The sequence below is a fragment of the Vigna unguiculata genome, chromosome 8 (assembly GCF_004118075.2).
Source record: "Vigna unguiculata cultivar IT97K-499-35 chromosome 8, ASM411807v1, whole genome shotgun sequence".
NCBI lineage: Eukaryota > Viridiplantae > Streptophyta > Magnoliopsida > Fabales > Fabaceae > Vigna > Vigna unguiculata.
In genome coordinates this window covers 28,654,794-28,798,972 of record NC_040286.1, presented here as the reverse complement: position 1 = coordinate 28,798,972, position 144,179 = coordinate 28,654,794, and the positions used below count along the sequence as shown (strand labels likewise).

The window sequence follows — 144,179 nt, the reverse complement described above, 5'->3', positions numbered from 1 at the left end:
TAAGGTAGAGAACTAATGGCGCGTGAAGGGAAACAGTAGCAAATGTGATTAAAATGAAAAGAAAAATTAGGGTTAGTGGTACAGGCACCTTTCACAAATCATAATTCATCCACTTTATTGAAGTTGGTTATGAGAAGAGCCTCACTCACTCACTTTCGGCACAAAATGGACATTTCTTATTTTGGAAAAAATCCAACTTAGTACATTTTCCACTGTACCATGTTTTCAGGTCAGACAAAACCCTAACTTATAAGTTATGCGTAGGTTTCACAAGTCGGTCGTAATTTTCATTCATCAATAACCAAACTCAAAATAAAATTCTACGTTGTTCTAAAGCTAGAAATTTAAACCGTGAAAATAATAAAAAATTAAGGGGAAAAAGGTATGTTTTTATTCCATGATTGAAACCTAACTTTAACTCATCGAATTTATGAATTGCCTTCATATTTTTTATTTATTTAAATAACGTTGTCTAACTTTTTTTAATCGTGCGGAATTATCTTTTTAATTTAAATTTGATGTTTAGGGACTAATTTTGATGATCTCTACAAGAATTGAAAAGAGACGAGTTTATATATTTTATAGAATTTAAGAACTAGTTCATTCATTAAAAAAAATAGAGAAATCAATATCGAATATATTGAAAAAAATATATTGAGGGATTAAATGCACATTAAAAATAAAATAAAAATAATCAGTTTTTTGAATTAACTCTATTTCTTTGTCATTGTCTTTACTTTTGTTCCAAAAGAAATGAAAAAGTTGAAGAAATACAGGAAGTGATACAAAATAATAAAATGATTTTTTTTCTTTTTTGCTTGAAATGGTATAATATAGGAAGATGGAAAAAGAGTTGTATTTAAAAAAAAGACAAAAAAAATATCTATTTGTATTTTTTTTATATGTATGTTACTTTATTTATCTTTTTTCTTTTCTTTCTTTTTAAAATAACCAAATATTTTTTTAAAATCTTAATTTTTTTTCATTCATCTTTCCTTCTTCCACCAAACATTCATTGTAGGGTGCTTTGAAGTAGACTTTATATTCCAAAATCAAGAATGTTATCACTAATTTGTTAGACCATCCTTGTTGAATTAATGAAATCCAAAAAGATTAACCAAAATTGTCATAGTTGTCATGTGTGAAGCATTATTCTTCTCCTCTGTCATTTCTAAAGTTAAAAATATTCTCAAATAGTCTTAAAAATTATACCTAATATTCCTTTAAGTGTTGAAAATTATTCAAATTTATTTGCAAACTATTAACTTAGGTATTAAAGTAATCAGAATTTCATTTTATCTTGTTTTACTTTGTGCTTTTCTTAGAATAACACATGCTTTATATATATACTGTGCAATATTTAATACTTGTAAGTACTTTCAAACACAGACTTCTTTTTATTCTTTTATTTCTAAATTTTCTAATAAATAAACGTGTATATAAATAACAGAATATAATTATATGAAAACCATGAAAGGTTCTGACGAAAACCAAAAAGTCACAAACTTCTTTTTTAAGTCAATCGCGAAGTCGACAAGTGTCATACCTTTCTATTTTATGCACTATTATGCCAGACTCATTTTCTGACACTTGATTCCACTATCATCTCTAATTATTTCAAACGATTCTATCAAAATTATTCAATAAACTAAAATAAAAAGGAAAAGTATACATAAATTGTTTTAAATTTTAACTTTAAAGTGATATAACACTATTAAATGTGATGTAATAACATATTTGTTTTCTTTTTAGAAAATAATTAGACTTAAATAAAACACTCTTTGTCGTGTAAAGGGAATTTAGTGATTTCTTAGTAAGAAATAATGGTCAAATTAATAAAAAAATAACATAATTAAATAGTTAATTTTATATAGTTTACAAATGAACAAAATTTAAAATAAGAAAAATAATTTAATAAAAGTTATTAGTATTATATACAAATAAGGTAATTTACTTTTTGATGGTCTCTTACTCGGTAACTTCAAGATTAAGCATGTTGGACTTGAGAGAATTTTGGGATAAGATAAATTAGACACAAGAAACTGGTGTTGATAAAACTTCTTAAAAAGCTTGTAATTTAATTTCACTTTTCTTAGCTTAATGTTTTACACTATGGTAGAAACAAACTATATGGACTTTTTACACTTTTTAAATGTAATTTTTAAGTGTTAAGTGTGTATATATAAAATATTAGGATATTTACGGTAAAAATTGTGACATCTTTTTAAATAGAATAAATATACTGAAATTAAACAACACATAATTATAATATAAAACAGAGTATCAGAGATAAAGTATGGAGGATCCACTGGTACAGTTATCCAAAAGCATACTGAGGAGAAAGTTTAGGCACACCACGATGCCAATTAAAAACAGGACACAAGAGTACTATTGTTTTACAAAAGATTGCTCATAAAGCAAGGAATTTAAAATTTAACACAAGAGTTCTTCAAAAGGGCTCAACTACAAGCCACAACCCAGACCATGGGAACCACTCTACACAACAGCATCGTCACCACCCTGAGAACCTCTAGGGGTTTCCACATCTGCTCACACCAATAGTATTGGTGATCATTGCAAAAAGGAAAACCAAGCAAAGAAACACACACCAAGAGAAAGGGTAAGCTAGAGCAAAAATTGTTTTAATCATGTTATAGAGCAAATCAATAGTCAAATCATATTATGCACAAACAAAGAAATAGCCACCTAAATCATGTGAAAGCAAACAATTTCAAGACTCTATGACTCAATATCCGGATCATACTCTTGATATAGAATTCTAAAGGAAGTATGCGCCTGTGTTGGCTTCTAAACTCTACAGAGTCTAAACGCAAGGGGTTATCACCCAACCACACACAGGGTTAATCGTCTAATGTCTTGGGCCCAATATGTCCCAAGACTAGGATCTCCTGTCACTCTCACCACATAAATTATTCTACTCTATGTGAGCGTGAATAATTTTTAAAGTTCAGGATACCTTCATTTATCTAGACATATCGGTATACACTAACCACCATCACCAAGAATTTCCCTTGAAACTCTTTTACCAACAAAATCCACATGCCATATCAAGCATTCAATTCTCATGCCAAACCACCACCACTCAAACAAGTCATGTTTTCCATTTCATACTCAACATAACAAGATTTCATTTAATCTCATACTTTATAAATGCATACCATAACATACATATATCACAAAATAGTATTCATCCCAAATAAATGAGTGCCAACATTTAAGTACCTGCAATTCCATACAATCAAGCACAACACACAACCATAATTCTTAGACCAAAATTTCTAAGTAAATTTATTATAACAAAACCAAAATTACTATAGTAATGTGTGACACATTTCTCAAGCTACAAACATCTAATCGACGATCCAACCGGTCAAACCACAAAAATAGTATGTTATGAACCAAATGTCCAAATTTGAGCTCAATCCAACGGTTAATGAGTCAGAAAAGTCAATTTTACTAAAACTGCACATATAAAAAAAAGACACAATCGCCCAGCGACCAAGTCACTCGCCCAACGACCACCCGACGCTTCTAGAATACGAGAAATAACGTTAAATATCACAGTTTCATGAATATTTGAACCCTTAACTTGGAAATACACAAAAAATTAATGTTTTCCCTGATCTTGACTCATATTCCACAAAACACCAATCAAACTTAGCCAAACGAAACAGGAACAGGCAAAACTACTTAAAAAAAATGAAACCCTAGCTTCCCTTACCTTACTCAAGCTTAGCCAAACGAAACAGGACCCCAAGGAGAGCACCACAGCTCCAGAAAAAGATTAAGGAGCTGAAAGTATTAGCACACGAAAACACAAGAGGGTTATTAGGACGAACCCTAGGTAGAGCCACAACAAGACAACTGGAATAAGAAGGTTGGGGTCTACTTACCTGGAGATACGAGTTCAAGTAGCTCCGAACCAAGAAGATTCGCTAACTTGAGGAGGCAAAAATTTGTGCCATAGTAGAGCTGCTGCTCAAAGGTTTGAGGAAGGGGAGGATTTTGTTTTCTGTAAAATGAAGCAGAATGAGGAGTAAGGGTTGTGAGGGGGTCTTGGGGGTCCCCATAATGGGCTGACTCTGGACCCTCTAAGAGGCCAGGCCCAAACCCTCTCTTAAAACATAATTCAAATAAGGCTTAAATAGTCATTTGGTCCTAATTTTGGTCGACTTTTTTCACTTTGGTCCTACTTTTGAAATTGTTTTCAATTTGGTCATACTTTTCGTTATATTTTTTTAATCAACTCCTTTTCGTTAACTTCGTCAAAATCGTTAACGAATGTGAACAGTAACTGCCACGTGTCATTTTGTGATTTTGTGATTTTTTTTTTTAAAATGTACACGTGTCATGCTCATATTATGCCATGTGTCATTATTGATTTTTTTATTTTTTTTTAATTTAATTTTTTTAATTAAAAAAATCCACATGTCAAGCTAATATCATGCCACGTGTAAAAATCCAATTTTTATATTCAAAAATATGCATTTTAATATATACAAATTAAATTTTGTCTCAATTTGGAGAGGAACAAAAATGTTAAATTTTAAAAAAAATTAGGACCAAATTGAAAACAATTAACGAATATTGGGACCAAATTGAATATAAAAAATGACTCTGACACGTGACATGATATTAGCTTGACACGTGGATTTTTTCTAAAATTTAAAAATTTAAATTTAAAAAAAGAATTAAAAAAATTAAAAAAAAAATTAAAAAAAAATTAAAAATCACAAAATTGACACGTGACATGATATGGGCTTGACATGTGTACATTTTTTTTAAAATTAAAAAAAAATTAAAAATTTTAAAGAAAATTAAAAAAAAATTAAAAAAAAATTTTAAAAAATTTTAAAAAAATTTTAAAAAATTTTAAAAAATCACAAAATGACACGTGGTGGTTACTGTTCACATCCGTTAACTATTTTAACGATGTTAGCAAAAAGGACTTGATTGAAAAAATATAACAAAAAGTAGGACCAAATTGAAAACAATTTCAAAAGTAGGACTAAAGTGAAAAAAGTCGACCAAAACTAGAACTAAATGACTATTTAAGCCTTCAAATAAAAAGGGGATTTCACAAAAATAATCATTAAATAACAATTAAATTTAGAGATAGAAATAATTTTTTATTATTAACTAATTTATATATTATTTTTGGTTAAATATATTTTTAGTATCTAAATTCTAAGGTGAAATTGATATTCGTTCTTGTGTAAAAGTTGTAACAGCCCACTTTAGTTAGATTTTCCTGATAAGTGAAATATTCCCTAACTAATATAAAATATAATCAACCACATAAATATAGAGTATATTTACGATCCTTCATGTATCTTATTACAAAAAGTTTAGACATTCTATGAAATATAATCCAGGAAGACAACAAAATATACATTATAATAAACCTATAGAGAAAATTCTCCAACTCTAGAAATCACCAAGTTCCGCCCACTCAAGACTTGTTACTTTGTACTATTACCTACACCTTTATTTGCTTAGGTATAAAGAATACAATCATCATCGCATGTGGACCAAACCATAAACAAAACAATAATCAAAACAATTGTAAGGATAAACTAATGTATTTTAAATGAAGAAAACTGTAATATATATATATATATATATATATATATATATATATATATATATATATATATATATAAAAGATGTATGGTAATATATAAAAACATATGATAATGTTATATAAAAACATATTAACACATTCATAAAAAAATAATTACTAGGTATCAACCCACAAGGCTTCAACATCATGCAACTCAAAGGATCTCAAACAGCACACTAAATCTAGACTTTATTTTTGGAAGATTAATGTATTTAATGGACTCGTGAAATTATGCTCTTGTCATGTTTGCTACCAAATTATCCATTGTCCATTGATATTCAATCAATCAGAACCTGAACCAAGTCATGACGAGGTTAACCCACTAGCTCTCAAAGTATGACACCTATCATATCATATCTAGGGATGACAATGGGTCGGGTCGGGCACAAATAATGCCTACCCACAACCCGAGCTGCAAAAAAAAAAATCTACACGTTATCGGTCCATTTATCCATTTAAAAAATATCTGTAAATTTTGTTAAAATCCACAGGTACCCGTGGATACTCGCATACCTACGAATATTTAAAAAGGATATATATTTTATAAGTTTTTTAAATATAATTTAAATAAAATATAAAAAAGTAAAATATAATATAATATAATATAAATTTTAATTTTTTAATTAAATTTAACCTAATAAAATATAAATTTAATTTTAATTATAATTAAATTTAACTTAATAAAACATAATTTTAATTTTAATTTTAATTTTTTGCAGGTAACGGATACTTGCGGGTACGAGTAGTATGATACCATCACTCGACCCGTTTTGTAAGCGGGTACTAAAATACCCGTTACTTGTGGATAATAAATACTCGCGGGTACTAACTATCCGTCGTGGATATCCGTGGTCGTTGGTATTTGTGTCATCCCTAATCATATCGTCTGTTATGTGGAGCATCCTTTGACTCACAACACCTAAATGTAGTACGTACTCTTTGTGAGTTAGACACTAGTTGAGTCCTTTTCAATACATTTTAATTCACTCTAAATTAGCATCTCCCCTTAAAAATAATTAATTTGACTACAAATATCACACCATTAATTTTTCACAAACATTCCTACATTAACTAACATAACTCTATGCAATCATCATTACAATTTGTGGTATGAAAAGAATAATTATATAGTAAATTATAAATCACTTATAGTGAGAAAATTTTTCACATAACTAGTGCCCTAATGCCAAATAACCATTGCCTAGTTCCACAAAGTTAGGGGTTCATTGTCCCGACAGTGCCCAATGGTACCTAAACGTTGCTTGATGGTGAGACCCCTGGAACACTCTCTTTAACAATTTTCATGGTGACGCTCGACAATGGTTATTTAGCATCCAGCGATATAGATGATGCAATACGAAAATATACTTCTAACCGGTCAAAGTCTTAATTCTAATGGTCACAAAGCTTGTATGATCAATCCATAGCATTGCTAAACATAATTCAAAGCATCAATTCAATACCTCATTTGATTCTAACTCAATTACACAAGTCAAATAAATCTTAACACAATGTTATCTTTCACATTGCTACTATAAGCTATCCAAACCATGCTAAAAGTTCTTATCACTTCAAAACACATTCTCATGATTCACAATCAAATTCAATTATACCAATCAGACTAATTCAAACTAACCAATAACTCAAATCATAAGATATGTAAACCCAACATAACTCACCCTCTCAATACCTTTTTATCATCATTCAAACCAACTTTAAACCAACCAATAACTCAAATAGCAGGATATGTAAACCCAACATAAACCATCCTCTCAATACCTTTCTATCATCATTCATAGTACAATTTAAATTCAATATATTCTTGATACAATCACATTCAACAATAAGGTTTCATCATTAATTTCACATAACTCGTTTAAGAAAAATCACACTATGAAGTTCAACAATAGTTATAAAATAAATCCCCATGTAATTGGTCTCATTCTTTATTGGTGTTCTCAATCCACTTAACAAATTTAATATTAAAAAAAAAAACATGCAGAAACATCAATAATATTTATAAATGACTAGCTTCCCTTACTTCAAAACTTTCACTATAATCTCACTCAAAACTCAATCGACACGCAAAGAGAGAGAGAGAGAGAGAGAATGAGTGAACCAAGCCTTTCATCCAAAAACTTCAAACTCCACATCCGCAACGACATGCTCGACTTCTCTGCAATGTCCCACAACAACTCTGACGCGCAAATCACAAAAAACACAGTGTTCCACGGGATGTCCTTTGCCACCACGGGCTGCAAGCACTTGTTTTTCCATGGGTTGTTTTTGTTCGATTTTGATTCACTAAAGACGATGACACAATGTCAGGGAGAGGAAAAAGAGATCACATCGATTATATAAGACATAAAATTGTCAACTACAGCGGTTCGTGGTCATGACAACCACTCTGAAAGGTGCGACGACATCTCTAGTCGCTCTAAATGGTAGAGGTTGCACGACAGAACCAATGCCTTTGGAGACAGTGAGTTTAACAACGACTTTGGATACATCGGAAAGGCTCCGAAAAGCCTTCTCAAGAGTAGATTTCACAATGATGTCATCTAAGGACGAAACGAAACCCAACAAATGTGGCCTCCACTTGCTACTCGTGAGCTTCCATTGCATGAGATCAAAGAGTTTTGTAGTGGTGAGAAAGGAGTTAGGGTTTCATTGGTGAAGTATGGAAAGTATGTGGTTGCAGTAGAATTCATCTTAAATTAGGTTTTTATGAAAAAAATGTGGTTCTCACAAAACTTTGATACATTTTTGGTCCTTGAAAGTTAAAAATAAATGAATATAATCTTTTTAACTCAATTACGTTAAAGTTTTTTTACGTGTCAAACATGTTTTCAAGTTGACATTAAAGGGAAAACATATCAAACATATAAACAACTCAAATGCTAGTAGGAAATGTATTGACACGTAATAAGAAATTAACGTAATGAAGTTAAAATAACTATCTATTAATTTTTGAAGTTTGACGAGCAAAAATATCAAATTTTCAGATAAAAATGAATTGCAATGTTCAAAAACTAAAAATATATTAAATCCTATTATTTTATTAACTAAAAACTATTAATATCCAAAATAGTATCTATTATTTAAAAAAATTATAATTATAATTTTATAATTTATAAATTAGGGTCTAAATTAGATGATAACATCATGTTAAGTTTTCATTATATCATTACATCTGGCATATATATTCTGTATGTATGACAATAGTATAATCTTAATCTTTTGTATATATCTCATGTAAATATATTTATAATAAGATAATCACCTACATATTATTGAGTACGAAAGATTCTTCATTTCAAATATATATGATGGAAAAACTTGATCGACAATTAATTTTATACATTATCTTGTAAGTAATATCTTTCAGCTTCTTTTTTGACAATCTCGTATAAATACAAGAATTACGAATAAACAAATGTATATACAGTAAAAATAAATTTAAAAAAAGGAAAATAAAAGATATATTAAAAAAAATTCTTAAATAACATTTTTCTTACTTAAACAATATTCTTTATGTAGGACCGAAGATTAATATAAGACCCAAATTCTTATTTCAACCATGAAATCATTGTTAAAGGAAGGATGTTCTCTGGAGCACTTACACGCATGAAAAATATTTGTTTATTCAGTGTAATATATTTTAATTATTACAACACATACAATTTTATTTTTATTTTTATCTTGTTGAATTTTGCACTTGTGTGATCCATCCACATAAGTAGAGAGGTTTTAGTTATTAGTCTTTGCCAGAAATGGAGTGTCGATGAGTTTAACGATAAGATATGGATTTGGTTTGATGCGAGTGATGTGACTTCCATTGTGAACATCAGAAAAACCTTTAAATGGTGCGAAAAGATGTCATGAAAACAAAGAAAATGAGCACAGGTTGTCTGGGACCATTATTTTATGTTTAAAAGTATATCTATATATTATGTATCTATGCTGTGCGTTGGGCTGGGATTTTTAAACATCCACAGACCATTTTTTTTTAAATAGATTTAAAATTACAATTTTATTCGTGTAAAATATATTTTTATCTTTCAAAAATATTGCAATAAACTAGTATTAATATTTTTCAAATATATATTAAGTAAATAACTTTAATAAATCTCATGTGATTTCCTAAATCACTTTTATTTTTAGTGAATATTTAGTTTTAGTTTCTCGTTTCATTTTTTTACTATTTGTCAGTGTTTTATTTTTGAATAAAAAGAATAGATTTGTACTCGTGAAGAAAAGGAAACCAAGGAAAATAAAATAGAAATAGTATACATTTTTTTTTAGTATGAATTTTTCAAAATATAAGTATTTTTCTTTTGTATTACGGGGAATTTTATATTTATATAATCTAATTTTTTTCTTCTAACTCTACTTAGGTTATCAATGTCGAAAACTTCCATCTGAAATATACCGTGTTATTATGTAAAACACTATAATCATAATAATACAAGGGAAGTAAGTATTCCTTTGAAATTTATAATACAATTGAAAATGTAGTTATGCATACAACGACACAGTGTCACATATTATCCACTCAATCTAAGGGATATTATCCAACAAACACATCATAAAATCATTCATTTAGTCTTAATCATCTCATACAACATAATTAAGTTGATACAACATAATAAATTGTAATAATAATAATAATAATAGTAAGTGTAAAATGGTAACCTAATAATTTTATTTATGAAAACATTTTTTTAATTTATCAAACTCATCACATCATCTATAATTTCATCTCAAATTCACTTAAATCACACCATCTCTCCCTTAATCTAAACCATTTCACCTTTACCTCTTTTTCTCTTAAGTTCACTCTCCCAAATCCATCTTTAAATCTAAATTGATTACCTCTTATGTCATCAATTATTTACACAATAATGATATTTTGACATCACATTATCACATATACTTGACTCTATTTTGAAAGACTTGTATTAAATTAAATTCAAAGATTTTTTTTTTTCATTTGTCATACTACCTTCTTTACACAAAAATACATCTTTAAAACTAAGTATTCCTCATATGATAGAATAAGATCTTTATAATTTATCACATTTTTTTTTTTCACACTACAAACTAAGTCATAGAAACCTTAATAAATACTCGATACTTGAATATGATATTAGTAAAATCAAAATAAATCTTTTATCAAATTCCTCATTTAATGCAGATCTTGTAACATCTATTTTCTTATTAAAAATAGTTATTTTTACATTCTACTAAATATAACATTCATAACAACTCATCTCATTTTTAATCATTACACTTTCATCTCCATTTTTAATTCAATTTATCAACCTCTAATAAAAATTATCAATTATATCATATATCACATGAAAAATACAACAATTATACCATCTTTTGAAATAATTTTACTAAAATATTTGTATTTTTCAATTAATGATGTACAAGGAAAATAGTTAATTTGAAAAGAAATCAGAAAAAAAAAGTCAATATTCCCTCAGAAAGGAAAAATATTAATTAATTTTATTTTGTTATAAAGCCAATATTACATTTACCGTAACTTTATTTATTTATTTCTGAAGATGGAAAAAGAAGGACCGAAAGAAAAAAATTAAAAGAATAAATAATCATAACAAAATATAAAATAGAGAGTTCGTACTTTTTTTTCGTATAAAAGAAAAATATTTATACAAAAATAAAGTACATAATTAATTATGTTTTTAATCTTTTATTAATAATTACATATTTTTCATTATAATAAAAACAATTACAATAAAAAAATTATAATAAATAAATATTTTTTTAATTCAAATAATTTCACTTTTCAATTATTGAGTTCCATGAAATAAGATGATATTAGAGAAAGAGAAAAGAGAGAAGAGAGAATGGAGAACAACTTATGTGTACCATGTTATTGATAATAAGAAGATTCTTATATAGTTAATACAAACAATTTAAATAACATCAATAGTAATCAATCATGAGTAAATGTTAGCAAGTCAATGGACATCCAACAATTTCGTAACACTCGCACCCTTGGGTGTTATTGATCAAAAGATGTGTCTCATTAAAAACTCCTTACTATAAAAATTCTTAAGGATAGACAACTAGTAAAGGAAAAAAAGTACATCATTATTTATTCTTCGATATAATATTATTCATCACATCTTCTATATATCTCCCTCGTGTAAACTTACATACTAAGATGAAGTCCAATCTTGTGAACCAATTGTTCAGAGGTTTTCCTTGACAAAGACTTTGTAAATAAATCTATTAGATTTTCATATGAACGAATATTTTGGATCTCTATATCAACATTCCTTTGAAGCTCATGAGTGAAAAAGGATTTTAGAAGAATATGTTTTGTTTTGTCACCTTTAATATATTATTCTTTCAATTGAGAAATAGATGCACTATTATCTTTCTTATATGGTTGTTGATTCTATTTTTCGTGGCGATAGACCACAAGTTTTTCGCACATATTGAATTATAGACCTTAATCAAACACATTCACGACTTGCCTCATGTAATGCTAAAAATTCTGCATGATCTGATGGTGTACTTGTTATGGTTTGTTTCACATACTGCCATGAAATTGTTGTACCACCACATGTGAATAAATATCCTGTCTGTGATTGAGCATTACAAGGATATGATAAATAACCTGCATTTGTATAGAATTTGATTTTGAATCATTTGAATAAAATAAGCCCATATCTGTAATATCCTTAAAGTAACGAAGCATACGTATTTTACATGTTTGTTTCGTTTAAAAAGTTAAATATGTACTATGTATACATGTTAAAAATAATAAATTGTAAAATTATTTAAATATCAATTATTAATTTATTAATAAATTATAACAATTTTACTTTTTATTTTCTCTTAAAAGTGTTCCCATCTTACTTAGGAAAAAGTAAAATTCTTATATAATAATTGCGTGGATTGGCAATAACCATCAATTTCAAATGTAGTTTGTCAACTTCCTTATCATTTTGTTTTATCCTTCTCATTGGTGTGATCTGCACTTGGCACCTTCTCCTTTGGTTTCTTCATGCAAATTCATTCGTAATTATCTCCTACTATTGCTAATGGATCTTTTTCAAGCTACTTTGTACCTACTATTGCTAATGAATTGTAAAATTCATCATTTTTTAAATTCAATTTCTCACTCTTCATCGCCAATATTAACAAATTAGACTTTTAATTAGTGTGAAATTTTTTTTAAAGAAATTGATATCATTGCAATATTTTTACGTGCAAGAGGTTAAATTTATAAATACATATAAAATCTAATCGAGAAAAATGAATCTTTCTTAAGATAACAGAAGGTAATAATTTATTTGTAATTTTTGATTTTAATTGTAATTGCATGAATTGAAATCCAGGATATGATTTGAATTATGGTCATGATTGATGAAATGAAGATATGCAAAATTGTTTTAGAAGTCCGATGTGATAGAGAAAGATCATAATAGGAAGAAGGTGTTCCAATTTAAGATCAAATTATTCATATGACAAAATAAAATTTCATAATACATTGACATTTTAAACTGTAATGAGCAAATAAATATTCATAATTAAATAAAGAAAGTAAGTCAATTTAATTGAGAAAACAAACTAAGCTTTGTATGCTTTCTTTTAGTACCATTTAAATTATAAATATATAAGTGACATTACGATCATGACCCTTTGTACTTTTATGATGTTCTACTTTCTAAGCAATTCAAATTTATTGATTGCCATTGCCCCTTCAACCTTTAACGTAAAGGAGAATGTATAGAAATATTATTCTCCTCCTTTGCAAAATATGGATATATTGAGTTATCTTGCACAAAAAATAGTTGAAATTCTTTTATATTTTGTTTCAGAGAGCTGAACTAACATAAAAAGACGAAGAAACGATGAAGAATATTACAAATTTTATTAGTTTAAAATAATTTATAATTTTAATTTACATGTGCATCTTAAATAACTTTTATATCAAATTATTAATTATATTTTAATTCAAGCACGATAAATTTGAGTATTGGAAAGACAATGACAAAATATATTAAGATTAAAAGAATATATATATATATATATATATATATATATATATATATATATATATATATATATATATTGCATATCAATAAAGTCTACCATTGAAAAGTTGAATAATTGATTTGAATACGGTAGTATAGTTGACTTGATTACTCTTATAATAAATAATTTAATATAAAATAAATTTAATTAAGTTTTATGTTTTACAATTTTAAATATTTTTAATTGAGTTTGTATTTTTAAATTGAACCAAAGTTTAAATCGACTATTATTTTATTCTGCTTTTTTTTACTTCTCTTAATATATAAAAATGTAAAATTTTATAATTAATATAAAATAATATTGTGATGAGAATAATAAAAGTCATTTATCATTTTAGTAAGAATAATAAAAGTGACTTGTAACTTTACATTAATTATAATATTTTTTTTGTATTAACCATAAAATCTCAGATTTCTAACATGTTAATAAAAGTAAGCATGATAAAAGTTAAAGAAAAATAAATTAAATGATAAAGATTTAATTGAAAAAAAAGTTGAGTACTCAATAAAACAAGAAAAAATAATCAAAATTCAATAAAAAGTATCAAAACTTACGAGAGAGTTGAAACTTAATTAAGTGTATAAAATACATTTAATTAAAACTTAATTAAGTTTAAGGTCTCTAATAAATTGAGGCATTTTTAATTGAATTTGGATTAAATTTTCTTAGTATATTAACTTAAAAATTATATATATTTTTAATTGATCTCTATCGTTTACTTTTATGTTTAATTGAGTAACATGAGTGTAAATTTTGTATTTTGTCTTGTTTTTACATGTTAATAAATGTGAGGTCGTGTGATTAACATAAAAATGATATTATATCTAATGTAAAATGAAAATAATTTTTATTGTTTTTATTAAAAAACTTGTTAGATAATGAGCTAACTTGCTCCATGATAACTTTCACATAACTTACAATGACAAAGGGATATGGTCCTCGTTGCCACTTTTCATAGGACCTTATTTAGTTTGTTTTTATTTATTTTTAATGAAAACAATAAAATTTATTTATCGTTTTCATTAATTAAAATGATAAGGATTTAATTGAAAAATAAATATTATAAGTATTTAATAAATTACAAAAATTAATAAAGAATATATAAATTTATAAGAAAGTTAAACTTAATTAAACCTTAATTAATGACAAAAACATGACATGAGTAGGAATATCAATGGAACAGGACGAGTAAGGTACGGTAGTAGCTCTACCATACTCGTACTCATATATGTGTGAGTATCCGGTATGTGAGTACTCGCATATTTTGTTATAATCTACTAGTACCTGTGAGTATTTACAAAAAAATATTTAATATTTAGCAACATAGTTTAACCATAAATTTAAATAAAAATACAATGCATAATATTCATAAATTTCAAACAAAGTACAAAAAATCCATTTAAATAGTGTTGAATGATAGTTTACAAAGAAATGAAGATTTTTTAAAACCAATTGATAAAAAATAACCCATTCAAAATTAATGTGTTAATGTTTTAATCAAGTGTTTTTAATTTTTTAATTTAAATTAGAGTATAATGAGTATGTGTATCCACATGTACGGATACTATAATACCCATACTCGTCCTATTAATATGCAGGTATAAAAAATATTGTTACCCGTTACTCGCGGGTATCCATTTACAATATCTATCTCTTATCCGTTACGGATTTTATCTGCGAATACCCACGAGTATGTTGACATTCCTATACACTATATTTATTAATAAGATTTTTATTTATTTATATTTATTTTTATAGTAATAATTTTTATTAGTGCAATAAATTAACTTAATAATAAAGAAATATGAAAATGATAGAACGGAATACAGAGGAGAGATTGCAGTACCATCTTCAAACTTGACTTTTTTTATCGAAAAAGAATTTGAATCCGAACCCGGTCAATTTAGTTTTATCCATCAATTCTAGGATGAATGCGTGTCGATTTTCTGCGGGTGTAGGCTTATTCACACCCTTATGCATTTTTGTAAGAGAAAAAAGAAAACATAAAAGTAAGGTTGAACTGTGCTTCTAACCGCTTTTTGTTTTAAAAAAAACATTTTTTCTCTTTTGATTTTTTTTTTTAAATAATAAAAAACTTTTGAGAAAAACAAGATAGAGAGAGACGCACACTCTTTTCTATCAATTATGGGAAAATTTATAATGTTATTTGTTCTACAATTTAATGCAAGAATAATTTTGGCATATGGAACCAAATTTAATCTAAGCTATTAATGCTATGTAATTCTAACACATGTCTGACATGTTTAGAAGATAAGCAATTCAAAATGAAATTACACTTTAAAATGCAAATTTATTACTTTAATTTAAAAAGATAGAAGTCATACTTTTTACTAGGAAATTTGGAAGAAATATAGATTTTTTATGTTCATAAATCAGGATAGAAAAAGCTGTACTTTTGGAGTATCACTTGACCACGTAACTATTTTTATGTGAAACAATTTACACTTTGGAAACACGATTTTTCTTTTTCGTTTTCTCAAAAACATAAAATGATAGAATTTATTTCAAACTTTTTGGAATTTTTAAACTAACTTCATGGTTGAAGATAAACTGAAATTTAAGATGAAACTTACTAAATATTTAATTTAAAAGCAAAATAAATTCATTGGGTTGACAATGAATAATTGCTTTGTGGAAAGAAAGACCAAATGAAATGGCTTTAGCCTTTATAACATGTTTGAATGATAAACATTTAGATTCTTTACACATTTCACCATGTACGAAAAGAAAAGCAAGAATACACATAGGACTTCAAATTCAAAGACCTTTCTAAGGTATGTCCCACAATATTTATTTCATGCCATCTTTCTAGCTTGCAAGTTCTACTAATAATATCCTTCAATGTTGGGATTTAAATAACCTATAATGATGACATCTCATATTGGAATTTGTTAATGTTATTGTTTGCATTTCATGAATCACCCATGAAATATTATGAACCAATAATTCCATTGGAAGTCCAAGAAAGCAATATAACAATAATAATTGTAATAATAATAGAAATAATGAGTGAAGTCTATAGGGTGTTATGAAGAAAGTGAAATTGGATGAGAAGCCTGACAGACTTGTAAAGTTCGCCCTTGCGGTTGCGCAAACGAACCGCACGAATGCCTTGTCGGAGTTGAGAGACAGGTAAACATGTTTGTCCGCCAAAGTCACCGCTTCCAGAAAAATCACGTTCCACAACTTTGATGTATAGAAGAGCCAATTCAGGAACTCTCAATGGGAAACTGAACTCCTCGTTCCACACTGGTACCCAATCATCTTCAATTGTTCTTGTGTATTTCGTATCTCTATCAGCTGGAACACCATGAATACCAATCTGCACATACATATACCATTAATCTTCAATACCAATTTCAAATATTAATTTTGTTGATGAACTATATGTTGCCTGGATACGGATATGGGTACAAATAAAATACGAACATGGACATGGACACGAACACGAAGATACAATTAAATTGAAGAAATATAGGATGGACATATATACACATGTTAAGTTTGAAACTGTCAATTAACACATTGTCAACTAACACAAAAATAAATTTAATTTATCTATCTAATATTCAATATGCAAAAAATAGTGATAGTATAAGATTTGTTCTTTATTTTAATCATCAAAATCATGTTAAAGATACAAAAAATCTTTTAAATTTAACATAATATGTCCAACAAGTATAATACAAATGTCAATGTTCAATACATATCGGACACGAAACACACCATTTATGAGGAGTGTCGGAGCATCTTAGTTGATGAAAAGTATTACCTGTACACGGAAGTCAGGAGGAGAATAAAAGTCAAAATGCGTTGGGCTGAAATCTGAACGCCACCCATCACCCATGTATACCAAAACCTGCTTTGTCAAATTTAATAGGATAAAACCCATTTCAAAAACAACATAAGAAAAAACACAGATTTTTACTTCCTGCACCCCCAGTTTTATTCTTTACCTGAAGAGTTGTTTTGACTGGCCGAAGTGCTTTTGGATCAAAAATATCGTTGACATTCAATAATATGTTTGGTTTTTTAACGTAACCACAACCACCATTGGCTCTGAACATTCCTTCCATGTACCTAAGATAGTGTCCTCCTCCCTTAAACAAAACAAAACAATTTGCAACATAATCTCAAACCCTATTATTTCAGTTCATAATTCTAAGTAATGGAAAGTGGAAACCCACTTTCTTAACATTGTAATTACTGAAAATAGTTTAAATGTGAGTCAAAATTATATATTAAATAGAATAGACAAAGTTAAACACTCATAAAATAAAAGGCTCATGAACCCATTCTTTTAAGATTTTAGGTTAAAAGTGGTGTGAAATGATTTATATATATAAAATTAAGGTCATATATAATTAGAACCATAATCTTTAAATGTCTGTAATCCATATGAAAAATGTATAAACCTAACGGTAATTTATGTCACTGTAAAAAAAATATGATACATACATACGTATATACATACACAACAACAAGAATATACAAGAATATGAAGTGTACTACTTTCTATCTAATGCCATTTTGGACTTATCTCCTTTAAACCACGCCACAAACTTTTCCATTCTCAATTGTCAAATACTTTGTTTTTTTAAAATGTTTTAAAAAATGTTTTTTTTTTATTAAGGTTAAGAAAAATGAAAGTCTAACCTGCATATTAAACGCTACCATTTGAGCTCCATGCATCCATCCAATCATGGGATCGTAATTAGACGAATCGAGACGAGTTCCCTTTGGATATATTCTAAGCAAATTTCTTTGGGTGAATCTATATGATACAACAATATCAATAGTTGTATTAATGAATACTATGGTAAAAGAAAATACAGTTCTTTCAAAGATATAAGGTGTTATCATCAAAAATTCTCTTTAAGAGCGACAAATAAAACCTTTTATAGACTTATTTAGTTGAAAGTGGTTCACAAAACTTTTCTTAAAAAAAAGGACATGTATGATCTTAGGTTAAGAAGATGTTGAAGTTAATTTACCACCTTTAATACTATTTTTATGTTAAAAAGCGGTAAAAAAAAAACGGATAATTTCTGGTATGGGATCAATATTACAGTCATTTTCTACTTTATAGTATAAATGGTATAAACATAAGCCATATGTTTTGATTTCAGAAGGCTTTATAGAATTTATAGAATTACTATGAGGAGGTTTAATATGTTATAATAAAGTTAGGCAAGTGGTTCTTAAGTTATGTTTTCAATATAGGGAAGAACTTAGGAAACGTTTTATATTTTAATTCCACTTTCTATTATTTTAGTTCTTTGTACAGGAGGAGTTGCAAGAAAATTATTAAATAATTGGTATCTATTGTCATATTTTGGCCAACATTTCTTTTTGTTGCCTATTATCATGTTAGGCAACAATTATTGTTGCTTATTGTCATGTTTTAAGCTATGATTTAAAAAAAAGAAAATCCGTTACCTATAATATAGCTATGGCCACCTAGACTAGAACTGGATTTTTGTTGTCAATTTGTTGCTTAAAATTTAGACAAAGATTTTTTTGATTTTAGGCCTTGATTTTTCACCATTGCCTAAAATTATTTTTGTTGTAATGTAATTTAGAATAAAAAAATAATTAGTTATTATATCGACTAAGTTAGATAATAATTTATGGATGAAAAATTATTGATATTTAAAATAGTCTTTATTGTTAATAGGAATTTATAATTGATATGTGAATTAGAGTTTAAAAATTGATCTCTAACATTAATTATTAAAATTTTAATTATTTATACTATTATTAGTTTTTCATTTCAAAAAGAAAAAATTGTTCACCTGATAATGTCAGTTCCATGATTTTTGGCAATATCTTCAAGCTCTTGCTCGCTCAAGCTTAAGCGTCTGACTTGGTTATGATTAATTAGACAATTTTTTAACTTACCTTTAGGCTTCCCTGCACGAATAGAAATCAAATCCCTATATGCAGGAGTATCATCCTCATCATCTGAGTCATCTGAGTCATCCTAGCATCAACAATGCAACGTAAGAAATCTGATTACAACAAGATTATAACTACCACATATTTGATTCAATTTTTTGTTATTATATTTCATAATATAACATTATCTATATATTAACATCTATTATGACTTTTTTATACTTTTAAATTTGACAAATTCTTTTCTTAGCATAGCCTAAGCCAAAACTATTTATCATATTTAACTCCAATTTGTTTAAAAAATTTATTAAATAAATTCTCACCTTGTTATATTATGTTATATTTCATAATATAACATTATCTATATATTAACATCTATTATGGTTTTTTTATACTTTTAAATTTGACAAATTCTTTTCTTAGCATAGCCTAAGCCAAAACTATTTATCATATTTAACTCCAATTTGTTTAAAAAAATTTATTAAAAAATTTCTCACCTTGTAATTGACTCTAGATTTGTCATGATATTCCTCAAGCCTCTGTGGTGCTTCCTCTAGTGTCCTTTTGTCCTGACTTTCATAAGAGTCAGGTGGTTTAGTTGAGATCAGAATTTTTTTCTTCAATCTTTCTGGAGAAGGAAATTCCCTCATTTGGTGTGAATTTTCAGGATAAAATAACAAATCTCCAAATGTGTCAACGAGCATCTGTATTCAAATATGTTCAATTCCACTAAAAATGTTATTAGGTTTTCAAACCATGATAGTGAAGCCTAACCTATATTTGATGTAACATGAGTTAGAAGAACCTTTGCCACTTTGTCTTGAAGAGATGGTGTGATATGGTCTTCAAAAGTTATAACAACAGGATATGGAGAGGCCAAAAATGCATAGTCCTTAATGGCAATAAGGCAAGGTCTAAGTTTAACTGAGGAAGTAAGAGTCCTACACTTTTTAAAGAAAATCAATTAGTTTCATATATAACAACGTTAAAAGTTGCAAATGCACGTGAAACAAAGTCTAGACATATACATATATACATAGGTAGGACAAAAACATTTGGTTTAGTGAAGTTAATCAGTCTAAAGGAAGAAATTTGTTTACTATACTACTTTAGTTTTCTTGTGTTTTTGCTACAAAGGGAGTTGTCGGAGATTATTTGTCCAAATCACTATCAAAACATGCACTGAATAAATGTGTGAACATGTAAAGATATTTCAAATGTGTTAATGTAAATGTTTTTATGGTAAACAATATTTGTATGGTCGTGAGGTTTACTAAAATTGTTGACTCTCTACTTCCTATGGTTAGGTTAATGGTTTGATGGTCAATGTCAATGTAATTATAATTAAATTCTTATTTCAAAACATGTAATGCGTTGAAAAATTGAGAAAATTTACTAATATATAAGAAATATGACCTACAATAACTAAATTTTATAATTTTGAGTTAAAAATGTCTCATAGTCTCTTATATAATTAAATTCATATCTCAAAAGTGACAAATCTTCTTAGTCTACCTAGCAAAAAATTCTAACATCACACTCAAATTTCTCTTTATGTGTAAAAAAAAAAAATTAAATAATTTCAACCAACTTATTATTTTATAAATTTTTTATTTAAATTTGATTATGAAACATAATAATATTTATTAATAAATAGTTAATTAATTTTTTGTGTGAAACAAATTAACTTATTTTGTTAAATTTAAGTTTTTTTGTAAAAATATTAATTAATTCATTGATTATATATACTAATATTTTACTTCAAATGCGATATATATTAATTACATAACATTTAAATCGATAAGAATAAAAATTAAATAACTTTGAGAAATATAATATGCTTCATAAAATTGATTTTTATTATTTTTTCTTTTAAATATATTTTAAATTTGATTATTGGATTAAGTAAGGGTGATCATGGATTAAATTTTTAATGATCCAATCCATATCCATTTTAGATCTAAATAATTAGATCAAATTTTTGATCCAAATTCATTTTTTCAGCAAAACTAATTTGAATTTTTTTAAAATCCAGATCCAAATATTTGGATCAAGTTTAAATTTCAGAATCCATTTTTTATATAAAAAAAATTAAATGGATATAAAATGGATTTTCAATTGATTGAATTTAATACAATGGATATTAAATGGATTGCGTCAGAGCAAAACTGAATTGGATCAAGAAAATTGATTTTTTTGTCCACCCTAGGGTTAACATGATAATCACTTTGATAAAATTGACCTTTTCATGCAAATTTTTTATTTTATTTTTAGTGCATGCAATCAATTTACTCTGACATATTTAGAAAACTATGTCTTACTCCCATTTGTCATACTCAATCAAAGTCTGTGTTGTTAGGTCTCCCTAAGTACTAATATTAAAATACTACAAAAAGCTTGATACAAATAGTTGTAACATTACATTGGAGTGCTTTCACCAATTCCAATATATTCATATGATATATACATTATTAGAGGGTGATCCATAAGTCAATATTCTAAAAACAACAATGCACTTCTACAAAGACAATAAACATGTTCTTTGCATTGGATCCGTTATGAGGTAGTCATTGTAATTGAGAAGACTCTTTATGATTAATTCTTAGAAAGACATATCTTTGCATATTAAACCTTCTTCGAAATTGAGTTTTTTGTGCACAAGATTCTTGAAAAAATAATCACTAAATAATTGATCATGACCTTGCTCACAATTTCAATGTACCACCTTTCTTCTTGGTTTGTCACTATCAATATTGTTGACTTGTTGGTACTTAAGTATCAACCTAGCCACCATTTTGATTAATTTTATTTGAGTTCTTTTTTGTGTATAAATAGATGTTTCCAAAATTCATTGTATGGAAAATGGAATTGAAAGAATAATATTGTGAAATGTTACATGAAGATGCGGATAATTTTATAAAGACTATTTTTTATGATGGTTAGTTTTATAATGAATAATTTTTGCAACAACTATTACATTTAAATGCATCTACGTTTCTACCTAATATAGTCAAAATATTTTTCATGGTCTTGACATTGCTTCTCAGGTATGTTAGACATGTCTTTTATGGGGATATCATATTCCTAACACATTTTTTTATAACTTCTTTAACTCATAAATTCATCAAATTTGATGTTTTCCCCTTCTTTGTACTTTTTATGCATGATAGGCATATCATTTTAGGACCTTTTTTGTTTTATAGGTGAGAGATGATGGTGAAGATGTGCCACATTCATCAACTTCAATTGATGTCTATAGGTTAGAAGATGATGTATATATACAATTGAAGAATAAACCTTGGATCTTTTTAAAGAATTATCCACAAATGTTGAGGGTCATTTTGGCTTATCTCTCAACAATAACCAAACATTTTCAAGTCTAATGTTTTTTTCCTATGGGCTTTTCCAACAACTAATACATTAACTGGCCATAAAACTCCAATGACTAACACATTTAAGTTTATTCAAATTGAACAAAAGTTTCCTATAAACTTAAATGGCTCTTCTATATTTATCCAAGTTTTTCACGTGCACTAACTCCTTTTCCACTCATTGATTGGTCACTATCTGACCATGTGAAATTACCTTTGCTTCCCATAGCAACATAGATCATGGCAACCGCTACAACAACAACTTTTGTAGACCCTACTACCACCATCGACCACTGCAATTTCAACCCTTTTTTTACATGTTTCTTATTCCTTATAGTAATTGTCCTTACACTCCCTACACATCCTTCTTACCACAACACCATCGTTTTTGTTTCTATTTCCACACATTTAATTCTCCATCACCTTCTTCTGTCACGGTTGTTGCTCCCACAACTTGATGAGACCAACTTAGATTTTTTCTTAGCAATAATCTTCTCCATTTCTCTTCTCTAGATCTTATTCTCCATGCTGATACTTGTCACTCTTTCTTGAAGCACACAATTAAGCTTCACATGTGATGAATCTCCTCCTCTTGTATCACTTTCACCAACATTCTTGATTGCCTCACTTGTTACTCCTCGAGCTTCACTCACACTCTTTTCATGTGTTGCATGATGAAACAATCGATTCTTGATATCATATCGTGCTATATAGCCTTGTCACGTCCATTTCCAAGACTATCACCCTCATCGCAATAACCTCAGTCGCCTTTGTCGCCTCACGCAATTACACGACCTCTATTTGCATCTTCTTGTTCTTCTTACTATTCACCACATCATCGCTTAGTAAACTATTGAGTTCCGTCGTCAACCTCTTGATCTCCTCCTTCCTCTCAACATTCTCGTTCACTAATTCATCGCACTCGCTTTGCAACATCACAATCTTCGTCGTCGATTCCTCACCAGACTGATCATCTATGCCACAGTTGGCAACATCATTATCCGCCATAGATGATTTGATGAACGATCAATAAATCGAATAATCTAAGCTATCTAGATGCCCCACCGAGCTATGCAAGTTGTCTAGATGTCCCATCGATATATCTGAGTTGCATGGATGTCTTGCCAAGTTGTTTAGTTGCATGTGCTCAACACCTAAGCTTCATGTCTTCGTCAACAAAACATCTTTCTTTTCAACATCTTTTGTGAGAAGGTTGGTCGTCTTTTCCCTCTTGTTTTCAGATTGACAATCTCTTGCCTTGCGCTCGACCTTACCGTAATTGAAACATTGGTTCGAGTAGTACTGCTTTGCAAAATGACCATATTTGCCACAGTTAAAGCGCTTAAGATTTGAGTTGCATGACTAACCTCCTCTCCACGCTAATTTTCTCGGTTAGATTGCTCTTTTTCTTCATCTTGACCAGGACTTTCACCCCTTGGCCATTACTTTTACCTTATAGGTCTTGCCCTCTACCTTGAGTGTTCCGGACCTTCTCATCTTTACTTGATGCCTTTATTTGGAGTACTTGATCAAATGGCTTCGCCTTCTTCTTCTTTTTTCATTGCTCACTGACGAGCTCTTCAACTGAGATCGTTGACAAGTCCTTGGACTCCTCAATTGTGCACACCACATTCTCAAAGTCACCGGTCAACAACCTTAACATTTTCTCCACAACTCAGGTAGCGGGCAGTGTTTCTCCATTTTTGTTGAGCTGGTTCACCATGGTTTCTTCCCGAGTTATGTACTTGGACACTCCTTCAGTCTCCTTCATCTACATGCACTCCAGCTCGCCCCTGAGTGTTTGAAGTCGAGCATGCTCCACTCTGTTATCCCCTTTATACGCTTTCTCTAGAATGTATCATGCTTCTTTTGAAGATTTTGCACTTTCAATTTCTTCAAAGTTCGTCTCATCAAGAACTTGGTACAATATGTACAAAGTTGTCTTGCCCTTTGTGTGTGTTACTTTCAACACATTATTTCTAGGCATCGGTAAAACTAGCAATGCTTTCTGGTTCTACAAAACCATCCTCAACCACTTCCCAATTATCTTGGACACCAAGAAGAACCTTTATTTAGAGCAACCAATTGTTATAGTTTATAGTTTTTGTCAACTTGAGTAGGGTCTTACTGTTTGTAAGATTGACTATCTTACTCAAACTTATCAAAGAACATTATTCAGACACTCAAACTCTCCGACTTGGATGACAATTTGTAGTCAACAAATTTATTTTGTGAAAATCTAATTCACTTCTATTGTTCTTGTGATCCTTTCAATCAATAATATAATTTATAAACTCATTTGATTTTTTTTCTTCGAGCGTTACTAACTACTAAGTGTAACATACTAATGACCATTAACAACAAAACTCTTGACCACTTTTAAAAACAGACAAAATCCGATGGCTAACACATTTATGTTTATTCCAACCCAATAATTTTGACCCTCCGAAATTATTGATGAAGATCTATCACTATTAGTTTAATTGCTGTTGCATGCTTTTTGGATCTCTCCAAGTATTAAATTAATGATTGATCTTCTCCGATAAATGGGTCTTTCTATACATTCAAGCATATTTGAATTATGATCATTTTCGTTGGACTGAGAATGCCACATCAGGTTTTCATTTGAGATAAATTTTCACTACTGCTATGAAATTGATACTATCAAATTCGATTGGTGATTCTGCTTCGTTGGAGGCAAATAATGGAGGATCAATGTTAGATGAAAGAAATATTATAGAGATGTTTGAAAATTTTCATGTTTCATGCTTTGATAAGTTCTTCTTCATTTGTGTTCATCTATATATGTGTTTGTTCCTTCGTATTCTTCATTAATAATGAAATAGAATAGTACCTTTGTTTGAAGCAACCCCAAACCATTGTACTACATTTTGTAAGCATATATTCAGAGATATCCTCTTAAAGTCTCACTCTCACTACTACAGGGAAACACAAGTTATGACATAAAAATTTATATATAATTTATAGAGTTAAGCTATCACAATATGCTTAATGATTAAAAATACTTTTGTTTTGTTTAGCATTTTATATCTTCTATTTAAATTTAAATTTGTACATATCATGGTTATTTTACTTATGTAATATACTATTAATGATATTTACTTTGCAGTTTTTTTTTATAAACTATTCATGTATATATACTATAACAAATAAAAATAAGTTTATTTTTTGAATAAATAAATGTAGCATAGTCATGCCTCACATCTATTGATTAATGTTTTAAAATTAATCTAGCATCAACTATGTGAAATGCGAATATCAGAGCGTTTACTTTATTTAATTTCGCATATTTTTCATATTAACAAATGACTATAAATCACCACTATTTAACACCAGCCGCTAATAAATAAATACCAAACATAAAAAGAAAAGTAAATTGAGCTTTTTCATATATTTGAAGCTTTCTTGTAAGGTTTCTCATAATTTTTAAAAAAATTATTTTAAATTCGTGTATAAACTAATTTAAACTTACAATGTTTTTTTTTAAATTTTTTTTAGAAGTATTTATGGAAAACTCGCCTAAACAAATTTATAAGATTAACCTAACACTAAAATCGTTTTTAGTGTTGAGTGTTTTAAGTTAACACAAGCTTTTTATTGACACTATTAAGGTGTTTATTTTATAATACTAATATGTTTTCTCTTTAAGATTTTCATTAACTATATTTATATGTGAGCATCTAATTATAAAAAAACTATCAACATTTGTCTACTTCATGATTTGAACATATCTACTTCATCTACTTGTGTACATGTTAATTTGTTATGACAGAAAAATTAAGCAGATATATCCACCAATTATACTACTGAAAACTATGTAAATTCGTACCCTCCATGATGAACTAACACATCGTCTCCTCTGGAATTTGGCCATAAATCTAGCTCAATTACTCTCACTCCTTTCTTCAATGCGTTTATTATCGCAGAAGTACTGCTAGCACTGCTAACTTGATTTCCAGTTAAGTATGAGTTGTGGCCTGTGTATAAGAAATAATGAGCCAAAGGAGCAGTCATGTCATGATACACCTGCAGATCAAAAATACACCACAATATCAGAAAGCTTCAAATTATAAATTGTTAGAATAAACAACAAATATTGCTACGATAGGTAGGTTTGAGATGACTCTGATATCGTATTGAGATTTGCATATCCTTATATGTTGTAAATCTGATCTTATTTTTAGTTGATGTAAAAATTTTTCTGTCAGTGATGAAACAAATGTATATTACCTCTGCAAGGGGGCCATTAAGGTCACTCAAGAGATAACGGAAGAAGGCATCAATATGAAAGCCTCTCCTTTGAAATATGTTGAGATGTTTGAGACTGTCAAAAATGGTTTGAGCATGTGTGGTGACACCTTCATTTTCTCCTTGAAATTCAACTAAGAAATCGCACATATCATCCATGGTCATGATGCCATCATGTGAATACTCTTCAAAAACAGTGTTGATTTCGTCAGGGGGTACAACGACTTTGAGCCTAAACATTCTCCTGAAACAGAAACACACTTTGAAGTGCTGTTTAGAGGTTCTATGAGAAGGGTGTCTAGTTGTGGAAGCCATTGTTGTTTTGGATAATGTCAAATGAGAGGGAGACACACAGAGATTAATGGACAGAAAAGAGAAAGGTGTATCAGCTTTTGAAAATCACTGGGAATGGCTTGGAGTCTAAGTTTGAATTTATACTCATACAATGTTCATAAGGAACATGTACAAAACACTTTAAATAGATTGTTTTTGTTAACTTTATCTCTGTAAAGAAGAAAGAGATTGCTTTATTTTATGCTTTGTGCTTTCTTTTACTATACATTTTCAATAATAAAACATCTCTCGTAGCTCTCAATAGACTTATCAAACGTTAGGAATATTCACAGGGATGTGTGGGTAAAGATATCTATTACATAAATCAAAATGATGTAGTGAGAAGTAGCATTTTTTCTGGAACATCGAATAACTGATTTTTAATGATCAAATATTAAATTAAGTTATTCTTAAAAAAAGTTAATAAAAAAGTGGATTCAATCAAAAAAATATAATTTAAATTTAACCTAATATTATAAAATCAGGTTTGAATCCCCCATAACAATATAATTAGACCTCCGATATATAACCTCGTTTCAAGTTAGGATTACACAAAAATGAGAGATTAATTAAAGCTATGAATGATTCCACTGTGATTAACATAATAAATCTAACAAAAATATTCACTAAAACATATTATAATACATTAACTTTAAATCTAATTTGATCTTGTAAAATATAAGTTGAAAAAGTAAAATTTTTCATTCAATTATATAGTACTATGCAATCATAATTTATAATTAACTCTCCTTGATGTGATATGTAAAATATTCTCATTTTGATCTTATATTTTTTAAATAGAGATGATGCGATCTATTTTCTATTGGTATCACCCTTGATGGATATTGGAAACAAACCCAAAAGAGATAACGTTCATGTGTTTATCTATGATGATGTAATAGATAAAAATGAATATCTAGGATATGTGATCTTAGATTTGAAGTAGGTGATGTTGTGGAATTGTGTTTGTCGGAGAAAAAAGAGTTGGAGAGGGAGAAGATGGTTTTGGACTTACACGTGATCACATTCTAATGATGTTAACGTTGATCTCACGGGAGATATCACGTTGTCTCTATTTGATAAAAAACAAATATAATAACTCAATTGAGTAAAAAAAAATATAGAGACCTCATTGATTCTAAGGCTTAAATATAGGAATCAAATTACTAATTAAATCTTCCAAAAGTTGTTAATGTCAATTTACTATAAGAGACTACATTAACTCAATTTAACAAAAATTGGAACTTGAAACAGAAAAAAATATAGAACAAATGAAAAACTTATATATATGGAACAAATTACTGATTAGGGATTAATAAAATAAATACATTAGTATTAGTAGTACTATTAATGTTACTATTATTTTATAACTTTGGCCAGTTTGAATTGGATTCAGTTTTACGTTTAATATATCCAACTCATCATCCAATTCTTGAAGACCGAGTTGGGTTGAATTTTATCCCATATTAAAAAAAATTAACCCAGTTTATTTAAATTGTACTGGATCACATTGAATTGTGAGAATATTCCACCCTCTAAATATTCCTAACATGTTGTGTATCTATGTATGCATTATAAATATAATCTTATAATTCGAATATTTATCTATCTATTTATTATGAAACACGTAATGTACTTTTGACTTACACCAAAATCACTTACAATACCTTTAAATTATAAAACTTCATTCATCGCTTATGTGGTTGCCATATACTCTGTTAGTGTAGTTGACAATGCAATATTGTAAAGTTACATGCGAATTAATAACACAACACCTAAGAATGAAAACATAACCTTAAGGACCTCTTATTATTGTGAGCACTAGTAAAATCTGAATCACAAAATTCCATACACTAAACTTATGTTTGTTTAATCCTTCGTTTGTACAAAAACTCATTGAACTCTTTACTGCAAAATTTCAATCCTCTATTTGTTTTGAGTCATTTTACCTTTTGCTCGATCCGCTTTTCCACTATAAATTTGTGCTACTTAACCTTGATGAGAATGTCACTCTTTTGTTTCAAGACAAATTCAAAACTGTGCATGAGTAAATCACTGACAAAACTTAACATATATCTTCCTTTCCTTTGTTCTTCCTCTTATCATTAGATCTTCATCTAATTTAATATAATATGCAGTTTATCTTACTTTGTTTCTTTTTTTTTTTTTCTTTGATAGGTAACTCTCAAATTTTCTGATAACATATCATAATTAAATATACATTTTCTAGAATATATTTTAGAATTGAGATAATTTATCTGGTAATTAGATTGATATTAATTGTAAGTTTTTTTTAATTAGTTCCTAAAGAAATAAGTAAGTTTTGGTTTAGACGTTTTCAATATAAAATTTATTATCCTTTTTGTTTTCCAAAATTAAAAAATGTTACTTTTGTTACCTTATATTGGTTATATTTGTTTGAAATGAAAAGTTAAATGATCATTCAAAGTAAGATAAACTGCATATTAAATTAAATTTGTAAAATATAATTGAAAAATAGCTCCTTAAACTTATACAGTACATATTATTTATTTGCACATTATTTTAAAATAATTATACATATATATCAAGCTTTAACGTATCATTTTTTTATACATAAAACAAACTTATTAATAATAATAATAAAATGATAATTAAATATGTTTTTCGTGTTTAAATTATTTTAAAAAATTTGTCAAATTATATGTCATTATACTTTATAAAAACCATTTAAAATATTTTTCTTCATGAGTCAAACGAAATTCCACAATAACTATAATATAATCTACCAATTGTTTTGCTAATGAATTCTTACATACCCTAATTATCTGTTGACCTAATTCAGAATACAATTTTCTTCCTGCATGAAATAACTCTTTCACATTTATGGATATAATTAATAAATATTTAAATTATTTCAAAATTCAAAAATATATTTTAGATTATACATTGCAATGAAATTTATTATTTATTTATTATTTTAATCATAATTAAATTTTAAAATTCAAATAATTCATAATTATTATATTTAACATTAATGACCAATTTGTCTATTTGAACAATTTATTCATATTCAATTTTTAAAATTTAAATATAATTAATACAAACAAATAACATTAATGATCAGCTTGTCAAGTTGGATGTTGTAATTGAAATTGGGTCCATCCTTCACCATACAAATCATATAGTTCATAATTTTAAAAAACTTATCCAGCTTCATTTTTTTTTCTTTTCAAATTAAATTAAAGTAGTAACTTATGAGGTGAATATAATGGTGTTAAAAATGATAATAAAGATTTTAAATTATCATGAATTTTTTTTTTATAAATGCCTCATATTTTAATAATATAAATTAATTATAAATATGACCATTAAATCATAAACTTTATAAACTACATACTAATAATAATGCTATAAATCAAACTTTGAGAGAAAAATATATAAACCATCCTAAATCAACAATTTAATCATATAAACAAATATGAATTTTAGCTTAATATGTAAAATAGTATATAGACATATATTTTAGTTAACTATTTTAACTTTTTTTATTGAAAATAATATATTCTAAATATTTCAAGATATAAATTAAGATAAAAGTTTTATATTTTTTTACTTTTTTAAAAAACTCAAATAAAGAATATATTAAAATTATAATTTTCTCTACTAAAATTAAAATTAAAATTTTTTCAATTCTATAACTTAGACTGAAATATAACTTAGACTGAAATTTAAGTTCTCAATAAATAATTAAAGCATCTACACCTTTTAGTTAAGTACATATGGAGCTTTAAATAAAATTGAGAGAAGTGAAGCAAAGGCTATTTCTATTTCTTGCTATTTCTTTGTAATAGGTTAACTGATTAATTTGAAAAGCACACGTCTCTTTAGGAACGAAAATATATAATTTTTGTCATCAAAACATATTTTGTTTAATTACTAATTACAACTCATAAAACCCAACCTTAACCAAAAGAATATTAACTAAGTCAAAAATCAACCGCGGAGATACAAAATAATTTGCACCTTCACACTTCAACTTTTCACCTAAATGCAAAAATGAAAAGTGTTTGGTGAAATGCCTAAATGACAACTTAGTTTTCATCAAGTGTTTGATGAAATGCTTGAATGAGCTAAACTATTATTTATGCAATGGAAAAGACTTAGACAAGTTTACATATGTAGAATTAAGTAAAATAAATGGTTAAACTGCACTAAAAACTCCAAATGCTCAAAATCATATGTCAAACTAAACTAGACAACAAATGCACCGAAACTAATTTTGACAGCTTTTTAGAAAATGAATTTTATGCAGTTTTTTGGGTCTAGATGCAATGATAAGGGTTTGGACATGTTTCTATATACATGAACATGGATATGAAATGCCTAAACATGATCAGATGTGCTGGAATCACAAAATCACCAATCAAATCACACTTGGCTGCACTAGTAAAAAAATATTTTTAATAGGAAAATGCTAAAATCAATATAAAAATGATGATGGAATGCTATAATATGATGAATGAACCTGTAAAGCTATCAAGAAACATGAATGAAAGATTTTCCAGACCTTAAATCATCTTAAAATGGATCCTAAATGCAAAACATACAAGTGTTTGATGAAATGCCTCAGAAAACATAGTTTTTACCAAGTGTTTGATGAAATGTTTGAATGAACTAAACTATTATTTATGCAATGAAAAAGACATAGACAAGTTTATATATGTGGAACCAAGTAAAATGTATGGTTAAACTACACTAAAACCTCCAAATGCTCAAAATCATATGTCAAACTAAACTAAACAGCAAATGCACTAAAATTGGTTTTGACAGCTTTATAGAAAATGAATTTCATGCATATTTTTGGGTCTAGATGAAATGATAAGGGTCTGGACATGTTTCTATATACATGGGCATGGAAATGGAAGTTCTAAACATGATCAAATGTGCTGGAATCACAAAATCACCCATCAAACCAAACTTGGTAGCACTGGTCAAAACATAGTTTTAATAGGAAAATTCTCAAATCAATATGCAAATGATGATGCAATGCTATAATGTGATGAATGAACATGTAAAGCTATCAGGAAAAATGAATGAAAGATGTTCTAGACCTTAAATCGTCCTAAAATGGCTCCTAAATGCAAAATAGAAAAGTGTTTAATGAAGTGCGTTAGTGAAAACTTAGTTTTGACTAAGTGTTTGATGAAATGCTTGAATGAGATAAACTATTATTTTTGCAAATCAAAAGACACAGACAAGTTTATATATGTACAAATAAGTAAAATGAATGTTTAAACTACACTAAAAACTGCAAATGCTCAAAATCATATGTCAAACTAAACTAGACAGCAAATGCACCAAAACTGGTTTTGACAACTTTTTAAAAAATGAATTTCAGGCCGATTTTTGGGTCTAGATGCAATGCTAAGGGTCTGGACCTGTTTCTATATACATGATCATGGAAATGGAAGGTCTAAACATGATGGTTGGAATCACAAAATCAACCATCAAGCCAAACTTGGTAGCACTAGACAAGATAGAGTTTTAATAGGAAAATTCTCAAATCAATATACAAATGATGATGAAATGCTATAATATGATAAATTCACCTGTAAACCTATCGAGAAAACTGAATGAAAGATTTTCCAGACCTTAAATCGTCCTAAAATGGCCCCTAAATGCAAAAATGAAAAGTGTTTGATGAAATGCTTAAGTGAAAACTTAGTTTTGACCAATTGTTTCATGAAATTCTTGAATGAGATAAACTATTATTTATGCAATGGAAAAAACTTAGACAAGTTTACATATGTAAAAATAAGTAAAATGAATGGTTAAACTGCAATAAAAACTCCAAATGCTCAAAATCATATGTCAAACTCAACAAGATAACAAATGCACCAAAACTAGTTTTGACAACTTTTTAGAAAGTGAATTCATGCAGATTTATGGGTCTAGATGCAATGATAAGGGTCTGGACATGTTTCTATATACATTAGCATTTAAATGGTATGCCTAAACATGATAAAATGTGCTTGAATCACAAAATCACCCATCAAACCAAACCTGGTAGCACTAGTCAAAACAGAGTTTTGACAGCATGTTAAAACTGGTTCAGATTTCATGTTCAGTTTCTTTGTTATGGATGAACTGCTATTTTAGCATTTGAACAAGTATATTATGATGCAAATGAAATGTAGAAACAAAGAAAAGAACAAAATATGTAAGAAATTAGAAAATGGCCAAATGAACCTAAATGATGAAAGCTAATTTCTATCAATGGTTGAATTGGTTAACATAAAGATGAAAAATGTTTCTTGTGCACTGTAAATATTAGGAACAATTCTTAATATGCTAAGGTATGCAGTGTGGATGATATGTCCAGAAAACACCAAAACTAAAAATCACTCATTAAAGCAACTTGGTAACAAGAAAAAGTATGTTAGTTTCATGCAGAATTTAGTAAAATGGGCTTGAAATGCATTTGTGCATAAATGCATGATTTCATCATCTAAACATGAGTAATATGATGCTAATGGACTACCAAAAGGATTAATAGCACAAACACACTCCATCTTTTAATGGAAGTTCTCTTAACTTAAGGAACTAATCTTTCCACATCTGTTTTTCTTAAGTTTGCTAAGGATATCCAAATCCAAATTTTAGTATTAAGTGTAGCTTACTCAATATATAAATTAATTCTTCATCGAATTTACCAAAAGGATTAAAGCAACTTGGCAGCAAGAAAAATTATGCTATTTCATGCATAATTTAGTAAAATGGGTGTGAACATGAATTTGTGTATCAATGCATGGTTTTATCATCTAACCATAAGTCATAAGATGTTAATGGACTACCAAAACATAGAATTTACCAAAAGGATTAATAACACAAACTCACTCCATCTTCTAATGGAAGTTCTCTTAACTTAAGGAACTTATCTTTTCACTTATGTTTTTCTTAAGGTTGCTAAAAAAGTCCAAATGAAAATTTTAGTATTACGTATAGCTTACTCAATCCTTCATATTTTGTTTGTTAGTTTGATCATTTTATACTTCCTATTTATATGAGTTTGCTTTCATGTAAATTTATTCAAAGCATCACACTCTACACTCTCTGCATTCTACACTCTGCATTCTGCATTCTGCTTTCAATATTCTACATTCTACTAAGCCCAACTATGAAGAACTTGGTGTCATTGTTGATGTTGGTCACCTTAGTCATTGCCAATGCAAGGAATCCACCAAAGTCGCAACAAGGGATGTTGCAGGATGTGCATGGCCTGGCATGCAAGAATGATGACATGCTTGAAGCTTCAAACATGTTGCAGGACCTGCAAGAGCTGGTAGGTCTAAATTTTGATATGGTTGTTGCTTCAGACAGTAGTTGTAATTTCACTATTGTTTCTGAAGCCATAGCAATTACTCCGGTGTTAAGTTCCAGCAGATTTACTATAAAGATCAAAGTTAGAATATATCAGCAGAATGTGGTAGTTCCTTCTAACAAGACCAACCTTTTTTTGGTTGGAGATGAAAGAGGCATCACCATCATTACTGCAACTAAAAACGCACATGAAGGTCTTGAGGCCTTGGGCACTGCCACTATAGGTAAATTTATCTATGTCTACACTTACAAGTTACGGGAATATATGACTTTTGAAAGTAATGGTATCATTTTTTAAAATTTATTTAATTGTGACTTTGCATGGTTAAGTATGTTTGTAGAAAAAAAAATAAACAATTTTAAAGTTAACCTCTTGTTTTGGTGATACAGTTGTTCAAAGTACATCTTTCCTGGCGACTAACATCATCTTCCAGAACTCAGTAGGACCTTCAAACGAACAAGTGGTGACCCTAGCAGTAACAGGGAGTAACTCAACATTTTACAACTGTGAGATACTTGGAAATCAAGACACTTTCTACGTCATGCAGGGTTATCATTTCTTTGTGAAATGTCTAATTGAAGGCACAATGGATTTCATCTTTGGGAATACAACACAATTGGTGTTACAGAATTGTGACATCTGATAATGTTAATTTTTACCATTATCTAAGCTATATTTCATTAGCAAAATCATCTCTTCCAAAGCTTTTAACCTACTTAATCCTCAATTTTACCTTACTTTTGTAAATAAATACATTGTGAGTTGCATTGATCCAAATATACCACTAATCCCCATTTTTTTTGTATCCTTTTTGTAGATTGGAAGCTTTGCTCCAAAAGTCCAAATAAATGAGTGACCCGGAATAACAAGGAGAAGAGCAAAAATATCAACAGGAAGCGCCCGGCGACAAAAATACAGCGCCAGGCGCAACAGGCCGCCAGCGCCAAGCGCCAGCCAGGCGCCACTGCTGGTCACCGCCTGGCGGCACCTGGCCACCACCGGGCGGTAGATGAGGAATTTGCCCACTGTTTGATGGCTAGCGCCTGGCGGTGAGACCCTTCCGCCAGGCGCCCATTTTCGCTGATGTGGCAAGTTGGCTCTTTTTCTTCTGTTTTCGCGAGGGGAAACCGATCTTGGACATTTTGGAGCTCGAGCAACGTGATTTGGAGAGCTTGGAGGAGTGTTAGGGCTTGTGGGAACAACTCCATCTTCCTCTTTGTATCTCTTTCTCTTCCATTTTCCATTTTGTAAGCTTGAGCTCTCCATGACAATGGAGAGCTAAACCCATTTTTGTTGGGGTTAGATGTAGCCACTGAACTCTTATGTATTTTCGAATGGTTTGAATATATATATGCTTCTTCCATTGATTTCTAGTATCTTTGTTTATGCATTTAAAGCTTGCTTTGTTTTACCCATTCATTGCATGATATTTGGGTCATTAGGTATTGGAAAATATCTCTTGAAACCTTGAATTGGAACAAGATACCTAATGGAACTTGTATCTAGGAATGGAACTTGACCCATTAGTTGTCTTAAACCCTAATTTGTAAAGCGGGTTTGTTTATTTAGGGATTCAAGGAATTGACTCTAAATAAGGAAACCTAGGCTCATTCAACTAAGGGATTAGAGTTTGAGTAAACTTGTGGGTTGACATTAGTAATTAATGGAGAAGAGTTTTATTGCTTAATATACATGAGAGTGAAGTAGGTGAAGTCTAACTCCAACAATATCAATCCATTGCATTTCTAGCCTTTACCATTTTCTAGAGTCTTCAAATATCCAAGTTCAATTTTAATTGTTTATGAAATATTTACTTTCTTGCATATAAAAACCCAAATCATGAATATATTCATTAGTTTAAATTAATCACTAATTACACAATTATTTAGTATACACGAGTCTCTTGGGAAACGATATCCCGGTCTTACCGGTTACTACTTGCGCGACTTGGTACACTTGCCAAAGTCATAACAACATCCAATTGAGAAATCCTCTCACGGGCCAACAGAACGTTATAACTATCCAAGGAAGACAATTTGCGACACCCTTAGGTGGCATTATAATCCAAAACTACAGGATTGGTGCCACTCTCATGTTTGAAGTCGTGAAACAAAACTTCTAAACATATCTAGGGAGGCCTTGGAAGAATTATTCAAGAACTGTCATCATGGAAAGTTTTATGACGGATATAATTTAGCCAGCTGGGTGGTTAGAGTGGGAAGGCACTACTATTGGTCTTAACACTCTAGTCTACAGGGAGTATAAAAAATTTGGAGCTGGTGCTGATACCTCCAAAAGAGTCACATGGGAGGGATTCAAGGTCATCACGGATCTTGTTGAGGTCGAGCCTTTTACTCCCAGAAACTTTATTAATGGCTCCCAGTGGCTCAATTCTACTGGATTCCCTTATAAACTTGACTTGTAAATTCTCTGATGATGTATGTATGTATGTATATATATATATATATATATATATATGATGACTTAATAAAATAAATCATAATTGGTTTTGTCTTTGCATTCCTTCAAAAGTCATATATTCCCGTAACTTGTAAGTGTAGACATAGATAAACTTACCTACAGTGCAGTGCCCAAGGCCTCAAGACCTTCATGTGCGTTTTTAGCTGTGGTAATGATAGTGATGCCTCTTCCATCCCCAACCAAAAAAAGGTTGGTCTTGTTAGAAGGAACTACCACATTCTCCTGATATAGTTCAACTTTGATCTTTATAGTAAATCTGCTGGGTCTTTTTTATGTACTGGGTAAATCACTTTTCATAATTACAAGAATAAGCATTTTTTTTTTAAAAATTAAGAAATTTAGGCAAAACATTCTAGGGGTGCATGTTTTCTCATGAAGAAATTGTGAGGGGGGTATACGTTTTTTGGTCAAAGTTGGTCAAAGATAGAAATCGTGTGGGGGCCAAACATTTTCTAATTTAGAAAACGTGGGGGGTAGGCGGTTTCTACTAGAAAACGTAGGTGGTAGGACGTTTTCTAATTGAAAATGTGTAGGGGTAACACGTTTTTAGATGTTTAAAATTTTTTTCTATTCGCACCCCAACCCTTTATTTCGATTCTGGATACTCATATGCTTTTGGTCGCTACGAACCACATATTGTTGCTTGGAGCAAGGCGTGGCCTTAACTAACCTGCGAAGAAGATCAAAAGCAACAATATGTGGTTCGTAGCGACCAAAAGCATATGAGTATCCAGAATCGAAATAAAGGGTTGGGGTTGCGAATAGAAAAAAAAATTAAACACCTAAAAACGTGTTACCCCTACACATTTTCAATTAGAAAACATCCTACCCCCTGTTTTTTCTAGTAGGAAACGTCCTACCCCCTACGTTTTCTAGTAGAAAACGCCTACCCCCCCTCATGTTTTCTAAATTAGACAACGTTTAGCCCCTACACAATTTATCTCTTTGACCAACTCTGACCGAAAAACACACACCCCCCCTTCATGTTTTCTAAATTAGAAAATGTTTGGCTCCTACACAATCTCTCTCTTTGACCAACTCTGACCCAAAAACACACACCCCCTCACGATTTCTTCATGAGAAAACATGAACTCCCAACACGTTTTGCCCAAATTCATAATTTTTTAAAAAAAATGCTTATTCTCATAATTATGAAAAGTGGTTTGCCCAGTATGAAAAAAAAACAAATCTGCTGGAACTTAACACTAGAGCAATTGTTATGGCTTAAGAGACAGTAGTGAAATTACCACTACTATCTAAAGCAACAACCATATCAAAATTCAGACATACCAGCTCTTGCAGGTCCTGCAGCAAAATGTCTGAAGCTTCAAGCATGTCATCATTCTTGCATGCCAGGCCATGCACATCCTGCAACATCCCCTGTTGCGACTTTGGTGGATTCCTTGCATTGGCAATGACTAAGGTGACCAACATCAATAATGCCACCAAGTTCTTCATAGTTGGGCTTAGTAGAATGTAGAATATTGAAAGCAGAATGCAGAATGCAGAGTGTAGAATGCAGAGAGTGTAGAGTGTGATGCTTTGAATAAATCTACATGAAAGCAAACTCATGTAAATAGGAAGTATAAAATGATCAAACTAACAAACATAATATGAAGAATTAATGTATATTATGAGTAAGCTATACGTAATACTAAAATTTTCATTTGAACTTTTTTAGCAACCTTAAGAAAAACAGAAGTGGAAAGATAAGTTCCTTAAGTTAAGAGAACTTCCATTAGAAGATGGAGTGAGTTTGTGTTATTAATCCTTTTGGTAAATTCTATGTTTTGGTAGTCCATTAACATCTTATGACTCATGTTTAGATGATAAAACCACGCATTGATACACAACTTCATGTTCACACCCATTTTTCTAAATTATGTATGAAATAGCATAATATTTCTTGCTGCCAAGTTGCTTTAATCCCTTTGGTAAATTCAATGAAGAAGTAATTTATATATTGAGTAAGCTACACTTAATACTAAAATTTGGATTTGGATATTCTTAGCAACCTTAAGAAAAACAGATGTGGAAAGATTAGTTCCTTAAGTTAAGAGAACTTCCATTAAAAGATGGAGTGGGTTTGTGCTATTAGTCCTTTTGGTAAATTCTGTGTTTTGGTAGTCCATTAGCATCATATTACTCATGTTTAGATGATGAAATCATGCATTTATGCACAACTGCATTTCAAGCCCATTTTACTAAATTCTGCATGAAACTAGCATAGTTTTTCTTGCTGCCAAGTTGCTTTAATGAGTGATTTTTAGTTTTGGTGTTTTCTGGATAGTTCTGATCATCCACACTACATACCTTAGCATATTAAGAATTGTTTCTAATATTTACAGTGCACAAGAAACATTTTTCATCTTTATGTTAACCAATTCAACCATTGATAGAAATTAGCTTTCATCATTTAGGTTCATTGGCCATTTTATAATTTCTTATATATTTTGTTCATTTCTTTATTTCTACATTTCATTTGCATCATAATATACTTGTTGAAATGCTAAAAATAGCAGTTCATCCATAGCAAAGAAACTGGACACGTGTTGTCAAAACTCTGTTTTGACTAGTGTTGCCAGGTTTGGTTTAATGGGTGACTTTGTGATTCAAGCACATTTGATCATGTTTAGGCATACCATTTATAGGCTCATGTTATAGAAACATGTCCATACCTTATCATTGCATCTAGACCCATAAATTTGCATGAAATTCATTTCCAAATTCAAAAATAGTTTTGGTGCATTTGCTATCTTATTTAGTTTGACATATGATTTTGAGCATTTGGAGTTTTTATTGCAATTTAACCATTCATTTGACTTATGTTTACATATGTTAACTTGTCTAAGTCTTTTCCATTGCATAAATAATAATTTATCTCATTCAAGCATTTCATCAAACACTTGGTCAAAACTAAGTTTTCACTTAAGCATTTCATTAAACACTTTTCATTTTTGCATTTAGGGTCCATTTTATGACGATTTAAGGTCTGGAAAATCTTTCATTCATTTTCCTCGATAGCTTTACGGGTGAATTTATCATATTATAGCATTTCATCATCATTTGCATATTGATTTGAGAATTTTTCCTATTAAAACTTTGTCTTGACTAGTGCTCCCAAGTTTGGCTTGATGGTTTATTTTGTGATTCCAGGACATTTGATCATGTTTAGGCATTTCATTTCCATGTTCATGTATATAGAAACATGTACAAACGCTTATCATTGCATCTATATCCAAAAATCTGCCTGAAATTCATTTTCTGAAAAGTTGTCAAAACAAGTTTTGGTGCATTTGCTATCTATTTTAGTTTGACATATGATTTTGAGCATTTGGAGTTTTTAGTGTAGTTTAACCATTCATGTTACTTAGTTAAACATATATAAACTTGTCTAGGTCTTTTTCATTGCATAGATAATAGTTTAGCTCATTCAAACATTTCATCAAACATTTGGTCAAAACTAAGTTTTCTCTGAGGCATTTCATCAAACACTTGTATGTCTTGCATTTAGGATCCATTTTAGGACGATTTAAGGTATGGAAAATCTTTCATTCATGTTTCTTGATAGCTTTACAAGTTCATTCGTCATATTATAGCATTCCATCATCATTTTTATATTGATTTGACCATTTTCCTATTAAAAATATTTTTTTACTAGTGCTGCCAAAGTGTGGTTTGATTGGTGATTTTGTGATTCCAGCACATTTGATCATGTTTAGGCATTTCATTTCCATGTTCATGTATATAGAAACATTTCCAGACCTTTATCATTGCATCTGGACCCACAAATTTGCCTGAAATTCATTTTCTACAAAGTTGTCAAAACCAGTTTTGGTGCATTTGCTGTCTAGTTGAGTTTGACATGTGATTTTGAGCATTTAGAGTTTTTAGGGCAGTTCAACCATTCCTTTTACTTAGTTATATATATATAAACTTGTCTAGGTCTTTTCCATTGCATAAATAATAGTTTAGCTCATTCAAACATTTCATCAAACATTTGGTCAAAACCAAGTTTTCACTTAGGCATTTCACCAAACACTTTTCATTTTTGCATTTAGGAGAAAAGTTGAAGTGCGAAGGTGCAAATTATTTTGTATCTCTAAGTTGATTTTTGACTTAGTTAATATTCTTTTGGTTAAGGTTGGGTTTTATGAGTGGTAAATTAGTAATTAAACAAAATATGTTTTGATGAGAAAAATTAGATATTTTCGTTCTTAAAGAGATGTGTATTTTTCAAATTAATCGGTTAATCTATTAGAAAGAAATAATAAGAAATAGCAATAGTCTTTACTTCGCTTCTCTCAATTTTATTTAAAATTGTATATGTACTTAACTAAATTGTGTAGATAATCTAATTATTTATTGAGAACTTAAATTTCAATCTAAGTTATATTTCTTTTAATGGATTTAATTTAATTATTGAATAGAATTGAAAAAATTAAAATTTATTTCTTATATGATCTAAAGAAGCTTTCCCTTTGCGGTATGTTCCCTTAAAGTCCACAATATATTCTTTTATAATTTCTTATAATTTTTAACTTTAATCAAACCTCCCTCAAATAAATCACAAAAGGTTATGTATGTTAGAGGAAATTTGTGTTTCGAGAACAGAAAAAGTGATACCATGTTATTTTTATATCAACTGAGAACCATAACGTAATAAACTAATATTTAGTTTTAGTACAGAAAATTATAATTTTAATATATTCTTTATTTGAGTTTTTAAAAAAGTAAATAAAACTACGAGAAAAAAAATAGAAAACTTTTATCTTAATTTATATCTTCAAATATTTAGAATGTATTATTTTCAATAAAAAAAAGTTAAAATAGTTAACTAAATATATGTCTATATATTATTTAACATATTAAGCTAAAACTTATATTTGTTTATATGATTAAATAGTTGATTTAGGATGGTTTATATATTTTTCTCTCAAAGTTTGAGTGATAGCATTATTATTAGTATGTTTATAAAGTTTATGATTTAAATGGTCATATTTCATATTAAATTATATTATTAAAATATGAGGCATTTATAAGAAAAAGTCATGATAATTTTAAATCTTTATTATCATTTTTAACTCTATTATATTCACCTCATAATTTACTACTTTAATGTAATTATGAACTATACGGTGAAGGATGGACGCAATTTCAATTACAACAACATCCAACTTGACAAGCTGATCATTAATGTTATTTATTTGTATTAATTATATTTAAATTTTAAAAATTGAATAATTAATAAATTGTTCAAATTGACAAATTGGTTATTAATGTTGAATATAATAACTATGAATGATTTGACTTTTAAAATTTAATTATGATTAAAATAAATAAATAATAAATTTCATTGCAATGTGTTAGTTTTCCACACAAATTTAGTTTTCCACCCTACTTCAGATTTTTGTATATTCTGTGATCAATATTTATGGGAAAATCAAGAATTTGAAAATGACTTAATATCTCACAAAAATATTAGTGGGCTGTAAAATGTCAAATTAGACACTATTTTGGTGTTTTAGAGCTCTTCCTTTTGGGTTTTCTTTTCTTTATTTTCTGTTTTTAGAATGTTTTAGTATTTTCTTTTAAAAATCTTAGTTTTAATAAAAACTAGTTAAAAGGGTGTTCTTGGGTGATATTTTAGTTTAATGCGTTTTGAGTTCCTTAGACTAGTCTAACATAGTGTTTTTTTATTCTAATTTTGATTAAATTTTTTTAAACTTGACTAACTTGAATTTTAGTTGTGTTTTTTCAGCAATCATGAGATAAAAATTTAAAGATTTGATGAAGTCTACAAGTTAAAAGCTTAAGCATCAACATCTCAAAGCAATTGTGCATTTCAATCTTCAATGCAATTCAATTTGCCACTTTATTCATTTGTTCTGTTGAGTTGTGAATCTTAATTTTTGCTTTCTATTTTTCGTTTCCATTCATGCAATCTCTATTTTTAAACAATTTACAATTTACAGTTTGTCCCTCTTTTCTACCCACTTTTTTATGGTTTAAACCCATTTTTTAGAATTTTCTGTTCAAGCTTTTACGTTATTGTTTTGTAGTTTTCCTTGCATATTCCTTTATACTTTCATACCATGATATCAGTTTCTTATATGAGCCATTACATTTTACAAATTAAAATCATTTCTCTTTTTGCTGTCAAAAGTTAGCCCATGAAACTTGGTTTATAATTTTAGATCTCTTTTTTTTTTTTTTCTTGATTTGATTTCTGATTCAGGATCAGGTTAAAGGAGTGCAATGTCACCACTTGATTCAATAGGTTCTCCATCAACTGAAGTGGCTTCTTAGTTATGTACAAAGGAGTGTGATTAAAATACAGCTATTATGGCATTTAATATTAGAAAATTCATTTCTTACTAAAGCAAGCGTATTATCATATTAAATTATATTTGGCTGATTAAAATTATCACCTGAAATAGGTATATAAGAAAAATGTAATACCATGTTTTAACTAAATGTAATATTTATCTAATTATTATTTGGTAATTTGATTTAAAATTTATATAATTATCATTTTTTTATAAATGTTTGACATTTAATAAAGTCTTTTGATATTGAATATTTTAAAATATCATATTTATCTTTTTAATGATTTTCTTTTTTGTAAAAACTAACAAAATGAAATTAAAAGAATAAAAAACTGAGAATGAACATAAATATACGCGTTATCTAATAAAAATGACACAAAACAATATTTTTATACTGGTGGGATATTAATATGTCAAATGGATGAATTTTGACTTTAAGAATGAAGATGGAATACCGAAACCCTTCAAACCTTTCACACCATATAAAGTTAGGAAAGACAAACAAACTCGTTTTTGTGAGTATTGTCCGAATTCGTCTCTTTCTTACTATTTCTTTTTGTTGTTTATTTTTATCATATATAAATCTTTTTTGATATTTTCTATATATTTATTTTTATTTTCTAACTCAGTATTATATGTGTAATTTTATCATATGTGTAATTTTATCACTACAATTATATAAAAAAAATTTATTTATTATAATATAATAATTTAATGTGGTTGTCATGATTTTTTTATCACCATCTAAAATATATTAAATTATTATTAGTTTAATTTTTTTATTTATTTGATTTTGTTTAAGTGGTGTATTACAATTTTGATTAGTGTGTAAAAGAAGAGATTTCATTAGAATTTTAAAAAATAGAAATAATATCTTTTAATTTGAATATATATTTTTCTTTTATAATTTCTTTAAAATTACTTTTTAAATTAATCAATGTTTGCAAGTTAAATAAATGTTCTAATTCTCATAAAACTTTATTTGGTACTCTATTATGAAATGTATATATAATATTTTTCTAAATATTTATTGTTGAAGAAAGAAGAATATCTCTTTTTAAATTAAATATTTTATAACATTATGTTTTCTTCGTATAATTTTTATTAATTTATATAAATTTATTAATTAATATTGAAATAGTAAAAAAACATGTATGTATGGGTATACATCCGTTATTTAATAAGATGATAACAAGACAAAAGTTTGATACCTATTATTTTTGACATGAGGATGACAATGATTTTTTTATTAGGAGATGAAAATGAATTTTTATGTTAATAATGGATATGGAATAAAGAAATCTATCACGGATCCCCGGTTGTCATCCCTATACCCAATTGTCATTCCTAATCAAGAGTGAATATATAAATTGGACTGGATTTCCTTAACATTTTGCTAAATATAAATCAATGATTGTATATAACTTCATCAAATAATTTATTAATTTAAAAAAATAAAATAAATTTAATAAGTTTTTTAAAATTATGAATTATATTGTGTAGGATTGACAAAATTTCAGTTACAAGATTCAAATTGACAATCTGATCACTAATGTTATTTTTTTGTATTAATTATAATTAAATCTAAAAAATTGAATAATTAAAAAACAATAAAACAAAGTAACATTTCATTACTAATAAAATAAATTAAAATTACAAAATAGTTAATAAATTAATATTTAATTTTAGTGGAGAAAACTATAATTTTAATATATTCTTTATTTGATTTTAAAAAAAGTAACTAAAACTTCACGATAAAAATACAAAATTATTATGTTAATTTATATCTTCAAATATTTAGAATATATATATCAATTTTCAGATTTAGAGTACACATATTTATCAGCATCATTAGGTGAAAAATCATCACAAAGTAACACATTATCAAATTTTTTATGCCACTGTTTTGGTGCTTGTTTTAACCCATACAAAAATTTTAAAAGTTTGCACACCTATTTTCTTGACCAGGGACAACACATCCTTCACATTGAGTCATATATATTTCCTCCTCTAATTCACTATTCAGAAGAGTAGTCTTAACATCCAATTGGTGTATCACAAGCTTATGGGTAGGTGCTAGAGCTAACAAAACTCGAATAGAGGAAATCCTAATCACAGGGACAAATGTATCAAAGTAATCTATGTTGGATTTCTGAGTAAAACCTTTTGCTACTAATCTTGCCTTATATTTATTTATGGATCCATCAGGGTGATACTTTTTCTTAAAGATCCACTTACAACCATTCAGTTTTGCTTCTTTAGGCAAATTTACTAAGGTCCAACTATTATTTTTCTCAATTGATTCAATTTCAGTTCTAATAGCCTTATCCCATTGTTTTGCATAAGGAGCACTAATAGTCTCTAAAAAACTTGTTGGATCATTTTCAACTAGATAGGTATAGAAGTCATTTCCAAAAGAAGTTTCTTTCCTCTGTCTTTTACTTCTTCTTAAACCCTCACACATAGCATCATTATTATTATTTATAGGATGTTCAGATGTATCACTAACCTTTCAAGGAAATACATGTTCAAAAAACTCAACATTTTGTCTCCACAATAGTATTATGTTCAATCACATCACTTTTAAGAACAAGAAACATATATACAACAAACACAAATTTTAGAACTTATTTTCCTTTTTAGGATCAGGTAATATTACTTTAGCTAGACACCCCCCACACTCTTAGATATTTAATATTAGGTTGATAACATCTACACAACTTATAAGGTTTACCCATTTTCTTATGAGGTATTCTATTTTATAAAAATCATGCAGTAAAAGAGGACTTATCCCCAAAGGTTATCAGGTTTACTCATAATGATGTTTACAATATATTTAAATTACTTTACATTATGTTATGAAGATATAATTATATAACTACCTATTATTGATATTTATAACAGGATGATTAGATCGTTACAATTAAATTTCAAATATTATTTAAACTTGATGAAAGGTAGATACAAATACCACTTGGTACTAAGACGCAGCACTAAAACGGACTCTATAAACCATTCATCAAATTAATGGTTTAATTAATATAAACCATTTATTGTAATTTGCTTATATTAGTTATATTGAAAGAATGATAATGAAAATTTGTTATAGTTGTATTATTTTCATAATAATATTCTTTTCAAAACAATTATCTTTCTTGTAATTGTATTCCTACGTGGGAAAATTTAGTTTGACACCTATGTTTACAAATAACTATCATTTCACATTAGCTTTTCTTAACAAAATAGTATTATTTAAATAAAATATTAATTTATTTGAATATCATAGAAGTACTTGTGTCAAACTTAGCAGCATCTATATCCATTGGACAAAAAAACATGTGTAACAGCTAAAGGTAGAAAAATGGGAAAATGAGAAATGATAGATTTACACCTACATTTGACCACTTTTTTTATCACTTTCATATGTTACAAGTTAATTTATCTTGGATTACAAATTAATTTTAAGATGGTAAAAAAAATGATCAAATATAGGTGTCAACCTATAATTTTTCTAGAAAAATCGACATGAGAATTACGCGAGAAACAAAAAGATTATTAGGAATATATTTGAAAAAGTATTCCTGAACACTAAAAAATGTTTCCACATATAATATATATATATATATATATATATATATATATATATATATAATTTAGTTATTGAAAAAACTTTTACTTTTAAAAGAAAAAAATTAAAAGAAATTTATAAGTATTTTTTATAAAATTTATTTTGAAAAGTGTTTTATATAATATATTTTTTAAAAAATATTGACAGAAATTTTTTTAAATTCTTTTATAATAAAATTTATAATAATTTAAAAAAAAAATTAAATAAAATTAGTAAAAAATATGAATTTTTTTAAGAGGAAAATAAGTGTTCACGATGGTTAAGTGTGAAAGTAAGAAAGTGTTTTAGAGTTATAGTTCAGAAACAGATAATTTAAATCAAAGGCCACTATTCAGTTCACAGAAATCCCCATAAACAACTACTTTTGCTCGCATTGAAGCTCTTCTTTCGTATTTGATGGCGAATTTCTGAACTCATCGATATAACCAACCAGTAACCTCAAGAGCTATCTATGCATCATCAACATAATAAAGAATAATAATAACAATAACAAAGAGATGAAACAATGAGCTAGTAGCTGACATTACTGGCCGTTGTAATCTTTATCATGGTGAAACACATGTTCAATCCTGTCCCCTTTCCCCTTCCCTGCTACTCAATTCCGTAGGGCCTCCTTGAAACAAAAGAATAAAAAATCAAAGCAGCCATGGAAAAAGCAAAATCAAACATTGACATAAATACCTCATTTATGCGGGTGGATGAAGTTCTATTCTATCCATTGATCCATCAAGCATCCTTACAACAAAGAAAACCAACAAAGAAAGACACAACCAGGAATGAGCACACACATAGATTTCTCAACATTCAAGTCACCACCACCTCCTCCACAAACAAACCTAGAAAAAGATCAAACTCGGCCCATTTTCTTTTCTCCAAATAGAATCACTGTAAAACTCATACTAACACTAACCGAATCACTCCATTTCAAATTTCACAAACTACCTCACATGATAACAAAGACTCGAGACAGTGAGCTAGTAGCTCAATAACAATCATATAGCATCACCCTACCCTAGGACTCATTGCACAATGCGAAAACAATCATATAACATATATAAGGTAACAAAGAATTACTCCGATTTCTCTGTCACGTGCTCCGCTGAATCATCCTCCGAGTTCTCCGCCTCATCTCCATCCTCTTCGCGGTCGCCATCTCGATTGCTGTGGTTCACGGCGGCGACGCGGCGCTGTCGAACAATGTTGGAGAAATTCACAGATAAATCGGAGTAGATAGAGCGAACCTTGGAGATGTTGCCGTGGATCTGAGTCATGAGGCTAACATTCTTCACCATGTTGTCAGGAATCTTCGACTCGTGGTTGCTGTTCACCTCCTTGATCAACGCACGGTTTTCGTCCAGCACCGTCTGCGCCTGCCGGAAGCTCCGAGTGAGCATGTTCCAAGCCTCGTCATCGCCGTCGCATTCCTCGTCCTCATCCTCGTCGCCGAAGTCATCGGTTCTCTCTCCGGCAACCTTCGCTCGGTTGTTGAGCCAATCAGGCTTCGTCGTCTCGGCGGTTTCGTCCATCTCCGCCGTATCCTAATTTCAAGTACGATCGAACATTTCGTTGTTCGCACGAGAGTCCCAGTTTTCGAGAAAAGTGTTGGAATGAAGATTGTTATGACGTTTCTTGCGGCAGCGAGAAGTTGGAGGCACGGGGCATTGACCCAACTATGGCGGTTAGCCTTGTGAATTGTGTAGGTGATATTTGATTGTGACAGTCTAATGAGAGTCGGGTGATTTGGCGCTGTTGGGGAGCTGGCAAGTGACAATTGAAGTCTGTGAGCGAATAAGATGACAGACGGTGATGAAAGCAGATAAATATCTTATTGGGTTTTGAATACGATGATAAATAAATGAATAAGGAAATATCCTCCCGCGTTGTGAATATTAATAAAATATGCAGAAAAATAAATATCTTGGAGCTGACGGCACCAGAAAGTGTAAAAGCGTAGTTACTGGACTTTTTTTGAGAATAGTAAGAGGACTTTAGCCTTTAGGTATATGTAATTATTGGAATAGTTTTTTATATGCAATTAAAATATAGGTTAAAATATGTTTCTAGGATTTTTTTTAATATATTTTGTTTTCTAGTTTTCAAAGAACGAAGTTTCGTTTTATTACTTTAACTATTAAAATTAAGTAAATAATGTAGTTTTGGAACAATATCCTCTTCTTTTTTTTCTATTTTGAGGCACGGTTTTGAATTCTTTTATCGATACAAAATGTAATGTGTAGGTATTGAGTAATTTGGTATAAGAGGATAAGTGTTTTAAATGAGATAGAGTTTGACTATTTATTTACTAAAACTTCATTTTATAAGATTTATTTTTCTAAAATAGTTTTACACTTTCTTTTTAATATTTTGAGTTAATTGATATTTTTTTAAGATTCAAGTATAAAAAAATCTAAGTATGTTACAGGGATGCTAGTAAAGAGTATCAATCAAAATCTTTTATCCTTTTTTAGAAATGATTTCTCGTAGAGTTGTTTGCATACCTATAATTGGTTCTTACACATGAAATTTGATGGTAAGATAAATCAAGCTGCTTTGTTGTATTTTAATATACTTGTCTAATCATAAATTGCCTACATCTTTTTTTAAGTGATATCAGATAAAAACGTATTTTATTTATCGATTTAAAGTTTAAAATTAATTATTATTTTGTTAAGAAAATCCTACATATAAATTTTAGTTATTTTACATATTTATCATGAAATTAAGAGAAAAATAAACAATAATAAAAAATGACAGAAAAAATCATTAATAATAAATGAAAAGTATAATAAAAATCAAATAATAATTTAAAAAAATTATAATATATATATATATATATATATATATATATATATATATATATATATATATATATATATCCTGTAACCATTTTAAACAATATATGTAAAAAGAAGTGGAAGCAGTGAAAAAAAAATCGTTCGTATTTCTTTTTCTCCACTAATTTATCGGCTTATTCACAGGTAATGTTAAATCTCTTTTAATTTAAAGTGCATAAAAAAAATACTTTAATTAATACTAATGTATATTTTTCAATCCAACTAACTAACCTTTTATAAAGAATAATTTATCTACAAATTATTCAAATAGACTATTAGCACTTATTGGTCTCATCAAACACAAACATAGTTAATGTAAATCTCAACCAGAAGGCAAGAGAGGAAAGGAAAATAAAAATAAATTAAATATGCTTTCAGTATATTTGGACAAAACCTGAAAGGTCTGAAAAACCTATTTTAAGTATGTAGTTCAGGCAATGGTTCCAATTACTATGGTGAATTTATAGAGGATGACTTTTCATTGCCAGTTGAAGCAAGAATGAGGTTTGTAAAGACGGGGCAAAGGCGATAGGCAGAAAAGTTTCCAAAATCATCAACACTAAGAGTCTCTTTGGATAGATACAAAGCCAGAAAAGTTTCTTTAAGAACTTCTCTGCTGAGAAAAGCTCAACAACACTTGCAGGAGAGAAGTTCTGAAAAACACTAATTAAGTTATATCCAAAAGGTTCTTGGTCAAGTTCCAGTTGGCTGTACAACACGTTGGCACATAATACACTTAGCATTTAATTCTCTTCAACTAAACAGTATTGGCATTTCCTTTAGATTTTGTTGTCATCAAACCTAATCTATCCTTCAAGACCTAATCTATCCTTCAAGTCAACTAGGGAGATACACAAGTTACCGAAAGAGTGTATTTATATATCTAGGTCATCATCCGGGTCCTCATCAGAATCTGGCATCTCGTCATCTGAATCACGAAAATATATAATCTCACCCATGGCAGAATCCTCCTTTTTACCACTTGAAATGGGATTTGCCTCACTGTTGCTCTCTTCAAGGGATCTTCTACCATCATAAATTTGTATTGGTTTACCGTTTCCTTCAATAATAAAGAGCTTAAGTATAAGAATTTATGTATAACCGAAACCATGTATAAAAATTAACAAATACAGATCAATTTCATACCCTGGTGTTCAAAAGGAAGCACAACATTTGACCTATCAACTCGCTCCTTCTCTGACAGCTGGAGATTGAATTGTACCTATTAAAACACATCAAGATTCTTGTTATTATTTATTTATTGTCAACAAAAAGGAAGCAACTTCATATCACAACGCACTTGTCACTTTGTCTGTTCTGGTATTTTCCAAATAGGTTTGTCCCGATTTTAGTTATGTATATGCCAATATCCTCTGTTTTGAGTAGGTGTACAAACTAAGTCCTTAGCATGTATATGCATTTCTTCAGCACATGAGATGTTTCCAAAGACAGTTTGTGCCCATTGCAAATTAAATATAAAACACTTTCATAACATGTAACGTTAGAAGCCCTAAGTGGAGAACCGACTCAGCACATGGGGAAGTAATTAGAACTTGGACACTATGCTTGATTCATCTCTCATAGCATCTAAATTTTAGGGTTGCTTACTAAATTCATTCCTAAAAGCAGCATAATTATCAAAAAGTTCCGAATGTGATAAAAGACTCTCAATTTAGTCCTTCCATTAAAGTTAACGTCTATGCCTGTGACACGTGTCTGTTTACTTGATAATTGAAATTATACAAAAAGATGACACAAGATAGTACAAATTGAAAGTTGTTTTTAACTTTTTAATTTTTCAAGAATATGACGTCATTTTCAATTCAGTCCTTGAACTTAACCACTAAATTTCATTTTATCCCTGAAAAGTATTCTCAAAATTTTAATTAAGTCCTATGTTACGCATAAATGACAAGCACAAATATCACCATCCTCGACCGTTTTCACTTCTTATTACTGATATTTTCTTTTACCTTGTTTTCGCACAATTTATGGTCCACGTTGACTTACCCTCATCTGTCTTTATATCAAGTACATCATTTCAAATTTAATACTAACCTCAAAATGTGTTGAGTCCTAGTTTCAAGGCTTAATGCTTTAGTTTGAGCTATTCTTTCACATTGTCGTTATTTTGATTCCATTAATCAAATAAATATATGAAGTAATGACACATTTTTTGCTATGCTTATAAAATGACTATATTTTGTTCAACTAAAGTTCAAATTTAAAAATCTTATAGCAGATTTTAAAGTTGCAAATTGTGCATGTAACTAAAAAAATCTGTATATGTATGTATTTGATCAAATAACTAGTAAACTAATTTATGAATGACTATATAATAGTAGTAGTCATTAACTAAACTGACACCATCATACACTTTTAGAAATGAATTTGGACATTTACACCTAATTTAACTACGATTATGTTCAGGAAAGGCCTTGTGAATGCTATGCACTCCATTCAACAGAAGCAGAAAAACCTTGGGTGAAGAAGGAATTCAAAAAAACGAAAGATCTCTTTTATAGATTATTCGCTTTCAACGTTAAAATACCTAATTACAAACAAGTAGTTAGTACTTTGGCTTTTGCTTCTAGTGACATGGACATAACATAACAGTACCACTTCCATCTACAGGAAACAATAGACTAACCTTTGGCAGTAGGCCTGCGACGGCAGTTCCATCTACTGATGAAACAGACGCAAAGCCGATTCCTCCAGACTCAACTTTAAATTCTTCACACTGTATAAAATTAGAGAGATATTATATCAGTGCATCAAACCTTTAGATTTGTCATTCCAGATAAGCTTACAAATAGGAAGAAAGAGATCACCGTTACTCTAACTCGTCCATTTCTACGTTTGGACCTGACATTAAACTTTCCCTTGGTAAAGTTTTGCTGAGAAAAGGAATCGCTTAAACATCCTTTCTGACCATCTGCAGAATGATGATATGGGTCCACACTGGCCACCATGGAGGACATGTACTCGAGAACAGCCACAGCCCTCTCCTCATGAAGGTCAGAATGCAATAATCCAAAAATATTCGAAATTTGATCTGCAACAATAGAACAGAAACCAATGCAAGGAAGAAATCATTGATGTATCTATCAAGTCAATCCACGCCATAAATTTTAGTTGATGAAATAATCAAATTATCCCACTTGTTCAGATACTCTTAATAATTTACTCAATTAAATAACACCTCATTACACAATACAATCAAAGGAACTTCACTAAAATAGTTCAAGATGGAATACCATGGCTACGCAGATCGCTAAGAAGTCCTGCAACTGACTGCAAAGATGCATGCCTCAACAGTTCACTTAACTGATTATATCAATCAAGAATTCATTAGGATTACAAGTACACAAACTAATAATACAACAGAAAGCAACAAACCACAAAGTCTTAAATAGAATATTCCACATAGAATCCTTGAGCAGGAAGTACTTTCTCTTTTTCATATTGTCATATTAAAGTTTAATTGGAAGTCATTGTAAAATCTTATTGCACAAGAAACTTACATATACAAACAGGTTAGATAATTAGATACAGACTACTGGGAAAAAAAGTTGTAACACAATAGCTTTATAACTGCTTAACAGTACAATTATTTCCAAGAAAAATTAAAAGGTTAAACAAGATAAATTGATCCATTCCATCCATGATTTTCCTGTTTTCCGCAAGCCCTTTTATCTTTCCTGTGAACTTTACAATTCAAATCATCTGGTAGTTAAGATTACCATGCAAATGAACTGCATAGAATATTAAAATATCCAAGAGCTCTGAAGTCTGTGTCACCCTTTGATGTGGCCAAAGTTAACAAGTCCCTATTAGCTGAATTAATAATTATTGAAGCAGTACAAATCTTAGAACGTAAGCCCACAGACTCCATTCAGTGAAATGAGAAAACCTATTATTCAAATTGGTATAGTAATCATAGATAAAATGTTCTTATGGCCATTAGTATAGGTGTGCTTGATCCAGGGTTATTTATTTCCATTAGTGGGAAAATGAAAACAGAAAAGAATTCTACTAAGTTTCAATCATACAGTATTTTGGTACTTATTCATGTAAAATGTCCAACCTTGAGGCACAAAGAATAGTCATTCCCACCATAAAAACTAAATTCAACTTCATTTAAAGTTGTGGCATGGTATTAGCTTTGTATATCTTTTATCTTATTTTGACATTCACATAATGAATACGTACCGAATCTATGGCAACACAGAAGCGAGCTTTATTTTCTCCAACCAATCCTGCAGGTATATGATTCAAAAAAATATTCAAAAGAAAAATAACTTTTTAAAAAACAGTAAGCATGAAATCCATCAACTGATACACAAACGTTTACTTAGAAAATTAAACAAGACAAATATAAGCTAACTTTAGCTACATAACAATTTATCTTCAATACCTCTACCCAGTTCAGTGATTACCGAAAACAACTTGTCCACAGCCTTCACGGTTTTAAAAGAACTAGTAGCAACCGAAATTTGGGGAGAACAATCTGTAGCATTTACAGATTTCCTTGTCTTATCCTTCCAACCAAGAGGGTCTGTATAACAATCCAAAATGTGAATCCTGCAAAACAACATTTCATTTTGAATTCAACAAATCGAAATTTATACATGATTGAAATGAAATTAAAAAATAAATATGGTAAGACGCAAGAAATGCAGTTAAAACAACAAAGAGAGATTTTAAACATTAAGTTCAAAACATTTACCATTTGTTAGAAGAAGCAACATCCACTCCATTCATATTTAACAAAGCAGCGTAAGACGATGGACTCCGAGAAAGTGCAACAATTACTATGCCCCTATACAAGAGAATACCAAGCTTTGAGGTTAAAAATACGAAGTACGAGATAAAGAAAAATTGGGGATAGTAAACTGACTGTGACTGGGATTTTTTAGCGATGACGTGTGACGAGAGTTGAAGGAGAATGTGAGAGAATACATGGAAGCCAAAAGGCGAAGCGAGAGAGTCTTTGATTGTGAGTGTGGGTGCAAGCTCTCCCTCTAACGCTCCATCCCTCAGTGTTCTACAAATCGAATCTGCCATCTCTGTGGTACGGAACAACTGTTACTCACGGCGGCGCGGCAGAAACAACTGTGAGACGGAATATGTATAGTTCACAGTGAGAGGCGGCACGGCGGCGCAACCGCTGTGAACAGATTTAGAAAATAACGGGAAAAGAAAAACGCAAAGGGTTCCACCTGTCCCGATTGATTTTCCTTTGCTTGTTAAACGGGATGCGGAAGGCGTTAAAACTGGACGCTGTTTTGGTATTCTCTTTTAGAATGTGGTTGAATTAATTTTATTAAAATTAAGTTTAATTATAATTTTTCACACTATAAATGCAGAATTACATCTTGTAAATTTATTACTAGGTTTAATTAATTTGAAATGTAGTAAATTTGAATATTCTAAATTAAGTTTCTCTTAAACTTTGTAAATTATACTTTCAAACGAGACTCTATCATTATATTCTATCTTTAATTAAGGAGATGAAACACTTGTTTTACAATATCATTGTGTATGTGTGTCTTCACATAAAAGTAAAAATGAAAACTTAATTATATATTTAATTTATTTACTTTCAAATACTTTTCTTTTATTAAAAATTTCAAATATTTATATTTTTTTAATTGAATTTCTAATGTAATAATTTAGTTGTTTGATTTTGCAGTCTCTAGCAAAACAATATCAACTTGAATAATATTTATAAAACATGAATTATTTTTACCTGTGTTTTCATACAGTTGATTTAATTTTTGTTTTAATATTTAATTTATAAAATAAAATGATGTCATTTTTTATAAAGATAAGTAGGTTTTAAGACTTCGTAACGGTCATATTACTCAAATTAAAGTCATCTTACTCTAATTTTTCTTTTAATCATCGTTTTAGTTAGATGCATTGTTGACTAAGTTTCAAAATTCATAAACAGCACAAGAGAGGCATTAAATAATTTGTAAATTCAACAACTTTTTTATGATTTTCAAAGAAAATCAACCACTTGTTTAATAAAAGAAAGGTCCTAGTGTTGTTGGAATTTCCCGTTTCAGAGTTTCAATATAAACAACATGGAGGTGACAATGTCAAACAATGTAAGATCATTTGTATAGTTAGAACATAATAAAGACAAGTGAGAGTTAGAATACATATCCAAGTTTGATGATAATTATTATTTTAAGTTATTAATTATAATATGAATAAATTATATTTTTATAATTTTAAATAATTTTTTAAATTTTATTTGTATATCACTTTTTCTATTTACATTGAAAAGTAAAATGATAATCATACAGTTTATTCTATTAAAAATTATTTTATTAAATTTTATCAATCACATTATACACAAACTTTCATAAATTTACTATTCATATCTACTCAAATCATATCATCTTTCTTTTAATTCAAACAACTTCATATTTACCTGCAAATCAACGCAAGTCTACTCTCCCAACACCCCAATCAAACACAGCACTGAGGATAAGGATGTGTTGAATAAAATTTGTGAAATATTCTGAACATAGTGTCACTTTATACTACAGATCATAGTTCAGACACAAATCACAGTGTCACTTTATTCTCTCTTTCCATGGAAGAGAAAAATATAAGAAGAAAAGGGCACAAATATCAATGGAATTTAAATTTCTTGCTTTTATAAGAATAATTTATTAGTAAAATTTAGTATAAATAAAACTACAAATTAGGTTGTAGGTGAGACTTGGTGTACAAAAGGCACCATAAAATGAAAGATTTCTGGAAGAGAAGCTATCTCTAAGCTATTTGAGAGACAGAATGAAGGGAAGTGGAGAATTGAATTGAGATATGGAACTCCATTCATACCATATTAAGGTTTTCCATCAACAGCCTTCACATTAGTTTGCTCCAACACTTTATGAGAGGTTAGTAGAACTTGTCCAGATTCTTCACTCTGACACATAATTATGTCTTTGACAGCAACAAGAGATGCATGGAACTGGTCTTGCTCATGCTCCTTCCAAGCATCTCTACTTTCTAAGCAGGGAATATCCTGCACCTTCCTTTTTTGCATCTCATCCTTAATCATCTGAAATTTGTATTATACACCATTACCTTTGTTTTTTACATTGCTAACATTAGCTGATGAATAAATAAACAAAACACCCTCAAGTTTCAAGTATCCATCCACTCCTCACAATACAGAAGAACAATAATACAACACTAATTGAGGGGCAAATACAAGTAACCTGCTACAAACCAAATGTTCTCAGGCATATGCTTATGATCATTAACTTCTATTTACTGCTGTCAATAGACTCTTAATTCCACCCTTGAAATATTATTGTCTCTCCTAAACGGTTCCTAAAGTAAGAGATTTAAGTAATTCTCCAAGTATTAAATCGTGATAAGTAATTAAAAATCTATCAAATTATTCCCTGGACATTGGTAAAATATACCAACTTGAGGGTTTATTCTTATTGCTGCAGATTGCAGACACTTTCTTTGATCTTGCCAAGTCATTAAGTCATTTTTCCCAATCTCCATTCAGTTCTTCTATGATATTCACTAGATTTGATTTGTGTTTTCTTTCTTAGGGTCGACTAAGACAATGGTATCCATAGAAAAGAAATAACTCAAACAGGTGCTTACAATTAAAGGAATTCAACCACTAGAGAGTAAACAGACAGACAACAAAATAGCAATTAAGTTCTTAAGTGAATATGGTCTTCCATAGATCATTCTTGTGCCATAATGGAAATTGGAGCACATGAATTACTTACACATGTCTAACCTTTCCAAGCAGCAGGATGAGTTTTATTAGGTGTTTTGGTTTCCAGTTTTAATAAAAAGGATCATAAACACTCCCAAAACATTTTTGTCTCCCGAGGATACTATCTGAAATATTTTTCTGTAATAAAGGATAACGAGATATCAGACCTGCCATACTTGAATGTAATACCTTTAGAAAACACACAACATAAAATTGTAATCATCAAAATTTGAAACACAAAAATGGCATAATCACGGAGGATTAGAGGACTTTCTTTTTACCTTGTATGCAAACTCAAAAGCCTCAAATTGCTCGTCTTTTTTAGTCATTCGCAGGACCATGTTTAGAATATGTAAACTGATTGAATTGATTTCATTTATCTATTATTTTTTAACCTGTTTTATGTTTGGCCTAACCTTTTTTAGCCAATCGACTCTTTTTTAGTTTGCTTTACACCATATTAAATTTTTGACCATATCCAAGAGTGAAGGAGTGTATGCTAGTGGGCTTAGCTTGACCTGTCCATCCAGAAATGACTTAGCATTTTGGAGTTTGGACTCGGCCCTCTTTCTAGTATTACCTTTTTGGCTCTACGTGTGCATTAGAATTATACACATCACGTGTTAGGAAGAACATCTCCAACATATGCATATTTACGTTTACATGCCATATTATTTGAAAGACATAGAAGCAACCATACAATGCTTTAGAATGGATGCACGTATGTTTGTGAGTAACAGGGATCCAAGCATTCTGATAATCAAATAGCCTTTGTCTAATTATAAATTGCCCATGATGAACAAAATGTTTCATTCCTTGTAGAATAATACCAAGGAAAACAAAAGGCAACACTGATAAGTAGGCAACTCTGACATGGCATAGCGAGCAAAATCATTCTATAATAAGTAAACAGAAAGCACATCCAAAGTTTCCTACAAACTGTAACAGTCTGCATGTTGAAGTAACATTGACAACTATATATAGATTGCCATGAAACAAACTGACAATATTTTTAAATGGAAATTCCACTGATAAGAATAGCCAGCTTCCATACAAATCATGAGTAACAAGGTGTACACAGAAAAATAACATGTAGCACTCCTAAAGTTTTATCACGCCTCAAATATAAATCTAACTATCTATTTTGTTCATAAAAAACATCTACCATGATATGTAAATATTAATAAGACGAGGATGTTAGTGAATGTTAATGATAGAAGTGCAGTGCACATATTCTTTGACCTCTCAGTTCTCTCCTCTCTCCCTTAAACCTCCCAAGTCTGTTTTGTTCTCTCTTCCCCTCCTCTTTCCCTTGCTGTTCCTTTCTGTTTCTTTCATCTTTCCAACCTAAATTCTATATCATAGCACTCCTAAAATTTTCTCAGAGCCACAAATATAAATCTAAATATCTATTCTATTCTATTCTAGACAAGAAACTAGCGATTTGGGGTTTGGAAAGGTCTGGATCTGATACAAGGTAAAGCTCAACAGAAATCTCAAACTAATCAACTACATTCTCACTTCCAACACACCTCCTGTCAATTCATGTCCAATTCAGAAACCCACACTCTGACCTTTCAAATCTATGTTCATCTCCTTGAAAGTTGCCTTGCAAGGTTGTGCCTTCAACTGGGGCCAAATTAAGAAAGGTTAACATTTTCATTAACCCATTGCCTTTCTGTATTTCTTAATCAATTCTACTAAACTAGCCACTATACCAATTGATGACAAAAAATTGTGAGAAACAAACCTGTACCAAGGTGGAGTCAAGCTTAAGGGGTCCCACTTGGGCCACGGCCAAAGACCCAAAGAAGTTCCCCAACAGGGCGGCATCAGGCACGCTCAATCCCCTCACAATCCCAGCAGCAAAGCCACCGAGAAAACAATCGCCGGCGCCGGTGGGATCAACCTGATAAGCCTTGAACGGCGCGGCCCGAATCGCATCTTTTTCAGAAAAAACCTCGCACCCATCCTTCCCGTGCGTGACGACAACGCAGCAGCACCTTCTCGCCTCCTCCACGTCGATGAACGAGGCCTCGTCGGCGGAGGCCTTGAGAAACGCAACGCGCGGCAAGAGGTGGAGGAACCCGCTCTCGCTGAGCGTCACGTGGCTAACGCGACCGTCGGAGGGACCGAACCTGCGAATCAAACCCTGAATGTCGACGAACACGATGTCGCAGATCTCGAGCATCTTCTCAAGAGTCTCCGGCAGAATCTCCCCGCCGACCCCGACTGCCAGGCCGAACGCGAACCGGATCTGGACCGGGAGGTCGTCCGGTCGGATGGGGTCGCAGGAAATTACGCGGTTCAGGAGACGGTCCGGGTTTCCCGAACCGAAGTGGGCGTGGAAGAGGGTGGTTCGCGATGTGGGGATCGTTAATGGTGGGTGCAAGGATGTAGCGGCGGCGTAGGCAAATTCCGGACCCACCTTTGAAACGGTGTGGAAGGGGAGAGAGAGGGCGTCGAGGATGACGGAGATGAAGGAGGCAGCCCCGCCCAGGGTCTCGGCGGAGACGCGGCCGTCGCGGTGGAGGACGTCGTGGCAGTAGTTGCCGACGAGGAGGCCGCGGCGGGGAGTGGCTTTGGAGTCCGTGACCATGAGGAATGTTGGAGGTCGATCATGGGACGGAAATGAAGGGGTTTTTTTTTATGGGTTGTGATCGTTCATGCCAATTCCACAGCAATCAGAAGAAAGAAGAAGATGATGATGAAAAGTTTTGTTATGAACAGTGGAGATGCGAAAGGAAGTGGTGGGCGCGCGCCAAAATCAGATTTTGGTGTCACGCTATGGTGACTCCACCGCCGACACCAAGCACCAAATCATTCTCAATGGATATTGTAATTGTTCGGTTTTTCTTTCTCTTTTTGGACTGTTTCAAAATTTGAATTCCACGTCAATTTTGGGAACTATGTTCTTGGCTAAAACCTAAGCAGACACGGTTTTATGTTGTTTTCTTCATCGAATGAGAAAAAAACCAAAATAAAAACACTGCATTTACGTTTTATGAATACTGTAACAAACCTCCATAGACATGGCTATGAAGATAAGCACCAATTGGACCAACCCTTCCACCTTTTAGTTACGAAAACCAGAAGTTAATCATCCTAATGCTAATGAAAGCAAATGTCATTTTAGACCAAAAACGAATGGGAATGCACCACTTTCTAAAGTATTTGACAACCATAGAAAAAGAACCAATACAAATTGGTAATGATAACAACTAAGTTCCATAAACAAAGTTCAACCAGAGTCCACATGTGTGTGACCAATTGATGTTGACGTGTGTGCACATGTTCTTTCTCTATTTCAAAAAAGTTAAATTTAAGTTTTTTTCCCATAGATTAAGGAATAAAATAAAGATTTAATGATTGCGGATTTTTTTTTCAATCAAATTATGTGCTTTTCTACTAGTTATTGAAAAAATATTAATTGTTTTTTAAGAGAGATTGGAATAAGAAACTGAGTTTTCATTGAAATCTGGCATGTCACTTAATGTAATTTTGTTTTGTTAAGACATTACCCATTTTAAAATAAAGGAAATTTATCTTCTGCAATAACTTATAATATTCTATTTTAAAGGATAGATATATGTACTGTATGTCCTATCGGTCCATCGGTCATGCCTAGTCCATCGAATAAGGTTGGGAAGGTTTGTGTATAAAACTTATCCACCGGTCGAACGGTCACGCGGATGAACTATAAAGGAGCATCGGTCATCCACCGGTCGAACGGCCTCACGGATAAACTGTATAGGACCATCGGTCAATCGGTTTCACAAATGAATCACGTATTACATCGTAAGGAACCATCGGTCGATCCGTCTCACAAACGAACCATGTTAAGGGTCATCGGTCCATCGGTATCACAAACGAGTAACATTCTCAGAGACCAACCGATCGATCGGCCTGCATATTAATCACGCTTTATTCCACAACGGAACATCGGTCATTCGGTCCCACATGAACAGCGCCTTAACTTAATAAAGGACAATCATTTAACTAGTCACCGGGTCAATCGGTCGGTCAATCTCCTAAGATTCGCGTAGCGTTTTATATATGACCATCGGTCGATCAGTTATAAACGAATTATTAACTTGTTAAAATCAGGATATAACCAGCCCAGTCAAGCGGCCACCGGTCTCACGGCCAAACAACACCAGTCAATCGGATTAATTAACGTTAAACAAGTCAGTAATCTTGATTAGAGGATCATTTGGCCGTGATTAAGGAACCCTAATCACAGGCCCACACCGAAAACTATAAATAAGGCCCAAAGGTAGGTTGGTGAGGATCTTTAATTCGCATTTATTACGGCAGTTACACTGATACACCGATCGGTCTTTTCACTGACTTAAGCATCGGAGCCTTTTAGACAGGTACCCCGATCGTCAGCCCAGCTGATCGAGCAAAGGAGTAGATTTATTTGAGAAGAAGTTATTGCAGTAGTGAGGAGAGGACATTTGGAGAGAAGGAGTAAGATCGAATAGACTTTTAGTAGACTCTTGGTCTCTACACCCGAAACAATATACTATTTAATTAAAGTAGACTTACTTTTCTTTTTTTAAGTAAAATAAAACTACATTAACTATTTCTAAATTAATGTACTATTATCTTAAAAATATTATGATTTTTAAATTATATTTTAATTAAATACTATTTAATTTGTTTAAAGCTTTAACAAAACCTATTTTCTTGAAAATATTATCGGTATATAAATTAACTTTTAATTCAATTCATGTAAATTTTACAATGAGTTAATATTAATTTATATAATTAAATTGTGTGTTCATTTAATTTAGTTTATCTAAAGAATATAATATAGAGTGCTTGTGAGGAATTTAATTCATTTAAGGAATCTACAGCAATATATAAAGAGAATCTCTTCTTTTGTGTCCATTTTGAGATTCTAATTTTATATTTTAAAATATAATATTTTTTAATTTTTTAAAAATTGACCATTATTTTACAAGTTTTTTATAAAATCTACTCTGCTTTTTTTCTTTTTTTTATTTATCAATAGTCATTTTTTCATCTTTTCTGATATATTTCACTTTATTTTAAATAAATATAATTTTATTTTATAAATTAAATTAATAACATTACAATATCATCACCCACTAATATAATATCACGCATATTTACAAAATACATACACAAACGCTATTACGACTGTGTTTACGCTAATATAAAATAATATTTATCTGTTTGTTTTATTTTAATTCTGTTAAAGTATAATATAGAGTGCGCAGGTGAATTTTGGGTTTAAATTGCATTTTAGTTCTTTTCTTATTTTATCGAAAATTAATTTTTTTTCTGAGATTTTAATTCCATATTTTTCTTTTGAGGAAATGTGCGTATGTATGATTGTAATTTTTATTTTTCATTTAAAAACTAAAATATAACATTTGACAAAATAAATCTGACTAGACTAACTATGTTTAACGAATAATAGAATTTTAGTTTAATTCAATATATTTTAACTTGGTATAATAAAAATACATTTCAGATCAGCCCACATAAACTTACCAAAAGCCTTTTTGGGTTTCATTTTAGAGGCCCAAACTTAAATTGGGTTCGGTTTTGTCTTGGCCACTGTGGCTTTTACTTCCTGCCCTCCCACAATTTCTTCGCACATTACCTTTTGTAGAAGTAATTTCTGAATTATATATTTCGGAAAATTTCCGAAACAAGCATATTTTGGAATGAAATTTTCAGAAACAAGCTTTTTGGAATCAAATAATCAAAATCAAATGTTTCATTTTCATAACTCACAAAACTTATGAGAATCAAAAACTTCAACCTAAACTCGGAAAAGACTATAAGAGAAATATATAAAGGAGAAATGAACCTACTATATAAAAAATTTTGATTGATTAAAATGATTTTTACTCTCTCACTTTCTCACTGGTGCTATGTAGTTGAAAAAATGATGAGGATCAACTCCATATTCTTGTGTGAAGTCATATAAGGTTTAGAGAAAATAGTTTAGGAAAACAATATTATATTTTTAATGATGAATACTAAATAGTTAAAATTATGCTCAACATAAAAATATAATTTTAACTTTTATTTTCCTATATATATATATATATATACTAAACTAAAATTAGGTTCACAATAACAAGTTTTTGGATGTCACTACTTATTTAAGGACTTCTTTCTTGACTTAAAGCCCAAACTCATCAAAATTAATATTTCTAAAAAATTTCAGTTGATATAAAAAAAATTAAAAATAAAGTGCCAAAGATTTATTCATTAATACCCCATTTTAAACACTTTATATAATTAGTTCAAATTAATTGAAAGTTACCCATTTTACTTCAAAGTCAAGAACAACAGTGTTAGAAGAGATAAAACTCTAAAATTGAGGATAATTAATAAATCAATTTAATCTAATTATAAGAAGATAAAAAGATGCATGGTTAACATTCCTATCAATTCAATTCTAGTTTAAAATCTATATTTGTAAAAGAGAAGAATGACATCTTCCCATTTCGTTCACCATATGATCAACAACACCTAGGTTGTATATGTCCTTGAGATTAACCTAAAATTACACATAGTTGTAAAAATAATAAAAAAAATTGTTAGAAATTTCATATATTAAAAGAATCGTTACTTTGCTAATGTTTTAGAGTTACATATATATATATATATATATATATATATATATATATATATATATATATATATATATATATATATATATATATATATATATTTGAATTCCCGCAAAACAAGTCGATTCCAATAAAAAAAAAAAAAGTAACCAACTTTTCTCACACTAAGAATTTTCCATTGTCCAGTGCAAGGTTAAGCAATGTAATGCAAAATGACAAACTATATAATAGCAAAATATAAATGACAAACTATACAAACAAAACTGAAATACTGTGTACTAAACATAGGAAGATTCATGTTGCATCATTAATGTTCTATGCTTCATAACTATATACAAGGCATTTTTCCTCTCTCCAAAGTAAATAATTTTGATACTTTTTCTTTCTTTTCACCACTTTATCTTATACTATCGCTTTTATATGTTTTTAAAAGTAAGAATTAAATATGTTTTTTACTTTACTCTTTTAAACTTAAGATAAACCTAGTTTTAAACTTTTAAATTAAAAAAAAAAAGTTTACTTTTCAAATTTAAAAAAAAAATTATTCTCTAAACATTAAATTTGAGTGACTGGACCAATTATTCCAAAACTGAACACATTCATCATCTATACGTGGCGAAAATTCCGAGAAGCTTCATTGCACTTCATGGCTACAGACACTGGAAAGACACCATTGCACCTTGGTTATGTGTATACAATGAAAGCACCAAAACATTTTCCCTCTACAGTTAACACAACCGAATCATCGTACGTACTCCACAACACATTCAATTAAATTCAGTAACAACCTTGTTGTCCTACATATTTAAGCTAACTCACACTTCATATCCCAATAGAGAAAATAAGTGTAACAAGCTTAATTTGTGAAATTTAGGCACATGAGCAGATACTCGGAGGGCACAACATCAGGAAGCATGGAAGATGAAGATTTGGAGAAGAACAATGAGAAGACAGCAATGGTGAGAAAGAAGTCAGAAGAAGTTGTGGTGGTGGGAAGCAATAACAATGGTGGTTCAGAAATGCTTAGGAATTTTATGACCAATTTGCAAGCGGTGTTTCTTGGTACTAAGCTTGCTGTGCTTTTTCCAGCAGTTCCTTTGGCTGTTGTTGCCACTTTTTATGGCTTTGGAAGGGTGAGTGCTCATTCATGCAAACTATATTTTTCTTTTCTTATTATTTTTTACTCATTTTGCACAGTTATATGTATATGTAGTTCTGCTAATACATCTTCATTTAACTAAATTTGTAATGTGTTTAAATATCTCTTATTTCTCCTAGTCGTTTTTTACATATTTATTAGTCTTTAAATTAAGGAAATTTAAAATAATTCTGAAAGCATATACCAATGACTATATTAATAAAAAAAATACGAAAAAAAAATTATAATTAAAATAATAAAATTAGTATATATTTTAAATATTCAAATATTTGCAAAAGTCACGTGTACCATAATTTGTAATTTACAAAATTAAGTTGTTACCTGTTATAAATTAAGTAATTTATAAAAAGGGTTCATCGTATGAGATACCATATAATTAAATCTGCATTATTCGTCAGAAAATCTAATTATCCTTTTTTCCACGTAGCCTTGGATTTTTGCTTTCAGCCTTCTTGGACTTGCTCCTTTAGCTGAACGTGTCAGCTTTCTGACTGAGTAAGTTTGAGCTTCACTTTTAACTCAACAGTACCCCTGCACTTTTTTTATGCAGTTTCTAACCTTTTCTTTTCTTGATTTTTATCAGGCAAATTGCATATTATACTGGTCCAACAGGTACCATAATTCAAACTCTTAAGTACTACAAATACAAGAAAATTAGCTATATATGCACACTGAGATATCTACTTTGCATATTATTGTGTGGTAAAGGAAATTAAGTGACAAATTTGGTTTTGGTTGGTGGATGTTAATTCAGTTGGAGGGCTTCTGAATGCAACCTGTGGCAATGCAACTGAGATGATCATAGCATTATTAGCACTTCATCAGAACAAAGTAAATGTTGTGAAGTTATCCTTGCTTGGTTCCATTCTCTCAAACCTTCTCTTGGTTCTTGGAAGCTCACTCCTCTGTGGTGGTTTAGCCAATCTCAAGAGAGAGCAAAGATATGACAGAGTATTATTCATCACTTCTTAATCTACCGTTTTTATTCTTCATCTGAATTTGTGTTCTTAACTAATTTGTATTGATGAACAGAAACAAGCTGATGTAAACTCACTGGTTCTGTTGCTGGGGTTGCTATGTCATTTGCTGCCATTGCTGTTCAGATACTCCTTAGGAGGTGCTCATCATTCCATAGCCACTAACATTCTTCAGATGTCCAGAGCAAGCAGTGTTGTTATGCTTCTAGCATATCTTGCTTACATCTTCTTCCAGTTAAAAACTCACAGAAAATTGTTTGATGCACAAGAGGTGATTATTTATAATTTGCCTTATACCATGTATACACAATTTATATTTTCATACATCATCTCTGTGAATTCAATGTATATAGTTAATTTTATCAGATTCTTTAAAATTTTGAACTTTTGAGCATGCTTAGGTAAAGGGTTTGTTTGTTGGACAGGAGGAGGAAGATGAAGAGAAGGCAGTGATAGGATTTTGGAGTGCATTTACGTGGTTGGTGGGTATGACATTGGTCATATCCTTGCTTTCTGAATATGTAGTAGGAACAATCGAGGTATATCTATTTCTATATCTATATATATAAGTAAGTCTAATTGTTCTGATAACCATGATTTTTTTAAGGTATGAGCAAAGCATAAGTAAGATTAACGGTTATAATTTGTTTTCTGTAGGCTGCTTCAGATTCTTGGGGGATTTCTGTAAGCTTCATTAGTATAATTTTGCTACCAATTGTTGGAAACGCTGCAGAACATGCTGGTTCAATCATATTTGCTTACAAGAACAAGTTGGTACGGTTTGTGAATTTATAAGGCATGAACTTAAGTTTAGTTTAAAGTTGAATGAATGGTAGTATGTGGTGAATAATATTATGCAGGACATATCTTTGGGGGTGGCTATGGGATCTGCAACTCAAATTTCTATGTTTGTGGTAAGGCTGAATAAGTATTATGGTAATAATGATCATGCTTAGAACAGAGGCTAAGATCATAATTACCAACAAAAATTTGATGATGTAATGACTAATGAATTTCAGGTTCCATTAAGTGTGGTTGTTGCATGGATAATGGGTATAACAATGGATTTGGACTTCAGTCTTCTTGAAACTGGATGTCTTGCTTTTACAATCATAGTTACAGCCTTCACTTTACAGGTATACATTTTCAAAATTTGACAAGTAAAATACATTAAAGTTTAAGACGGGACGAACTTCAATTTTTGTAAGTTTGAGGACTAAAAATATATTTTGCAATTCTTTTAATAATATGATTTGTGTTCATAGGATGGAACTTCACACTACATGAAAGGAGTGGTTCTTACTCTGTGTTACATTGTCATTGCTGCATGTTTTTTTGTTCTCAAAACTCCTCTAACAGGTAAGTGTAGAAATATATATTTATATGTTTAAAGAGTTTAAAATGAAGTTGATTCCTGAATTAACATGGTTGTAATAATATGTTACAGACCAAAATTCTATGGCCAACTTTGGAGCTAAAGCATGGTTTGAAGGCATCAACAGTTGAATGATTTTGCTTCCCATTCTAAGATAAAAAATTTGACTAAACCTTGTCTGGGATGAACTGCAAAGGTGGATATTTGTATTCATTGATAACTGAGGCTTTGATGAGGAACTTCGTAAACTATAAAAGTAGAGACTAATTTCAATGCTTTATACAATAATTCTTTCTTCATAATAAGACTTCACATTCACATTGTGGGTTTGAAATCCTTTGTTTGAATTTTCTGCATTCTCTTCTTACCCTTTACAGATAATATCATCATCATCATTATCTTCCATATACCAATAAATAACAATTTCTTTTCCTTTTGCACACAATGTAGAAGTACTTCTTAATAAAGTTGCATTAGTAATACAATGTCAAAACTTTCTAAACTGATCTTTTTAAATTTTGTTTAGATAAATTAAATTTAGAATCACGTGTCATTTTCCAATCAGGAAAGTCCCGGTATTAAATAAATTATAAATTATAAATTATTATTATTAAATACTTTTATTATTTGTAGTTTAATAAAGTTTTACCTTTAATCCAACTTTTTTAAATTTATTTATTTCAATCCTCCAACACATTATTGTGATCTATTTTAGTTTATATATATATATATATATATATATATATATATATTATTTTTATTTTCTACCATATATATAATACTTTATAAATAGACAACCATACAATTTTTATTTTAGTTCATCTAGAATATATTCACTTCTTAGTAAATACACTAAGTTCTATTAATTTTGAATAACGTAATTGTAGTATTTGTTATAAATTTATTATTAATTGTCTTAAGTATATTTTAATTGGTTCTTTAAGTAATATATCAAAGTATTCTTTTAACTAGTAACGATAAAGAAAATCCAATTGTTTCATTGAAACTGCTCTGGTTCCTTACAGAACTATGGATTAGATTTTTTTTCAATCCAAATTTTATAAAATTCAGAATCCAATTTAACTAATGAGGATTTAAAATATCTGGAAATTCCCAAATCTATTTTTCTTTTAGTTAATTTGATTTTCATCCACCAACCTACCTTCTAGAAGGAGGTCTTATTATAAATATATAATTTTAATTAGTTAAAATAAAATGTATAGAAAACTATATTAAGAACTAACTATATTTTATATTATTAATAAAAAATTATAAAAAAAACTGAAAAAATATTATATATATATATATATATATATATTATGCCATTTACTATATAATATATAATTTACCAAATCTTCCTATATAAAAGGATTATAAAGGTTTGTAGTCCCTAAATATTTATATTTGGAATTCATTTCTGTCTCAAACTTTAATATTTGGTCTTCAAACTTCAAAAGAGAATTTATTTAATATTTAGTCCTCAAATTTTAAAAAGAATTATTTCTAATGCAGTTGGATTAGGATGACTATATCTATTCATTTTTTAATTTTCAAAGTTTGAAACAAACAAAATTCAGTTTCGCATCAAAATTCATGGACTAAAAATATATTTAATATTAGTATATTATCATTTTTTAACTTTTTATTGATGTGCATTAAATGAAATATTAAATATGTACAACACGTATGAACATTCTTGTCCTTTAAATAGAATAAAACAACATTAATAAATATTAGGTCACATTTCATTTAATATCACAAATAACTATGAATTTTTACAAAATTCAATGTGTATTAATTATTCTTAATTAGTGAGGGCACTTAAGACCCCTATTTAATTGTGGTTCACATCAAGACAATACTTTTGTACATTTGTTTCTCAAGCATTTAGTTTGATCAATTTCTTACTCGTTTCAATAACTAAACCTCTCCGATGTGAGATCTTCGTTATAGGAACACTTGGTTTTTTAGTCTTAACTGAGGTGTCATTTATGTCTCAGTATTGATGCAAAACACTAATATGATGAACAAATTATCAATTTTGTGCACCATTTTCATTTGCATGCTTAATAAATTCAATTATTTATTTATGTGGACTTCTATAAGGTTTCATGCATAACCAATTGGTCTTTTTGTTTGTTTTTTTGGATATTTTTGGTGAAGATAAAGATGAAATGGATGAAGTGAAAAGTAAAAATGACCAAATTCAAAATATGGATACAATGATGATGAGAATGCGATAGAACAATAAAATATTAAAATAACTTGTAGAAAAATAAATTACTAAGAAAAGTAAAGAAATTTATAATAGAAATAGACGAAAATAGTGACCAAAATTACAACCATCGACATTAATTTAGAATATGTGATTTGTTTCACAATTTGTCATCATTGTAGAATACAAAATAAATCTATATGTATTTTCTAACCCTCCCCAAATGATTACAAGATTTGAATTCAAATTTGAACTTAACCACAAATAATTAATCTAAAACTGCTCTCAATAGTTTTGAAGTTCACATGGTGATCAATTACAATTCACTAAACTTCCAGATTGATTAATGTTTCTTTCTTAATTTGCTTCTTGATGGTGATTGATAGATATTCTCGACTTACTTTTTTTCCTCACTTTTTCGATGAAAAAATAACTAAAGCGACTTCCCAAGAATTACATGTCCGTACTATGACTTCAATCTCATAAAGAAACACTTCGTAAAAGTGTCATTTATTCACGTCATCTATGTAGAATATAGTTCTATAATTTATGACCAATCAGATTTAGGAAACATAAGATGATTGAAAGCAAAATATTGACACCATCCTGTAGTTTTTACGCATCAGGAATCATGGTTTCTCTATCTTCATAAAATTTGACATTCAACTCTCCTGAATCTGACTATCAATTATCCGTGTTTAATTTACCTTATTGACCTTCAGTTCCATAATAATTGTCTATCTCTTAAATAACTTTGGAAAATGGTAGTTTGACACTACCATTTTATTTAACTCCCTCTTGACGCAGTTAAGGTGGAGTTTGAAATAATATTTTATTTTATAAATGATCCTTTTTCTCCTCATAAAAGATTAAGGGTATTATTGGAATATTTTATCAAGTGTATCAATAATGTTATCTTTCATTTAATGTTTCCTTGTAAAAGAAGAAATGAAGTGACACTCATCGTTAATTTTCATCAGAGAAGCTTCGTCTACATTCTTCATTGCACTTTCCCTTCTTTCTCAACAAAGCATTAAATATTCAGTTCCCTTTAGGATCAACATTGGTACTTGACGGAATCATGTGTAGTGAAGGATGTCGTAATCAATGACAAATCATGTGTTTACAACATTATAGAAGAGTTCATTCGTGGTGGAATAAGCCAAGATAGGGTGTTCATTGTGTCCTACAACCGTGAAAGTGTTGAAGTGACATGCACTTGCTTCTTGTTTGAATTTAGGAGTATTTTGTGTAGACATTTTCTTTTTGTCCTTGCACAAGAGAGAGTTAAAGAAGTGCCTACCAAGTATGTTTTGAAAAGGTAGTCTAAAACTATAAGAAGGAAACATACCTATATTTCAGCATCATACAACAAAAAGATAAAGAATCCCATATTTATAGGTATGATTGGTTGTGCAAGACTGTTGCTGATATTGCTGAGATTGCTTGTTGGTCACCAGAAATGTCAGAAAAATTATTTGATAATCTCTCTTTGTTTGCCATTAATGATGGCATAACCATTCCTATGAAGTCAATTGGTACCACTTCTAACTTTGAAAAACTAAATATTTATGCCCATAACATGGATTCCAGTTTCAATTTTTATTGTTCCATGCTTTATTATTTTAGATTTTTATAAGCATACGATACCAAAATACATACTAATTCAAGACTTGAAATTACTAACCAGAGAGAAGAGAAGAAAATTATAAAAGTTACTTTAATTTTTTTTTTTAATAACAAATAAATTTAATGTAATGCTTGTTACAAAAGATGCAGTAATCACAAAGGGTACTGGTATGTTGACACGGGATCCAAAAGATGCATCCAACTACAAAAGCACACCATTCAGTTCTCTTTAAAAAATTAAAGCACGACATTCAAAACCTGCGCCATTTACATTTTTAACCTTATTTCATCTAAATATGTGGGACTCACATTTTATTAAACAAATTGGTTTTTTTATACGAATCAAGTGTCAAATGGACGTTAAATTATAACCCGTGTCAACATACCGGTACCCAATAACTTTTACTCACTTCTCGATGCCTTCAACATCATCTCTCCATAATACCTTTATCCCTTTACTCATACCAACCCTCCATTTTTCTTTCTTGTATGGTGAGTATCGTGAGAATCCAACAAACATTGTAAATTCTATTTAATCATACGCTTAGTCTAATTTTTCTGTATCTTGTCAAGGTCTTCTCTTCTGTTTCTTTTTCTGTAATCTATCCGACGTTACGTAACTTTGATAAACACGGGCATATGTTTATTTATTTATTTTTATAGTTTTATCAATCTAATTTCTTACATCCTTCTGTTCTTCCTATCGAAAAACCCTACATCTGAAAATTTAAAATAAATATAGCTTCAGAATTGGAATTAATCTGGAAATTAGCAAAAGAAAATAGAGAAAAGTCATCCGACATTTTATTGATAAACAGTGTCAGAATTATTGTGATATGAAAGAGCTGTTTAATAAATTCTCTCATATTTTCTAACTATACACTTATCTCTTTTGGAAATTCAAGACTTTGACTGATATAGCGAAAGAACCAAAGAAGAGAAGGATAAATCCAAGGAGCACAATCACTGAAAGGCCCACCGCTGAAAATCCGTTGATTTCAGAGTCATATCCAAGAGTAACAGCTAAATACTCTTTCACGCTGCCCTGGAATCCAGGTCCCACTATAATGGTTTCCACATCACCAAGCTGAGACGTTATAACACCACGTAACGTCCATGCAATCGGGCAGATATAATAGAACCAAATCCACCACCCGGGAATACTCTGAGACATTACAATCCAACATATAAACCACAACTTTATTTTCATGATTAAAAGAGACGCCAGAGATTCATTTCTCTATTTCTTTCTGAAAATCAATTTCTCCCAAGAACAGAACATACATACACAAACATTTACCAATTAATGCAGTAACAGAACCCAACTACATAATTCTGGGAGGGGCCGGGGCAGATATAACCGAAACTAGTTAAATGTTCTGCAAGTATGAAATTACTCACCGATTTTGGGATGAGAAAACCTGAAAGAAGATTCCACAGGGAGTAAAATGCTGAAGAAATAACAGCTGCTAGATGCTGGGAAGGTGTAAGACCAACGGCCATCATGCCGTAAAAGGTGAAGTAGGTGAACGTTAGGAACATGAACACCAGATAGAGAAAAAACTTTGCTGCAACAAATAAAAGAAATTATCCACTTAATGACAGATCATATTCACATTTATTCATAATTTATGAATGGAACATTTTTTTTTTTTCAATAATCAATCTATGATTGCCAACCAGCATACCAAAAGAACTATGTATTATGACTTGAAGGTAAACAATTAAGTCACAAATTTCAGCGCACTAAAATCGATTTTGGGTGGTGGTTCCTTTTTGTGTCAGTAAATTGCAAGTCGATTCCAAGTTATATAAAGCAATAAATATCTACAAAAGTAAAGCTGAAATATTACCAGGTGTCCTTTCAAAATTGATCATGAAATATGTGATTATACCGAATACTATCGTCTGAACAGCGATGTATGGTACCTCTATTAGCCCCTGTCAATGGTATTAAGCAATTAGTAGGAGCAATCATCTAAAGAAGGCTTTAATTTTCAATGTATATAAGACTTACCTGGGCTGCTGCATAAGCTATTGGAGAGTACATACCAGCAGCTTTCTCTCTATAGAAGACAGTCCTTTCTATTGAAACAATTGGCTGTACAGAAGAAGAGTTATTTACCCCAAGAAACATGCATGCAGAATATAGAGCTCCCATAACCACGAACAGCTCTTGAGTTGATTCCCTACACAATAATAATGGCAAAGCAACTGTTTTATTAGTATAGGGTGTTAGAGATCCATGGATGGCGTCATATATAATATTATAAATGAATTAAATCTAATCATTCATTAAACAGAAAGAAATTTCTTGATTCGCGATTTAAACACATAAATGTTGACTTTAGGATAAAAGATCCCAAGAAATGATCATTTCATCAAATCTCAGTCCTCTGTCCGGATAATGTTATATTTTAAGACAAATGATAATAAAAGAGCGGTTACCTTTTTGAGCCAACATCCCAAAATACGGTACCAAATATCAGAGCACTTATTGTGGTGAAGTATAACCTCATTGCATTATACGATGGACTTCTCCAGTACACAAGATTTTGTTTCCATATGCATCGTAAAAATTGGGAAAACAGATCTAGCGAATACAGAGTATCAAATTTTAGTGGTTGGGATCCTGCAGGAGGATGTCCAAATTGCATGATAGAAGACTCCACCCCCCTGTGAAAAATATTGACTAAACAGTTTAGTCATTCATCTGAAAACAAATCTTTCCATTCTATACCACCTCTAGTTTTAGGGTTGTGTAAAATATCATGTTTTGTGCCCTTTGAAGAAGTCGATTTTATTCCTAGCATCTCTGTCCTATCTAATCTTCTAAAACAGGAAACAGAAAATAAACCTCAGAAATAGCACGTAAGAAACTATAAACTAGAAGAACCTGTATTGATCCGAATTCCTGTAAAGATCTGCAAAATCTACATTAAGTTTCTCTTCAGTAGCAGGCGTAGTAACCTCAAGCACCCAGGTAGCAGGATTGTACCCATTCGGAATGGGGGGAATTCCTCTTATTCCCTGCAGAGCGTATAGGAAAAACAACCACAAACCAAAAATATAAAGAACAAACGAAGCACATTTGTTTCAACAGAGAAATCTAACATAAAAGAAGGAAGAATAAGAATTAGGAGAGGCATTCTTGTGTCATACATATTTACTCATCATATTCAGGGATATCTTGGGTAATTAGAAATGCCAGATAAGATGGAGAGCTGATCTATACTAATAAAGATTCCGTATTCTCTTTCTTTTCCTTTTCTTTTTCATCTCATATTTCATCCCAATAGGTCTAACCCTTTCAATTAGTATGCTCTTACCTACTCTACTTGTTCCTCCTTTTATATTAAATAAAATCTAGAAGAAGCACCAAGAAAAATCTTCAAACTGAGTACAAGAGTAAAAATTGTAAGTATAAGCATCTAACACGAAAATTTTCATATTCATAAGAGAAAAACCTAGTATTAATAAAGTATAAGTTGTTCGATGGAAAAGTAGGATGCTTCCAATTGGACAAACAGGCATTATACAGCAAAGAAAGAAATTACACAATATGAAATATCACTCTTCTAGCAGCAGCTGCACCAACAATAATAATAAAGCAGAACTAGATTCCAACCTCACCTGAAAGTAATCTACCATTATCTGTGACTGAACACCCAGCTTTCCCCCATATATTACTCGTCCGCCACGTTTCATAAGAAGTAACTGGGTAGAGAAAAAGAAATAAGCTTTACACCATTGAAGCTAGAGCATCATTAGTTATCAAAACAGATGAAAAATATTTAATTAGACTAACATCATCAAATGCTTCAAATATATCAATACTTGGTTGATGTATGGTGCAAACTACAGTTCTACCAGTATCAACAGTATTTCTAACAGCTCGCATAACAATAGCTGCTGCGCGTGCATCGAGTCCAGAAGTAGGCTCATCCATAAAAATAATGGAAGGATTTGCTACAAGTTCCACTGCTATTGTTAATCGCTTTCTCTGCTCAGTTGATAAGCCAGAACTACCTGGCATACCAACCAAAGCACTTTTCAAAGCATCAAGCTCAACTAATTTCATCACTTGCTCAACAAACTCCTGTAGAATATTTCAGTGAATTAAAAGTTTGGAAATAATTCAGCAGGATAAGATATAACTCTTGTGGTGAAACAACTTACAAGTCTTTTAGCAACTCCAACTTCCTTAGGAAGGCGAAGAGCAGAAGAAAACAACAGTGACTCCTCAATTGTTACTTGAGGAGAATGTATATCATTTTGTTCAACATATCCTGATACTCTGGCAAATGTTCGTTGCTCTTTTGGGTAACCCGAAATTTTAATTTCCCCTTCTATGTACCCTCCTGTTTTCCTACCAGCCAGTACGTCCATCAAAGTGGTCTTTCCAGCCCCACTCGAGCCCACTAACGCTGTAAGTACACCGGGTGAGAAAACACCGCTGACGTTTGTCAAGAGCTGCAACCGAGTTTCAGGTATGCCCTGCTTGCTTATCTCCTGTAAAAAAACAAAAATTCTTCTAGAACTGGTTAAGTATGATGAGATCACTCCTATATTTTTGTGGAGAGTACGTCACAACATAGCATAGTGCATCAGGTGATAAAATTAGAAATTGCTAAATTTACAAATCCCCCACCTTTGGCATATCAACAAAATAATTGACATTATGGAATGTCATTGTCAGTGGCTGAAATGGAAGAATCATTCCTTTCTTATTACTGTCCTCTCTTGCGGATTTGGAGCGGGGACTCGTTTCATAGACCTGATTACTGCCTGAAAAACCCATGTAATGAATAGAGACATTTTTGGGCAATAATACTACATTGTCAATCTTTGACTCTCTGGACATGCAAAGTTTGGCGGGTCGTTACCGTCTCTGGAAGATTTCTTTTCCGAGTCATCGTCATTTAGAATAACCGTTCGTGCTTTTTGTGGGGCTTCATTAAAGAGTAATAGGGCAAAGAAGAAGGGAATTAAATTAAAATAACAGAGAATATTTATAACTAAAAAAACTCCCTGTCCAAAGGGAATAGAAATCAAATTTCAACATAGAAAACATGCTTTTAAGTGGAAAACTAGTGGGAAATATTATTTAAAACTTACGATTCAGAAAGGTCAAGGCCACAGTGACCATGTTGTTGAAAAAAAGCGAATAGACAAGTAAAACTGAAACACCAATCCAATACCAGTAGTCAGCAGTTGGTAGGCTCTGTGAGACTAGGACATTGTAACCAACTGTGCTCTCCCCATTCTCGGATTTCTGCAGATAGTTTACACTGTAAACCATAAATATATGCTATAAATTCTTCTCTAATAAAATATAGATAAGATGTTCAACTCCTTCAGTTAATGATTTTGGTGAGTTGAGAGGGTATTAAAATCACTAAAACCAGCTGATAAAAAGTTTACCTTCTTCCACTCATCAATTAAGTCAAGTTTTAGTACAAGTCAAGGAAATCCTATTCCTTTACCGTGCTTACAGCGGCTCACGAAGCTAATTGTAAGAACGTTATGTAAATCAATCTTTACAGGTTAACTGCTGATTGGATGAGTCGTGAAACTAAATTTTGATTTGTCGGTTTTGATGCTGTTTTTTAGGAGTCATGATATTCTTTGTATGTTTCCTAATAGATATTTTTGGGCACTAAAAAAGAGTTATATTCCTTTACTCACTTTGTATAAATTTTGGTATTGGGAAATCAATAAAAATAACTCTATATTCTGTTTTAATATCCAACATTAACTCTTGGAGTATGGTCAACACATGAATTCATATAGTAAAACCAAATGCAATACCTTCATCCATCTTGTAGCAGTAAATTCATTAACAGTAATAGCACGTTGTCCATAGGTAAGGGGGGACAACCAGTAGCCCCAAATCCACCACGGTTTAATCATTGCTGAAGAAATAACAGCCAAATCACTCCTAATAACAATATCGTTAAATTTTTCTTTAATATACAGTTTACTGTGTTGCCTACCTTTAGGTATAATAAATCCTCCTAGTAAGAATACAATAAGTAATGAAGCTGATCCATATGTATTGGCAAGAACCATATCTCGTGCAATAGCAGCCATCATACGGAAGAGACCTAACGCCATTTGATGCATTAAAAAAAGTAAAAGCATGTAGCGAAAAAACCTGAAATATTTAACAAAAGTCAGTGATTACAAGGGTTGAAAAGTGTTAAGTTTTACGGAAGGGGTTTCACTGGGGAGAACAACACCAATGAGACCTGAGTCCAACCACATAAGACATTGACACCACTCTCAACCCAAAACCTTAAGGCAATGGGTTTATGGGTCTTTATTCTTATATAGTGCTTTACTTTTTCATTTCTGGTCAATGTGGAACTTAGACTCACACTTGGATTCCTAACAAAAACAAAAAGAAAGAAAATATGAAACTTAAAAAATGGTATAGAATTAAGATACCTTCCTGCTGATGGAGCAAATCCAACACTGTAATATACAACAGCAGTCCATATAACAGCCTCAATAACGGAATAGGGTACACGTAGAACCCAACTGGTAACAGACCACGCCCATGCAGGATAGAACAAATTATCTCTTTGTTTATAAAATACTGGAAGCCGACTTATCAAGAGTGGTAGCTCAGAAAAACCATTAAACATCATGTGAACCATCCCAAAAAATAGAGCAGAAAGATAAAGACGTCCGTAAACCTCATCTGTGGGATGTAACCTTGTTCGCAGGAATATTGTACATGTGACAAATCCAACAAAAGCAACCTTTGCCAGCAGAAAAAGAATTTAATGTAAATACATATGGACCCAAAAAGAGAAAATTGTGAATACATTAAATAGTTAAGAGAAACTGAAAAAAAAAATATTGAGAACTTTCAAATATTATAAAGTTTAATTTCTGTTCACACTAAAGTATAAAAAAAAAAGATCAACCAGTTAAAATTAGAATTTGTATAACTTTTAAATAATTATTATACAAACCAGCAAACTAATAATCATATACATCTTGTTTTTGACAGATCATCACAGAAAGCCAATTGCATCAAATATAACTTATATAATGTCGGAGTTAGTACAACGCTATTCATCTAATATAGTAATTTTTGGGCTTAGTTAATAAGTTATTGAATTATTTAAAAGCTTAAATGATTTCTTATGTTTTAAAATATTTTAATCGGGTTAACTTTGCAATCTATTAAATGAATCTTGCTCAGCAGATTTAATTATAAACCTTTATGTATTAAGATAAAATATATATGATACTAAAAAACTGATAATTCAAGAATTTTATTAATTCTTGTCATCCAACTTTTTGAAAAAGATGTAACGCACGTAAAGCATATAATTAAGTCAGTAACTATCATACTTGTCATGAAAAGCATAAACTTGAAGTTACGATGAGGATTGCAGTGTAACTTTGATGAGTCCAAACATAAAACAGATTTATTTAAGAGTTGACGAGTTCATATAATCATGATAGCAATCATATTTCCATGATAGAATAATTATGCAGATATGATTATCAGGGATAAAAGGAAGGAAATTTTGAAACAATATCAATATCAAACTTAATTATTTGCAAGGACTGATTGCATTAATTAACCGTATCATGTTATCTGAATAAGAAAACACAACGGAAATAATCAAAAAAGACACACGCAATGTAGTATATAGAATACCTATATTAAAACAAGAGGCCATGGAAATTAATCCTTAAAGTGATATATTATTACAATTACTCAATATTACACACTAATAGACGGAAAAATACATCACTTCCAAACTTAAAATATTAATATTTTAACTTATTCTTTTAATATTTAACTTAAAATACCAATATATATTATTATATTATTAAATTAGGTATCGGTATAATTTTTTGGATGAGTGTCAAACTATATTTTCCATAAAAAATACTTGCTATTTTTTTTTTTCTGGTTTTATTATTATTTTATAACATTAAGAATAATTACAAAAGGACAATATCTTATTGAAGTTTCGTACAATAATGACAAAAATATATTAATATAACTTATTTATATTTTGAAACAAGAAATAAAATATAAATAAGATTTTGTTTTAGTTATAATAAAAATAGAAATAAAATTTATTTTTTTATATTGAACATATGCTAATTTTTTTGTTTATCTAACAATATTATCTTCCTTGAGTACAGTAAAATAAAAATAAAAATTTTAATTATTTAGTTGGTATCTACGGCTATTATTTTTTTAACTTCTATATTTTTAAAAAAGTTCTATTCTACATATTAATCCTTTTGTTCTATGCATATCTTTAACTCATTTTAGTCCCTAAAAAAGGATTTAAGAAATTAAAAATAACATATGTATTGAAAAAAATATATTTAAAGTATATATATATATATATATATATATATATATATATATATATATATATATATATATATATATATATATATATATATATATATATATATATATAAACTGGTGGTTAGCTTAAAGAAGAAAGTATATGATACTTTGGGGATAGATTCTAAGCATAGCTTGTATAATTTTCATTATTAAACTGCACCAATATAAAAATGATAGAAATTTAATATGATTGAATTTTCAAAAGTACCTGGCAGGTCCTAAAAATATAAAGAAAGCTATGCCTTCTTATCAACAGGAGTTCTCGATAAAAACAAGCTTTAGCAAGATCCCATCTTGGCACGGCATATTTAGTTCTAGCCAAAGCTGAAGGATGACCTTTTGATGCATCATGTGGATGACTTTGCAAGGATTCCATATACTTTCCAAATTTCGAATTTTTAAAGGCTTGTGCAATTTCAGCAACTGAGACGAACACATATGGTTTTGAAGGATCTGCCCAGTATTGTGCTTGATCCTTTTTAGATGTCACCTGACAAAAGAAAAGAAAGTACTCGAGCAACATTTGATTCCATTTAATTGATCATGAAAATATGTCAAGAAGATATACCTCCTGTAGAAAGTCAGCGATCCCCTTACGAGGTGGAAGTTGAAAACCTAATGACTGAAAAAAGTCGAGCACGTCAGCTCGAGGACCTTGATATACCACGTACCCTTCTGACAGAAGCACCAGATCATCAAATAGCTCAAATGTTTCAGGAGCTGGCTGAAGAAGAGCCATAAGTACTGTAGCGTCCATTTGATGAACAAAGTTCTTTATGCATTTTACTATCTGGAACGTAGTAGAGCTATCAAGACCAGTTGATATCTCATCCATAAATAGTGTTTTTCTTGGACCAACAATCATCTCTCCTAAAAGATGCAATACAAAAAGTCATGGTTGCTGCAAAATGCACGAACTTAAAACCCAGTTAAAGCATTTAAAAATTATTCCTTTTGGACTATCACCGGTCATGGTTGCTGCAAACTGCGCGGACTTAAAAGGCATTTAAAGCATTTAAAAAATTTTCACATGAGAATTATGTTACTATATTTGTCAGTAGTAATAAAAAATAATTAGTTATTAATTTAATTATTAATTTATAAATTAAAAATTATTAATAACTAAAATAATTTCATAAATTTCTAAATTAATATTTAAAATAATTTTTATTATAAATTAATCATTAACATTAATTATTAAATTTTAATTTTTAAAATAATTAATATTTAATTAAAAAAATAATTTCTAAATTAATCTTTAAACATATTATTAATCACTAAAATTTATCATTAAGAATTCTTTTTATAATGTATTTAGAAACTCTTATGAATCCAAAAAAAACAACTTACTAACTAGTAAACGCAATTATCAAAATATTTGCGTTTAAGCAACAATGCAATAGGCTTCTCATGGAAAAACAGCAAGTGTAGGTATCGTTAACCTTCTTTCTGTTGTTGAAAAATAGTTTTAACATACACTTCTATTTGATTTATGAGTACCATGGACATCTCACATCAATTTAATTAAGATTTAAACATATTGTAATAATTGTTATTAGATTTTATCGATAATAACCCTTGATATTTTCGTTGGTGACTCAATAAGTGTATTGAAAAGTAAAAGTAAAAAATAAAATAAAAATAAAACTCTGATAAATCAAAAACAAATCGATTTATAATATATAAATAAGAGTCGAGAAACCAAGATTCTATAACCAGAGAGAGAGAGAGAAAGAGGGGGATAAACCTGTTGTAACTCTTTTCTTTTGGCCGCCAGAAACCCCTCGCATCATATCGTTGCCAACTATTGTCTCCGAACATACATCGAGACCAAGCACTTTCAAAACGTAATCCGTATTCACGCTGTGTTTCTTACCTCCGACAGATGATGCCTGTGAAGTTAATCAAATTCCATCAGACATCTGCATAGCCCACAATAGAGGCACGCGGCATGATTTTCATACTAGAAATTTAGGATGATAACCTTCATAAACGCGTCAACTTCTGCACTAGGTCTTATGTTCCTTTCCTTCTCTAGGCGGCCAAGTTCAGTTGTATATGCTGCGAGAATTAAGCACATTTGTTGTACAAATTCAATTGCCAGAGATATAGAAACACTTCAATAATTAAATTAACGTTTACCTGCAAAACCTTCTTCTGCACCTTGACATCTAGCACCAAAATCCAAACATTCTCTTACCGTCAGTTCTGCAACGTGATCATCTGTTTGGCTAATGTATGCAGAAGTCCGTCGAACATAAAAATCGTCCACGTCGCTGCCATTGTATGTTATACTACCCGTTGTCTGTACAAACACAACAGCAAGAATAACTTACTTTAAGATAAGTACGATTTTTTAAAAAGTGATAGCTTTGTTTGCCACCTTTAAAATAATATAGCTAACTAAATCAATTTTTTAAGAGAAGTTAGTAACATTGTTTAACCAAATTTATTATTATTATTATTATTATTATTATTATTATTATTATTATTTTCATTATTTAAAATTTGTTAAAATATATAATTTTAAAGTTTTTATTTTTTATGAATGTCTTATAATTTTATTTTTAATCAATTTCGTAACTAAAAATAATATTAAAAGATACTATTTAATTTTTTTTACTACAAAAGAATATAAGAGAAGAAAATAAAATGTGTTTATATATCCTTATTTAAAAAATATAAATTAATAATCACCTTGAGGGTTTTATCAAGCTTGCCCGCGAGAGCCAGAAGTAAGCTGGTTTTACCTGCTCCCGGAGGTCCTAGTAGCAGAGTCATCCTGCAATACAGCCAAAAAGTAGGATGACAGTTACATCAGCGCGCACAGGAAAGCTCTGAACCTATAATAAAGAAACATACATCCGTGATACTACAACCATCACGTTGCGTACTAAATCCAAATTAACTAACATTTTACGGATTTCATTATGTCTAACAGAAAAGTTGAATAAGTTTATTCCACTCATTTGGTTGGGTAAAACAACATGAAGCCGCGGTCGAAAACGCCGTAGAAAGAAGAACCTAAGAAGCACTCTTACCTTCCTGGCTTGATAACGCCACTGATATTGTTGAGTATGGTAAGGGAATGCCGTTTTGGTTTGCATAACCTCAACTTGGTTAGGAATCCCTGCGCGCAACCGCATGCAAAATTTTTTTAGGATACGCATAGCTTTATAAAAAGAAAGTAGCGAAAACATAAAGACGAAATTAACCTCGAAGCAATCACGACTATAGTTAACCAGTGTTGGTAGAGCTCTAGAACCAATTTGAACATTGGCAGAGACGTTGAGGTTCCTGAATCTCACCTCGATCTTCGGCACCTCCAACCCAACCCTACCGCAATCAAAAAACAGGAACAATAGCAATATCGAATTGTAGATCAGTAATTTTGGAGAATCGCTAACACGGAAAACAGAAAAAAAAAAAAAAAAAAAAAAAAAAACAGTATTAGAAAGCGAAACCTGTCGAAGCGTTCTTTTATGGCGCAGAGGAGGCGGAAGTTGTCTTGGTCGGTGGTGGCCAGAGCTTTCTTAACGACGAGTTCCCGGCGAGAGCGGCTGAGCTTTCGGACGTCAACTAAGTCTTGCGTAGGAGGTTGAGCACGGGAAGAAGATGCGCGGAGGAGGGCGTAGTTGATGCGCTTCTGCGACGGCAACCTGGAGAGCGCTGCCCACTGCAGCTCCTCCTCGTCCTCGGCGACGGTCTCGGAGTTGGAGGCCATAGCGAAGCTCTCGCTATGGAGTGATCCTAATTCGAAGTATTCGCTTCCATCGGAAGCCGCCATTTCTGTAACGGTTTCGTGTTTGAAACGGAGACGAAGGAAATTGAGAAAGGGACAGGAGATTGTACGAGAAGAAGAGAGGGACTCTGTGAGAGGTTTGGTTTAATGGTAATGAAGAATGAGTACGTAGTTAGAAGTGTTGTGACTTGAGAGTTTGTTACGCTCTCTAAAATGCCGTTGTTATTACACGTGAATCTGTTTTGACAATTTAGAGTGTTTGTTGTCCTATTCTTCCGAATCTTCTAATGATTGTTATTTGCTAGTATTATGTGAACCATCAATGACCCTTCCACAAGCTATCTTCTCCTCACATTCTCGTCGTTGTACTTGACCATTGACATTTACTCCTTCTTTTCTCCTTTGAAAAAATTAATATATAAAATTATGTATATTTATTAAATTATTATTAATAATTAAAATACGTTTATCAATTCAGAGTACAATAATAATAATAATAATAATAATAATATAATGACGTGTAAACATTGCCTTCTGATTATTATTTAACACATCAGGAGTCAACATGTTTGTCGATGATTATCATTGCATGATGTAGCACAATACGCGCAACAATGTATCATAATGTTCTCATAAAATATGTTGAAGAAATTGAGAAAGTGTATGCATGACATATTTCTAATTTTGTAATGGTATATATAAGGACTACAAGGCATCTATAATGTGTAGGATCATCATTGGAAGTTGGACCATTTGCAAGGACTAATTTATGGTTATGACTCTTGAGAAAAAAGTCACGTTCACTCAAAATATTCGTAGAATTGTGTTGACTCGTAAATAAACTTGATGAGCTCCGAATAATTTTAATATTAAAAAAGCAATTAAGTTTTTGAAGGTATTTGATTTTGAACCATGACTAAAGATATTTTTAACTCAATCACACGTGAGAGTGACGTTGTCCATCAAACAAATATAATGAACATATATAAGATCAACAACAAAATTATTATCATGAGTAAATGTGAACAATGTGTAATCGACCATGGATTGGTGAAATCCAAACTAAGAAAAGATTCTGAAATTTCACAAACCAATTTTGCGATCATTGTTTAATTTCATAAAGGGAATAATGTATTTTGCAAACAGAGTCATGGCCATGAGAACAAGGAGAAAAACTAGGAGGAAAATACATATATACTTCCTTCTCAAGATCTCCATGGACAAAAGCATCATGAACATTCAATTGATAAATATTCTATCAATTTTTTGCACAAAGAGAAAAGTGCACATGTTTTCAATTTTTTTCAATAGGATTAAAGGTTTCATTTTAATTTTATATTTCAATTTGGTTATCAGCAACAATGACTAATATGAATTTATATCATTCTATAAAGCCATTAAATTATACTTATATTGATAAAATCCATTGGCAAGGAAATTCCTTCTTGCAAGGAAGAAGAGGAGTACCAATCCAAGTCCAATTATCTTCAAAGACCTGGAATTCAAGTTTCATATCTTGCAGCCAAAGTGGATTCTTCACGGTCTCTTTGTATAAATGTGGTTTGATGGTGTTACTGACAATTGCAAAGTATTTATGATGTTACGAAGAAAAAATATGTTTAGTGACAAATTTTTCTATAAGATAGAGGAATACTTGAGCGAACACTAGAGAAAGTGTTGAGAGAAGAGGGTATAATAGTAGTTTGGTAATCATAATCGTTGTGTTGGTGGTTAATGAGGTCTACTTATGTGACAGATAATTATGAAGGTGGAGATGAAGGGTCGGACGAGCTCTCCCTCTCAGGAAACTCAAGGTTAAGTAAGCATGCAACATCCAAAGAGGTGTACTAACATCATACAACTCATAAAATCAAAGGTTTAAAGATAAATTGTGTGGGAGTTGAAGGAATATCAATTGTAGGTAATGAAAATTGAAATTCTTCAAAAAAAATTTAAAATCATGAGATACAAAAATCTCCTTAGTATCCAAATCAAACACCTTATAACCTTTTTTGCTAGAAGGGTGGGCCACAAAAGCTAATTTGCAAGAGTGTGCAACTAATTTATCGTATGATTTAGGGAAGACCACTACATAACATAAGCAACTAAGGACCTAAATATGATAAAGTTTACCCATGATATAGTAACTTTACACAATTTTCAGGAAATTCAATATGGTGTATTTTTAAAGCAAGAAATTAATGGAATAATAGAAGTTTCATTGAATTGTTAGAGTTGTTCAAGGATATGCTTCATGAACATAACACATTACATAATCGTAATTATGAGATGAAAAATATACCATGTTTGATAGGTTTGAATTATGAAAAGATACTTGCATGTCCCAATGATTGTGTATTGTATAGAGGTGAGTTGTTGCACTGATGGTGTGTCCAACACGTGGGTTATCACAATTTTAACAAATTGTATGGAAGTAGTGGTGAGGAAGAAACAAAGGGTCCCCTACTAAGGTGTTGTGGTACTTGCCAATAATACCTAAATTTAAACAATTGTTTGTCATAAAAAAAAGGATGTAAAGAACTTGACATGATATACAAATGAAAGAAAATGTGACAATCTTTTTCGACATCTAACATATTCTCCATGGTGGAAGAAGACTGATGAAATATTTGTGGAATTTGGTGTAGAGGCAAGAAACTTAAAACTTGCACTTGTTACAAAATGTATGAATTTTTATGGGAACTGAAGTACTAAACACAGTTCATGGTAATTTTTTGTTGGTAATTTACAACCTGTCTCATTAGTTGCATAGGAAGAGAAAATATATTATGTGTCTATGATGATTTTAGGACCCTAACAACTAGAAAATGACATTGATGCATATCTCAAACCCTTGTTGACAATTTGAAGATATGACTCACAGAGACATATTTACTTGGCTTCATACATTGAAGGGTTAGTTATTATCTAACTTGTATTCTTTTTAATTATGTCAATTATATAATTAACTATTTGTCATTCATTGTAGATTGCACACCATTGGTTATAGTTATACCTAAGAATTACAAAACAAAGAGGTTTTGTCTGCTTAAGAAAAAACTTAGCCAAAAAGAGAAAAGCTTATTACAATAGTAAATTTTACATTTTTTCATCACATTGGACAAGTATATTCCAACTAACATATGTCTTTATTGTAATTAGAGACACAAATTTTATAAATGGAAGGGGCAAAACAAGGTCAATATAATTCATGTGTCCTAAGCTTAGGCAACTTCTAATACAATAACTATTTTATGTAAGAGTTGCATAAAAATAATTTTTGTCACTTGTTTTCACTCTAGATAATAGGCAAATTAATTCGTTCAATTGTGACTACTACATCATGTATTAGATGAAAGACATCATTTGATTGGTTATTACTAACCTTTAAATAGAGGTAACACATTTAAACATTTGATGAAGCGTATTTTAATTTTATGAGTATTACATAATAATGTGACTCAAATATTTCGAGTCTTCAATTATCAATCTTTATTGTCCTAAAATGACATCTAATAAATAAGAGAACAATAAATAACCTTCCTTCTTCAGCATAAATAACACAATTTTATTTTTCTTATTTAGAAAATTTTTAGATTAGATTAGACAATTTTTTATAAAACATTTTGTTGAAATGTTTGGCTTATATAGTATATAATATGGATTGAGATTTTCCTACATTTAGTTTAAAGTCAAATGAACTCAATTTTTGAAAGAAAATATCCAAAATTTATGTTGAAACATGTATTAGTTGATATAAATTTCGGACATTTGGTTTACTCTTATATGATACGTATTCATGTCTCGTGTATATCTACCTAATGTAAATATGAACGTTTTACGTTAGATGTATTATGTATTATGTCTAACGTAAATTTATATCTCTCATATATACGTCAAACTATTAATTGATGTAATTAACCATAAATATTTAATATAAAAAATTTGTTTGATGCTAATGATACGATTAACACATAACCAATCAATGCCTATAATTACTTCGAGTTATGTTCTAACTAAAGTTGAATGAGCTTAGCGCCAAAACCATTCACTGCAGTTGTGTTCTTTTATCCTGATCTTTCTCTTAATCTTATCCCATTGTGTAATTTTGAATGATGGTTGTACTGAAACCAAGAACCAAAATTCAACGTTCAGATGGATTATATCAATCTAAAAACCAATATATAGACAAAAAATGAGATTGAATAGTCCAAACTCTTACAAAGACATGCAAATAAGATTAAATAGCCTGAATTGAAAAAAATAAAAAATAAAAATACAGCTATGAAGATTTATAACTATCTATTTATCGATTTCATAACTAATAATCAGGACTGCTTAAAAAACTTATTCTCAACAAGTTTTGGTTTAGATAAAAAAAACGTAAAGAAAAATAAAAAAATAATATGTAGAAGAAAAAATAGATTAAAATTAACGTCTAAGAATTAAAATAAATTATTTTTAAGCATAGAAACTAAAAGGTTAAAGTTTGTAATATAGAAAGTAAATAGTAATTAACCAAAATAAAATAACCTTTACATGTACTCGATTTAGTTATCAGATTACAAATAAAAGAAATAACCAGATATAACTTCCTACTTATGATTCTTAATATAAAGACTTGGCTTAAAAACTTAAACATGAAATTTAATTTTTCTGGTCCCTAACTAAATATTATAAATATGTGAATTTATTAAGCTCTACCCTTTGAAATAAGTTTGCACCTTTTGCCCTGAAGCATTCAAGAAAGACAAGCATATGAAGATAAGATGTCAATCTTAATAATAAGCATGAAGGAGACTATACCATACAACATCAGCAAAAAAGGTATAATCAAACAAAACCAATAACTATAACCTACAATACTACAGTGCATATCTTCTAATATGATACACTAGCACTACTAACTAGAATTTGGATTCTTCACTAGATTCTTCTATATTGTTCCTCTGGTGTGTCTTCAAAATACAATTATAACACTGATTTTGATGTTTTAAAATATATGAAAAAGACTTTTAAAGTACTAACATCAATATATTTTGAAGACACAGCAGAAGACAACACCAAAATATTCAGTAGAGAATCTGAACTCCTACAAACTACTAAAGCCAGATTGGTGGAATAAGGCTTGCATCAGATACAAAATCACCACTTCCAGAAACAACACAAAATCTAACATCAAATTCCAAAAAACAATACAAAAGAGAAGTGTTTGGCACCATACAGGGTTAGCAGTTGATTGGAAAACCTTCAAAAACACTGAGAAAATCCTCAAAACACTCTGCAAGAGCAGACTTTATATTATTCAGTGTTTATTCTTAGTCTTTGTGGACTTGAACTTCTTGGACTTGCTGGACATGAGTCCTTCATCATCAGATTCATCACTAATATCGCCCTTTTTCTTACCACGCTTCTTTTCAGCTCTTCCACATACCACAAATTTCCTTTCATCCTTCTCCTCAACAAGCTCTGACTTCTCTTTGGGCTTCCAAATGAACAGAGATCTGAAAAGTTACGCCAGGTAAGTCCAATAACCCAGCAAACAATATGACAGCACACATAGGTACTATTGCCTTTTACATCCATCATTGAAGAAGTCATGTTCTGAATCTAACAAATTAATTAGGTTTTCAAAGCAAAAAACAGATAGTAAAAACATTGGACAGTTTTTGAAATTACGCTCATATATCTAACTTTGGTTGAATCCGAACAATGTCAGAGTTTAATACAATGCATATGCATCATCTTTAATGACAATACACTATAGAGGAAAACAAACAATGGTTCCAAACTTCTAATAGAGCTAGTTCAAGAAAACTAGTAAATTTCACTTTCTACTTTTAAAAATCATAACAGAATGCTAAAAGGTTTGAATTTCATCCACAGATGAGTAAAATCTCATCAACCAAATTCACCATAGTTAAAAGAATTCATCACTAGCATTATACAATATTTTAGCATTAAAAAGATAAGCCAAACCTGGAACTCCCAGTTGCCAGGATATCTTCACGGGGATGAAGCTTATTAACTGGACTGATCGTTGTGATATTTGGGTCAATCACTTCAGCTACCAATTGCCCTGTACTTGTATCTATAAAATCAATGGGATGGAGAGCAGCTCCGTTATAATTTTCACTTATATATCGACCAATAACAGCAAGGGACTCTGATGGATCCTGCAATTACATAAACCATAATTTTTCTATAAGGCAGAGAACAGAAAAGAAACATAACATCATAAACAACTGGAAGAATAAAATAAAATCACCTTTGGGTCCCATTCAGCTTTAAAGGGTGTCAAATGCCGATTGAAATCATGGCTATGTACAATTTCTCGGCTAGGAGAGTCCATATTACCAAAGATAGAATCCCATATATGAAGACGGTTGTCTTGTGATGTAGTGAGAATTTTGGTTCCAGAAAATGGGGAGAAATATGCAGAGTTAACTACACGATTGTGCTTAAGGTCATAAAGGGATGATCCAGCTTCTATATAACGCAGGTCCCATATACGAGCCTAAAAATAGAAACCATTCATATTTCAGCAGTTAGTTAGCATACCCAGCAAGCAATGTAAGTTCAGATATCAATTGAACAAATACAGTATTTGAATAAAACTGAAAAACTCACAAAATGATCATTTCCACAAGTCAAAACGATGTCTGGTTGAATTGGATTGCAATGGATACCGACAACTTTTGTTCCTCTTTTGTGGATCAAAATTGCATCACCATTCCTGTGGTTGGAGCGCATGTCAACCCTACAAATGCCACAGGATGTTATGCAAACTCAGTTAATTTGTTTCAGAAAAAGCATAGCTATGAATCAGAGGGCTACAATTTGCATCCCTGACCAAGAAAACCCAATTTTAAAGTTCTCTAGTTATTGTCTCCCATGAACTTTTGAAACCATTTACAATGAGCAAAGTCAGGTCATGATGTATGCAAATCTCAATTTCTTCAATACCTTCAACTACTTAATGTACATTACATAATAGGATATTGAAGTGGTGCACTCTTAAACACGCACCTAGCAGATGCCGTGCGGCAATTACAATGCACTTTAAATACTAACCTTCACAAATGGCCATGCAATGAAAAGAAAATCAGAAATACAAGCTCAAAATTTATAGCTAGCCAAACACACTTAGATAGTAAAAGCATGATACTGTACAAAGAAAATCACAAAAATACAAGCATAAAAACTAAATAATTTCACAGGGAGGGAACCGGAAGAAGCTACTTACATGTAAAGAAAACCAAAGCTATCAGCAACAAGAACAAGACCTTTCTCACAGTTAATATCCATGCCATAGATCATTTTCCAAGTGTTCGGACCCTAATAAAAAAAATACATATATATACGAGTAAATTTTACTGCCAAAAGTTAAGACAAACTTTTAGAAGATAAGCTAAAGCCAAAATATGATCATGCTACATATCTTTCCAATTAAAACTTAAAATCCGAAAGTTTAACCACTGTCCAGCATCCCCATCCAAAAATCAGAGGAACACCGCAATCATGAAAACATTTACAATCTTACAGCAACATAATTGAAACTCTTGGGCGTGGCAGAAGAGAACATCATGATAGGTAAAGTGTCCAAATATGGAGATGTTACAATTCACAAATAGTGTTCCAGAAGAAGCGCAATGGGCATATCCAAGTACTTACACAGTTAAAGAGAAAGGTTATGAAATACGACCAGAACCTAAGAAAATTTCTACCTGCCATCCATCAGGGTTCAGGTTCATTGGAGAAGATGATAGTCCTGTCTCCAAGTCAGTGCAACTAATGGTTCCATCTGAGGATGCAGAATAGACCATACAGTCATTTGTAGGATTAAACCTACAAAATTTTGTATTTAGAGCCTGATCTTTACACTTCAGGCTAAGACTACGACAATAAAATATATCCAAAGAATAGGGAAGGTAAAAAACAATTACAAGACCATGGTTTCACGAAAACAACCTTACCTCATATTGTTCAGTAAACAAGAATGTATGTTTCCATAGACCACCTTCTCATATACCTTTCCAAAATCCCATACTCCAAGTTGCCCTTTCTTTTAGTATCAAAACATGAAAACAAATCAGTGGCTAAAAACAAGTAAGTAGGCAACCAAAATATTAATATCAACCGATGTAATTTACTTTACTGTAACAACCTTATCTCCAGATAACAGAATGTTATTCTTGGTCGGGTGGAACTCCAAGCATGTTACCCGTCTACTGTGATATCTGATGACAGCACAATTCACTTGGTCTGGGATCACATATTTGGGCTTGATCTGACATAGAAAAGAAAAAAGAAAAAATTATCATAATCAGAACCCAAAAATACTAGGATGTGTGATAAATAACCTTCAGCATTGAAGCATAAACATTATGGAGTCATAGATTGCTTTAGTGCCAAAAATGTCCATTGAATATTATCAACTGTTGCAACTTGAAGCACATAGTTTACTACATAATTTACAATAAAATTATCTAGCTAAAACCAAAATGATATACTATACTTTTTCTTGAAGCAAAAGCTAGGCTAATGTGAGAATGCTAAGGAGCAACACAATTAAAAATCCCTACAAATGTCGGAAACAACTACAACAATAACAGATACAACTCGGCAGATCAAGGTCGCTATAGCATAACTTCAATGTCGTTATTACAAGTTGACAACAGTGACTAATAATTCAATAGGCCAAAGTTCCCGACTCATATATGGTGGTTATTATCTTCACAAGTCAAGTATGGTATTGCCTGATCATAGTAATAAAGTAAACAGCAAAATGAACAACATACACAACTAACTCAATTATCAGCATTGAGCAAACTAAAGAAAAAAAAAAGTTAGACATACCGAAGGAAGGGATGGCCTTAGCTGGCGTTCAAATACGTATTCCAAAGGTTTACACGTTTTCTTACGGGGTGCTGGGACAACTCCATGCTCAGTTGAGACACGATGTGGGCAAGTCAAAGTGGTGTGTCCTTCAATTCAAAAACGCAAAAGAGTTTACATTTACAATGTCAATAAATAAAAAATCATGATCATTAGAAATCATGTGATGACGAAGACATTTTAACATAACTATTGTAGTATAAAAACCCTTTTAAACTGAGATTGCATAGACTATTTACTCTGAACTGAATGACTTAAAAAGGTACAATCATCCCAGAGAAAATAAATATTAAGGAAATGTCGCAAAGATAACAATCCTAATAGATAAATGAAGAGTGACACCAATATTCACCAGGCTTTTTACACAGAAAGCAAGGCTTCATGGGGCAATCAATATACGTGGCACCCTTGAACCCCGCTTCATGACCATGCTTCTTACATACCTACAACACCACACAAGTTCCATTACGGTAAAAGCGTTCCAATACTGAGAAGAAAAAACTGAACTTTACGACAAAAAAAAAAAAAAGTAACCTTGCAGACTTTTTTGAGACTAATAGTGATGGGGGCTTTCCCTTTTCTGTTTGCGTCCGAACCCACTTCCAGATTCTCAGTCTTCTCACTTGTAGTCGTAACCCCATCATCATCATCATCATCATCCTCTTCTTCTTCTTCTTCAAGTATTCTTTCTTCTTCTTCTTCTCCCTCTTCCTCGGAAGAACTCTGTTCTGATTCAGAGTCCCTCTCAATGAGAACCTTGGGAAACGCGGTTCTTCGAGTAACGGGTGCCATTGGAGAGGGAAAAACCTTAGCGGTGACTGTGGATGGAAGCGGGAAATAGAAAGGCGCAGCGGAGAAAGCTGAGAGTCTGACACCGAAATGGAAAAACCAGTTATTCTATTGGCTTTGAATGACACACGTCGCGCACAAGCTCGGTTACAAAAAAAAAAAAAACGTCTTTCCTCCGTGTGTTTGTACTAGTCAAGCATATGTGTTTCCACTTTTTCTTATTATTGTAATAAAAAATATGTATTTAAAAAATTAATTATTAAAATAAGTATATTTATATATATATATATATAATATTTATTAATTTTAAACATTTATGTTTTTTTACTATTATAACCAATAAAATTATTTATTTTTATAAAAATAAAAGTAGTAAAATAATATGTATTTCTTTTTATCATAATTATAAATATATGTATATATATATATATATATATATAATTATATATTTTTTAAATTAATAAAAATGTAATCATACAATAAATATTTCATAATTTTATAATAGAATTTTTTATTATTAAAGATAATTAATTGAATTAAAAAATAGTTGCAAAATTTACATAGTAAAATAATAAAATGAAATATATTAATACGAGTAAATTAGGTAATGAATTATATCAATAAAATTATAGTCGCAAAACACTTATTAAACAAATTTATTGATAGTTATAGATGATTTTTTATATTGCATAATATGTTAAATTTGATTTTTATATTATTAAAACTTTTTTCATTTTATGAAAAAAAAAATAGAGTTTTGAATATAATAAAATATGGGCGTAAAATTATGCACTTTGTTATATTGTATTAGTTTATCTGCTATATTGTATTAGTTTATCTGGAGGAGTTGTTTTCATTATTTACTCCTAAAAACTTTGTAATAGATTTTTGAAATCAAGCATATTAGTATCAAAGAAATTTTAGCTAAATTTAGTTAATAAAATCATATTTCTGTTAATATGTTTATTATTTTCAATTAAAATTGAGGTTAAAAATTTAGATCGATTACTTTGTATAACATTAATGATAATAATATAATGCTTTCTCCAAATTGGTATATATAGATTATATGAGTAGTGACCCTTAGTTAATTGTATTGAGCTTTTAAAAAACAAAAAAACGAGATATAATATATTTTTTTTCTAATAGATGGGTAATTATCTTAATTAAAAGCATAAATAATCTATTGTCATATTATAGGATAACTAGTTTAATCGAAGTCGCATCAATCATATAATCTTAAATCACTTTTTATATTCAAAAGAATTTCTAACTCAAGTATTTTTCAAATATAAAACAACTCGCAATACAATATTTCAATGTTCATGTGTTGGTTAGTATATAAATTAAGAAAGAGTATGAATATGAAAGTTCTAATCTTGTAAAACAAACATATAAATCATCCTACCAATCCTTCATGTTAAAATAAGTGTGCTAATAGGTTTTAAATTAATGGGTGACTTTATGGTTGTTCCACAAATAATAAAGTCATCAACATAGACAAAAACTACAAATGTAAATTGATAATAATCCTAAAGAGATTAGGTAAAGTCATACCTTTTAACTGTGGTGAACAGATTGGCAAACAAACATTTAGAAACTTGTTTCAATATGTTGTTTGAACATCATTATGGGTTATCGACAATGTTGTAACGACTTGCATGGCGTGCGACATTAGCACTGTCATGTGTGGTGATGATGAGAGGTTTATATTTGTTCTTGCTCTTGGATCCCACAATTCTATTTCAAGATCTTTTTGCAATCTCAATTTCATTGGAGCCTTCATGCCCTTCGTCCTTTACTTTAGTGTTATAATTGTTGGTGGAGTTATTTTCTTCGTGTTCTCTTCATTGACCATAGGTGATAGGCAACTACAACAACAACCATAAACCAACACATCTTCATTTGGTGCCACTAATGATCCCTACACCGAATCGAACAAACTAGAGTAATACTACAAAGCCTCCATGAACCCCTCCAAAAAAATCATACTATTGTGGTTCACTAGCTACTCCACCACGGTTGTGCTAGTAAACAGTGAACCTTGAAGATAATTAAAGCGTGACAAATTCTCCAACTCAGATCTCGAGTGTCAACATATCTAGATCACCTAAGTTATTACACACAAATCTAGGAAACTCAAATTGAATCATAATATTTTTTAAGTGAGTTTCACCAGCTTCAAATTGATTTGACTAAACATATTAGAATCAAGGTTGTTGAGCCGTGATGGTCTAATCCCATTGAGGTAGAACATTGGTGGAACATTAGGATGGTCGCAAGTGCCTGGATGAACTCCAACCACTATAACCCTATTTCAAGCCAAAATTGATAACATAAAGCATGTCCACGAGGGTAAAGGCTTCGAGGATGGTGTGATTTATCATGAAGTGCATGAATTTCAAGTACAAGCTCGATTTGTAGAAATGTTTGTAAAGCATGTTGGAGTAGAAAGATTCTACAGTTTTGTAATGGTAGAAGTCATAAATTCTTCAAGCGAGAGCTTTAGCGAAGAATAGTGCAACCTTCACCGTTGAACCTCCTTGTGATGTATAAAGAGTTTGCATGCTTCATGAGGCCCTCTGTAAGGCCCTCCTTAAACTATGGTAATGTTTTCTTTCAACCCTTCCACTTGTTGAGGTGTTCCTATGCAAGATGTGTGGAAACTAATTTCAGGAGTAAGAAAGTAACTTTTCATGAAACTAAATCATGTCCCACTATCATTTTTATAAATTTATATTTGTTGTTATATTGTCTTTTGTACTAAAGTAAAAAAAAATTATCATTAGTCTTTAAGAGACTTTACTTCTATTAACGTTCAAATAGAAATAAGTGCAAATAACATGTGACAAATCATTTGGTATTGTGAAGAAATCACATGAAGGAGTTACATATGTTTCTCACAAGTCACAATGAACTAATTCAAATGTCATGCTTATTTTGTGATCACTCCAAGAAAACTTTGTCCAAATTTGTTTAGCTATAAGATACACATCACAAGTTTTATTCAAAGATTCACAATTTTTATTTCCCCTAACATCAAAAACTAAAAACTAATTGTGTGATTTTCCACGAAGGATGCTCAAATACCTATGCCATAGGTCACAGTGGGGCACTTCATCAACTTTAAGTCATTTCCTTGTTGAATATGATAAAAATAATTGAGTTTGCTATTTCATTCACTCGCTCCAATCAACATCATCAAGATGTACAATAGGCTTCATCCATTAATTGTGAGACAAATATGAAGTTGCAATCTAGCTTAGGAACATAGAGAACATTTTTAAGCTTTAGATCCCCATCCAACCACACATCCACTTCTTTGATTGTAAAAGTGCTATGTCTATTTAGAAAGCTCATAGGACAATATTAAATATCAGTCAACTCACAAATACTCCACAAATTTTCAGTCAACATATCTACAATATCAGTCAATTATCCATTAAATAATGTTAAACTTACTTGTCATCTTCTCATATGAGTTTGTCTTACGAGTACTCAACATTTCCACCAATACTTATCATTATTTAGTGGTCAGTTTAATAAAATCACTTTTGTTGTATTATGTTAATTATATATCTAATAAGTTGTATCCATGGTCCTAAATGTGCACTCTAATTAGGTCAATAATTCCAGTTTATAAATGATAACAATAAAATAAGAAAAATCATATTAATATAGGTTTCTATATAAGAATACAACAGATTTGTCTCGAATTCAAAAAATAGCAGAAAAGAAACTCTAGCAAATCATTTTGAAGCATCGAAAATATAGAATCAATGCATTTAGAATCAAGCAAATAATATATACACAAAAAAGTTATAGCCAAGAGAATAAGAAAATGTTAGGTTAACTGAAAATACAAAATTAAAGCAATTATGTACATTGAGTTCAATTTATTGCGACTAAAAATAAAACATATGAAAAGTGTTTTCAATATACAATAATGCTATAAATGTACATTCAAAAAATGTATTATCAAAGATATGAAAGGATAACCAAAAGTGACTTTATGTACCCATAATAGATAGAAATGGTTTTATGTACTTAGGTGACTCAAGTGTGAAAATGTATGATATCTAAGTTTTATTAATAGAGCCTTTTTATCATTTTTAAAAAGGACTTAAACATATCTTATATTAGGATACAACACGAGTATTAGCTCAAAGTATTGCAATGTATGGTTTTACAAAATTCTTATGAAAATATTTGTCAACTAATTTCAAACTATTAGATGAACCGATTGAATATCTAATTAACAATTAAGTTTTCAAAATATCTTTATAAATTTTATTCATTCCTCTTAGATTTGACCTATAATTTCATAAAAGATTTAAGATAGGCTTGAAGTTTTACTAAACTTGAAAGTTCATTGATGAGTTAAAGAAGTTTCACATATGTTCAAAAGTTAATTGAAAATTTTAAAGACTTAACATAAGCTCAAAAGCTTAAGATAAACTTGAAAGCTCATGGAGAAATTCAAATCTTTAATATAAACTTGAAAAACTCTTTAAATTGACCTACACAAATCCTTTTGCTTGTGCAAACTCTTTGACTTAGTTATAAGAAAAGGATGTTTGAGCTCTCGTACACCTATCTCTTAGATTCCCTACAAAGTAAGAATCATATTAAAATGAGGTTCAAATTTCAAGTTATAACTCAAATGCTAAATTATGTCTAAATAGTCAAAAATAATTAACTATATGGTCTAACCAAACTCAAACAACAATTTGTCCAAATCATTCAATTACGCATAAAGGGGTTTAATATTAAAATTATGAAGAAAAGTATAGATAAAAAGTATTACCTTTTACTTTCCTCTATGTATTTAGAAAAGTATAAATACAAATTATGAAATTACTAAGAGTGATTTTATGCATTTTTATTTGTTAGAAATAATTTTGTATACTTGCATTTTTTAAAAGTGAGATTCTGTAGTGGTCTTATAATCAATTTTGATTGTAATAGAACCCTTATATAATTATTTAAAAGAGATTTGAATGTATCCCAAGAATTAGAATAACCAATGTGATATATTGTGTTCTTTCTATATTTATATAGTCAATCTATTACAAGATAATTTATTGGTCTATAAGACAATTTATTGATCTTTCTCCTATTATCATGCATGTTAAGAAAATTCATGTACATGTCCATGGTTGAACACTTATACCAACATAAGGAAGACTTTCTCGAGCCTTATATATAATATTTTTTTAATTTATTTTAACATGTTATTTATGCCTTATCAGTAAATTTTGAAATTATTATTTTAAAAGAATTTAAATCATATTTCTAAACTTGACTTCTAAACAAATATAACAAAAAAAAATACTATTAAAGTTGTGTTATAAACTACAACGTTGATACTAAAATAATAAAAAAATAAAATTGTAGTTGAAAAAGTATTGTTAAAGTTAAGTTGAGGCTTTCACTTAACAATGAATGTCAAGTCACATCCATACAACTAAATCTTAGGGGTGTCAAAGCTCGTTGAGTCGGTCTACTAAGAAAAGCGTAGGTCGAGTTGAAGTTTTTAACTTGTCAGTTCGTTTTGATCTGATCCGCCTAACTCGTCAAACTAGCAGTCAGTCCACTTCTGGTCTGCTGGCCCGTTTTTATTTTTTTAAAATTTTAAAACCTAAAAATAATTTTAAAAAATAAAATTTTTATATTATATTTTTGTATAAATGTAAATATGCGATATTATTATAATTTAAATCGTTAACACTTATAATTTAAGTTCCAATTATTAGTTATAATATAGTGATTTAACATGTAAATATAATAATTATTTTAATTTATCCAATTGAAGATAGTAATTTAACATCTAAATAATCATTAACACTAACCCATTTTTCAGTGACACGTCAGTTCAGTCCAACCCGTTTTTGATTGGTCAAAAGCAGTACGAGCTAAAATGGGTCAAGTTGACCCGTTTTGTCACCCGTAGTAAATGTCACTCTAGCAAATCATTTGAGTAATAAAATAAATAAATCATCTCTCCTACCAAATTTATATGAAAGTTATATAAAATTATAGTCTATTATATTATACATGTTATTTCTTTAATTAAATGTCCACTATATTTATATTATTTATTCAAAAAAAAATATTAAAAAAATGTAATTTAATATAAATTTGCAATCCAAAAATTCTGATCAAATTAATTCACGATTTGAACAACCTGAATTCAAGCAACTCGAAAAATTAAATGGTCATATATGAATTTTAAAATATTAAATTCAGGTTATATTGGATTGGTCAAGTTGGATGAGAATCTAATCCAACCCGACTAATGCTCACCCTTACTCAAATTCATCCTCCAATCCAAACACAAACTAAGTACTTTTATTCCAATCAAACAGTTAAGAACACTACTAAAAATTCTCATATTAAATGTAAACTTTCTTACAAATTTGTTAAGAAAATTTTAAGAAAATACTTTTTTCTGCTATTTTTTTTTACGAATCTTAATTGGTAGGTAATTCTTTCATGAATAATTATTTCCTACAAAATTATAAAAGTCGTAAGTATTTCCAACAAAATTTGTTGTGAAAAGTGTTTATAAAAAATATTTTGCAAAAGAATATTGACAACAATTTCCTGCAATTTTTTTTTTCATAATAAAATTTATAAGTATTTTCTAAAACAAAATTGAGAGAAAATATGAGCATTTTTAGTAGTAAAAAGAAAATATTTCTAATTCTATAATTAATTCTTTTCTAAATTGTTATATATTTTAAAATAAAATTATTATATTATTGATGTTTATTGGATAATTAGGTGTTCGTCTTTTTTTTTAATTTATATATATATATATATATATATATATATATATATAACATTAAATAACAATAAATTTTAGAGAATAATTTGTACATTAATCTTTTGATAGTTGAAATTTTGGTTGTTAATATAACATCCCAATTTTAGCAACTTAAAACTAATAAAATATGATATTTCACCTTAGTGTTCAAAACAAATAAACAAATGTATAAAGTATATTAATACAGGCTTACAAACTTACAAATGATCAGACTATATAAATATATGGTTAAATATGTTTTTGGTTCCTCAAGTTTCAGCGAAATTTGGAATTAGTCCCTCATCAAAATTTTTGACCAATTTAGTCCTTCACCTTTCGATATGCGTGAATTTAATCCTTTTAACCAAATTTTGTTAAGTTTATCTGACGTTTCAAGCACATTTCATGATAGTATTTAAAATATTTACACTGTTTGACACATTTTTCTTCAATATTAACTTAAATACTATCATGAAATGTGCTTGAAACGTCAGATAAACTTAACAAAATTTGGTTAAAAGGACTAAATTCACGCATTTTGAAAGATGAAAGACTAAATTGGTATAAAGTTTTGATGAGGGACTAATTCCAAAATTTACTGAAACTAGAGGGACCAAAAACATATTTAACCCATAAATATATCAATTATACATACCAAACATTTCTAACCCTAAACACAAGCTAACCACTTACAATAGCTTCTCATTGAGACCTCCTTCTGACCTAAAAGATGGCTCCTCAACCTCCAGAGGTGCCTCTGAAACAACATCCACCACTGCTCCCACCGAATAGGTGATCATCGCAAAAGAAAAACATACAACACAAGACAGAAAAACAGAAGAAGGGCAAGCTAATGACTTTTAAAGAATTTTCTTAAACCATATAATATTGATATATCTAACAACTACAGACAAACAAATATTCACATACATAAATTTATAAACTACGACTCAACTAATCCGGATACATGTATTACGGTCGGATCCAGTCAGTTCTGCACTTGTGGTGGCATCTCATGCTCTGCAGAGTGACAAATTAAGAGTGAAAACTCTACCATATACAAGGTAAGTCCACTAACACCTATGGTCAAGGAAAAATCCCTAGGCTAGGACCTCTTGCTCCTCTCACCACATACCTCATTCCTCTCTACTTGATAATTTGAATGGTTATTAGAGCGTCAGGATAACTGCCAAGACAATCCCTACCTCAATGCATACACTACCACAATCACTATTAATCCTCCTTGGGTTAGCATCAACCAATCTCAACTCAGTCTCATATAAAAAATCTCATACCATATACTCATCATTCATAATAATTACAAAGCTTATATGATAACTAAAATACCACCCAATTTAACTCAAAAATACAAGTTTCAGGTTCTGACTCACTCACCCAGCTAGTAGCACTCGCCCAGTCACTAGCTCATGCTCGCCCAGCTAGTACCACTCGCCCAGCCACTAGTCCAGGTATGGAAGATTCTGACTTGCAAATTCGCCCAGCGAGTAGCACTAACCCAACCACTGCCCCATGCTAGCCCAGCGAGTAACACTCGCCCAACGAGTATGCGAATCTGCATTATTTTGCAAATCAGTGTTCTGCATAATTCTACAAATCAACTTATTTGCCCAGCGAGTAGGCTCGCCTAGCGAGTAAGCAAATATATATGCGTAATTCTACAGAAATTGATTTAAGCAAAATTATACCTATTCAACCAATCCATACAACTCCAAAACCTTCACCAAAGACCATTCGAGTATCAAACATTAATTCTATCAAAACATTCATACCAATTGCATCCAATTGCACCTATAGCATACGATTATTCTCAAACAACAGATAAAACCTAAGTATTTATTGTTTTCAAACATCACAACCCAATTCTTATGTCAAACACATCAGTTAAATACAGAATAATCATATAATAACATTCCTAATAGGTTTGTGAGACATAATAGACATTAGCTTCCCTTACCTGGTATCCTGCTTAAACAACTCTATAAACGTTAAACATCTATAACTCCACAAGATGTTCTATCCACATATAGAAACATCATAAGAACGATCAGGACATACCATTATGATCACTGATCAGCAGAGACTCATACTGATAATTAAAACGACGCATGCAAGCGAAAGATGGCTTACATGCAACAGAAAACAGAAAAAACAAAAAACATAGTAAAAATTTAACTTACGCGAACAGAGAAACTAATCGGTTCAAATTGAAGGGCTCACTGAGAGGATCAATCATACGGTCTTGATGCTTCAATCAGACGACCAGAAAGATAGAAGTTTTAGAGAGAAGTCAAAGAGCTCTAGAAAAATGGTTTCTAGAAAGATAGTGTGTTTTAAAATAGTAAAACTCATTTGTAACAATTCTATTTATACTAAAACTTTTTCATATTAAAATATTTGAGTCTCACTATTTTTAAACCACCATTACTTCTAAAATACCATTTTCTAAGATTTTACAGTTAACGCTAGGAATCAATTTATATCTTGATTTACAAATTAATTATCATTTTTCATTTAGTATTATGATTAATTTTTTATTCACTATTGAAGTTTTTCTTGAAATAAAATTTTAAAAAGATTGAAGATCATCCTTTCTGAACTTTAATTTTTGAAATTCATATTAGTAAAATTTTTCATATTCATGGAATCTTTCTTGCAAATTTATTATCAAATTTTATAAGAAAAAATATATTTTTACTACTTCTTCTAAGAATTTTAACTGATAGATAATTTTTTCATGGATAATTATTTTCTAGAAAACTAATTCACAAATAATTTCTACAAAATTTGTTGTAAAAAAATATTTTGTACAAATTATTTTCAAAAAAATGATAAAAATATTATAACAAAATTTGTAAGTATTATTTTTTTAAAAAAATTGAAAAAAGTTAAAAAAAATGTGCCAATAAGAAATATTATTTTTTTCAATTTTTTTAAGGATTAAATTCGGTCATTATCACTGAGTTAAAATTTATACATTAGTCAAAGCATAACTAAAAGTTAAATATAATAAAACTTATATCAAAAGTTATTATGTATTTTGACATCTTATTACCACTTCAAAATTACTCATAATTTATTCTCATCACATAAAATATATTATTAAAAATAATAAAAAATATGAGGGAATCAAATAAAAATCATGCTAAAAAGTTACAAAGTAAACTTTCTATAAATAAAAAACACTAAACAAATATAAAAATAGGACATTAACAGAAAAAAAAATATCAAGAATTAGATGAGAAAGAAGTATACCATTGATACTCAAAGTTATTTTCTAAACATATAAAAATATAACTTTCTATTATAATGAAAAACATTTTCTTAAATTTTATAGACAAGGGATATACAAAAGCATGTGATAAACCAAAGAGGCCAGGAACATGGGTTGACCACAAAGGGTGTGGGAATTGGAAGAGCTAAACAAAGTGAAAAGCACATGATCACATTAAACTCATTCATAATTTTCTTAGGCTTAGGTCCATGGCTAAAGAATAATTGCTACTTTCTAGTTGGAGAAAACATTCATAAGTGTGTACATTGAAGACATTAATGTTATTTTTAGTTTGTGGGTGTTTCTCCTAACTGTCCACATCAGCCACTTGAAGTGATTAGGGAACAGAGAATTTTTTTTAGAATGATAGCATCATACCTCAAATTGCACCTCATGTGCAGCGTGGCCTATTCATAGAATACTCTTCAACACCTTGCATTGGAAATTGTGATAAGTTATATATTTCGTCATGCTTCTTTATAGGTATTTTAAATGAATAAATAAATTAATTCATTTATAAAACTTTTCTTTTAATTTGAATATAAAGTGAGGGCTTCTTCGTTTTTGAGGATTTTATGTTTCAGTAGAAATAAGAAGATGTTCGTTTTGGATGATATAAGAATGAGTGAATATGATGATTTGGAAGATAAATGCTTTTTTTTTATCTCGCGTGTCTAGGGTGGATTTGAAGGATTGATGGAGCAATGACCTTTTTACCCATTGTGCATGGTAATCTCTTCATGGTGCACTGCTAATCCACTTCAACATGACTGTTTGGATCCAATCCCTTGTTTTCAGTGGATCGATCTATGTTGGCCTGGAATTGATCCCACATTCGTATTTCAATGCATTGTTGAAGCTTGGAACCGATCCGAAAAAGCTTAGAACCGATCATTGTTTGAATTTCAGTAACTTTATTTGTAGTATTAAATAAAAATTTTAAAAATAATTATAACTCATAAAAATATTAATTTATATTACTTATTACTTAAAGGCTAAAATGGTAATATCATTTTTCTATATATTAAAATATTTTTTTATCTATCACATGAATCAAATCACTCACAAACTTTACTTCCAAATTCACTCACAATCACTTATAAATTCCTTAAAAAAAAACAACACACATTTCACTCTCAAAACCATTCAAACTCATCTTATTCATCTCCCATAAATTCATCTACCCAATTAAACAAAGGCTAATTGTAGTTTGCAGAAAAATTTACCTCTTATCCGTCTCATTAATGGTCATATTTTAAGCCGTGTCTAGGTTAATGTACTCTTAATTTTTTTTTTTTTAACTTTTAACTTTAGTTGCTTTTATAAATTATTTATAAAATAAACCGAAAGTTCGAAACATTAATTGCAACTTTTTGAGAAAAGTTGGTTTATAAATAAAAAAACTTTATAATTTATGACTACTCTTATCGACCGTTTTTTAGTTTTGTACATATTTTTTTTTTGTTTCGTAAAGAATGTTATTTTTATTTTAAGAAATTTAATCAAATAAAAACCAATTCATTATAACAATAGTTAACCACATATAATCAATTCTTAAAATAACGTAATTTTCTTAACTTTTATGTTCAAAACTATTATATCACACCATATATATATATATATATATATATATATATATATATATATATATATATATATATATATATATATATGTGTGTGTGTGTATTCCCCCGACATGCCAGCATCAGTAAAATCACAAAGCAATTGAGTATAAGACAAACAAAGCAAGCAAAAATATTTTCCAGGTTTGAAAATCACGTTAATATATTATGCAATTGAATGCAATTGAGTATATGAAGAAAAAAAGTGAAACATAATTAACAACTAAAAAAAGTAATAAGGAGGTCTAACAATTAAAAAAAAGGAAAGACACGTGAAGATCGTGGATCTGATTCATCTGCTAATAATTTGTAGAAATAAGATTATTTGGGTAAGTTTTTAGAAGCGAGATCGAGAAATGTTGTGAGTTTAACTCTCTCACTAATAATTGGTTCTGATAATGTAAGTTTCTAAATAAATAGAATGGTTAAATATGTTTTTAGTCCATGAACTTTAATCAAAAATTGAAATTCGTCCATGTTCAAAACTTTAATAGATTTTGGTCCCTAAACTTTAAAAATGAATGAATATAGTTCTTTTAACTCAATTACGTTAACTTTTTTTTAAGTGTCAAACATATTTCTCATTAGATATTGAACCAAGAATGTGTCAAACAGTATAAAAAACTTCAATACTAATATGAAAAGCGTTCGACACATCAAAAACAAGTTAACATAATTGGGTTAAAATGACTATATTCATTCATTTTTAAAATTTAGGAACTAAAAAACATACTTAACCCTAAATAGAAAGTGTTAGGTGTTAGACAACTCAAAATACAAAAGAAAAACGATGACTTTATGAGAGAATATTATTTTATTATTTAAGTAAATGGTGATTCAATATATATCTATTGTGTGTATTTTCATTATCACTACACTTTTGATTTGATTAATTAACTAGCTAGTATTGTATATCTGTGCACTAAATTTTTTGAATTCGTTTTCGGCCTCTCCTCATTCCCTTCTAAAAACTCATTACTCCAACAACTACAAGTACAAGTGAAATGGACGAAAGTTTTAACTTGTAAGGTCTTAAATTTTGGGTCATATTATTTATACAAAACAGCAGTTGTCTATTTATTTATTGGGTTAAAATTTTATTCTTTTGACATATTTAGATGACATTAAAGATTTAATGAATTATTTCAGTAATATTAAAAAACTTAAATCATGTAACTATAATTATTCTACTCAAATAAGTTTGATTAGGTAATATTAATTACGATAAAATATAAGTATAATGATTTATATACATATATTATAAGATTATATCATTTTAATATGGGCCTTGAACATTTTGAGTAACCTATGATTAATGGAATGGACATATTTGCAATATCAAAGATTTCATAATGAGTTAGGCATCAAATGGTGGAAGAATTTATGGAATCAACATATAGAATTTTGCGCGTAGGTATTATGTTATTTTCCTGTAGTGTTAAGCTAACCAGAATTAACTTTAGTTGTATTTACAAATTTATAAAAAACCAGTATCACAATCTAAAAAGAATCACACATTCTTCTAATTACACTTGATTTGTTCCAAGCACTAATAAACTACATAAAACAGATAATTTAATACAACCAAATATGTTGTATTTATCTAGTTCAAAGCATTCCTTGATCTATTCACAAATCTCAATCTTAATGGATACAAAATATACAAAGACATCTTAGAAAAACTTGCATTAGCATGCCCCAACAAAGATTCACAATTAATCCAAACACTTTTGGCCTACACATTAAATAAATTTAATTATTTTTTAATTATAAAATTACTCCCAACATAAATAAAAACTATTTACAAATTATAAAATTAATTATATTAATAATAAAATTATAAAAACTATATTCTATTATCATAAATTAAAATAACACTGTAGACATTTCTCCCTCCTCTTGAATGCTGGTGGTGGAAAGTTTCATTCAACAGTTCAGAGTGATTCATATGTGTAGTAAGCTTCAACCTATATGTTTACAGCAGTCACTGTTATGCAACCGGTTTTAATCGCTTCAGAGTTATGAATGAACTGAGTAAAACCTATTCTTTAACAAGAAGAAGATGATGAGAAACACTTGATTAAATGAGTATGTAATGGAGTGAGAGATAGGTTATGATCATGCACCCAAACACATAATTGATAACTGAAGCAGCGTGGTGGTTGTCATACTTTGTTCACACATGGGGATCAACCACTTTAAGTTCCATATTGATTAGAAATGAAAAAATAAAACTTTATATAAAAATAAAAATCTACAAATTTATTATTTTAAGATGTTTGGTTGATAGTGGTGTCAGTATCTTATATGATTTTATATGATTAGACTAAGATCTCAAGTCTCTTTGATATTATATTTCTCCGGTAAAATCCTTCTATATACCTATCACCATAATTACAGGGACACTTCACTTTCACGTGCAAATGTCTTTTTTCCTCCTTATAAATCTCTTCACCACCATCATCACTCTTCAATTCACGTCAACACAATGTTCTCCACAACACTCCCTCTTCCTCTTCTCATTAACCGTTATCATCCTCTTCCTTCTCCTTCACCCACTGCTCCTCCGAGGGTCACGCTCCGGGACGACGGAACCTTGCTCGCGAAAGAGTCCCTTCCGCCGGAGCTGGTGGCGGAGCTGATGCCAAACCATGTGGCCGTGATCATGGACGGCCACGGCAGGTGGGCCAAACCGAGGGGGCTCGCGGCGACGGAGGGGCACCGCGCGGGGGTGGAGTCACTGACGAGGATGGTGATGCTGTGTTGCAGTTGGGGCATTGAGGTTCTCACGGTTTTCGCGTGCTCCACTGAGAACTTGGCTCGCCCCAAGGTCGTTGGTGTCTTTTTATTTCGCATATGCATGCGTTTTCTTAACCTAGTTATTGGTTTGTTTGGTTTTGCTGAGTAGTGCTATTTATGGTGCGGTGGTGCAGAAGGAGGTTGATTTCTTCATGAGACTGTTTGAAACGACAGCAAAGTCTTCAATGGAGTGCATGCAAATGTGAGTGGAAGATAATTAAGTGTGATCAGACAAAATAAATTCTGAAAAAGAAAACAAAAATTTGTTTGCACTCTCGCGACATCACTTTTTTAAAAGACAACTGTGGAGGTCCTCGTAATAACTTGTTTCCTAGTAGTGGAGGTAGACTAGGTTACCATCAATCTTAAAACGGGGAATGATATTTGACAAAAAATTATACTTTGACAAAAGATTTTTTTACAAACTTTGATCAAATTTGTTTTTTATATTAAGCTATTGTTGTTTTAATTTTTAATTTTTTAAAAAAATTCACTTTTATTGAGAAAAAGACAAAAACTTGTCAAGTTTGATAAAAACAATTTTGTCAAACCCCATCTTAAAATTATTGGTGAATTAGGTTGGAGATTTCAATTTCTTAGTTTATTTTGTTTTGTCTATTTTGTCCGTTAAGCTCACATGTGAATGGTGGATTAGAGGAAAATGACTTTTAAGACTCGTTTTTTTTAAATTTTAAAATTAAATTAAAAAGATCAAGAAATTAATTTCTCTACGTTATATTATTTTAAGAATGTAAATATTTAATAATATTATAAAAAAATATATTTTAATTATAAATTATAATAAAATAATTTAACTTGTAAATATAATAAATATACGATTAAATATATTTTAGAAAATTTAAAAAAATATTTATATGATTAAATATATGTTTAGTATATATGAAAGAATTTAAAAGATAAAAAAAAAATGCCAAGCCAGTAGTCCACTCTGCCTAAATGGATTGAATTTTGCAAAATCTGTTTTCTACTCTACTATATATATATATATATATATATATATATATATATGCAATTCGTACCTATTTAATTTTTAAACTATTATTATTGTAGTATTTAGGGTTATTTATTTTTAAAAATTTTAAAATGTAAAAATTTTTAAGTTTTAAAAATTTTTAAAATATTATTTTTTTATCAACAATAAAAATATATAAAATAGAAGAGAACTTGATCCTTTACACAATTAAAAGAATAAGACAAAAATAACAGAAAAAATTGGGCACGAAACATCTATATCCTCAAAAGATATTACATAGCAAAGAGCCTAATTTATATTTTAGAAAAAAGGTATAAAGACTAACAAACGAAGAAGGGATGAGCATATTCCTTATAAAAATTATGCCACCAATCACCAAATGTCTAAGGGGAATGAGTGAATCATCTCCAATGGAGGGCTCAAGGGATCGATGGTTTGCATGTTATCGGGCCCACAGTGGGTGTCAATATTCTGATCCTATGACATTGTCAGGGTCAATCATCATGCATATGAGGTATTGTTTGCTTTGGAGCGCGTGCTCTGTCATAGTTATGTCCGTAAAAGGCGCCTCAAACATCGTTAGGATCAATCACCCTGCATCCGAAGTGTTGTCCATTTTGGAACGTGTGCTCTGTCACAATTTTGTCCTTAAAAAGTGTCTCAAAGGGTAGAAGGAGGAAGAAATATTTAAATCGTCTTAGGCTTCGACTTCTAAATTATTCGATGTGGTAGAAACACAAAGAGTCTTTCCATAGACCATCTTTATGAATGTCCATTCTCCACTTCCATTTTCCAAGTAAAACCTTATTGAATGCTTCTAGATCTCTAACTCCTAATCCACCCTTTTTGTTTCGGCTTAAATAAGTTATCCCATTTTACTCAAGCTATATTCTTATAGTCATGTCCCCAACCCCATAATACTTTTGATTTCTTTCAAAACTTTTACAAACATCTTAAGCAAGGTAAGATAAAACATAGGTAAGGTCGTAATGATTGACCTTGAGAGCACAACTTTGCCAACAAAGGTTAGTTCTCCTCTCCACTTTAATAATTTATTTGTAATCTTTTAAACCATACATTTCCAAAAAATACTCTTCCTATGATTATCTCCAACTGGCAGGCTTAAATAGGTAAAGGGAATAGTCATTTTATAACAGTTCAATAATTAAGTATTTATCAATCATGAATTTGTCTAGTCCAATTCCTCCCACTTTAGATGTATGGAAATTTACCTTCAATCCCAGTGTCAATTCAAAAAAATGTAGAATGCTTTTAATAGTCAAAATATTTTAGGTTTAGCATACTACTTCATTGAAATTTTAAAGTTTTGGAGAATAAAAAAGAAAAAAAAAACAAAAATTCTATGGAAAACTATTTTTGTTTTTAAAATCCGGCTTTTAACAGAGGTTCTATAAGTAATTGTCCTTATTTTTCAAAATTTTTTACTTTTAATGACGTTTTTTACACAACTGTTGTTGAAAAATTATCTATATTTATAAAATTGTTACCATGTCCTTTAATGACTCTACAATCGTTGTTAAAATGGGTCATGGAAAGAAAAGTATGCACTAGTTATACTTTTCCACTTTAATTGAAGTAGTATTTCGATGAAGTTTGTTCGTGTTTATGATTCTTGCATGGTTACAGGAAAGGAATTCGAGTGTGTGTGATTGGAGATTTATCAAAGGTCCCTGAATCTCTGCAGAGAACAGTTGCAAGAGTAGAAGATGTTACAAAAGATAATAAGAAACTTCAACTTATTGTGGCATTAAACTACGGTGGAAAATATGATGTTGTGCAAGCATGTAAAAGGGTAGCCATGAAAGTGAAAGATGGTGCTGTTGATGTGGAGGACATTAACGAAAGCATAATTGAAAAGGAATTGGAAACTAAGTGCACTGAGTTTCCTAATCCAGGTTTGCTAATACGAACTAGTGGGGAGCTTAGGGTGAGTAACTTCTTGCTTTGGCAATTGGCCTACACAGAACTTTATTTCAGCCCAAAATTTTGGCCAGATTTTGGTAAGGACGACTTTGTAGATGCCTTGAGATCATTTCAACACAGACAAAGACGTTTTGGTGGCCGACATTGAATTGAGGACAAAATAAAAATAGGGAATCACATTGAATTAATTCGATGAATATTGAAATAAAATACTTATCAAGTCTTTTTATCATAAATAAACTTGTAATGACTTATATTATTTTAAGTGTTCTATCTTTTACACATGAGTATTTGTGAGTCTTATATTATACTTGGTATACCTAACATTTATATTTAGTCAACATTTCAAAACTCTTAAAATGTTTTTCAAATTCTTAAAGCTAAATAATAACATATAGATTTACAAGTTACATAAGTTAATTTATTAGTTTCAAAATATTTTCAAAACTATTTGATAAATGTAAACTCACATTAAATTAACTTAATTCTAATTAAAAGAAAACTTAATGTTTCTTATTTATTTTTCACTCCCAGGATTTTCTTTTCGATCTTTTCAGTGATCGAGTTATTCTTATCACCTCTTTGATTATGTCGAGATTTTTCCGAGATGCCTACAGTAACACTATGACACTCAAGTGAGCCAAACATTCATAAAAACAAATGTAGTAGTAAATCAAGTGAGAATCATATATAAAGAATATTGTCATTTTATACTATTGTCATGAACATTTACATTGGTGAGTTTAGATCGGCTAGGTCATACTTATTCTAGGTAATTTTAGGATATTATGATCTCACCTTAATTCTTGATTAAACAACTCTGATCTTGTTTATTAGGTCAATCTTTTCAGAATAAGTAAACTAGAATGATGTCATCTTGTGCTAACGATATGATCTAGGTTTTGTCATTCACACAATTCTATTATTTTTTCATAATTATATTTCCATTTCCTTAATATTAATGTTCTTTGTTAATAAATATTACTTTAGTGAATTAAGGTAAAGTCAAATTTAGAAAGTTATTTTTGTAATATACTAATTCAAACTACAATAATATTTTATTTACACTTGAGAGAGTAATTACAATGTTGTTGTATGTTAGATTTTGATAATCTTTTTTAGATTTTGATAATCTTATGAACACCATGAAAAAGTTAATATTAATCTTAATTTAAATTAGAGTATAACATAGATAAATATTTATATGGGTGAGAAAACATGTAAAATTTGATGTTATGTTGATGGTTTAGAATTTCATTACTATTATATTGTGAGAATTGAACTTAATATCTTTTGTTTGGGTACGTACATGTCGTGGTGAATAGGTTGAATTAAAACAATAAACTATCTTAATTACTTTGAATAAGCATTTTGAAATTTTAAAACTATTTGAAATTTCTTATTTTATTGTTTCCATTTATATCTATGATAAATAAAAGTTAGCTGTTTTTTCTTTAGTTCATATTCGATAGATTTACAAAGTAATTAAAATCTAGTTGAAAAAGTAAGAAAATATTGAGAAATTTTTATTTAAAAAAAAGCTACTTTAACACTCATCTAAAAAATACATTCATTTGACAATACTAATACATATTATAAATTTTAAATAAAAATAAGATAAATATAATTAAAATATTATTATTTAAGAGTGTTAAATGAGTGTTTTTTGTTAACCTATTTTACTAGCGCATGCAGCAGAGGAAAGTGATAGACCAATTGCATTCAATCTAAATTAATAATTTATTTAATAGCTTTAATTGAAGTTTGACCATAGGGTTAAACCATCAACTTTAATTTACTTGGCATACCTATTGCTAAGAATTTAGGTGTTATGTATATATATATATATATATATATATATATATATATATATATATATATATATATATATATATATATATATATATATATATATATATATATATATATATATATTATTTTATTTTTGGGTTTTATTTAGGAATAGCAAATATTTGTCCAATTATTCATCTCTATTTATTTGGTATCCGAAAATATATTCAGATATTCGTTGATACTCACAGAAATGTCTTTTAATTTTGTACAAAAAATTTAAAATTAATTCTTTAAAGTCTAAATTTTGGATAAAAATAATAATTTTAAAGCATAATTTAATGAAAATGGTATAATAAAATATTAGTGCAAGATAAATTTAAATAAATTAAATCATAAAGTATTAATTATATTTTTATTTAGTTACTATTGTTATGATAATTTGAATATTGAGATAAATCAAAGACAATGAATTTGTTGGTGGTTTTGACATGTAACATTGTCTTGTCTTATAATATTAATAACATCTCATATCAAAAACCTAATACATATAATTTAAAATAAAATTAAAAATTATACAATTAACATGTAACATTCAATTAACATCGTTAATAATTTTTAAAAAAAATTTAATTAAGATGCTCTTCGAAAATTAGAACACAATTAAAATATTTTTAAAAACAGCAATTAAATTAACATATATCTACCAACATGAGAATTATTCGATTAATTAAACTTATTTTCAATTAATTAAAAATTAATACTTTAGTTCTTATATTAAATATTTAACTGTTTTTTAATATTTTCTCATTTTAATTCAATCTTAATTCCGTTTAAAATCTCTATTATTTTTTTATGTCAAATTAATATTAATGTTCGATCGGTGGTATCACTCGTCAGATTTTTTAAATTTTTTTTTTCTTTCAATTTTCTTTTGCTTATTTTTTTCTGAGTTTTCTTTTTTCATCTTTTTCTCCTCTGTCTTTCTCCCCATTATACCCCTCCGTCTCTTTTCTCCTCCACCTCAACTCGTATTCCTCTCTCTCAATTGTTTTTTTCTTCACTCTAATGCATTCAAGTCAAATCAATTTTCTCTGACTAAATTCTTCTTCATTGCTATTACATAAGGGTGTGTTTGGAAAGACTTTGAAAAAATAAATTCTATTTGATATGGAAAATTCAATTTTAGTTGATAGGGAAGTTAAGAGTTGTTTTCTTTTTATGTAAATTTTCCATCTACAATTAATTTTAAAAATTGATTTTGGATGTCTTCAAATAACTTATTAACATGAATTGATCTTAGAAATTAAGTGAAACCAAATATATACCGAATCTTCCATTTGTTTTTTTAAATTTCCATTATTAGTAAGAGATTTCCCTTGCCTTATAAAATCAAACAATTGGGTTTGTCGGAGGGTAATAGATGTAAATCTCCACCCATTGAAAGTTCAGAGTAGGAAATCCCACAAACAAGAAGTTATCGTTTCTTTTTGGTACGTCCATTTTTTTTTTTTTTTCTATTTTCGAATCCAATTAGCGTTTCTGCACCATTCGATTTAATCCTCTGTAAACACAATTCCAAGTTCAGTTCAATTGAAATAGCACTTTTTCTTAATAGCTCTAATTTGGGATTGCCGTTCAAATGGACGGCGACAAGTTCGATTCCTCAAAGCAGGAAGTGTTTTCGAGTGTGGACATTGGAGAGCTTCTAAGCAGTGATTCCATGAACAGTGTCATGGACTAGCTTCTCAAGGACACACTCCCTGCACACACACACCCACACATGAAGGATAAAAAAAACACTTTAAAAAGAAACAGAAAGAATACACAAGTATTAATATTTTATAATTGTATGTTTTAACAATCAAGGAAAAAAAATTATTTTTAGTTTTGAAGTATTATTTAAAATTGGAAATAGTTTCTTGTTTGAACTTGTACTCGGGTTGATCCGCCTACTTTGAAGACTATTGGTTTTGGTCCATAATTATTCAACTACGTTAAAATCTATCTTATGTAACAAATGATATGTCACGTGATAAGAGAATATATGATTATAATCGAGAGTTAAAGGAGGATATGAAACAATCATATCCACACTGACTTAAAATAATGAGAGCATATTATTTTAATAATAAAATGCTTAATTATAAATAGAAATTTCATAGAGAGAATTCATCATTTAAAAACGCTTTATCTCTCTAAAAACTCTTCTCTAAGAGTCCTCTACCTTCTCTCTAAGGTATCTTACCATGTTCATCTGTTTGAAGATCGAAGACCACCTATATGATCCTCGCGACGAGATCTTGAAGTCCAATCGATCAACTTTTTTGTTTGAGTAAGTTGATTTTCAGCTCTTCTTTTGGTTGATTATTGTCCTTCTTTGTATGCGTCTCTCTTTGAGGTCATATGTGTCCTTTCAATCTTCTTTTTGGTTCTCTGTTAATCAATGATCATGGAGGTATGATATGATCATATTTATGGCCTTTCTATGTGTAGGTAGAGTACTCTATAACTTGGGAGAGTTATTGGTGTTGTTAGAGCCAGTCAAGCAATTTCTCTAGGTAAGAGAAGCTAGTAACTATCTGTGTGTATGAATTTATAATATTGATTTTTGGTACCTAATTAAATATTGCAATTGTTTGATGAATCTGAACCAATATGTATGATTTGGTGTAAACTGGTGTGTTGTATATTTGACTTGATGCTTTGTTTGATCTAGTTGAATTGAGAAACTTAGATTCTGATCAATTGCACGAATTGATACTCCTTTCATGTGTTAAAACTGTTTTGAACCAAATCACAAAGAAAGGAATATCAATTTGGGCACTTAATCATGTTTGAGATCACCCAATTACAGAACATTCATATGTTGTGGACTAATATGGCGTTGAGCAATATCCCCCACCGTTGAGATTCACTTTTTGGGCATTCATGGGCGCTAAGCGACATCAAGGTAGCATTGAGTGTGAGTGACTACTACAGTGCGGGAACCACAGTAGGGTGTGCTGTGAAGGTAGGTGGTGCGGGAACCACAGTAGGGTGTGGTATGGAGGTAGGTGGTGTGAGTACCATGGTAGGATCTAGTGTGAGTACCATAATAGGGTGTGGTGACGGAATGGATGTAGATGGTGTGGTAACCCCGGCAAGGTGTGGTGTGGGTACCCTAGCAAGTGATGGTGCCTGAATGGGCGCACTCTGTGGTATTTGGCCAGGAAGTGGATAGAAACTACCTAGACAAGTTTAAAATGACTTAAGAAAACTTAATCCTAACACACAAACTGTCTTCGAACAGATTTACACAAAATCACTACCTAAAACCAAGACTAGTCTACTAAATTAAGTATTTTCTATGTGCATGTACTACCCTAACCTATGCAACTTTAATCTAACTATCCACACAAGTTTCTAATGCCAAAACATGGCTACAAAGGAACTCAAACGACTAAAATCAACAACAACTCGAAATCTAGGTCTTTAACACCTAAAACTACCACTAAACTAGGCTAAAAGTGCAAAAATTTAGAAATTAAGTACACTAGGGCATATAACTATTATAAAACTAATTGGACAAGTTCTAATTAACAGAAGAAAGGTGGAGAAAACATCACAACTCAGAATTAACAAAGTAATTCGAGTTTGCCTAGTCAAAACTCAAAAATGAACTAGAAATTGGTCAAAATGAGCTAAGGCTACCAAATTAGTAAGGGAAATGTTAAGCAATGATGCAAACACAATCTAATTTGTATAAGAATGATGAAAACATAGGCCAAAGTGAGGAATAAGATGGCACAGGAAAATTCATATGTGGAGGCTAACTTTATGCATAACTAGTCTACCACTCATAACTTAGTTAATGTTTTTCTCATTGAATTAGAGTGACTAACTTTGTGGCTTAGTTTGATGCAGAAACAATGATCCCATGGCAGAAAATGCAGTTGAAACAGTGGCCTAAATAAGCACTAAATTGGATGAAAAGTTGCTAAGTTGACCAAGCGTTGACTTTTTGCATTTTTGCTCTAATATGATAACTATGAAAACTGGTAAAAACAACACCAAGAACCTACTCAACAAGCTTAAAATGACAAAAGGAACCTAAGAAATAACTCAAAACTGAAATCCTACCTAAAACTCAAAGTTTCACTACCTAAAACCTCTAAAAAGACACTAAAACTAGGCTAAAAACTATGGTTATGCTAAATCATGGGTAGAAGTGGATAGAAACTACCTAGACAAGTTTAAAATGACTTAAGAAAACTTAATCCTAACACACAAACTGCCTCCGAACAGATTTACACAAAATCACTACCTAAAACCAAGACTAGTCTACTAAATTAAGTATTTTCTATGTGCATGTACTACCCTAACCTATGCAACTTTAATCTAACTATCCACACAAGTTTCTAATGCCAAAACATGACTACAAAGGAACTCACACGAATAAAATCAACAACAACTCGAAATCTAGGTCCTTAACACTTAAAACTACCACTAAACTAGGCTAAAAGTGCAAAAATTTAGAAACTAAGTACACTAGTGCATATAACTATTATAAAACTAATTGGACAAGTTCTAATTAACAGAAGAAAGGTGGAGAAAACATCACAACTCAGAATTAACAAGGTAATTCAAGTTTGCCTAGTCAAAACCCTAATGGCCAATTGAAAGGACCAAAAACAAAACCAAAAAAATATGATAAATAACGAATGAAGATGCTAGCTAGCTAAATCAGATCATTAATTCCAATCACAAACATATCAAAATTCACTACTTTTCACGTTCAAGTTTTCCATTCACCAAAACAATGCAGTCCAAAATACATGCATCTATATACATTAGTTAGTTAAAATGAAGTCTATCTAAACAATTATTAAAGATTGGTGATGATAATTATCATAAAATTAAGCTTCAAACTAGCAGCACATGCTCTATCATTCAATTCCATTCAATTCGGATGCACTGCAATAGGAAGAAAGATGAAAGGAAAACGGGTGTTACCTCCACGACAACCCAGCAGCACCAAAGCTAGTGGTTCCCCCCACGGTCAGAGCACCTCGACGGCCGGAGCAGCACCAAACAGAGCACCCTCACTCACGCGGAAGCCCAATTCAAATTCCTCTCGCTACAAAAATGGAAGCAACTATCAGAAAAAAAATAATGGGTAAGGATGAATTAAAAGCTTAGATTATTCCTCGAGCAACAAAACACTTACCCTGCTTCTCTATCGACGTCAGAGCGGATCCCCAAACTCGAACTCAAGCCACCGAAAGCGTTACTGGAAGGAGGCCGTCACGGCGACGATTGGGAGTGGGATTGCGACAGCAGTGGCAGCAGCAATGGGCGGCAACAGCAGCGGCGACTTCAATAATGTGTTTGGAGAAGAAAAACCGAGTTTTGCAGTGGGGGAGGGCAGCGACACCGGGAGAAGGCCGTTACGGCGAAGATTGGAAGTGGCACGGCGGCGGTTCAGAGTGGCGGTAACGGGGACAACGCGAGCGGCACGTTCTCAGTGATGCGTTTTGGAGGAGACGAGTTTTACGAAATGAGGGGAAAGGGTTTCTGATTTTTTAAAGTTTAATCCGTGAACTTACCGACGGACTAATCCGTCAGTAATCCGTCGATAATTGTATGAAAACTTTACCGACGGATAAATCCGTCGCCAGCTGTCTCGTGTGTTATTACCAACGGACAAATCCATCGGTATTTTTCCCGCTTAAGTTTCGTCGCTAAATCCGTCGGAAAATTATTGTTACAGACGAATAAATATCCGTCGGTATTTGTCTGTCGGTAATTAACAGATTTCTTGTAGTGTAAGTGCCAATTTTTGCGAGACAAATAGTGCTGCTAGATGCCCTGTTTTGCCTTTTGTCTTGAATAACTATTTTTGGATGTTATGTGGATGATGCGAAGCATATTTATGGTTTTCATTATTATAAATTGAAGGGAATATGATGTTATGAGAATTTATGATGATGTTTAAAGAGTTTGAAGGAAAATTCTTTCTGATGATATTATTAATGTAAGCCTTGATATAAGAGATGTCAGGATGAACTCTCTAATAATCATTCACACTTAAATAAAGTAAAATTAATTATGTGGTGAGAGTCGTAGGAGATCTTAGTTTTTTTACATGTTCTTTAATCCTACGGGTAAAAGTGATTAATCTTGTGTGTGGTTGGGTGATAACTGCTTGATGCTAGACTTTGCAGAGTCTAGGAACCATGTGCACACCTCTAGTTGGTGGATTTTGATCAAACATTTTGGAGGGACTAAAATAATTCTTTGATCATTAGATTGGATCATTAGTATAATTAAAAATGGCACATCTAACTAAACAATTGAATCATTAGCATAATGCTTCAAAATATGTGAAGAAGTAGAATTTATCTTCTTTTCATCTTCGTGAATAAATTTCATTTATCACTTTTGAACAATAAATCTATTTTATTCTTCATCAATATACCTATTTTAAAAAAATATATATTAAAAATTAATTTATCATAATCTAATAAAAAATTTGGAAGACGTAATTATTAACAAAATTATAGTTAAGTCACAATCAAAAAACAGTTATGAAAAAACACATAATACATTATTTTTTCTTCTATATTCATGAAAAGTGAATATATAAGATACTCATAAGATAAAAAACAATTTTAACTATTAAACTAATATTTCATTATCAAGTGAGACAATGAAGTTACATTTTTTTTCTTCAAGGAAGGAAGATAAAAAATGAGAAATGAAAGCAAAAATAATGACTTTGTGTCTAACTTCATTTTTTTTTCTTTGAAAACAAAAAGAAAACATATGAGAGTGAGAGATAGGACAATTTGTGAAAAACTAAAAAAACAATGAGAAAAAAAATATGTTAATAAATATTTGCTTTAATTACTCTTTTAGTTTGTGTTTTCAACCAAAAATGTTAAGTTGGTCCTCCAACTGTTTTTAGTCTCAATTTGGTTCTAATATTTGAAAAATTATGCAATTTGATCTTTTTTGTTCAATTTCTTGAAATGGATCAATTATTTTTCATTAAGATTGAAGTTGTTGATAAGGATGATTTGCTTTGTTGGTGTAATTAACATAACCCTAATGTCAACTTTGATGAAAAATTTTGTATCCACTTTAATAAATTTAACAAAAAATATCAAATTACATCATTTTTTCAAAAGTTATAACCAAATTGAGACTAGAGAAAAGTGGAGGACCAACTTGATATTTAAAAAAAATAGAAACCAAAAGAATAATTAAACCTAAATATTTTTATTCTTTATTATATTTAATTTTATATTTTATTATCTATTAACATTAAATGTTGTGCTTTATAAAAGAAATAAAGAGACACAATTTATTTTTCATCAATTTCTAAAGTATACTACCTATAATTTAAAAAAAAAACAAATTTTTTTAAAAATTTCAAAAATATATATAGTTTAAAAAAAATTCAAAAACATTTGGGAGGCCATGGCCCCCTTGCCCCAAGATGATCCACTAATCACATGTATCTAGATAATTGAGTTCAATGTCAAATGTTATATGTGTATAAACATGTATTATATTTATGCTTATGTGAATGACTTACTTTATTCCAATTAACTTTCTTTGTATACTACTTTACTTTGGTGTTTTTGTATTGTTTGGTTTGTTTTGTTTTCTTTTGTCATGATCATTTAATTATGTGAGCTAAGAAAGATACGGGTGACCGTACTCCTTTAATGAAAAAAAGTGAGACTATTAAGTAGTGTTTAAATTTCTTGAAATTGTATAGAAATAAGTTAATCTTTTAAAAGAATTTCAATTGATTTTGTGTCAAGTTTACATATGTTGTGTGACGTCCCATTTTAATAGATTAAACTACTAAATAAAATATCACACAGTTATAATAACGAGAAACATTCAGATGAACATACAATGTAGGGGAGATAACTATTACAGTCATCCAGAAAATACTGCGAAAACGGATTTAGGCATGCCACCATACCATAAACAGAAACAAATCTAAAGTTTAACAGTTGGGCAAAAGAAATGCTCTAAGAGCATGGTATTACAAGGCACTAGGGCCATGGAACTTCTTCGAAAGCCATCTCAACGAGCCCACTAGGCTGCACTGCTACCACCATCAGGCCTACCTCCAGAAGTATTCCCATCTGCTCCCACCAACGGTGATCATCGCAAAAGAGAAGACACAACGGAAACATACATAAAGTGCAAGGGTAAGCTAGTGTAACTTGAAACTTATCATATTGTAAAGGGATAAGTGCATAAACATTCACAGGCATACAACACAGAGACATACAAGTCATGTTATGGCAAACAAGCAAGACACTATGACTCTATTATCCGGATACATATACTAAGATCGGATTCACTGGACACTTGCACTTGTGGTGGCCTCTACTGCTCTGCAGAGCCATTGCCAATGGGTTTCACCCTACCACACACAAGGTTAGCCTTTAAACGTCTAAGGCCATTATCCTGCCAAAGACTAGGGCCTCCCGCTACTCTCACCACTTGGGTCAGTTTGCTCTACTTGAGACTCACTGACCCTTTAGAGTTTCGGGATGCAATCCTTACTTGAATCCTTATCTTAATATATACACTACACGCCACCATAAAGTCTCCCCACGAGACTCATGGAATTATGCCTATTTCACACCAACCTCATGGCTCATATCATATAACCACCACTTGCAACCTCAACATTTATTTCTCATGCTCATTATCAACCATCCAAACACAACTTCATACATTACTCATGCTATCATTCATCTCATACTTTATAAATGCATACCAAGACATACATATATCACAAAATAGTATTCATCCCAAATAAATGTGTGCCAAAATTTAAGTACCTGCAATTCCATACAATCAAGCATAATCCACAACCATAACTCTTACACCAAAATTCCAAAGAAAATTTATTATCATAAAACCAAAATCATTGCAGTAATGCGTGACACATTTCTCAAGCTACAGATATCTAATTGATGATCCAACCGGTCAAACCATAAAATAGCATGTTGTGAACCAAATGTCAAAATTTGAGCTCAATCCAACGGTTAATGAGTCAGAAAATTCAATTTTACTAAAACTGCGCATATCAGAAAAATACCCAGTCGCCCAGCGAGTCAAGGAACTCGCCCAGCGACTGTGCGACGCATCAGAATACGAAAAAGACGTCAAACATCACAGTTTCATGAATATTTGAACCCCTAACTCAGAAATATACCAAAACTAACATTTTCCAATCATTTAAGCATAAAACATAAACGAAAACAAATCACATATTTCAAAAACGCGAAAAGAACCTAGCTTCCCTTACCTCGAGTAAACGGAGCTGAGGGAAAAAGGGCACACAAAGAGAGAACGGAGCAGCTATAAGGAACTGTAAACATCGTAGATCAAACATAGGACGAGATTAGGGGCAGAACCAACTTAAGACCAACTTAGTGCATTAAAAGGGACAACGAAAGAGCTTGAGTTTCGATCTGTACTTACAAGGAAGCGGTTCGATTCACTTTGAGGGGAAACAGACTTTGCCCTAGCAGAGCTCCTGCTTTTCTTAGAGAAGTTGAGAGGGGAAGGCTGCCTTTCGGAAACAGAGATGAAGTGAAACTGTGAGGGGCTGTTAGGGTAGGGTGTCCTACTGAAGGGCTGGCCTTGGGCCTCCGAAAAGGCCAGGCCCAAACTCTATATACTGAAAAAGGGGCTTACAACATCTCCCCAACAACAAAAATTTTTCGTCCTCGAAAAATTAGACTTACCAGAACAGATGTGGGTATGAACTCCTCATGTCCTCCTCCAGCTCCCAAGTACAGTCACCTGTCCTCCGGTCCCAGATGACCTTCACGAGACTAGTGGCTCTTCCTTTGCGCTCCTTAACTTGGCGATCCTCTATAGCCACGGGCTGTACCACTACCTGGAGATTCTCCCTGACTTCCACCTCCTCCGCCTCTAACACATGTGATGGGTCAAACACGTACTTCTGTAGCTGTGAAACATGAAAGACTGGGTGTAGATTAGCCAACTGGGGTGGCAATGCAACCTCATAAGCCACGGGCCCTATCCTCCTCAAGATCTGATACGGACCCAAGAACTTAGGTGACAACTTCCTTGAGCGGATAGCCCTCCCCACACCAGTGGTTCGGGTCACCCTCAAGAACATGTGCTCCCCAGCCTCAAACTCTAAGGGTCTCCTTCTTCGGTCTGCATATGCCTTCTGCCTACTCTGAGATGCTTGCAACCTGTCTCTCACCAACTGCACCTTCTCTGTGGTTTGTTGCAACAACTCTGGTCCAACCAAAACTGACTCACCGTCCTGGTACCAACACAAGGGAGTCCTACATCTCCTCCCATACAAAGACTCATAAGGCGCCATCCCTATACTTGCTTGGTAACTGTTGTTGTAGGTGAACTCCACCAGCGGTAACACTTCATCCCAACTGCCAAGGTGGTCCAAGATACATGTCCTCAACAAGTCCTCCAAGGACTGAATTACCCTCTCTGACTGGCCATCCGTCTGAGGATGATAAGCAGAACTCATCCTCAACTTGCTACCCATCGCCTCCTGCAGTGCCTGCCAGAACCTGGAAGTGAACCGGGGGTCTCTGTCAGACACTATGCTACTAGGCACTCCATGAAGTCTCACTATCTCTCGGATGTAAAGCTGGGTCAACTTGGTCATAGACATCCTGAGATTCACGGCCAAAAAGTGAGCACTCTTCGTCAAACGATCCACCACTACCCATATAGCATCATGTCCTCTCACGGTGCGAGGCAAGTGGGTAACAAAATCCATGGCTATGCTATCCCACTTCCACACCGGAATATCTAGGGGTTGAAGTGTTCCACCGGGCTTCTGATGCTCCACCTTAGCCTTTTGACAAGTCAAACAGGCCGATACAAACTGTGCAACCTCCTTTTTCATGCCCTGCCACCAAAAGTTCTCTTTGAGGTCCTGGTACATCTTAGTCATGCCAGGGTGCAGACTAAGACGACTCTTGTGTCCCTCCTCAAGGATCAACTTCCTCAACTCAACATCTTCTGGTACACAAACTCTGCCTCTGAACCTCAACACACCATCACTGCCCAAGGCAAACTCCTTGGCCTGATCCGTCCCCAGTAGCTCTTTTACCTTCTGTAGACTAACATCCCTTGCTTGTCTTTCTATGATTAAGCCCAAGAAGTCACTAGATATAACTAAGGTGCTACACCTAATGAATTCCGGTTCCAACTCAAACTGTAGCTTCATGTCCCTGAAACTCTCAAGCAACTCTAACTCTTTCATCATCAAGTGTGCCACATGCACTGCCTTCCTACTCAGTGCGTCTGCCACCACATTCGCCTTCCCTGGATGATAGAGAAGCTCGAAGTCGTAATCCTTTAAAAACTCTATCCACCGCCTCTGCCTCATATTTAACTCTTTCTGATCGAAGAGGTACTTCAAACTCTTGTGGTCACTAAACACACGAAACTGTGCACCATACAAGTAGTGTCTCCATATCTTCAAAGCAAAAACCACCGCTGCTAACTCTAGGTCATGAGTGGGGTAGTTCTTCTCATGAACCTTCAACTGCCTTGAAGCATAAGCCACCACCTTCCTCTCTTGCATCAAGACACACCCAAGGCCCTGATGAGAGGCATCACAATAAACCTCAAAGGGTTTACTCACATCTGGGATTACCAACACTGGAGCACTCGTCAGTCTCTGCTTAAGCTCCCTGAAGCTCTCTTCACATCTATCAGTCCATGCAAACGGTTGATCCTTTCGGGTTAACTGTGTCAAGGGTGCTACTATCTTGGAGAACCCCTCTATAAATCTCCTGCAGTAGCCAGCCAAACCCACGAAGCTCCGAATCTCAGTCACTGATTTGGGACACTCCCACTGTATCACGGCCTCTACCTTAGCTGGATCCACAGTTATACCCTGAGCTGATATCACGTGCCCCAAAAACTGCACCTCTCTCATCCAGAAGTCGCACTTCGACAACTTGGCAAACAGTTGTTTCTCCCGCACGATACCAAGCACTATCCTCAGATGCTCGGCATGTTCCTCATGCGTCCTGGAGTAGATGAGAATGTCGTCTATGAAGACCACGACAAACTTATCTAAAAGCGGACGGAAGATCCGGTTCATGTAATCCATGAACAAAGCTGGAGCATTAGTCACACCGAATGGCATGACAACATACTCATAGTGCCCATATCTGGATCTGAAAGCAGTCTTCTCAACATCTTCTGCCTTCACCAAAATCTGATGATAACCTGACCGGAGATCAATCTTGGAGAACACCGACGCCCCATGTAGCTGGTCCATCAAATCATCTATTCTCGGCAAGGGGTACTTATTCTTGATAGTCAGCTTGTTCAGCTGCCTATAGTCCACACACAACCTTGAGCCACCGTCCTTCTTCTTCACAAGCAAAACAAGCGCTCCCCACGGCGAAGCACTCGGCCGTATAAACCGTTTCTCAAGCAATTCCTCTATCTGCTTCTTTAACTCTACTAACTCTGCTGGGGCCATGCGGTAAGGAGCTATCGATACAGGTCTGGCTCCTGGTACCAAGTCTATGGAGAACTCCACTTCTCTTCTTGGGGGCAAACCCGGTACCTCTTTGGGGAACACATCCTCAAAGTCCCTGACCACTGGTATCGCGGTGATCCTCTCCTCCTTCTCGACTTCTATCCTGGCAAAGACCATATAACACTGCGCGCCGCTCTGAATTTCCTTCATTACCCCATGGAAAGACAACAACTCGGGCTCCTCTGAGTTGGAGAACAACAGCTTCTTCTCTCGACAATCTATGAGAACACGGTTGGCAGAGAGTCAATCCATTCCCAAGATCACATCTAGTCCTTGCAGAGGGAGACATATGAGGTTGACTTTGTATACGCGTCCCTCTACCTCAACTGGACATCTAGCACACACCGAAGAAGTCCTAACCAACCCAGATGCCGGAGTAGATACCACGAGATCAAACTGTAGCTCACACACCGGCAGACTCAACTCCCGCACACAAGACTCTGACACAAAAGAGTGTGTCGCCCCGGAATCAAAAAGCACACAACAAGACTTGCCAGATATTACACAACAACCAATAACAAGGTTACCTGAACCTGCTGCCTCTGACCCGGTCATCGCAAAGACCCTGCCTGTAGCCTGAGGCCTGCTGCCTCCTCCTTTCTGCTGAGTTTGGCCTGAACTCTGACTCAGAGTGTGTGGTGAAGGTCGTGCAACTGTCCTCCTCAGAGTGGGGCAATCCCTACCAAAGTGGCCCTCTCTGCCACAATGGTTGCACCTGCGGAAACCTGATAGCTGCGGGCAGAAATTCTTCCCATGCGGCCCTCCGCAATGATAGCACTGAATCCTGCTGGGCGGGGAAGAAAAGCCTCTAGACCCCTGTGGCTGTGGATGAGGCCTAGCATAAGGCTTCCTCTTCTCTTCAACCCTCGGCCTGGACCCAGATGGTCCACTGACTCTCTGATGTGGCTGTTGCTGAGCTTCCACCTCTACCTTCATTCGCTCAATGACCCTGGCCTTTTCCACCAAGGCCGCAAAGTCCTTAATGGACAGTGGAGCTATCATCAGGCGGATATCTCCTCTGAGACCATTCTCAAACTTCCTGCAACGCCACTCCTCATCGAGCGGCATGGTGTAAAAACGCCCCAGATGCTTGAACCTCTCGGCGTACTCAGCTACTGACTTGTTCCCCTGCGTCAGCTGGAGGAACTCAACCTCCTTAGCGTACCTCACGCTATCAGGGAAGTACTCTGAAAGAAACCTCCTCTTGAAGGCTTCCCATGTGATATCCTCATGCTTCTCTTCCATCACCAGCTTCATGCTAGCCCACCAATGCTCAGCCTCTCCAGTGAGCATGTAGACAGTGAAAGCCAGTCTGCTCTCATCAGGGCACCTCTTGGCATCAAAGATGCGCTCCATATCTTTCATCCATTGGTCCGCCTGATCGGGACTCTTCTTGCCATCAAACTTGGCAGGTTGGTGCTTCAAAAAGTCTTCCAAACTCCATTCAGGGGGTGGAGGTTGGGGATGAGGACCATACATCTGAGCACCAGCAGCATTCTCCCCTAACTGACGGAGAGCATCCACGTGCTGCCTCTGAGCATCCTCTGCAGCCTGCCTAGCAGCTTCCATCTGCTGCATCATGAAGTTCTGCTGCTCGAGAGAGGCTTCCTGGCGCTGCATCGCCGCCTCATGCTGTTGCATCATGGCATTGCTTTGCTGAGTCAAAGCCGCAGCCATGGCCTCGATCGCCCTGGCCAGATCTTGTCCGTCGCCCTGAGGGGTGGAGTAGGAGCGATACGCGGGGGTGCCATATCACTGGACACACAGAAAGCACCACCAGAACTTGGTTAGATTGGAAACTCATCGAAACATGACAAGAAGACACAACGAAAGCTAAGCAAACACATAGCCCACAGACACTTAGGAACGAAGGCTCTGATACCATAAAAGTGTGACGTCCCATTTTAATAGATTAAACTACTAAATAAAATATCACACAGTTATAATAACGAGAAACATTCAGATGAACATACAATGTAGGGGAGATAACTATTACAGTCATCCAGAAAATACTGCGAAAACGGATTTAGGCATGCCACCATACCATAAACAGAAACAAATCTAAAGTTTAACAGTTGGGCAAAAGAAATGCTCTAAGAGCATGGTATTACAAGGCACTAGGGCCATGGAACTTCTTCGAAAGCCATCTCAACGGGCCCACTAGGCTGCACTGCTACCACCATCAGGCCTACCTCCAGAAGTATTCCCATCTGCTCCCACCAACGGTGATCATCGCAAAAGAGAAGACACAACGGAAACATACATAAAGTGCAAGGGTAAGCTAGTGTAACTTGAAACTTATCATATTGTAAAGGGATAAGTGCATAAACATTCACAGGCATACAACACAGAGACATACAAGTCATGTTATGGCAAACAAGCAAGACACTATGACTCTATTATCCGGATACATATACTAAGATCGGATTCACTGGACACTTGCACTTGTGGTGGCCTCTACTGCTCTGCAGAGCCATTGCCAATGGGTTTCACCCTACCACACACAAGGTTAGCCTTTAAACGTCTAAGGCCATTATCCTGCCAAAGACTAGGGCCTCCCGCTACTCTCACCACTTGGGTCAGTTTGCTCTACTTGAGACTCACTGACCCTTTAGAGTTTCGGGATGCAATCCTTACTTGAATCCTTATCTTAATATATACACTACACGCCACCATAAAGTCTCCCCACGAGACTCATGGAATTATGCCTATTTCACACCAACCTCATGGCTCATATCATATAACCACCACTTGCAACCTCAACATTTATTTCTCATGCTCATTATCAACCATCCAAACACAACTTCATACATTACTCATGCTATCATTCATCTCATACTTTATAAATGCATACCAAGACATACATATATCACAAAATAGTATTCATCCCAAATAAATGTGTGCCAAAATTTAAGTACCTGCAATTCCATACAATCAAGCATAATCCACAACCATAACTCTTACACCAAAATTCCAAAGAAAATTTATTATCATAAAACCAAAATCATTGCAGTAATGCGTGACACATTTCTCAAGCTACAGATATCTAATTGATGATCCAACCGGTCAAATCATAAAATAGCATGTTGTGAACCAAATGTCAAAATTTGAGCTCAATCCAACGGTTAATGAGTCAGAAAATTCAATTTTACTAAAACTGCGCATATCAGAAAAATACCCAGTCGCCCAGCGAGTCAAGGAACTCGCCCAGCGACTGTGCGACGCATCAGAATACGAAAAAGACGTCAAACATCACAGTTTCATGAATATTTGAACCCCTAACTCAAAAATATACCAAAACTAACATTTTCCAATCATTTAAGCATAAAACATAAACGAAAACAAACCACATATTTCAAAAACGCGAAAAGAACCTAGCTTCCCTTACCTCGAGTAAACGGAGCTGAGGGAAAAAGGGCACACAAAGAGAGAACGGAGCAGCTATAAGGAACTGTAAACATCGTAGATCAAACGTAGGACGAGATTAGGGGCAGAACCAACTTAAGACCAACTTAGTGCATTAAAAGGGACAACGAAAGAGCTTGAGTTTCGATCTGTACTTACAAGGAAGCGGTTCGATTCACTTTGAGGGGAAACAGACTTTGCCCTAGCAGAGCTCCTGCTTTTCTTAGAGAAGTTGAGAGGGGAAGGCTGCCTTTCGGAAACAGAGATGAAGTAAAACTGTGAGGGGCTGTTAGAGTAGGGTGTCCTACTGAAGGGCTGGCCTTGGACCTCCGAAAAGGCCAGGCCCAAACTCTATATACTGAAAAAGGGGCTTACATGTTTTATTTCTCCTAGTTATTTCTTTCAATAACTATATTAATATTTTATATGATAATAACTATCTATTTTTTTTCAAATATCTGATGTTTTATTTAATAGTTTATATTAAATGGGATGTTGGTCAAAGTATTCATGTTTATTAAAAATTAATGTTTTTTTACCATTATTTTATTAGCAAAATGACAAAATGACACTAGAATATATATGAAAAAAACTTAAATAATGAAATATATAAATATTGATATGTAATGATAAAACGCGTAAAAACTTAAACGACAGTGAAATTTACAAACTCAGGAAAATTATATAGTAAAACATGTTAGCAATACATTTCCAAACAAAAACGATTTAATAGAAGGACCCACGAAGTCTTCAATCGCTCAAGACTATAAAATAAAGTCACTAAACTAATTTAAATTTATTAAAACGATTATTTTTTAAAATCTAAATAAAGTATAGCTAATTTAATTTTTATATTTGTCTTTTAAGAAAAATAAATTTAGCTTTTCAATTCTATATACCTAAATCACTTGATTAAGAGATTATGTATTTAAAACTTTAATATTTAAATTCTACACTTTTTTTTTTAATTCAATTGCTCTATTTTTTATTTGATTGAAAAGTGTACCGGGATCTTTTCACTGTTTGGAGACAGGTAAGGTACAAAGAAAGTTGGGATTATTGTGTTTTGTCGAAGAAAAATTAAAGAGTGAACAGGTAAAAGTGGTTGATAATGTCACGTGTATTTATTTGGGTTATTTATGTCCCTTTGATACAGTTTTTTATATAGTTAAATTGTTTTACATAATAATAGAATAATTTATCTATAACTGTGTTTAGTATTTTACTAATTTATGAATTTTATATTTTGTTTTCTTTTCGCCTGGATTATATTAGGCTTAAATATACATTTGGTCCCTATTTTTGTTAATTTTATTCAATTTGGTCCCTATTTTCGTTTTATGTTCAATTAGATCTTCATTTTCGTCAAATTGTGGTCAATTTGGTCATTTTCACTAACGGTGTTTAAATAGTTAACGTTTTTGAATAGTACATGCAACGTGTCAGCTCCTGGTTTTTTTAATTTTTTTTAATTTTTTTTTTAATTTCAAAAAAAATGTCCACATGTCAAGTCACAATTGTGTCACGTGTCAATGCTAATGTCACGTGTCAGTTTCTGGTAGTATTATTTTTTTTGTTCAATTTAGTCCCTATATTCGTTATTTTTTTTCAATTCAGTCCCTATATTCGTTATTTTTATTTAATTTAGTCCAAAATTTTGTTAAAATAGAACCATTTAGTTTTTAAAATTGACATTATTATTACTTATTTTTTAAATTTAATTATAAATTATAATATTTAATTATTAATTGAATATAATTCTTAGATTCAATTGTTAAATAAAATATAATTATTTAAATATTATTAAAAAATTTAAAATATATATTAACATTTGTAAAATTTACATTTAAATTTAAAATATTTAATATTTTTATTGCATATTATATATTAAAATCTAAAATATTTTATATGTAAATGTTAATTTTACAAATATTACTTTATTTTTCTAAAATATTTTGAATATTTAAAATATTTTTATATATCAATTTTAAAAATATTTTAGAATATAAATATTAAAAAAAATTAATATTTATATTCTTATAATATTTTAAATAATTATATTCTATTTAGAAATTAAATATAAGAATTTATTCTATTTATAATTAAATTTAATAATTTATAATTGAATTTAAAAAATAATAATTTTAAAGGTCAATTTTAGAAAAGATATTAATATAATTTGTATAAAAGATATTAAATTTCGTCTCAATTTGAAAAGGAAAAAATTGATTTATTTTAATAAAAATTGGGACTAAATTGAACAAAAATAACGAATATAGGAACTAAATTGAACAAAAAAAATAATACTGCCACAAACTGACATGTGACACATGTATTGACACGTGGCACAATTGTGACTTTACATGTGGACCATTTTTTTGAAGTTAAAAAAAATTAAAAAAATTAAAAAAATTTTAAAAAAAATTTAAAAAAATTTTAAAATTTTTTTAAAAACCAGGAGTTGACACGTGGCATGTACTGTTAAAAAAACGTTAACTATTTAAACACTGTTAGTGAAAAGGACCAAATTGACCACAATTTAACGAAAATGAGGACCTAATTGAACATAAAACGAAAATAGGGACCAAATTGAATAAAATCAATAAAAATAAGGACCAAATGTATATTTAAGCCATTATATTAAATATTTACTTTACATATAAAATATTTATTACCGATAAATATTTTTGTATTATATTAAAATTAACTACGGTATATATAATTTGGACTTTTAATTAATTATGGTATATTAAAATTAACTATAGTTTATTAAAATTAATTATGGTACATGACAAGTGTCAAACTGTGAAATTTTTAATTTTTTTTTGTAAATATTATAACCTGTCACGTGTCAGTTTACTGTCGTGTCACGTGACAGTTTACAATCATGACACATGACAATAGTAATAGTTGTTTTCAATTTAGTCCTCTATTTAAATTTTATATTTAATTTGGTACCTCAAATCTTTAAAACGATCCAATTTAAGACCAAATTAGTAAATAAGTTTAATTACAATTTATATATACATGTTACAATAACTTTTTTTATTATATACATCAAATCATTTCACCTAAATATTTAAATTATTTTATTTTTTACATTTGTTACCTTTGTAGTATTTTACACCTGAAATTTTTTACACTTGTAAAAAATAAAATAATTTGAATATCTAGGTGTAGTGATTTGATATATAAATTCAAAAAAAATATTTTAATATGTATATATAAGTTATAATTAAACTTAGTTACTAATTTGGTCTCAAATTGAAAAGGATAAAATTGGATCGTTTTAAAGAATTGGTGTATTAAATTGAATCAAAAATTTAAATAGAAGACTAAATTGAAAACAACGATTATCACAGCCACATATCATGATTGTAAACTACTACATTACACGACGGTAAAGTGAGACGTGACATTTTTTTTTTATTTTTTAAATTAAAAAAATTAAAAAATTAAAAATTTCACGGCTTGATAGGTGTCTTTTTTGGGCACGGTGTTAATTCCAACTTAACAAAAATGACCAAATTAAATTATTTTAAATAATTGAGATACTAAATTGAACAAACAAAAAATATGTGGACCAAATCGAACTTAACCAAAAATTAGGATGCCGAATCAATAATTATGCCTTAATTTTTATATAAAATTTATAATGATATTTTTGTTAAAATTTAAATTTTTATTAAATATTTTTTGTTTAAGGTTACAATTAGTTTAAAATTAGGAAAAAAAATTTAAGGTTGAAAATTAACGTCATTTATCTAAATTTTAGAATGAAATTAATATTAAAAAATTGACAGGTCATACTCTCTCTACAAAAATGCAAAAGTTTTACAATAAAATTCACAATATGAATCTCTCCAAACCCAAATTTGTGACCCATGTGGTGGACAATCAGCATCCTTAAAAATCTAGATCACATTTGTACATAATCAATCACTAGGATCTTACCAAAATACGAATGGTAAGATTTTAAGCACAAAAATTTGAATATTCTGTTTACACGAAAAATTTCAGAAGAAAAGCAAATGGGCACAAGAGACAAAAACAAGTACCCATCACCTAACCGGAGCCAAACATACAGCCTCATCAAAGAAAATAAAGCAGAACCATTCATCCCCTTCAATTACCAATTGTGCTACGAAACGGCACCGTTTTTGTCCCCAAGCTAAAGTGTCACCAACACTTTCGCATGGAGTGATGACAGTTTCACAACAGCAACGTTCCACTTCTCCTTATAAAAAACAAACACATCTTAAGCACTTCCCAAAGCTCGAACAATCGACCAAACAAACTCTTGTTCAATTCTCGTACCGGGATAACCATATCCCACTTCACTGACCCAACCACACAAACAAACACAATGTTTTCGTTAAGATTCCCTGTTCCACTCGTGAACTCGCCTTCTTCTTCTTCTCCTTCTCCTTCTTTTCACTCTCACTCTTATTATCCTCCTTGTCACCGTTCCCAAACACAAGGACTTGCCATCACTAAACGCGGTTCGGTCGCTGCCCCTGCCCGCGTGGCGCTTCGCGATGATGCAGGCGACGGAACCTCACTCGCCGGAGAGTCGCCGGAGCCATGGCCGGAGGAGCTGTCACCGGAGCTGATGCCGAAGCACGTGGCGGTTATTATGGACGGGAATGGGAGGTGGGCGAAGTTGAAGGGTCTGGCGCCGTCGGCGGGGCACCAGGCGGGGGTGGAGTCGCTGAGGCGGTTGGTGAGGCTGTGCTGCAGTTGGGGGATTAAGGTTCTGACGGTTTTCGCGTTCTCCACGGATAACTGGGTTCGACCCAAGGTCATTAATGTCTTTTCATATACGACACGACACGTTTTAATAATGTGTCTAATGTGGTTTTACTGAAAGTTGCACGATGGTGGTGCAGGTGGAGGTAGATTTCTTGCTGAGACTGTTTGAAAGAACCATAAATTCTGAAATCGATGCTTTTAAGAGGTACTGTACTAACTCAACCACTGAATTGCTTTACCATTATTTAGGAGGTAGAAAAATGAATTTTTCTATGGTTTAAAATTAATTATAATTTTTTTTTCCTTTTAGTTTGTCGTTAAGTTAATTATAGTTTGTACGGAAATTTATTTCAAAAATATAAAAGTCAATTGTGAAGATAGTACAAAACTATACTTAGATAAAAAAAATGGGGAAAACATTGTATTTATATTTTAGATTGACATTAAAATAATTCAATTTGCATTTAAGACTGAAATTCGAAATGTTAGGTCGAACCATTTGAAAATTTTAATGTTGGTTCGTGAACTAATTTTTGACTTCGGTATTTTATCATGTATTTTTTTTTAAAATTGAGTTCCTATAAATTAAAGTTCTATATAAATTGTCATTTTTTTTTCAGTTTGTAACTAACATAAATTTTGTTAATATGGATTTATACGATAACATATATCATTATTTTTTATTTAATATATTAGTTTGGAAGTATTTCTATTTATAATTTTTGTAACACGTTAGTTTAAATTATATTATTTCTTAGCTATTAAATTAAATGAATAAGTATTTAAATATTTTTTAAGATATTAAATAAATAATTTAAAATATTATATATACTTTATAATATAAAATATAAATAAATATTTTTAATAATTTTGATAATTCATAAAATAATAAATTAATTTTTTTAGAATTATATATAATTTCTATGACAGATTTACCAGACATTAGATATAATTATACATTATTGTGTTTCTATTTTATTATTATCATAGAATATTCTCTTTTTTTACCTTATCATATCTTAACATTTTTTTTTCATATCATGTTTTTTTAAATTAGTTTTAAAAGTATGTCAAAGAATGACTTAGAAGAATAAATATAATAGTGCGGACAAAATATAAATAAATATTTGTTTAAAGAATAAAATGTAATCATAAGTATTCCAAAGATAAAAAGACTATTAAAACTATATGCATGTTGTTAGAATGTGAGATTTTTAAAGAATTTAAAATTGTAAAATATTACAGTAGTAACTTATTTACTAAAATTATATAATTTTAAATTACGAATAATAATTAAGAATTTGAAATTATTTTAATTTTTCTATAAATGTGAGTACGGTGGTTGCTTTCAGTTGACAAGTGGGGGAATTGTTTTTCATTGACATTACTTGTATTATGTAATAACAATTTTTGTATTTAATAATAATTAAAATATTTTATTCAAATAAAAAATAAAAAATGAGTATATTTACACTTTATTTGTCTAAATGAAATATTTCAAAAATTACACAATTTGAAATTATAAAAAGTAATATATTCAAAAAAATTGTATTTCTATCTCAACATAAAATTTAATAAAATTATTATTATTTTGTTGGAAAACTTAACAAGTGTCACTGTAGAACTTAAAATTATTTTAGCACAGAGGGTTCTATTTTGTATTTTTCCAAGTTTTGCTTTGCGATTCGTATCTCCTTTGCTTTCCTCTTTCTAGACTCTTCGTCTGAATGAGACATCACGTTACAAACTCACAACCACCATAATCTTTTGATAAGACCTTCATTCTAAGATCACAAACTTATGATCATAATCCATTTTTTCTCTTCCTTCTTGTTTTAACATGCTAACATTTATATCCACACTTATCAATAAGTGTTGAATTAACAATAAAACAAAATTATATACTCCTCACCTGATTCAATAGTTTTTGCTGACTTGACAGGGAAGGAATTCGAATATCCGTGATCGGAGATTCATCAAAGTTGCCGGAGTCTCTGCAGAAACTGATAGCAGGAGCAGAAGAGGATACGAAGCAGAATTCAAGACTGCAACTGATTGTGGCAGTGAGCTACAGTGGAAAATACGACGTCGTGCAAGCATGTAGAAGTGTGGCCCAGAAAGTGAAAGATGGTGAGCTTTATGTGGATGACATCAATGAAAACATAATTGAACAGGAACTGGAAACTAACTGCACTGAGTTTCCATACCCTGATCTTCTGATAAGAACCAGTGGTGAGCTTAGAGTGAGTAACTTCTTGTTGTGGCAATTGGCCTACACAGAACTTTACTTTAACAGAGATCTATGGCCAGATTTCGGAAAGGATGAGTTTGTGCATGCGTTGAGTTCATTTCAGCAGAGACAGAGACGCTATGGTGGACGAAACTCATCAACCATTCATACCTCTTCTTCATAACATATAGATTTTTAGATTTTAAACAATCCTGAAGTATTGCAAGTTGGCTTCTTATAAATGCCACCATTAAGGCTTAAGAAAGCAGCATGAAAAGATAGTTATACTTTTTATATTCATCAACAAACTAATAAAGAGGCATTAAGAAAAGAGATAAATGTTAATGTAGAGTTATTATTGTCTTAAAATATTCTAATATTTACTTTTTCTTTGTTTCTTTTCTCTTATCTTATCACTATTTTTTCTTTTTCTTTTCGTCCTAAGAGAACAGTGTGACTGATATTAACATGAACTAATGGAAACACTTTTTTATAGGCAAGTTTTTATTACGTAATTGAAATAATAACTATCATAACAAAAATAATTATTGAAATTAAGAAAATAATTTCTATATTTTTTATTACACATTGTATATACTAATGTCATTATAAAATATTAGCGTACACATAAATAAGCGATGACACTTGTGTGTATGCATTTTGTAAATATACGTGATATTATATTAGTATGTGATGATAATGTAATGTTCTTAAATTATAATATATAAAATAAAATTATATTTATTAAAAATAAAATGAAATATATCAGAAAAGATGAAAGAATAACTATTAATAAATAGAGAAAAAGAAAAGAGCAAAAATAGACGATTTTAATTGTAAAAATAACAGTCAATTTTCAAAAATTTTATAAATAATTATATTTTAAAAAATAAAATTGATATTTTGAAATGTGGACACAAAAGATGAAATCTTTTTGTATATTATTATATATTAATGAAAACACATATACTATGTGCAAAATATGTTTTCATTCTTTTTTGTGATGATAAAAAATAATAAAAATATAATTATAAAAGTAAACATAGTATTAAATTGTGTTTATTCTTTTGAAAAAGTCATGAATTGTAACAAGTATATTAAAATATTGTTGGGTATCAGACATACAGCACAAGAACAAGCACACTGTAAATAATTTAACACATAATCATACAAAGTTTTGTTATATTTTTTAGAAGTTTCTTACTAAGATTATTTAATTATGAACGATGAGGATATTGTTTCGGGTGTAGGGACCAAGAGCCTAGTAAAGAACCTCTTTAAGCTTACTCCACTTCTCACTACAGTTGTAACTTCTTCTCCAAGAAAATCCACTCATTTGCTCGATCGGCTGGGCAGACGATCGAGGTACCTGTCTAAAAGGCTCCGATGCTTAAGTCAGTAATGAACCGATCGGTATATCAGTGTAACTTCTGTAATAAATGCGAATTTAAAATCTTCACCAACCTACCTTTGGGCCCTATTTATAGTTTTCGGTGTGGGCCTGTGATTAGGGTTCCTTAATCACGGCCCAATGATCCTTTAATCAAGATTACTAACTCGTTTAACGTTAATTAATCCGATTAACTGGTTGTTTGACAATGCGACCAATGGCCGCTTGATTGGGCTAGTTATGTCCTGTTTTTAATAAGTGAATAATTCGTGTATGGCTAGTCGACCGATGGATGCATGTGAAGAACTACGCGAATCTAAAGAGATTGATCGACCGATCGACCCGATGGTGGGTCAACTGATTGTCCTTTATTAGGTTAAGGTGCTGTTCGTGTGGGGCCGATCGACCGATGTCCCATTGGGGATCAGAATGTCACTCGTTTGTGCGTTACCGATTGACCGATGGTCCTATACAACTTATTCACCAGACCGTTCGACCGATGGTTTCTTAATGCGATGTAGTTTGTTTGTAGAACCGATTGACCGATGATCCTACACAATTTATTCACCAGGTCGTTCGACCGATGGCTATGTTTTATATACGAGTTTTTCCAACCTTGTCCGATGGACCTGAGGACTGGCTTTGGCCGATTGACCGATGGGACATACAGTACAGATATGTTAGTCTTTGCACTAAGCTTATGTTTTGGATTACATTTGAAATGAATGTGGAAAGATAGAAGTTGTTTGGATCAAGGTATTTGTAGGATAGGCGGGCGCATATGGATGGAGAGGGATGTGCTGTTTCGACATTCTTAGAGATTAAAGAGATTGCAAGTGGATGAACCGTTGAACATCATGCAAAGATAAGAATAACCTTGGGTGACCTCTTTTCTTGCCCTTATTTATGACTGTTTCATTGTGTAAAGATGAGAACATGGTGATTTAGTTTTTAGTTTCTCACTGCTTTTTGGCTAAATAATGCATAAATTAGGTTAATTTGTAAATAATGTTGAAAACATACTTATTTAACAATATCAACCATAATAATAATAATTATATTAATAATATGATTATCCTTTTTATCTTTTATTCATTTCAACCAAAAGGGTAAAATAGTATTTTACATATTTTATCTATTAAAACATTTTTTTATATATCACATCAATCAAATTATCCGTCCCTTAAAACAAACGACTTTATCATCTCTTGTCCATCTTCTCAAATCCATCCACTCACTCTCTCTCAAATCATTTTCCTAATCCAAACACACTCTCGGTGTCCTTGCTAAGTGTCATTGTCTTAATTTTAATTTAGTCTCCACATATGACTATTTGTTTCAATTTAGTCCCCACATATGTTTATTTGTTTCAATTTAGTCTCACTCTATTTGTTTCAATTTAGTTTGAATATTTTTTTTTCAAAATATAGAAATATTGTATTTCTTTTAACACAAAAGTTATTATTTATATAAATGTTATATTGATATTTGTTATTAAAAATTACTTACAAAATTAAGTATTGATATTTATATTAAAGTTCAGTTGTAAAAGTCATGAATAACAAAACATGGATTAACAATTAAAAAAAATTGTAATATGTTATGACGTCATTTTTAATAAAAAAAATGAGTATTATTGAAATTGTTATAGTCATGTTTTGTTACTTATGACTTTTACTATTAAATTTTAATATATATATATATATATATATAATATTAATTTTGTAAGTCATTTTTAATAACAACTATCGGTGTATCATTACAAAGTAAAATTTATAAATTCTTAAAATTTTTTAAAGATATAAAAATTACTAATGATTTCAATTTCAATATTTTTTTTTCTAAATTAAGATACATATTACAAAATTTGAAATTCAAAATATAAATTATTAAAATTTGAATTTAAAATTCAAAATATAAATTATTAAAATTTGAATTTAAAATTCAAAATTGTAAAACAACTATAAAAATATGCATAATCATATATGGGAACAAAGTTTAAATTTAAAATTCAAAATCTAAAAAAAACTATGAAAGAATGACTCTAATAGATGAGTCCACCAAATATCTAACTTTTGTATTTTTGTAGAGTATACTCTTTATATTTTTTCTACATGGTCTATATTTTATAATTTTCGATCGTTTACTATTTATATTTTATTTGCATTGTCTAACATTTGTATTTTCAAAGAATCTACTATTTACATTTATATGTACGATCTATCATTTGTAGTTTTATATGGTCTACCTTTTCCAGTTTTTGTATTGTCTAACTTTTGTATTTTTATTAAGTCTACTTAACAATTTTTATATTGTTCATAATTTTTATTATCAAGAATCTACTATTACATTTTCCTACATTCTCTACTCAATAAATTATTTAAAATTAAATTTATTTCTTAATTTTAATTAACTCAAGCTTAATATATTATTTAAAATAAAAAAGATATAAAATAACTTAAATACATTTTTATTATAAAATTAATTAAAAAGTATTAATTTTATAAAATAAAATATTTATATTAAATTTAATTATCCTTTTATAATTTTAAATTAACGTAATAAATATACTATAATTTTAAATGTTAAAATCTTGTGCGTTGCACGGATATAAATACTAGTTTATATAAATAATAAATTTGGTCTTAAGTGAGAGATAATATTTCTCTATTTTGTAAAAAAATATTCGAACAAAATTGAAACAAATAGAGTGAGACTAAATTGAAACAAATAAATATATGTGGAGACTAAATTGAAACAAATAGATATACGTAAGGACTAAATTAAAATTAAGATAATGACACTTGGGGGACACTAACTTGTCACGTGACACTAACAATACCACAGGTCACACTAAAGATATGACACGTGGCAATTTATTTTTTAAATTAAAAAAAAAAACTAACATGTGACACGCTGTTAACGGTGTTAATAATATTTTTTGAAAGGATCTAATTGAAACATTTTTTCAAAATTTAGGACGAAATTAAAACTTGTTTAAAATTGAGTACCAAACTGAAACTTCCGAATGAAACTGAGTACTCTCCGATTAATTAAGCCTTAATTAAACACTAAACCTAAGTCAATGAGTTATTCATTTACAAATTTATACCTAATTGATTAGTGTTGCATTCATCAATTTAGAATATATCTAATTGATAATTTAATTAGAGTAAATAATTAATTTGTTTTTTCTTCTCCATTTATTCTTATTTCTAATTCTATTGCTTTTAATTTTGTTTTGGTTATATTTAATTGTGTGCTTAATTATGTTAATTTTTATAACAATTTTCCTTATTTTCCAATATGTGTTTGATCAATTGCGGGTTTCATCTAAATAATTTTTATTTACCCCGTGTAAATAAGTTTAAGTTTTTTTAACAGTTGAAGCATGACTCTTGTGTTGGTTGGGTGTGCGTGATTAAATGATATCCAATACGAACCATTTTTAACCTTCTCCATGTTATCCTTCAAAAATTTAAAAATCAAGTTCTTCAAATACCTAGTTTTTGTCATGATGTAAACATACTTTTGGTTTTTTTTTCCCTCTTTGAAAACAAACACCTAGCTTGCAACTAAGAAACAACTAAGTACAGGGTGAGAATTATTCTTGAAGATAGGCTAACGAGTACTAGTAAAGAGACAATGTCATGCTTATTTTTCTAGAACATTTTTTCACTATTGTTATTCCAATCAAGCTTATCTGAGGTTTTTTTTCCAAACTGGTGCAATTTAATTATGTATTTCCTGAAATGGTGCAATTTTTTTTAAAATTTCAGCAAAGGGTAAGTCGTGCCAAGATGGTGTGATTTCAATATGAAGAAGTCGTGCCAAAATGAGGCGATTTTAATTAAAATGAGTTGAAGTCGTGTCAACATGGAGAGACTTTTGTGTTATGAAGAAGTCGTGTCATATTGAGACGACTTTAATTAACATTTTAAGCAAAGTCGTGCCAATATGGGAAGACTTCAGTATTAAATTGTTAATGAATAAGTCGTCCCATATTGGAGAGACTTCAATGTTGTATTGATAATGAAGAAGTCGTACCATATTGGGACGACTTTAGTTCGAATAAAAATTAAATATTTTTTAGTCATATTAATTAATTAAATAATAATGCATATAAGTAATTAAAAATTTTATGATGTTTTGGTTTGTTATAATAGGGCATCAAAGTTATCTATGAGAGCCTGTGCCACAAGGAGGTCTTCTTCGGTGTCGTCTAGGTCTTAATTGAGGGCTCTGAACTGGATCGTCATCATCATTATCTTCATGTTGTTGTCTTTGGTTTATATCTTCCACCATTTGTGGTGGCATTGTAGGTCGATAATATTGCTGGAAGGATGTGGGATATGCAGACGGAGGTGTTGACAAAGAAGTTGCAAAAACATTTTGTGTAGGACCAGAAAAAGTGTCTGGTTGTTGAGGAAACATGTTGTATGTGTATGGAACTTGCTGGAATGGAGTATGTGAAGACATTTGTTGTTCACTTTTATTTTAATATATATCAACTAAAAAATTATTGGATCTTATATATTTGTTATTAAAAAACTCTTTTTTTTTCTTTTCTTTACTTTTTTATATCTCGGTACAATACAAATTTTAACTTTTTTATTCAATTTAATTTTATCATAATTCAATATTTTTTCTCTTTTCAATTTAACTTTTTCTTTGTTATTCACTTACAACTATGAAGTCGTGCCATTATGACCAGACTTCCTTTATACCGAAAACACTAAAGTCGTGTCATAATGGCAAGACTTTCTTGAAAACCTAATACTGAAGTCGTGCCATTATGGCAAGACTTTCTTAATAATCCAATATTGAAGTCGTGCCAATATGGCAAGACTTTCTTAAAACCTTAATACTGAAGTCGTGCCATTATGGGAAAACTTTCCTAAAACCCATTACTGAAGTCGTGCCAATATGGCAAGACTTTCCTTGTTATGAAATCATTCCATTATAGGACGACTTTGATTATTCTCGTAATTAATTCAAGTGAAGTCGTCTCCGTTTGGTACGACTTCATGAAAAATATTAAAGTCTCTTCAATTTGAGACGACTTCAGCTCAAATTAATCAAAGTCGCCTTAATTTGGTACGACTTCTTTAAGATGAAGTCGCTCCATTTTCTCACGACTTACCTCTGCCGGGAATTAAAAAAAAATCTGCACCATTTTAGGAAATTGGAAAAAAAATTGCACCACTTTAGGAAAAAAACCCTTATCTGAGCCTTTTAAAAATTGAAATATTTTTTTTTCTGGTATTTTCCATGAATTTTGGGTTGAATACGGAAAGTGAAGAAACCTTATTGTTCAAGTGCCGAACCTCTTTAACATTTTTTGGCTCTAATGGATAAAATGACTTCATATTTGTTAGGGTTTGTTTCTATTACTCATTGTGTGACCATGAATCGATAGAATTTTTTACCACCTACATCAACACTACATTTTTTTAGGTTTAATCTCATATCGTATGGTTTTATTGTAGCAAAGAATTTTTTTATATGTTGAGGGTGATCATCAACCACAGTCTTAATAGAAATAAATGCATTTTTAAATTCATTTTCTTTGTATTTTTCAAAACATGAAAGAAGCCCTTTTAATTCTTCAATAGCTTCATTGATGATCATATATTTGGATTGTAGATTCTTACTAATTAAGTTAACTACAAATAAAATGTCATACCTAATAGAAATTCAAAGTTTTCTAGTTTATAAGTTGTTAAAGAATCGACTTAACTTTTTATTTTAGGATTATCATGAGCTTCAACTAATTCTAATAAAGCATATCTTATTTATAAAGTTTGAAATCTTACAACTTTCACACTTTCAACATGAATTTTCCAACGTGTTTCTGACAACAATTTAAAAGTTAAGCTATGTACATGGTCTTGTAAATTTTTTCACCCTTTTTAGGAGAAGAAAATAAAGTACATATATATTGTAACACACAAAAAAAGATGTAGCTTTAGCACAAGAGTTAGCCATATCACAAAGTACTAAGTTTAAACTATGACAACCACACATAATATAAAATGATATAGGATTAATATCAATATTTTTTTTGTTTGCACACCTTATGTTTTCTTTTTATATTAGATCCATTATCATATCCTTGTCCTCCAAGGTCGTTAATATGAAGTCCAACATTTTTTAATTCATTTATAATAAAACCAAAAAGACATTTTTCACTTTGTATCGTATACTTTTAAAATTTCTAAACAATACTCATTAACTTGTATTGGAGTTGATGAAATATCCACACATCGTAATACAACTGACATTTTCTCTTGATGACTTATATTTGGAGTACATTGAAGTATGATTGAATAATATTTTGCATCCTTAATTTTTTTATATAATTCTTGTTTTGATTTCATCTGCTAACAAATTTATCAACTCACTTTGTATATTATGTCTAAGGTAATGGTTGAGAATCATAATTATCCATCACTAAGTATTTTTTTTTGTATTATTTCTTTCACCCATATTGTTATTATCTTATTATTTCAAAGAGCAATCATCTATATTTTTTAGTTCATTCTTCTTATTATTTTTATAAATTTATCCATAGTTTTTTTTTGTGTGTTATGCAATTAAACTCTTATCTTCTTCTAGAGTTTTGAATAGTATGATTCATATTTTTTAGTTGACATATTTAAACATTTTTATATGAAAAATTATAATATATAAAACACTACTAAAGATAAATATACAAAAAAGAACGAGTTAAAATAATAAAACCTGCT

General features: G+C 30.7%; 10 protein-coding genes and 1 pseudogene across 13 annotated transcripts; 4 read left to right on the top strand and 7 right to left on the bottom strand.

Moving 5' to 3' along the window:
• Positions 1–16,419: 16,419 nt before the first annotated feature.
• Positions 16,420–27,679, bottom strand: LOC114193964 (phosphoinositide phospholipase C 2-like). Its single transcript, XM_028083975.1, has 9 exons — positions 27,265–27,679; positions 26,864–27,060; positions 20,448–20,583; positions 20,140–20,346; positions 19,540–19,727; positions 18,401–18,518; positions 17,701–17,844; positions 17,517–17,603; positions 16,420–17,066 (listed from the first exon to the last, which is right to left on the bottom strand). Exons 1-9 carry the CDS (start codon positions 27,595–27,597, stop codon positions 16,761–16,763), a joined length of 1,716 nt encoding a protein of 571 aa, XP_027939776.1. The 5' UTR covers positions 27,598–27,679; the 3' UTR covers positions 16,420–16,760.
• Positions 27,680–34,774: 7,095 nt separating this feature from the next.
• Positions 34,775–37,403, top strand: LOC114195066 (annotated as a pseudogene).
• Positions 37,404–47,682: 10,279 nt separating this feature from the next.
• On the bottom strand, positions 47,683–49,085 carry LOC114193255 (protein ELF4-LIKE 1-like). Of its 2 annotated transcripts, XM_028082982.1 has the most exons (3): positions 48,491–49,085; positions 48,098–48,151; positions 47,683–48,029 (listed from the first exon to the last, which is right to left on the bottom strand). In XM_028082982.1, exons 1-2 carry the CDS (start codon positions 48,940–48,942, stop codon positions 48,103–48,105), a joined length of 501 nt encoding a protein of 166 aa, XP_027938783.1. In that variant the 5' UTR covers positions 48,943–49,085; the 3' UTR covers positions 47,683–48,029; positions 48,098–48,102. The 2 variants fall into 2 exon arrangements, with proteins under 2 accessions (XP_027938783.1, XP_027938782.1); XM_028082981.1 differs by having other exon boundaries at positions 47,683–48,151.
• Positions 49,086–50,791: 1,706 nt separating this feature from the next.
• Positions 50,792–55,526, bottom strand: LOC114193212 (elongator complex protein 5). Of its 2 annotated transcripts, none has more exons than XM_028082932.1 (9): positions 55,151–55,526; positions 54,980–55,072; positions 54,668–54,834; positions 54,463–54,509; positions 53,508–53,577; positions 53,082–53,305; positions 52,901–52,990; positions 51,397–51,472; positions 50,792–51,310 (listed from the first exon to the last, which is right to left on the bottom strand). In XM_028082932.1, exons 1-9 carry the CDS (start codon positions 55,315–55,317, stop codon positions 51,126–51,128), a joined length of 1,119 nt encoding a protein of 372 aa, XP_027938733.1. In that variant the 5' UTR covers positions 55,318–55,526; the 3' UTR covers positions 50,792–51,125. The 2 variants fall into 2 exon arrangements, with proteins under 2 accessions (XP_027938733.1, XP_027938734.1); XM_028082933.1 differs by having other exon boundaries at positions 55,213–55,526.
• A 1,362-nt stretch (positions 55,527–56,888) lies between these two features.
• LOC114194420 (inositol 3-kinase) lies at positions 56,889–61,187 on the bottom strand. Of its 2 annotated transcripts, none has more exons than XM_028084615.1 (2): positions 59,769–61,177; positions 56,889–57,334 (listed from the first exon to the last, which is right to left on the bottom strand). In XM_028084615.1, exons 1-2 carry the CDS (start codon positions 60,615–60,617, stop codon positions 57,116–57,118), a joined length of 1,068 nt encoding a protein of 355 aa, XP_027940416.1. In that variant the 5' UTR covers positions 60,618–61,177; the 3' UTR covers positions 56,889–57,115. The 2 variants fall into 2 exon arrangements, with proteins under 2 accessions (XP_027940416.1, XP_027940417.1); XM_028084616.1 differs by lacking the exon at positions 56,889–57,334 and adding an exon at positions 57,994–59,647 and having other exon boundaries at positions 59,769–61,187.
• Positions 61,188–65,464: 4,277 nt separating this feature from the next.
• Positions 65,465–68,483, top strand: LOC114194041 (vacuolar cation/proton exchanger 1-like). Its single transcript, XM_028084074.1, has 11 exons — positions 65,465–65,771; positions 66,225–66,292; positions 66,381–66,409; positions 66,552–66,748; positions 66,830–67,045; positions 67,200–67,313; positions 67,432–67,548; positions 67,635–67,688; positions 67,794–67,910; positions 68,040–68,133; positions 68,222–68,483. Exons 1-11 carry the CDS (start codon positions 65,517–65,519, stop codon positions 68,278–68,280), a joined length of 1,320 nt encoding a protein of 439 aa, XP_027939875.1. The 5' UTR covers positions 65,465–65,516; the 3' UTR covers positions 68,281–68,483.
• A 4,337-nt stretch (positions 68,484–72,820) lies between these two features.
• On the bottom strand, positions 72,821–84,272 carry LOC114195400 (ABC transporter G family member 31). Its single transcript, XM_028085856.1, has 24 exons — positions 83,853–84,272; positions 83,604–83,724; positions 83,430–83,518; positions 83,086–83,170; positions 82,531–82,693; positions 82,373–82,449; positions 82,136–82,280; positions 80,957–81,258; positions 80,597–80,878; positions 78,444–78,760; positions 77,990–78,150; positions 77,805–77,908; positions 77,112–77,268; positions 76,880–76,945; positions 76,645–76,781; positions 76,173–76,505; positions 75,802–76,092; positions 75,627–75,710; positions 74,890–75,023; positions 74,442–74,669; positions 74,011–74,182; positions 73,847–73,934; positions 73,395–73,561; positions 72,821–73,158 (listed from the first exon to the last, which is right to left on the bottom strand). The coding sequence occupies exons 1-24, from the start codon at positions 84,173–84,175 to the stop codon at positions 72,877–72,879; spliced, it is 4,308 nt and encodes a 1,435-aa protein (XP_027941657.1). The 5' UTR covers positions 84,176–84,272; the 3' UTR covers positions 72,821–72,876.
• Positions 84,273–88,889: 4,617 nt separating this feature from the next.
• Positions 88,890–93,936, bottom strand: LOC114193119 (protein DAMAGED DNA-BINDING 2). The gene is made up of 11 exons (XM_028082819.1): positions 93,563–93,936; positions 93,381–93,471; positions 92,990–93,117; positions 92,298–92,420; positions 92,107–92,195; positions 91,858–91,978; positions 91,377–91,468; positions 90,761–90,890; positions 90,399–90,647; positions 90,110–90,306; positions 88,890–89,634 (listed from the first exon to the last, which is right to left on the bottom strand). Exons 1-11 carry the CDS (start codon positions 93,818–93,820, stop codon positions 89,436–89,438), a joined length of 1,677 nt encoding a protein of 558 aa, XP_027938620.1. The 5' UTR covers positions 93,821–93,936; the 3' UTR covers positions 88,890–89,435.
• A 14,090-nt stretch (positions 93,937–108,026) lies between these two features.
• Positions 108,027–111,531, top strand: LOC114194098 (dehydrodolichyl diphosphate synthase 2-like). The gene is made up of 3 exons (XM_028084154.1): positions 108,027–108,369; positions 108,473–108,540; positions 110,980–111,531. Exons 1-3 carry the CDS (start codon positions 108,028–108,030, stop codon positions 111,422–111,424), a joined length of 855 nt encoding a protein of 284 aa, XP_027939955.1. The 5' UTR covers position 108,027; the 3' UTR covers positions 111,425–111,531.
• A 14,365-nt stretch (positions 111,532–125,896) lies between these two features.
• Positions 125,897–127,330, bottom strand: LOC114195065. The gene is made up of 2 exons (XM_028085461.1): positions 127,093–127,330; positions 125,897–127,011 (listed from the first exon to the last, which is right to left on the bottom strand). The coding sequence occupies exons 1-2, from the start codon at positions 127,328–127,330 to the stop codon at positions 125,897–125,899; spliced, it is 1,353 nt and encodes a 450-aa protein (XP_027941262.1).
• A 5,861-nt stretch (positions 127,331–133,191) lies between these two features.
• Positions 133,192–136,395, top strand: LOC114193614 (dehydrodolichyl diphosphate synthase 2-like). The gene is made up of 3 exons (XM_028083482.1): positions 133,192–133,859; positions 133,948–134,015; positions 135,753–136,395. Exons 1-3 carry the CDS (start codon positions 133,425–133,427, stop codon positions 136,222–136,224), a joined length of 975 nt encoding a protein of 324 aa, XP_027939283.1. The 5' UTR covers positions 133,192–133,424; the 3' UTR covers positions 136,225–136,395.
• The last annotated feature ends 7,784 nt before the right edge of the window (positions 136,396–144,179 follow it).

What these genes read in the sequence shown, in the direction of transcription:
- LOC114193964 (XM_028083975.1), bottom strand. Translation starts at nt 27,597, where the DNA reads ATGGCTTCCACAACTAGACACCCTTCTCATAGAACCTCTAAACAGCAC. An exon ending in TTCAAGACAAAGTGGCAAAG is followed by an intron (nt 20,347 to 20,447) that starts GTTCTTCTAACT and finishes ATTTGAATACAG; the next exon opens with ATGCTCGTTGACACATTTGG. An exon ending in CAGTCAAAACAACTCTTCAG is followed by an intron (nt 17,604 to 17,700) that starts GTAAAGAATAAA and finishes TTGACAAAGCAG; the next exon opens with GTTTTGGTATACATGGGTGA.
- LOC114193255 (XM_028082981.1), bottom strand. Translation starts at nt 48,942, where the DNA reads ATGGACGAAACCGCCGAGACGACGAAGCCTGATTGGCTCAACAACCGA. An exon ending in CACGTGACAGAGAAATCGGA is followed by an intron (nt 48,152 to 48,490) that starts GTAATTCTTTGT and finishes CTTTGTTGTAAG; the next exon opens with GATGCTTGATGGATCAATGG.
- LOC114193212 (XM_028082932.1), bottom strand. Translation starts at nt 55,317, where the DNA reads ATGGCAGATTCGATTTGTAGAACACTGAGGGATGGAGCGTTAGAGGGA. An exon ending in AATCACTGAACTGGGTAGAG is followed by an intron (nt 54,510 to 54,667) that starts GTATTGAAGATA and finishes ATATACCTGCAG; the next exon opens with GATTGGTTGGAGAAAATAAA. An exon ending in GCTTCCTTTTGAACACCAGG is followed by an intron (nt 51,311 to 51,396) that starts GTATGAAATTGA and finishes TTATTATTGAAG; the next exon opens with GAAACGGTAAACCAATACAA.
- LOC114194420 (XM_028084615.1), bottom strand. Translation starts at nt 60,617, where the DNA reads ATGGTCACGGACTCCAAAGCCACTCCCCGCCGCGGCCTCCTCGTCGGC. An exon ending in TTGACTCCACCTTGGTACAG is followed by an intron (nt 57,335 to 59,768) that starts GTTTGTTTCTCA and finishes TACAAATTTCAG; the next exon opens with ATGATTAAGGATGAGATGCA.
- LOC114194041 (XM_028084074.1), top strand. Translation starts at nt 65,517, where the DNA reads ATGAGCAGATACTCGGAGGGCACAACATCAGGAAGCATGGAAGATGAA. An exon ending in ATGTAGTAGGAACAATCGAG is followed by an intron (nt 67,314 to 67,431) that starts GTATATCTATTT and finishes TGTTTTCTGTAG; the next exon opens with GCTGCTTCAGATTCTTGGGG. An exon ending in CTCAAATTTCTATGTTTGTG is followed by an intron (nt 67,689 to 67,793) that starts GTAAGGCTGAAT and finishes AATGAATTTCAG; the next exon opens with GTTCCATTAAGTGTGGTTGT.
- LOC114195400 (XM_028085856.1), bottom strand. Translation starts at nt 84,175, where the DNA reads ATGGCGGCTTCCGATGGAAGCGAATACTTCGAATTAGGATCACTCCAT. An exon ending in ATAAAAGAACGCTTCGACAG is followed by an intron (nt 83,725 to 83,852) that starts GTTTCGCTTTCT and finishes TGATTGCGGTAG; the next exon opens with GGTTGGGTTGGAGGTGCCGA. An exon ending in AGCTTGATAAAACCCTCAAG is followed by an intron (nt 82,694 to 83,085) that starts GTGATTATTAAT and finishes GTGTTTGTACAG; the next exon opens with ACAACGGGTAGTATAACATA.
- LOC114193119 (XM_028082819.1), bottom strand. Translation starts at nt 93,820, where the DNA reads ATGGCACCCGTTACTCGAAGAACCGCGTTTCCCAAGGTTCTCATTGAG. An exon ending in AGCTTTGGTTTTCTTTACAT is followed by an intron (nt 90,891 to 91,376) that starts GTAAGTAGCTTC and finishes TGGCATTTGTAG; the next exon opens with GGTTGACATGCGCTCCAACC. An exon ending in CTTGTGGAAATGATCATTTT is followed by an intron (nt 90,648 to 90,760) that starts GTGAGTTTTTCA and finishes TTCTATTTTTAG; the next exon opens with GCTCGTATATGGGACCTGCG.
- LOC114194098 (XM_028084154.1), top strand. Translation starts at nt 108,028, where the DNA reads ATGTTCTCCACAACACTCCCTCTTCCTCTTCTCATTAACCGTTATCAT. An exon ending in AGAACTTGGCTCGCCCCAAG is followed by an intron (nt 108,370 to 108,472) that starts GTCGTTGGTGTC and finishes GCGGTGGTGCAG; the next exon opens with AAGGAGGTTGATTTCTTCAT. An exon ending in TCAATGGAGTGCATGCAAAT is followed by an intron (nt 108,541 to 110,979) that starts GTGAGTGGAAGA and finishes GCATGGTTACAG; the next exon opens with GAAAGGAATTCGAGTGTGTG.
- LOC114195065 (XM_028085461.1), bottom strand. Translation starts at nt 127,330, where the DNA reads ATGGCTGCGGCTTTGACTCAGCAAAGCAATGCCATGATGCAACAGCAT. An exon ending in ACCTCCACCCCCTGAATGGA is followed by an intron (nt 127,012 to 127,092) that starts GTTTGGAAGACT and finishes AATGGATGAAAG; the next exon opens with ATATGGAGCGCATCTTTGAT.
- LOC114193614 (XM_028083482.1), top strand. Translation starts at nt 133,425, where the DNA reads ATGTTTTCGTTAAGATTCCCTGTTCCACTCGTGAACTCGCCTTCTTCT. An exon ending in ATAACTGGGTTCGACCCAAG is followed by an intron (nt 133,860 to 133,947) that starts GTCATTAATGTC and finishes ATGGTGGTGCAG; the next exon opens with GTGGAGGTAGATTTCTTGCT. An exon ending in GAAATCGATGCTTTTAAGAG is followed by an intron (nt 134,016 to 135,752) that starts GTACTGTACTAA and finishes CTGACTTGACAG; the next exon opens with GGAAGGAATTCGAATATCCG.